Below are 126624 nucleotides of genomic sequence, written 5' to 3'. Positions count from 1 at the left end.
ACCATCAATACCACCGTGCTGGTTAAGTGTCGGGAGGGAGAAAAAAACGTTCATACTTGTCTTACTAAGGAGGCCGAAACTGTGATTAAGACCATAGCACTATTAATGATATTTGACAGACTTTCTTCTGGAGGTAATGAGTAGTTCGTCCCTGAGAAGACAAGCACAGAAAGGTCCAAACACATCAGTCACTTTCTACAAGTTAATGAGCCTCTTGAGGGGAGGGGAGATGTCTTACGTCTCCTAAAGTCCCCAACAACTCATACAATATAGTAAACTGTACCTGCTCAATAAACGTTTCCTTTGAGAAAAATCACTTTGGAAATCCAGGCCTCCTCCTTCCTCCTGTACTATACACCCTTTCCCCCAAGACAGAGGTCCTTGCTATAGGACTGGATGAAGCTCCCAGGCCCTCCAGTCTTCAGGCATTACACATTTCTGATTTCTACCATCAGTTACTTGCTAAATACACCTTATGGGAAAAGGAGGACCCCATAGTTGCTGCACTTCTTGAACTGATTTTAAGTTACTATTGATAACACGTGCAGTTTTCCCATAATAATTAACCAATAAGTTACTCCCTTAGTTTACCAAGTATCTGTGAGTTATAAAATTCTTTTGTGCCAAACTTGCACCAGGTTTAATCAGGAATATTACTGCTTCTGCCAATTAGCTTAAGCCAAATTATCTGGCCACTTATAAAAGTGAATGAGCCCATATGAAATACCAGTATTAGGTACACTACGCCTGGTTTGACGAAGCCAGATCACTACAGTCACGTGGCTTTAAAATGTTCGGGGAGTGGGGGGGGCTTCCCTGGTGGCGCAGTGGTTGAGAGTCCGCCTGCCGATGCAGGGGACACGGGTTCGTGCCCCAGTCCAGGAAGATCCCACATGCCGCGGAGCGGCTCGGCCCGTGAGCCATGGCCACTGAGCCTGCACGTCCGGAGCCTGTGCTCCGCAACCGGAGAGGCCACAACAGTGAGAGGCCCGCGTACCGCAAAAAAAAAAAAAAAAAAAAAAAAAGTTCAGAAGAGTCAGAATGTCACTCCTAATGTCAGGGTAGCCAAATCCTCGAATGTCTGACCTATTACAGAACTTAGACACCAAGCCTTTAAGTCAGACAATAAGACAAAGGCACAGATAAGATGATTCTGGGAGTATAAATAAGTAAAAAGAGAAAGAAAAGTTAACTTAGAATTAAGTTGACTTAGAATGATTGGCCCCTGTTCAGCTATTTGAGACCCTGACTCACTCCGAAAGGGAAAGCAGTGGAGCCCCCCTGCAGCTGCTGCCAGGTCCGCCAGTCAGCTAAGCAGCCAGCTCAGAAAGGGTGTTTACTTTGGTCTGGTCAGTAGCCTGAACAGCACTGTGTTCTCCCCAGACCACAGATTCAGGCCAAAGAAGATTGCTCGTTCCAGATATGACTAACAAATGGTCAGCTATGACTAACAATTCTTTGTCTTCTAAAATCACTCTGCTGTTGGACAGGAACTACAATAATAGCTGTACTTACTAGTCTTGTCTCTTGCAAATATATTAAATTTGATTTCATCTTCTCGTATCACAACTCTACATGGGCAGAAAAGCTATAAGTGATCATCTTATACCAGCTCATTTTATAGATGATGAAACTGAGAAACAATAAGCACAGTTGCATCTTATTCTCGATTATACATCAAATTTGCTTAAAGTTGTCTCTCAAATTCCTTTAAGTCACCCATGAAGTACAGGGTATACTATCTTTTATGTTAGTATTTACATGAAAAAGACTCACATGCCATCTTAGGAAGTAAAAAACAGCTAGTTTTTCCTCCATTGTCAAAATAGATCCCTGTTTATTTAGCTGAGCCCAAATAAAGCAGGTGGCTTTAGGACCCTGTTTGAAAAATACATCTGAACACTAGAATCACCCTCACACACTACTGAGATATCCAAACCATTAAAAGAGAAAGGGAACTGACAGCACCCGAGGGCACAGGGAGCCATCCTGGGGCTGTGCTCAAGAATGAATGCCGAGCACGCTGCCCGCACTATTTACAGGGCCCCTTCTGCTTGGCCCAATCCTGTACAGCTGTACAGCTAAGAACCAGGCAACCTCACTGCACTTTTCCTAAGCAGGCGCAGAACTCAGATTTTGCAATGTCCCACCCTGCCCCATGCACTTTCCACGAATCTTCACTGTTGGGTTGTTTCTCTCCCAGTGCCTCAAAACATGCCATCCACTAGGTCTTCAGTACTTGACTACATGGCACCCAGATTTAGGAAAGGTATAAACTGAACATTGGAAAATCCAAGTCTCACAGACTCCCTATTAAGATCAGGCAAGGTCTCAATATATTTCCCCTTCACTGCCCTGTTCCTTTCCATAAGGCAAGGCCCTAACAGTCAGTAGGGAAAGAAGAACTCATTCATCTGTGTAAGGCATGGAAATGGTATGTGCAAAGTCCGAGCCGGGAAGCTGAAGGAAAGCCTCATATGCTCCAGTACGGTATATAGTGTTCCTTCAGGAGGAGTAACAGAAAAAGCATTTAAAATGTGAGAGAGCTCTGCAGAAAAACAAACATCAGCATAGTACCTAGGGAGTGAATTGCCCAGTGGAAGTGAAAACATGATGCATGTTTATATGCTCCGTGAACCCGTTAAGTACAGACGACTGGAAAACCCACACATCCCAACTTTTCTCTAGAGTCACACAAATGAAAACTGAGTAAATGATTTAGAAAGAGGGGGCTTCTCTGGTGGCGCAGTGGTTAAGAATCCACCTGCCAATGCAGGGGACACAGGTTCGAGCCCTAGTCCGGGAAGATTTCACATGCCATGGAGCAACTAAGCCCGTGTGCCACAACTACTGAGCCCATGAGCCACAACTACTGAGCCCGTGTGCCACAACTACTGAAGCCCACGGACCCACGTGCTCAACAAGAGTAGCCACTGCAATGAGAAGCCCACGCACCGCAACAAAGGGTAGCCCCCGCTCACCACAACTAGAAAAAGCTCGCGCAGCAATGAAGACCCAATGCAGCCATAAATTAATTTTTTTTTTTTTTTTTTGGTACGCGGGCTTCTCACTGTTGTGGCCTCTCCCGTTGCGGAGCACAGGCCCCGAACGCGCAGGCTCAGTGGCCATGGCTCACGGGCCCAGCCGCTCTGCGGCATGTGGGATCTTCCCGGACCAGGGCACGAATCCGTGTCCCCTGCATCGGCAGGCGGACTCTCAACCACTGCGCCACCAGGGAAGCCCCATAAATTAATTTTTTTTTTAAAGTTCACTATGAGTTAGAAAGAAGGAAATAAAATTGTCCCTTTAAATCAAAACTGCTTAACTGTATAAAACACTAAATCAGAAGAGACATCTAAAGACATCAACTGGTAACTTCAACTCATAAAATACAGTGCCTTTTAACAATTTTAAGTAAGGTTCTTTTGTTTTTTTCTCTCCCTTTGGTTTTTTTTTGGTTTGTTTGGGAGGGTTACAGTTTAAGAATAAGCTTTCCAGTTCAATGTATTTTTTAGGTTCCCAACATAAACCCTGAAGTCTTATTTTTCACACGTGAGTAACCTTCAGTAGAATTTTATGTAACCCTCTTAAGTCAGGTGTAGCAAAAAGTTTCCTTAAGTCACATCAGCAGTTGTTTTCAAACTTTTTTAAAAGAAAAGAAGGCATGTCTTGCAATGGTTCTTCCCATCCCTCCACTGCTTTGTAAGGCAAGGGCCTCTACAAAGCACCCAGGAAATGTACCTTTCAGTGCCACAATCACAATAACCACACCCCTTAAAAGCCATGATGGTTCTGGGTTCCTCCAACAATATATCTCAGTGAAGATAAACCTGCCTGAGAACTCCGAGCTCCTTTCACTCCTGCAAGAACCTAAAACTAGGAGAGGGGCTCTGAATGGTGACCAGGAAGTCAGCCTGCGTTCACTGTGTAGCAGTTTACACGGTGAAGGCGATTTGCTGGGTGGCTCCCACTGGCAGAAATGATCCTGTCATCGAGGTAAGTGTCACTCCTGAGGGAAGCTCCAAGTCCAAACGAGCTTTGTTTACAATATATAATTATAGGGACCTAATTTTCCAATGTCCAAGTGACCCTCAAAGAAGCCACTCTGGGAGAACACACGCACAAATAACAATGCTCCATGGCTGATAACAAGGGATCCTCTTTGGAAACAGTTTCCCAAGCTTGTGGCATTTTGAATACCCTCAAGGATGGTAAACCTCTAGCCTTCGAGGATTTGGTCGTTCAAGATCAAACCTTGTAAGCCAGGTGGTATGATCAAGGTGCATACTACAGATTTTCATCAACAAAGAGAGTAACCATAGAATAATGACAAATTTTGCACAGTTCATAAACTGGCTCCAAAAGTGAGTGCAGAAAAACAGAAGTATTCTGACCAAAAGCAACATGTTTGGACTAATATCTACTATTTATTGGACAATTTGCAAAGCACTGTGCTACACATCACATACATTATTTCTACTGTTTCTCATGGAAGCCCTATGAGGTAGGTATTGTATCCACATCTTACAGAGAACACAAGTTTCAGAAAAATAAGCTGCTTGCCCCTGATCACACTGCAAGGGAGAAGCCAACCACAGTATGATCCTAACCTGTCTCACGCACCAGTACAACCTGCAGGGACAAAACTTATCTCCATGTATGAAAGATCCAGGTTTCCAAAGAGAAGCAGAATCACTTTATTTTATAATCACATTTAGTATCAGTGGCATCACTGTCTGAAAATAACAGTCTCTAAACCATTCTTCCAGTTTACTAATTCTGCTAAAATGTCTTCAGAAATGGCGTCATCAGTGAAGCTGCCCAACAAGCCCCCTGGAACCAAACACCCAGTGAAATGGGCCTTTATTTATATTTAGTGCAAAATACACTTCCAGGACTTTAGCTTGGAGCTATCCCCCTGCACAGATATGTATAATAACATTAGGTTCAAGGTTATCACTGTAATAGCAACAGATAGGAAACAACCTAAATGTTCCTCAGGAGCAGATTAAATAAAATTATGGTATATTCATTCAGTAGAACCTTATGTAGCCAAAAAAAGGAAAGAGTTTCTTTGTTCCTTACCTACTGATATGGAATGACCTCCACTGGGGAAAACACTGTATATAGTTTGTTATCATTTGTATAAAAACCCCCATGTACATGGGTTTGTTCAGGCACAAAATCTTTCGCAAAAGGATACAGGGAACTAGCGAGTGCCTGACTCCAGGGAGAGGAACTAGGAGCTGAGGGACAACGCAGATCACTTTGTACTGACCCAGGGGAAAAGTTAGGTATTTAAACATTTTTATCAATTAAAAAAAATTATGGACTGATTATACACTTGAAAAATTACAAGAGTAATTTATGGTTGCAGAAAGAAAAACACAAAAAGTCTTCTTATGAGAATCACTATAAAGTTATAATTTAAATACATTTTTTTAATGTAAAAAGGCATAAAATTTCCTTTATAGACAACTTCTCATTTATCTACCATGTAATGTCAAATGTGCCTGTAATCCCATAAAATAAGTATGATTCTTATGAGAAAACAGAGCCAGATCAAATGCATCGTTAGGAAAAAACATGCATACTAGACTATGAATTCTACTGAGGACAAAGGCCATTACTTTAAATACTTTTCAATTCCCCAGTTCCTGACAGGGTTCTCAGAACAGAGTTTCTTGGTTAATGAATAGCAAATTGATTCATTGGTTAAATTAGCAACTATGGAGCTTCCTGACAACAACATAAAATTAGTGGATAACTCACCAGAAACTGGCTTCTAGATTTTCATTTTAATTACTATTTTGAAACAACATAATTTAGTACCAAAGGTTTAAACACCCAATATAATTTCTAGACTGTGAAATCAGCATTATTTATATCTCATCAGCTATACAAAACTCATCAATTTTTCTTTTGAAAACGGTAGTAGAAATCCCAAAGAATAAGGGAGAGACTACTAATTAAAGGTTACGTTTACTAATCTAGCACCACAATTCCATTCTCAGGACCTCCCAAATGGCTGGAAGGAGGAAGGGAAGAAGTGAGGATGTTGGAAAAGTAAGGGCTGTTCTTAACTTGTGGCCCCATTTGTGCTGTAAGGCAATGCAGGGTCTAGCAAAGAAGAAAACTGCTGAGGCTGGAGATGAAAACAAAAGCTTTTGGTTCAGATGGTAAAGGAGGCCCTCAAGAACAGTAGAATCAGTTTATCCAGGAGGCAGTGCTGGAGTTGGCCTCATGAACTAGGGGGTTTCTTCTTGGCATCCACGTCCTTTTTAATTTCTTCAAGTTTTTTAGCCAGGTTTGGTATCTTTAAAGAGAAAAGAGATTATTATCATTTCGCATCTACCTAATCAATATTTTTTCATTTCTCTTCCTCTAAAGATAAATGGATTTTTTACTTTTCCTCTAAAAGAAACCTGCTCAACAGTGGTCTTTCTTAGCCTCATAACTGCCTAAGAAGGATACCAAAAGATGTAAGTTAAAGTAGGCTCCCTCCCCAAAAGCCAGAACCTGACTTCTACTTTTATATACCCACTTAGCCCCTCAATCCAGTGCCAAGTAAAAGTTGTACATATAAACAATAAAGGTGACATAAATTAACAAGCACCTGCCTAGAAGACCACATGACTCAAGTGAAGGTTGACAAAGGGAATTCCCTTTATCACACTAAAAGCTTCACTATAAAACAAATCAAAAGTTAATATCATGTTTCCCTTCCTTATCTCTTTAAAATAAGCATTACCTTTTAGGATCCCCATTCATGGGCATTTGTGTCACCTGATTTTCAAGTTCCCCAACTGTAAAGTGAAGCTAATACAACTCTCTACTTCACAAAATGCTGTTCTCCTTAAATGTGTTGCACTATATGAATCCACCTCCAAATTACTCAGTCATCTCTACTACTGGGTAGGGTGCTGAAAAGATTATCCAATTTAAGTATCACTTGATTTTCCATAGAACTGTAAGAATCTAACAGTGTTACTCTATGCTAACAAACCCAGCTCAGGATCACCATGAGACCACCTAAACTGATGGGATTTTTGCACTCCTATGGTGACAGGTGCTTCTGTGAGTTCTGTTATTTTTTCAAACAATGGAAAATCTTTCTACAAAATTCAGGACTTTTTCCTCAGACGTATGGACCTTGTTTGCTGGAAGGCATACCTTACTTCAGCAAACACAAGTCACTATGTATTAGTTACGTGAAATGAAGGAAGACGTGAATATGGTCACTTACGTCATAGTTCTGAGCCAGATACATTCCCACCACGTTGCCAAGAGTAAATCCAAGCTGTAAGGATAGAACAGGAAGAGTCACACTGGAGACGGAGCTCTGTGCCATCCAATACCACACCAGACTACATGGATAACATTCTCCTAAGGAGCGCAGGACAGTTATAAGACCCCGATGTCCAGGCTAGGGCCGTGCATAGCATGAAATTCACATCTTTCTTCTATAAAATAAACACAGAAATATCCTCCCAAAAGGTTAAAGAGTATACGAAAGAATATACGGTAGCACTGAACACATCGACCTTATAAATATTTGGCTGTAAGTTCTAGAAACTCAAGCCAAAATTCCGATTTTTGTTGTTAAAAGCCAGTTTATTTATTTTTATTTTTTTGGTTTTGAGATTTTTTATTTCTTGCTACATCAAGTAAAAAGTATTCAATCTTAAAAAGCATTCGGCTAAATCGTAGGATCTTAGAAAATGAAGGGACCTTCACAGTTCAATCTCCTCATATTTCAAGAGGCACCTGAGGCCTAGGACATGGCCATTCATAACAGGAGCACAGGACAACCTAAATTAGATTCACACTCAAACACTAAAATATACAGTGAGATAAAGCAGGAAGCTGACATGCAACTGAGACAGCACATGGTTTAGCACTCTGCCCTGGATGGAGTCTAACGGGCAGGGCACTTAAGACCTGCAGAGAACACAGGTCCCCTAACCATCTCTTAGTTAGTGATAAGAGAGACAGGCACGATTTTTAGAGAACTGTAAGTGTTTATCCCACTGGGTGACTCTTCCTGAACAAAACCTGTTTCATGAAAATTTAAAGCACTCCCTTCACACCAAAAGAGTTTCAAAGTTCCTTAAGACTGGAGTTTTAATGATGATCTATAACTTCCTGGGTTTTTTTCCCCAATAATAAAAAATCTCCAACTGAACACCTAACTCCTAATGTTATAAATGTGAACTGGCGTCTGATTTTTTTTATCATTTTCTTTAATCAGTGTCACTCCTATTCAATACACAGCAGAGGTTAACAGAGAAAAACAAAGCGCAGCACTTAACACTAATGGTCATATGTGGTGTGGTCGAATCGTCTTCAAGTTGGAGAACAGAGAACAAGTTGGAGAACTTCAGAACACAGCTGGATCCTTAATAAGTTTTAAGCTTACTAAGCTTTAAACACCAAAAGCATAATTTAAATAGGTTTGTTGTAAGTTAAGAAGCATAAAAGAGGCTATCAAGTCTAACCATAGACCATCTTCTGATCATCTGATTAATCAAACATATCTTGTGAATATTTTTACCAATGTGCACCAAGAAGCAAAATGATTTTTTTCACTCCTATGGGTTGAAACCAGGCAGTCAGAGGTTTTCCAAATCCAGAAAGAGTATTAAACTTGCTTAAAAGAAGAGGGAAAGGGCTTCCCTGGTGGCGCAGTGGTTGAGAGTCCGCCTGCCAATGCAGGGGACACGGGTTCGTGCCCCGGTCCAGGAAGATCCCACATGCCGTGGAGCAGCTGGGCCCATGAGCCGTGGCCACTGAGCCTGCGTGTCCGGAGCCTGTGCTCCGCAACGGGAGAGGCCACAGCAGTGAGAGGCCCACGTACCGCAAAAAAAAAAAAAAAAGAAGAAGAAGAAGAGGGGAAAAAAATCATCTAAGAATGTTAGCTCTAACACCAAACAGAAAGAACAGAGGGTTGAAAAATTTCAAGAAAAATAAATTAGAGTTCTGGTTCTACCACTGTCTAGCTGTGTACCTTTAGGCATGACACTTAACCTCCTTGGCGCTTTGCTGATCTGAGTTTCCTGATTTCTAAAACATTATACTAACAATGCTCCTTCTATCTCCAACATTCTAGGATTCTTGGTTCTTACCACGTGTGTCTCAAAATAAATATGGCATATCTAATGTGTCTTCATTTTGGCAATTTCACGAGGCATCAGGGCACATGAAAAAAATAGCAGTTATTTTAAAACACAAAACAAAAACCATGGGTCTCTAGACAAGTCATATCCAATTCCAGTTTCAGAATATTGCTAGGTCTACCAATGGGATATTGTAAAATTACATAAACAACATGAGAGAAATGGACACATGAAGAGAAATGTGAGGAAAATGCATGACACCAGAAAAGCATTTATATGTTGTTCATGGGATACTCAATAGACAAGTTTAGACAGGTAAAAAATTTTAATCTGAATAAATAAAGGATCTCAAAAAATAAAATCTAAATCTGAGGAACAGGGACTCATTAGTCTGAGAAGTTAGACTGGAGCCAGAGTATAAAACGGCTCGAATGAGTCTGAAGCCTCTCTGCAGGTCAAGAATGCTTAACCTCCTCCAGGCCAAGACCTGGAAGCCTCCTCAGTGGTCCATCTGGATGGCTGGACGCTATCACCATGGTCTTCCTCCACATCACAGGGTCCCCCCACAGTACTCCCTGCAGACAAGATAGTGCAGAAGGAAGGGAAATGCCTTCTTCCCAAGCTCAACACTAAATACATCACTATTATGTCCTCTCTGCCATCATTTTGAAACTTTAGGAATACGTAGCTTCTTCTCACAAACATACTGGGGACAATAAATGGTAAAACACCAGAAGTTTGGGGACTGAGGAGTGACATGAGCGAAGTAATGTAAAGGACAAACAGGTGAGAAGAAATCTGAAAAAAATCCTCCCAAATACATCTGGCCTCCAAAGGTTTTGATTAAAGGATTACAGTCCCTTATATCCTGAAAATCAATTTCATATCCAGCCCTGTGAAAAGATTATAAAATGGTCTCTATCTTAAAGAATTTATATGATGTATAGAAAGAAAAGCTACATATAAGTAAAATAGTTATATAACAACAGAAAGCAGCACCCAGCACAGGATCTTGACTGTAATAGATGCATGAAAAACCAGAACTGAGTCATGAATTAAGTAACAAAATGAGTGATACAGAAGTGATTCTTTTAAGAAACCATACCTGAAACAGATCAGTGTACCTCAACTTGTTATTAAAGGCTCTAAAGATGCTGAGGAAGTGTTAAAATTTAAACTGGAAAGGGACATGACTGTGGAGAATCAAAGTACAAGATAGGAATGACAATGTGATGACCTGGATAAAAGAAATAGGCCCAGTTAGAAAAGTGGATTTGAACTAAAAACTGGAGAGAAACTACTAGTACAGAGAGCTGGGTAGGGCTAGCTGATGGACTTCAAAAAACAAGCAATGGAGTTTAGTTCATTTACAAAATGGTGGGGAGCCACTGACTGCTCTTTACCAGCAGCAACGTGATGAAAGCCCTGCTTTGCAAGCACTCACCTGACAGCTGTTCCCAAAAAAGGCTGAAAAAATACAGATTAGAGAAGGCACACGGGAGAGCAAGCAAACACGAATGAATTGTTTTTCTTCTTTAAAATCAATGAAGATCAATGGAATAGAATAAAGGGTCCAGGAATAAACCCTTACATTTATGGTCATGTGATTTTCAACAAGGGTGCTAAGACATCCAATGGGGAAAGAATGCTGGGACAACTGGATATCCACATGCAAAAGAATGAAGCTGGACCCCTACTTTACATCATAAACAAAACTTAACTCAAAATGGATCAAAGACCTAAATGTAAGACTTAAAACTGTAAATCTCTTAGGAGAAAACATACGAGTAAATCTTCATGATCTTGGGGTAGGCGATGGTTTCTTAGATATGACACCAAAGCACAAGTAACAAAAGAAAAAAATAGATAAATTTGATTTTATCAAAATTTAAAACATTTGTGTTTCAAAGAATACCAACAAGAGGGCTTCCCTGGTGGCGCAGTGGATGGGAGTCCGCCTGCCGATGCAGGGGACACGGGTTCGTGCCCCGGTCTGGGAAGATCCCACGTGCTGTGGAGCGGCTAGGCCCGTGAGCCATGGCCGCTCAGCCTGTGCGTCCGGAGCCTGTGCTCTGCAACGGGAGAGGCCACAACAGTGAGGGGCCCGCGTACCACAAAGAAAAAAAAAAGAATACCAACAAGAAAGTGAAGAGCACCCACAGAATGAAATAAATATGTGCAAATCATATATCTGATAAGGGACTTGTACCCAGAATACATAAGGAATTCTTATGAGTGAATGATAAAAAGACAACCCAATTTTAAAACAAGCAAAGGATTTGAATAGACACTTCTCCAAAGAAGATATACAAATAAACGGCCAACAAACACATGAAAACATCATTAGTCATTAGTCATTAAGGAAATGCAGATCAAAACCACAATGAGGTGTCTCATCGCACCCACTAGGGCGACTTAAATCCAAAAGATGTATAAGTGTTGGCAAGGATATGGAGAACCTTCATACATTGCTGGTGGGAATGTAAAATGATGTAGTCACTTTGGAAAAGTCTTGCAAATCCTCAAAAAGCTGTGCACAGAATTACCATCTGACGCAGCAATTCCACTTTAGGGTATATAACCAAGAAAACTGAAACACGTACCTACACAAAAACTACATGAATATTCATAGCAAGATTATTCATAATAGCCAAAAGGTGGAAACAACCCAAATGTCCATCAACTGGTGAATGAATTAACAAAATGTGGCATATTCACACAATGTAATAATAATCAACCATAAAAAGGAATGAAGTCCTGATTCATGCTACAACATGGATAAACCTTGAAAACATTATGCCAAGTGAGAGGCAGTCAGAAAAGACCACGTATTGTATGATTTAACTTAAAGGAAATGTCCAGAATAGGCAAATCCAGAGAGACACAAAATAAATTAGTGGTTGTCCAGGGTTAGGTGTGAGAGGAATGAGAAATGAATGCTAATGGTATGGAGCTTCTTTGTGGGGGGCAATAAAATATTAGATATAAAAATTAGATAGTGGTGATGCTTGTACAACTCTGTGAACATATTGAAAAAACACTAAATCCTACTAAATCCACTAAATCCTTAAATGGGTGAATTGTATGATGTGTGAACTAACTGTATCTCGAAACTATTAAAAAAAAAAAAAACAGTAAGATTTGGGACCTCCAGGGCTTCCCTGGTGACGCAGTGGTTGAGAATCTGCCTGCCAATACAGGGGACACGGGTTCGAGCCTTGGTCTGGGAAGATCCCACATGCCGCGGAGCAACTAAGCCCGTGCACCACAGCTACTGAGCCTGTGCTCTAAAGCCTGCGAGCCACAACTACTGAGCCCATGTGCCACATCTACTGAGCCCACGTGCCACAACTACTGAAGTCCACGTGCCTAGAGCCCACATGCTCCGCAACAAGAGAAGCCACTGCAATGAGAAGCCCATGCACCACAACAAAGAGCAGCCCCCGCTCGCTGCAACTAGAGAAAGCCCACGCGCAGCAACAAAGACCCAACACAGCCAAAAATAAAATTATAAATTTATTTTTAAAAAATGTCCATGTGTGTTACAATGTGTAAGAATATTGGAAAGCACTGAGATGCAGTATCCAAAAGCCGAGGGAGGAGGGATTAAAGAGGTGATTAAGAGTACCAGGTGCTGCTGCTCTGAGAGATAAGAAAAGCAATACATTACCCCAGTAACAGTACAACAGGCAGTGTACACAAGCCACGAGCAGTGCCCATCATATCAGGTTTCCCTTTAAAAGCTTCAAAAGTTTCCTTACACCAAACTGGCTAAACAATGCTGCAATTAAGGAAGCTACTGCAGTACAAGCAAGGGGAAAGACGCAGCAGGACCACAGGAGCAAGTTTCGATACAGGGATGATGGGCAAATATTTTAATCCAAGGAGAAATGAACAATATCTGAGTCCTTACTGTCACTGTTTCAAGTACTTTAATGTATTAACTCATTTTTAATCCTCACAATAAAACCATGAAGTAGGCTCCCATTTTCAGATGTGGAAACTGAAGCATAAAGAATTTAAATAACTTGCCCAAGTTCCCACTGCTTAAAAATGATAATTCAAAGGCAGGAGTCTGATTCTGGAATCTGACCTCTTAAGCACTAGGACATGATGGCTGGTCACAGGTTAAAAGCTCGAGGAGATCTCAGGGATCATCTACATCAACCCCACTGTTTTATAGATGAAATGGCTGAAAGCAAGGAGAAAGATCTGCCCAAGTTCAAATGAGCTGGTGAATCATTTGACAGAGTTAGAATCAAGGTAAAGTTATGCTATTACTTCTTTCAACAAATGCAATGAGGAGGTGGGAGAACATCCGTGTTACTTCTGAGCTAGGAATTTAACGAATGGCTTCGGCATCTCTCCTTAAATGCTGAGAATTCTGAATTTGCATATCAGTCACAACCATATTCATACACAGCAAAAGTTTATTTCAAAGCCAAATAAAGTCACTCTGCAAAGGTACTTAGAAAGTTAAGTGTAAATGAACCCATGTGCTTCCTTCCAGTTATCAATGAGCTACGGCTGTACAGGAGACTCAATTACATCATCTCACACTTTGGGGCTGACACTGTTTTTAACCTGAGTGTTTCCTACAACCATATGGCAGTAATTATTTCTACTGACTCCTAAGCTAATACCCAGTTAGGACACTGGAGAAACTTCCAGAAGCAGAGGTGTAGCCGTGTCTTGTTTAGGCAGTTTATGTCAAGGATACTCTCTTTCCGGCCTAGAGATTGAAAAATTAATTACCATCTCAAAAAGGACAGAGGGGCACTTTTTCTTCTTTAATCTCTTTCATAAAGAACGTAACATTTGGGAAAGTATCTCATCCCAAGAGCACTCAATTTCCATCGGCCACCTGGAAGGTATTAGAATACCTGCCTCTTATCAGAATCAGAATTTAAACATCCAGTTTTGAAGGCACGAAAACCTGGAAGAAAGACTTTCACCTGGAAGTTTGCCAAGTCCTCCTGAACCCTTCAACCAGGCAATCTTTGAAACACATGGGGCTTTGCCAGAAAACCCGCTTTTAACTGAAAGACCCATGAAAAATAATTTGTTTACTCATGGTAACAGTCGTTTTACCCTAGAGTGAGCATTTTGGAAAAATTATTTGTACACCAGGGCCTGACTCAGGCCAGCAACCAGCCATCCTCCGTCTGGAAGCTATAAAAGGTCTGATGAGGGCTCCCCAGGCCTCTAATTCTGGCGGTTTACTCCTTTAGTTTATTCCTGGCCCTCCTACGTTTTCAAAGACGCCAACCAGCAGGGCTCTAAGTCGACGGGATATGTGTCTACGTCAGGGGGTGGCAGTGCAGAAAAAGTCATTAAGGACCCCGGGAGCCTTAACTCGAGGAATACACAAAGCACGCGGGCACGTCACAGAAGAGCTTTGAAAACGCACGCTCTGACCCCTCAAAAGTTTTAGGGACTTGAAGGGAGGCAGAAAAATGCCGGCCAAAGGATTTGGGTGAGGCAGAAACAAAACCCCGCAGCCCACCCCGCCAGGCAACTAGCAGGCGCGGGGGGCAGTGGGACCCGACGGACCCACGCCCAGGGCTCCCAGCTCGCTCCTCGGCAGCTCCACTCACCAGGAACTGGAGCATAATGTCGGCAAGAAAGACTCGTAGGTCAGCTACAGCTCCGTGGGCCGTCCGAGGGTGCCTCCTCCGGCGCGACGGGCGGAGCCCGCGGCCGACTTCCGGTTCACGCCCCGCTCCGCCCCTTTGGCACCCTCCGCCTCGCATCAGCCGGAAGCGGCTCCTGGCGGCGCCTGGCGGAGCTCCTCGGGATCACCTCCTGAACTGACCGCCCGGCGCGAGCGTGCGGGGCCGGCTAGGAGCAAGTCCCAAGCCCCAAGCCGGGCTTGCATTAGCTTTGAACATTCAGATTCCAGGGCCCAGTCCTCAAATCCCGCTTCTGTAAAGCTGGGTCGGGGCCCAGGAATCTATATTATTAACCGGCATCGCCACACTTATGATGCACAGCCAGTCTTAGAACTCCCTGACCTAGAAGGATCACAGGAGGCGGTGGTTCCCATCCCCACGTGCAAAGCGAATCACCTGTGGAGCTTTTGCGATATACTCCACTGGGGCCCCACGCAGAGTTGTATTTTTCAAAAGCTCCACAGATAATGCTGTGTAACCTGCGTTGAGGATCTGTGATAGAGGTTAAGTAGTAAGATGGAGGCCTTTGGAGTCTGGCACAGCTGGGTTCGATTCATGACTGCCGTGCACTTCCTGGGGCAGCCAGAAACGAGTTACTTAACCTCCCTGAAGTTTGCTTTTCTTCAGTGTAAATGGGGCTAGCACCAGCTCCCTTTTTGAATTGTAGGGGGATCAAATGAGACAAGGTAAGGGATCCATAAATGCTTGTCATGTGTCAGGTGTGGACAGTGAGCTCTGGAAGACCTCTTCCTGGCCTCTCTGCACACAGAGATGCCACCTCCTACTCCTGGTCTTCGAATCCCTCTACAACCTCCATCAACACACACACTTACAAAGTAAGACCACCGTCTTCTCTTTGCTCTCAGCCTTTTGAATTCACCCTTATCTGCTATATTAAGTAGAACTCTGGTTTCAAATAGTAAAAACAAAATCATATTAGCTTAAACCAAATGAGAGTGTATTATACAGTAGACAACAAGGAGGAATAGGAAAGCTATTAGGAATTAAGCAGCATTTTCTCTCCATTTCTGCCCTTCTCCATACATCTGTCTCATTGTTCTCTCTCTTTGCTTTACGTTTTTTTTCTGCTTTCCGGAATATGGCCACTGTTACTTAAATTTACTCATTAAATGGTCCATCCAATAGAAAGACTGGATCACTCTTTCATTACTATTTTCAAATACCTGGGAAAGGAATGATGATTGGTGTCAGTTGCTTTCCAATCAATTGTAACTAGAATGGACAGGGTCTCTTTGAACTGAAGTGGCTGCCAAGAGGAAGGAGATGCTGGTAGATGGCTGTAACACACTCTACTTTCCAATATGTCTAGGTTAAACCTTGAGTCAGTCAAGCCTTGACCAGGGCTTCTCAAAATTAATGTGCATTCAGATAACCTGGGGATCTTGTTAAACTGCAGATTCTAATTCAACATATCTGAGTTGGGTCCTGAGAGTCGGTATTTCTACTAAGCTCCTAAGAGATGCTGCTACTAGTGGTCTGTGAACCATGCTTTGAGTTACAAGACACCAGACTATAAGCTACATGAGGGTGAGGACTTTATTTGGTTCACAACTCCATTCCTAGTGCCCAGAAAGTAAACACAGTATTTATTGAAATTCCTTGTATAAAACCTTGTCTCCTTCTTACAGATAAAGCCTTAAATGAAGTCTGGCTTTTCCCCTAAGGCCTTTTCAAAGGCTCTCTCTCCATAACCCCAAATAACCACGAGGCATGGAAAAGGCAGGATTCTTTGACTACTTTCAGGTTATTACTTAAATGTTCTCATATTTTAAAAACCTCCTTTAAAATTCATGTCTTCCCTCTACCCCTTCACAGTGCCTTAACTTATTGACTTCCTTAGGCAGTCCCCCCATTCACTGAAGGTTTGGCATCTAACAGCCTTCCATTCAGTCCCAAGCTATCATCATCATGGGTGACTTCAAAGGCCATGAACATTTGTATGTTCAAAGAATCCTTACCTCTAATGACTTTGATCCTCACACCACTTCAGCAATCCACCATCATGTTCATAACCCACACTTTGTCACCTCCTGGACCTGCTCCACCTGTGAAGTATTACATTCCAAAATCCTACCTTCTATCCTATCAACTCTTTGACCTTAGCCAGATGTCCAGTCTCTCAGCTGTTCCATATTCTCACAAGCTATGAGCTTCCTCCTGGTTTCACCCTTTTCTATCTGGTCTAAACCCCCAAGAGATCAGAACTTCAATCAAGGACCATTAGCCTCAAATTTCATATCCATTGCCATTCTGTGATACCTGCATTTCAGAATTTTAATTCTTGATCAGTCTGCCTTTTTCAGTTCCATACCAGTGATTCTGAGCATCAAACGTATAACATGGATCATTCAACAAATGATATTGATCTAATGAGGTTCACTGTTATTTTTCCACCTGGAAAGAATAATGTTGGGTTCCTACTTCACACTTTACACATAAATAAGTTACAGATAAATAACAACCTAAACAAAACAAAGCAAAACAAAAAAACTATTAATATCACTAAAAAGGGAGAAATTCTTTTATAATTTCCAAATTTGAAGGTTTTTCACATGACCCACATGGTACAAAACCCAGAAGCCATAAAAGAAAAGACTGATAAATCAACTACATACAAATAAAAAATTTTCTGTATGGCAGAAAGGAAGAAAGAAAGAGAAAGAAAGAAAAACATTATTTGTAAAATAAGTGACAAGGCCTAATTTTCTTTATGTAAAGAGCTCCCACAATTCATTGAGACCAACAATCCAATAAAATGTGGTCAAAGGATATGAACAGCTCATAGAAAAGGAAATACAAATGGCTCAAACATATGGAAAGATACTCAGTGACATTCACACTAAGAGAAATGTAAATTACTACCATAATGAGGTGTCATTTTTCTCCTGATTAGCAAAAATCAAAAAGCTTGATTATACACTGTATTGGAAAAAGTAGGGAAACAGGCATAGCCATACAGTACTAATGGGGATACAAATTTTTGTTGTTGGTGGTTTTTTTTTTTGGCTGCGTTGGGTCTTTGTTGCTGCGCGTGAGCTTTCTCTAGTTGCGGCAAGCGGGGGCTACTCTTCGTTGCGGTGTGTGGGCTTCTCATTGCGGTGGCTTCTCTTGTTGCACAGCACGGGTTCTAGGTGCGTGGGCTTCAGTAGTTGTGGCTTGCAGGCTCCACAGCACAGGCTCAGTAGTTGTGGTGCACGGGCTTAGCTGTCCCGCAGCATGTGGGATCTTCCAGGACCAGGGCTCAAACTCGTGTCCCCTTCATTGTAGGCGGATTCTTAACCGCTGAAGTACCAGGGAAGTCCGGAAACAAGTTGTTAAAAACTTCTGTGGACAATTTGGCCAAAACTATCGGAAGTGTAAATGAGCATATCCTTTATCTCAGCAATCGCATGAACTTGTGTATATTCAAAAACATTCATCGTGGCAAAAAAAAAAAAAAGAAAAGAAAAGAAATGTTAATAAATAACTGAGTAAATCATGCTATATACATACATTGAAATACTGTGTGTATATGTGTGTTTGTGAGAGAGACAGAAAGAAAGGGAGAGGCTTTATATGTGTTGATATAGAAGGATCTTCAGTATAAGTGGAAAAAAGCAAAGTGTTAGTATGGCAAATAGAAAAAGAAGAAAGAAAGAAAGAAAAACATCATTTGCACCTATGACAAGGGACTAGTTCCTTTATATAAAGAACTCCTACATATCTGAGGCATATGACAGAGGCAATATTACCAATCGGTGAGAAAGCACGGGCTATTCAATGAATCATAAAAAGAAAACTGATTATCCACATGGGAAAAAAGTAAGTAAAGTAAAATTAGATCATGGACATCCACATGCAAAAAATGAATCTAGACACAGACCCTTCACCAAAATTAATCAAAATGGATCATAGACCTAAATATATAACACAAAACTATAAAACTCCTAGAAGATAACATAGGAGAAAACCTAGATAATCTTAGGTATAGTGGTGCCTTTTTCGATACAACACCAAACACACAATCCATGAACGAAATAAATGATAAGCTAGATTTTAATAAAATTTAAAACTTCTGCTCTGCAAAAGACATTATCAACAGAGATAGAAGACAAGCCATCAACTGGGAGAAAACATTTGCAAAAGATGAATCTGATACAGGACTGTTATCCAAAATACACAAAGAACTTTAAAACTCAACAATAAGAAAACAAACAACCTGATTTTAAAATGGACCAAAGACCTTTACAGACACCTCACCGAAGGAGATATACAGATGGCAAATAAACATATGAAAAGATGCTTCACATCATATGTCATCAGGGAAATGCAAATTAAAACAACAAGATACCACTACACATCAATTAGAATGGCCAAAATCCAGATCACTGATAGCAGCACCAAATGCTGGAGAGGATGTGGAACAACAGGAACTCTCATACACTGTTGGTGGGAATGCAAAATAGTACAGCCACTTTGGAACAGTTTAGTGGTTTCTTACAAAACTAAACATACTCTTACCATATGATCCAGCAATCGTGCTCCTTGGTATTTACCCAAAGGAGTTGAAAACTTATGTCCACACAAAAACCTGCACATGGATGTTTACAGCAGCTTGGATCATAACTGCCAAAACTTGGAAACAACCAGGATGTCCTTCAGTAGGTGAATGCATAAGTAAACTGGTATATCCAGATAACGGAATACTATTCAGTGCTTAAAAGAAAAAAAAAAGAGCTATCAAGCCACGAAAAGACATGGAGGAAGCTTAAATGCACATTACTAAGTGAAAAAAGCTAATCTGAAAAGGCTACTTACTATATGATTCCAACTATATGACATTCTGCAAAAGGTAACTATATGACATTATGGAGACAATAAAAAGGTCGTTGGTTGCCAGGGCGGATGGAGAAATGATCAGGCACAGGCAAATCGCGGAGGATTTTTACAGCAGTGAAAATATGATGTACGATGTTACAATGAAGGACATATGTCATTATACATTTGTGCAAACCCATAGACTGTACAACACCAAGAGTGAACCCTAAGATAAAAACCATGTACTTCAGCTGATTATGATGTGTCAGTGTAGGATGTAGGAACATCCTTGGTAAAAATGTACCTGGTGAGTGATGTTGGTAACAGGGGAGACTATGCAGGTGTAGCTATAGGGAGTATTTGGGAAATCTCTGTATCTTCCTCTTAATTTTGTTGTAAAACAAAAATTGCTCTTGGGGCTTCCCTGGTGGCGCGGTGGTTGAGAGTCCGCCTGCCGATGCAGGGGACACGGGATCGTGCCCCGGTCCGGGAAGATCCCACATGCCGCAGAGCGGCTGGGCCCGCGAGCTATGGCCGCTGAGCCTGCGCGTCCGGAGCCTGTGCTCTGCAATGGGAGAGGCCACAACAGTGAGAGGCACGCGTACCGCAAAAAAAAAAAATTGCTCTTAAAAAAAGTATGACAACTGGAAGTGTTATCAATGGTGTGCACGAACAGGAGCTCTCCCTATGGGTAGGAGAAAATTGGTACGATCCCTAAGAAAAATATTGCAATGTCTAGTGCAATTGAAGCATTTAATCTCCAACTCAGGATTTCCATTTCTAGTTGCATAATCCAGAGAAGCCCTCTTATATGTATGACAATCATTATTGCAGCACTGATGGTAATAGCAAAATATTGGGAACTTAAATGTCTACCAGCTCACCAATAGTAGAATGAATAAATTAGGGTATTTGTAAAATGCAATACTATAATTCCATAAGTATAATAAATGAGCATGAGGGATTATCAAAAACACAATGCTAAACAAAACAAACAAAAAAACCAACCTGCAAATTGCTTCATAATATGACGACATACTACAATGACACAGACGGTCCAGTTGTCAAGACTCCACGCTTCTAATGCAGGGGGCACGGATTCCAGCCCTGGTCAGGGAACTAAGATCCCGCACCGCATGCAGTGCAGCCAAAGAAAAGAAAAAAAATAACCTGATGATACACATATATAAATTAACAACCTGCAAAACAATACTTTGTAATGCCTATGAATACACATATGTAGTGGAAGTATAAAGCATAAATGGGAAAGAACAACAACAAATGCTTGATAATGTTTATCTCCGAGAAGGAGGGATGGGAATGGGATCAGAGAATTCACAGGAACCTCAACTGTATATATTTTTTTAATTGAAGTATAGCTAACTTACAATACCGTCTTAGTTTCAGGTGTACAGCATAGTGATGTGATTCAGTAGTTTTGCAGATTACATTCCATTATAGGTCATTATAAGATAATGGGTATGATTTTCTGTGCTAAACCATATATCCTTGTTGCTTATCTATTTTATATAGTTTGTACAATATCTGTTAATCCCATACCCCTAATTTGTCCCTCCCCCTCTCTCTCCCCTTTGGTAATCACAGGTTTGTCTTCTGTATCTGAGTCTGTCTCACATATACATTCATTTGTATTATTTTTTAGATTCCACGTATAAATGATAGCATATAATATTTGTCTTTCATTGTCTGACATTTCACTAAGCATAATATTCTCTAGGTCCACCTATGTGGCTGCAAGTGGCAGTATTTCATTCTTTTCTATGGTTAATATTCCATTGTATATATACCACATCTTCTTAATCCAATTGTCTGTTGATGGGCACTTGGGTTGCATCCATGTCTTGGCTATTGTAAATGGTGTTTCTATGACCATTGGGGTGCATGTACCTTTTTGAATTAGTGTTTTCATTTTTTCTGGATATATACCCAGGAGTGGAACTGCTGGATCATATGATAGTTCTATTTTTAGTTTTTTAAGGAAATTCCACACTGTTTTCCATAGTGGCTGCACCAATTTACATTCCCCATATTTCTTTCTTTAGAAAGATCTACAGCAAATATAATTAAAGATTTGATAAAATTAGCTGTATGAAATGATAGAGTGAACAGAACACCCAGATGGGCGTTTATTACCTTGACTATATTATTTGTATGACTGAAACAGTATGCAATTTAATAAAAATATTTAATTGGAATGAATGAGAAAAGCTATGGTTGAAAGATTTTTTAGAAACAAGATATTCATGGTCTCAACGTATCAAGCCACAGATTACTCATTGCAATGGGAAACAGAGAACCTTTACAATAGAGATGGTTTGTCAAATACTACCATAACCAAATGATCAAACAATATAATGGGACAAACTGATACGTACCTCCTGATATGACACGCCGAGGCATATCACCTGAATAATTGCAGTATTCTTGCCAAAAATGTTTAACCTGAATCTAATAAAGAAAAACCAAATACCCTTTTCAAAACAGCTAAAAAAAGTCAATGTTGTAAAAGACCCTCTCCTCCCCCAAAAGACAGAGGAACTGTTTCAGAATGAAGGAAGCTAAAGAGATAATTAAATGTAACGTGTGATAATTAAATCCTGGGTTTAAGAAAAAGTTCTAAAAGTACATTTTCGGGGCAACTGAGACAATGTGAATATGGACTAAACATTAGAAAATATTGTTGGGAATTCCCTGGTGGTCCAGTGGTTAGGACCCCTCGCTCTCACTGCCAAAGGCCCAGGTTCAATCCCCGGTCAGGGAACTAAGATCCCACAAGCTGTGAGATACAGCCAAAAAAATTTAAAAAGGTAAACATCTTTAAGTGTGATAATTGTATTGTGGTTAGGAAGGAAATATCCTTGTTCTTACCTGCTGAAATATTTAGTGATAAAGTGTCATGATGTCTATGACCTACTTTTAAATAGTTAAGGAAGCAAACCAGTATATATACATATTAAAAAAAGAGATAAAGCAAATGTGCAAAATATTGATAACTGATGAAGCTAGGTGAAAGGTATATGGGTTCATTACTTTTCTTTCAACTTTTATGAAGATTCAAAGTTTGTCAAAATAAGTTGGGAAAACAAGAGACAAATACTTAGAAAAGACTAGATTGTGTATGACTGCTTTTATAAATAGCTCAGCTAAAGCTCAGACAGCTATATTTAAACATCACTAATTTATCAAAACTAAAACACTAATAACTAGGAAGAAGGTACTCACCTCTTTTTGATTTTCTGATTCCACCAAACTAATTAACTCAGTAAAAACATATTAAGATCCTATATTATTGTTGAGGAATAGATGAATCTACCTTTAAATGCTAAAACATTTTTAAACAAGCCATCTAAAATCTCTTTCAATCTCCTTTGCTTTGCTGAAGAGCACATGCTGCATCCAACAGCCTCTCTCCACGCCCCAGGAAACAGTGCCGAGTCAGGTGGCGTGTGCCTTGAGTGCTAGCCTCTCCCCATTGTATTTATTACACAAACAGCATTTCTGGTCAGTCTTTTAAAAGTAGCATACGTGCAGCTGCAATCGTTCCTTCTTCTCCCTCCCACACACTTCACTGCCCTAATTTTGACCCCCAGTCTGCTGTAATTTTGGAAGAAATGATGGGAAAACAAAATAAAGAAGCTTAGTAAATCCCAAATCTTAACTAATTCCAAATTAGCTAATATCTCTGTCCTGCAGAAGGCTTCACACTTCAGAGGTTTATAAGATGCTTTGAATCTGTGCCCCAGGCTCTTTTTGATTATTTCTGTGTTCATGCCTGTGTTCCACATGATAAAGTTTACCATATGCCTCACCAGTGGAGCAACAGCCAGTATTACTATATCTTGGACCAGTTAATTATTCATTCACATCCCTCTAAGAATGCTATTTATTAACAGGATGCTTTCCAGCTAAGGCTTGATATTTATAAGCGGTGGGCAGTAGATTAATTTCAAAATACAATAACAATGACAAAGCCTTTTATAAATGCTTAAAAAGCCATGGAAATTTTATTATAAGATTAAGGGTAAAAACCCCATAACACCATAGAACTAAGTGTTAATTTTCTGCCACTACCTTAGAGTCAAGACTCTTTCCCCTCTCAGCAGTCTCTTCTATATATCAGGCTGAAATAATTTTTGGCTGGAAACAGGAAAATGGACTTTCAGATGAGGTAGTCACATGCACATAAATACTATCGGGCAAATTGGGTAAATTCTTTTTTATTTATTTATTTATTTATTATTCTTATTTATTCTTTTTTATTGGGTAAATTCTTTTTCTCTAACTGCAGCCATCCTATTAACTATATGAGAAATACAGGCAGATGATTTATTTGAAAAGTTCCACAAATATTTTAAGGAACAAATGCAAGTGATTATTTTATCATTTACATGCAGAAAAGAAAAAATAATTTTAGTAAAGAGATGGCTTGACTTTAAAGAGCATTATCATAAAAAGTGTAATGTAGGGCTTCCCTGGTGGCGCAGTGGTTGAGAGTCCGTCTGCCGATGCAGGGGACACGGGTTCGTGCCCCGGTCCGGGAGGATCCTGCGTGCCGTGGAGCGGCTGGGCCCGTGAGCCATGGCCGCTGAGCCTGCGCGTCCGGAGCCTGTGCTCCACAACGGGAGAGGCCACAACAGTGAGAGGCCCACATATCGCAAAAAAAAAGTGTAATGTAGCTATAAAGAGAGAAAAAATTAGAATTTTCAGACCATGGCTTTAATTTAGCATTCCGAATAATACCCCTGGGGGAAAACCATCACTGTGGAAGGATTATTTGTTGAATTCCTGATAATATTGACCATATTCTAGATAAAATTTCAAGAGACTGACCACATATTTGTTTTTTTTAAAAAGTATTTATTTATTTATTTTTTACTAGTGAGGACGAAACCAGGCAAAGAAGTTTACAGAAAAGAAGTCCATATATAAAGAAAGAAATAGCAAAATATCTTTTGGTCATAATTTAGAAAGAAACTATAAAAAGGAGACAGTTTTCCCCAATTCCTCTCTTCCTCAGAAGAGCATAAGCACGGGCTCTCAGTTCCGTGATATCCTCAGCAAGCCTCGGATACGTCTGACAAGAGCTTGTATGAAACTATAGCGAGATCGAACTTTTGAATACAATCCTTCAATGTCCAGAAGTTTCTTTTGTAGTGATTCTCCAAAAGCACTGATGGCATCAGCCTGAAGCTACAGGTAACGCAGGTGACATTTCATTATTAAGTAGTCTCAAATATTTCTTTTATTCTATGTCTTCCTATTTTAAATACCTTTGAATTTTTGTAATGTGGTCCTTTCCCATGTGCCAAATTAACTCGACATTCACATTTTCCACCCTAGAATTTACTGGTATGATACTAATGTTTTTCCTTCTTTCCGTTGTTGCATAAATGCGTAAAACTTAAAATTTGCTTTAAATAGCAATAACTATTGATATACGGAGTTTCCAGATCATGATGCTTACCCTTACTGAACTCTTACTATGTTCTAGGCACTACCCTACGAGTCTCACACATGAAACCTCATTTAATTCTGACAAAATGCTTAGAGGTTGAATTATCATTCCCATTTCTGAGCTGAGGAAATGGAGGCTCAGAAGCTAAGTAAATTGTTCTGAGTCACGTACCTAATAGGTGGCTATGCTAGAATTCAAACCAGGTCTTTGGATGTAAACTTGAAAACTATTATCTTACTAATATACCAGGCTTTACTTTCAAAAAAAAAAAAAGAGTATGAGAATAGAATGTTACCTGGTCTATATCATGTTGGCTCACTATAGTCAGCCCACTTCTAAAATCCAGATTGCTTTCCGAAGCGAAGGAATCTAGAGGTAAAGACACAGTCAAACCAGCTCTGCAGGTGTGTGTCTACTACACAATGGAAGAACCCGATGACAATGAACCACAGCACCGTGAAAAGCATGGGTCAAGACTGAGAACTCTATTTCAGCTTTCAGTAAATGGAAGCCCCTAGGAAGCATTTCACTGTTCTAGGCCAGGGTTCTCAAGCTTTCCTTCTGTTTCTTGCCACCTAAGGGATCCAATACACGCTCATCAGTCACAGAAGGGCCCTCGAGCAACAAGAATCATGGCCTAGGCTGACCCATTTCCATTCTTCTGGAAAATTATTTGTGACCAGAGGACTCTGGACCTGGGTCAGCCATTAACTGCAAGAAGCTGAGAAGGAGCTGAAGGCAGCCTCTACAATGCTCTGTCCAATTTCCCATGGACAGAAGGGAAAATACAAAACATAGCTATGCCTAGTAACTAAGTAGCTCTTGATTACCTAGTCCACCCTGTTACTGTTCAGTAACCTGAACAGTAAAAAGCAGATTAAATGTAACTAGTTTTTTAAGGTGCTAAAATCTATAGGCATTTATGGTTCACTAATTTTCAGAATAAAGTTTACCTTGTAGCCTTCTGCTTTTAAATAAGGTCCTGGAGGCAAATAAGGAGTCTTGAGAATCCGTGGGTGTGCAATGTAACAAGTAGTACTCCAGATGGCGCCAGAGAATAAACAGACAGGTCTCTGTGATAACTATAGAGGAGAGCTCAGATTAAAGGAAAACAATCTCATCACATGATTTTGCAAAACAGTTTCTAAGCAGGAGGGAAAAGAAGAGACTGCACCATTCAGTGATGTACCACAGCCTCAGTCTAATAAACTGGACGTAAGGTCTCTCCAGAAAGCAGCAAGATGTGCTGAGAGGAAGGAGGTGGAAACTGTGGGATGCTGTGCCAGCATAGCCTTCAGTGTCCTTGTCTCCTGTCCGGACAGAAAGTGTCTGTGTATATTATGAGGATTACTAGTTACTCTAAAAGGTAAGAAAAATATTTTCAATTTAGAAATATATCACACATTTAACTAGAAAAAAACTAACAGTAATTATGTCCCTTTCCATATGATTTTGATACCCAAGTAATGTGAAAATAAGTAAACAGTTCCCACATTTGAAAATTCTCTTAAAGGTCACCCTTCAAGCCCCACTATGATTCCATTAAGGATACAAGAACAAAGGGAAAGCAGTTTAGCTCGATTGTTGATCAGCTTCACCAAACGGCGTCTTGCTAGAACATATTTCTGGGTAGTGGAGATTTTATCAACACCAGCAGGCATCACAGACTGACACAACTAAGAAAAAAAACAAACACAGTATTAAGAATGACATATATTGTAACAAAAATTTAATGAAAATCTATACACTATAAGTAGTCACTTGTGATACGTACTGTGAAAAACATTCAAATAAATTTAAACATCCTTGCAGACAAGAGTTAATTATCTAATTAGGAAGCTAGCAATTTTAAAAAACGAGAGCCAAAGAAGCAGTTGAATTCACAAATGAACGTTCATCTGCTGCTTTTTGAAAGTCCAGTCCCTGAAACAGACATTTCCAATCTGCTGAGGGGCCAACCAATCCTGAATTTCTTGTCAAATTAAAACAAAACAAAACAGTGGGATTTCCAAGCAGTAAGTGTCACAATGCCATGTGGAGAATTTCTATAACAGCTGTCAGGTATCTTCTGAAGAAAATGTGAATTAGACTTGCAGAGCATAATAAATATATGATCATCAACCAGAACCTCCCCTGATCCCTTCTCCATCTGGCATACTTGCAAGCACAGTGGGTCAATTTAACGTGCAGACACTGGGTTTGGCAGCAGGTGTTCTACAGTGGGACTGGTGGAGTGCCACATGCTTTACCGTGATGCTGCAGCCCCTCCTGTGTGTACTAGCATCACCCATAAGCTATGCACGACGGGGAAGGACTGCCGGGTGTAAACCACACAATTTCAGGGGTTACCTGAACCCAGTCAATAACACCTGCCTCAACCTGTACTTGCTAGCTGTGTGGCTTTGGATAAGTTAGTCTGTCTTTCAGTGCCTCAGCTTCCTCATCTGAGGAATGGGAGACACAACAATATCTGCCTAAGGTATTCAGGTAGAATATGTAGCTCATGGCTTGGCACATCATAAACTCTCAATAAATGTCCCCTAGAATTATAAGAATGGTAAAAGAGAGTAGGCTCTGACTACTCTTAAGAGTGACATGGTGTTTTTCAGAAAACCTGGTGTGAACCAGGAATGGCAAAATGGCTCAACATGCAGGCTGCCACAAAAGACACGAAGCTTCAGCACTGGCCAAGGGAAGCCTTATAGCTCAGCTGTGCCACATGGAAAGAAAGAGCAGGCCCAGTAACTAAGCATCTTTAGTTACAATAAGTGCCAGGGTATGATTCTGGATCATTGAGAGAAGGCAGTCAAGTCTGATACGCCATCTCATTTGTCTGAAAAATTCACTTAACAGATACTGAAAATGCTTAGGTAAGAGACATCTTGCCTAAGGAGTCACTTCTAACTGAAAAAGCATCTGCACCTAAGTTTCTCAGCACAGATTTTTAGAGTATAAATTACCAAACTCTTTATGCAAAGGCCAGCTACCGAAATTTCTACTGAATAGCAGGTGGTTTTCTTGAACAGGTACAACTTCCTGTCACTCAGTCAAGAGGTTCTATGCTCATGAGGTGTGCTGCTTAGGTGAGGAGCTCTTCTTCAAGCCACACAGAGCTCTGAGTCATTGTAATTCCTTTCATCTCACTGCACGCATCATCTTTACCTACAAGTCTGACACCAGACTCCTGGTCCTTATCAGTAAAAACAATGGCTTCTCAAAAGTCTCCATCACTTGGGACTTCCCTGGTGGTCCAGTGGTAAAGAATCTGCCTTACAATGCAGGGGGCGCAGGTTCCATCCCTGGTCAGGAAACTAGGATCCCACACGCCGCGGGGCAGCTGAGCCCGCACGCCAAAACTGCTGAGCTCGTGCGCCTCAACTGGGGAGCCTGCATGCCGCAAACTGCAGAGCCCAGGCGCTCTGGACCCCACGAGCCACAACTAGAGAGAGAAGGCCTGCACGCCACAATGAGAGAGGCCCGCACACCACAACGAAGAGCCCGAGTGCCGCAACTAAGACCCGACGCAGCCAAAAATAAATAAAATAAATAATAAAATAACTCCTAAAAAAATAAAATTATCTACCGCTCATTATAAGATTTATACCTCTTTTATCTCATCTGGGGGAAGTTGCTCCACGTTCTGTAGCTTGTTGACACTCCGTCGATGACTGTCATAATAGCTGAAGAAATCATTAGCGCTCTGTTTCAGCAGGTAGACAATAATGCCCAAACCAGGTAGGCGCCAGTATGGAACCACTGGAGCTTGGGTATCTAATAGAGTTGATAAAAAACAATGTTCTACTTATAGCCATCTTATATGAATCTCAAATGACCTGTTTTTTTTAAAAAAAGGAAAGCCCAGGAATTTAAGGGCATGTAAACTATTATTAAAACCAATCCAAGACTACTTTTAAATACCACTGACAGTTCAAAGGAGTGGTTAGGAGCTACTGTAATGAGGTAGGTACATAAGGCTGGAGCCTTGAGACAATAAGGAGATCTGGCTGATGGACACTGAGACAGCTTACCCTTTACTGGGTGAAGACCTCTTTGAGAACTCTACAGAAGTTATAAACCTTTACACCTGTCTCTCCACCACCCCCCACCCCGTGCATACAAATACAGTTTACAGTTTCCTGACCCCAGGTGAATAACTCCTGCCTCGCCCTGTGGCTCTACTTATATGGACTCATTTCCAGTCTGCATCTTTCTGGTTGCTGAGTTCCCAGATCAAAGTTATTCTTCCAAAGAGACAAGGAGAACGCTAACAAATAGTTAAAAAATAGATAATTAAATTTAAAGTTTAGTAAGTCTTCTACCACAATAACTCCATTTGGATAGCAAAACAAAATGATCTGCCTTTTACTTGACGACTTTCTGATGAAGGTATAAAAGAAAAATGTGATGTTGGAAAAGCTGTTTGTAGAGGAAAGAAAAACAAGGCGAGCAATAATGTTCCTATTCTATTGATAGAGATGGTTTGTGTGGTGCAAGTAAAGCAATTTCCTCTTGTGACTGAGGGATTTCTTTGAGAAACACCTTGGTAATTTCAGGTTTAATTTGGAGATAATCTTTGTTTAATGGCCCCAACTGCCATGAACACTGAAGGAGAGATCTATATTTGCTTCCTTCACTGCCACCCCCTTGAACTTTGCTCCAAAGTCCAATCTCATAGACCTTCATGTGGAGGGGAAAAGAGAAAAGAGTCCCTTGTCAGTGGATTCTGCCACCAAAAAAATATCCTATACTCATCGGATTTGCCAATTCTCCTTCACCAGTCTCAGTGAAGATATGACAATCTTTATGATACAGGTCATCACAGAGAGCCTTCTTCTAGTGAAATTAGGTACGCCGGTCCCCAGACAACATTTGTGTGACCTCAACTTGGTAGGAAGCTATCCATAAATATGATGGTCTAATGCTGAGAGTATTCCAAATCACTTCAGGAGTTCTTATATACTAACTTGCTTAAGCCTAGAAAATATTAGAGCTTTCAGAGGCACCAGACTTAGACATCAGATGAGGATGGCCCATGAGATATCTAACTACAGAAACAGATTCTGCAGAAAAGACCATGAAGTCAAAGAAGTGGAAGTGCTACAGAAAAGGGTCCCTTGATCACAAGTAATAGTAAATATACTAGAGGATAACAATAATACAACAGCAATAATAGAATAATAATAGCTAACATTGATGTCATGCCAAGCACCAGGCACTGTTCTAAAGCACTTTACACATATTAACACATTTAATCCTTACAATAATTCATCGGAGGGAGCTTGTTATTACTTCCACTTTATAGACAAGGAAACTGAGGCACAAAGAGATAAGTCATTTTTCTTAAGTCACTTGTAGCACTGGGATTTAAATCCAGGCAGTTCATCATCAGTCCGTGCTCTTAACCACTAGGTTAAACCATCTCTCTATAACTAAATATTCTAGAACCTACCAGATACCTACCCATTCATATGTCTAGAATTGGCAGAGAAGAATATGCTTATTAACCCTTAAAAAAGTCTGAAGAAAAATAAAGACCAATTTATAAGGTTTCATAAAGTTCATCTTTAAGTATTCAAGATCAAAAAACAACATGGTATGCAAAAGATTGGCTCAAAATGATAAGAAACTAATGAAATTTTAATAATTATTAGTGATATTAATGTTTTGAAGAATAAATGACAAAATTACAATTTTGTTTAAAAAATCTTATGCTCAGGTTAAATTTGTTTTAAAAAGTTAGATTCAAAGGGGAAGAAAAGGATTGCCCTCTTGAGGCAGTTAGAGGTCTGCATCAAGCTATAGACCTACAGGGATTAGTAAACAGATTCATGCTCATTTACAAACTCCCAGACAGAAAGGGGACACAGCAGGTTAAATGTCACTGCTGTGTGGTAGGAAAACCACTCTTCTGAATGCAAAGGGGGCTCTGAGTAGGATTCCCAGTCATCCCATGCCCCTCCAAGTGAAGAAGACCTCCTTTTTCCTATTTGCTGAGCCACCTGAACTAGCACTTTTCCCGCATGCCGGTGAGGCTGCACCTTTGTAGTCTAGTAATCTTCCTGGCAGCAAACTTTTTGAATATAGGAGAAAGCTAGAACTATGCAGAATTAATTTGCTTAACTAAGTCAAAGAAATTGTTTTATATATCCAGTTTGAATGATTTAAGCACTTTATTCCATAAAATATTACCATAAATCTTTATAGTTACTTCCTCAATTTATTTAAGACATACTCTCACCCAAGGCTACTCCAAATGAATCACTGAATGACAGGTATTTTAAAGTAAAGGTATCTTATTAGGTTTTAAGAACTTGTTTCCAAATATGTCAAACTAAGACCATACCAGACAACAGCCCACTCCCTGCTCATGGCAGAAAATAAAAAACCTAGACATAACACAAAAAATAACTACCTAAAGTTACCAAAGTAAACGGAAGCAGACAGACGCTGGTAGGGAGTGCAGGCGCACTGGGAAGAGGGCAGATGGAACCGGTACAACTCTAAGCTCGCAGCTCATGGCCTTCGGCCTGGGGCTAAGTACACCCAGCAGTAGCACAAGCAACACAATGCAGAAGCAGGAGTGCTGATGGAAAAAGCAGTCATTAACGCCTGACAAACCAAAAAAACAGCAGCTGAGAAGCCGGGAAACCATGACCAGTGAAGAAAGTTTTAGGGGAATCCCAGGAGAGTAGAGAGGGGATCCCTATAGCTACCCACATCACTAACTGACCCCTGAACCATGCACGTAACACACTCAAAACATCTCAGCTAAAGGCAAAAGACATAAACTGACGCAGCACCTGTCACCCAAGAATCAGTGTTCACAGGTCAAAACAGCCAAGGTAATTAAGCCAAAACAAAAGAAAAACACCATACAGGGAAAAAATAATGGAATCTAGAACCTTCAAACCTTTGTAATGTTCAGTATACAATTTTAAATACCCAACATATAAACAACTAAGAAAATGGAACACATTCTCAAGAGACAAGAAAACCAAGCAAGTCTAATCCCTGATAAACCAGATGTTGGTAACTAATGAATGAGCGTTTTAAAGTAGCTATTATAACTGAGGGAAAACAAACAATGAAAACATAGTTAATCTCAGTAGAGAAAATAAAAATGAGATAAGAGAATCAAACAAAAATTCTAAAACTGAAAAATACAATTTCTGAAATAAAAATATTCACTGGATATATTTTGCCAAATAGAGCTTATTGAGGAAAGAATAAGTGAACTTGAAGATAAAGCAACTGAAGTGGTCAAAAAGCACAAACTTCCAGTTTTAAGATAAATAAGCACTAGGGATGTAATGTACCATGCAATAAATATAATTCACACTGCTCTATGTCATACATAAAAGTTGTTAGGAGAGTAAATCCTAAGGGTCCTCATCACAAGGAAAAAAAATTTTCCCCTTTTATTTTGTGTCTATATGAGATGATGGATGTTCACTAAACTTATTGTGATAACCATTTCATGATGCATGTAAGTCAGATCATTATGCTGTACACCTTAAACTTACACAGTGCTGTATGTCAATTATATCTCAATAAAACTGGAAGAAAAAAATTCCAGTCTTCCATTATCTGTAAATATAGTTGCTAACGTAAAATTTACATATTCATGATACCAAGATATAAACAAAAAATTACAAGGAGGAATGGTTGCAAAAAATAAATGATCTGCCCATTACATTTACCTTCAGGGCCTTGAAATCATGCTAACATACATAAACTGTAATGCAACTTTACATGAGATAGTAAATCAAATAATAAAAAAGTATAGCAGGGGCCTCCCTGGTGGCGCAGTGGTTGAGAGTCTGCCTGCCGATGCAGGGGACACGGGTTCATGCCCCGGTCCAGGAAGATCCCACATGCCGTGCAGCGGCTGGGCCCGTGAGCCATGGCCACTGAGCCTGCGCATACGGAGCCTGTGCTCCACAACGGGAGAGGCTACAACAGTGGGAGGCCCGCGTACCGCAAAAAAAAGTATAGCAAATGTTCTCATCCTATTTCTTATAAATAAAGAGCATTACAAAAAAAAAAACATAGTATCAAACCATCTAATATATGTTTGAAGAGAATGGGGCTGAAAATATTTGAAGAAAAAAAGAGTCAAAATTTCCCCAAAATTGATAAAACAAAGAAATGTACAGATGAAAAATTCTCAACAACACTAAACGGAATAAAAACAAAGATGCCCACACCAAGGCACGTTAACAGTCAAACTGTTTAAAGAGGAAGAGCACATCTCAAGTGCAGCAACAGAAAAACAACACTTTACATATAGAGGAACAATATTCCCATCAATGACTGACTTCTCATTATAAATCATGGAAGACAAAAGAAAGTGAAACCATATCTTTAAAGTACAGAAAGCACAAAACTACCAGCTCAGAATTCTATATCCAGCAGAATTATCCTGCAAGAATAAAGGCAAAATCAAGACATTTTCAATAAAAGAAAGTTAAGAGAATTCATCACTAACGGACCCGTACTTATGTAAGAAATTTTTCGGCCTGAAGGAAAATGACACCACATGGAAACTCTGATCATTGAGAAAGAATAAGGAGCATCAAATGTGTTTAATATCTAAATAAATGCAAAAGACTTTTTTTCTTTTTTACCCTTTTGTTCTTTACTTATAAAGCATTAAAGTGTTTGAAATAAAAATTATTGTCTAAGGGAATTTATAGTGTATGTAGATGTAATACATGTAACAATTATAACATAAAAGAAGGGGGGAATGTGGGCCTATACAGTTGTAAGAGTTGTAAATTTTGAATGAAGTGGTACTATATTAACAATAAATAGGCTGTGAAAAACGATGGCAATTCCTAAAAAAAAAAAATACAAAGAAGTATAGGTAAAAACCCAAAGGTAAAATTAAAATCAAATTCTCTAAAACAGACTTTTTTTTAAAGCAGGTAAGGAAAAACAAAAAAACAGAGAAAGGAGGTAGAAAGCAATTAATAAGTAGAAAACAATTAAATGATAGACCCAAATTCAATCATATCAATAATTATATTAAATATTAAAGGACTAAACACACCACTAAAAGCAGAGATAGTCAAAATGGATTAAAGAAAAAAAAGACTCAACTCTCTGCTGTGTACAAGAGATGCACTTTAAACAGAAAAACATGGATAGGATGAAAATAAATGGACAGAAAGAAATAAACCATGTAAACCATAAGCATAAGATATTTTGAAACAGAAGAACAAAGATAGAGGATTTAAACCACCTGATTTCAAGACTTACTGTTGATATAAAGCTATTGAAGAATAAGTATATAAAGACAGTGTATATAAAGTATATAAAGACAGTGTGGTATTAAGAGAAAGAACAGACATACAGATTAATGGAACAGAATCGAGAGTCCAAAAATAAACCCAAATTTATGTGGTCAATTGATTTTTGAGAAAAGGTATCAAAGTAATCCAAACAGAAAAAGATGATGTTTTCAACAAATAGTACTAAAACTGGACACAGGCTCATCACTAGTCATCAAGGAAATGCAAATTAAAATCACAGTGAGATATCACAACACAACCACTAGAATGGCTGACAAACCAAGCATTGGCAAGCATGTGGATCAGCTAGAATTCTTATACATGGCTGGTAGGAATGCAAAATGACTGTACTTTGTAAAACAGAATGGCAGTATCTTATTTAGTTAAACATACCACAGAAGCCAGCAACTGCATTCTTAGGCATCTAATCAAAAGATATGAAAACATTATGTCCACATAAAGATTTATATCCAAATATTCATAGTGGCATTATTCACAATAGCTAAAAATCTGGAAATAACCCAAATGTCTATCAACTAGTGAAGAGATATATTATGGTATATTTTTAATATGGAATACCAGCCAGAAATAAAAAGGAACAAAATAGTAATACACACATGGATGGATTTCAAAAACACTGAGCTAAATGAAAGAAGTCGAAACACAAAAAACACTACATATTGTATGATTCCATTTATATAAAATTCTGGAAAAGGCAAAATAATAGACACCTTGACCAGGGGTCAAAGGAAACAATCACATGCAAAGGGACAAGAAGAAACTTTTAAGGATGAGGGAATTATTCTATATTTTGGTTGTGGTAGTGGTTACACACTGCATAAAATTACAAAAAGCACTCAAACTGTACACTTAAGATGGGTATATTTTGTTGTATGTAAATAAAAAACCTCAATAAAAAATATTTCTTAATCCCACTTGCTAGGACATTTTATAATGGAGTTAGACAAACAAGAGTTCTTGGCATAACATATTTTTTCATAATATTATTCTATTAAATAGATACTTTACGTGATTAAGCAATTTTCAGAGAAAATAAGATCCTGAAGACGATGAAAATGTGACAAAATGATTCACAGAAATCTCAAACAAAAGATTTCTTGAGATCATCACCAGTCCATCACAATACAACCACCAAGATCCAAACGGGCTTTGGCTTTTGAATGTCCCATGGGACAAAAGCTTTAACCAATCCATAATCCGGCCTCATATTCCTAATCTTCCCTACTGGGTCACTAGGGAATCATAGGCTACATCAGTTTACTAACTATCGAAATTTTACTTTGCTATGTTACAGAAATTTGGAGCGAAATACAAAACCTAACTAAGACACTAAATTCAGCTTAACATGATTTAACATACAAACTATTTTCATACTTTTCACCTGGCTAGTTTACTCTCCAATCCTAGAGCCTTTTGGGTCTCACACGCTACATAAAACTATACTCTCCCCACACGGCTCTTCCAGATTCATCCTCAGAAAATCTTAAATTTCTCTATTTTTTCCAGTTCTCCAGCTGTATCCACAGGTCTGACAAGAGTACCTCCTCATCACTCCTTCTTAAAGAAGTCGTTTTAAAAATTTCCCATTCATTACTCGTGGTTAAAAAAAAAAAAATTGCATCGTACTGGGGCCAACTAGAGCTTGTCATAATCCTGGCAACTTAATTCCTCAAATACAGAAAGAAAGAACTAGCTAGCTCACCTTGCCGGGGCCCATCTCTATTAATGGTTTCTGACAGGCTAGGGGTGAAGAGACACACAGCATGCTGAAAGGTAGGGGAACTCTGTAACATGAGTGACTGGCAATATTCCATGACATTGGCACAAATCTACAAAGGAAGAACAAGCAGTAACAAAAATATTAGCTCCCCAAATGCCTCATATCATGGAAATCCAGATTTGAAGGAGAACAAAGTTATAGATCAGTTTGTAAAATTACAACAAAGTTACAAATCAATTTGTAAAATTACCCACATCTATTATTTTTCTCAAATATCTCCAAAAACATAAAAAGCTTAAAGAATAGCTACACAACTCTCACTCCTCTTACCTGCTGCATAGCCAGTTCGATCTCATCTTTCTTGCTCACTCTATCCCCCTCCACATTATCATCTTGAAATTTAAACTGACGCAGTCTGTCGGAGCCACCAAAGCGACTTAGTAGTCCTAAGCACTGGCGCTAAGGAAAGAAAAGATACTTCCTTGTTCATATCTAGTTGTATATGTTTAAAGTTAGTGACCTATCTTTCTTGAGGGAGAAAAAAAAGAAAAACTCAGTGGGGAATGAAATCACTCTTTAAAGCATCTAATTTCTTACTTCCAACTGACTCAACTAAGGTTAGCAATATTAAAATTTACCTTTCTGCAAATGTATTTACTTGGCAGACAACTCATTAAAAGAATATTAATTCTTTTAGCAGTTAACCCCGACTAAAATCTAAGTGCTTGCCAAAGATTTTTTGTATCACACCAAATAATTCCTTAGTAGATTCCCATTAAATAAATACTAATCAATAAACAATGAGAAGCAAAATGAGATGGCAAACAGAAGCAGATTCGTGATAATTTTGTCTACTAAGGCTCAAATTTAAAGGCTCTAACTCCTGTGGCTACTTCTGGGGACTTCAAAAAGGAGTTGGGAACACAGAAGAAACCTTGGCAGATAAATCGCAAAGCTCATTTGTTTGAAATGTTGGTACTTTTCACCTGAGAATATAATTGTTCCTAAGGTTCTCAGTGGGAAAGGACAAGCTTTGCAAAATTGGCAGTATGTCCAGAATCAGAGATGTGGGTTCCAATTACAGGTACATGACTTTTTGCTATATGTCCTGGGACAAGTTATTTAACTTCCTCAAGCCTCTGTGTTCATATTTCTAGAGTGATAATAGCAATTCCTACCTTATAAGATTATTGTTAGGATTACCTGAGACATTGAATTGTATTTAAAGTGCTTAGTACAGTGTTTTGCACATAGTAAGTGCACAATAAAAACACGTTTAAAACATTGGTATTACACATACACACATTCACCCCTACATATATACATCCATATATATTATATAATATCTAACTTAAACTGATGTTAGTTTAAATAATAAGTATGGATAAGGCAAAACATACTAAGGAGATTATAATGTAAATTTAATTTGTCAAAATACTCTTTTTAAATCTTAAAATTGGCTGTTTGCTATTCTTACAGACAAAAACAGATGCACTATCACATTTCCAGAGGCTACCTTATGAAAGATGCATCAAAAATATTTTTTTCTCCCCACCAATGAAAAAAGTTAGAAGGCTTAAAAAAACAAAACAAAACAGAGTATTTTGGCTTGGTTAGAGAGAGTACAAGCCTTTCTGGAGTGCTATTTGACAATGACTCAAAATGTACTACTTGTATACCCATGCACCCATTGATAACAATTATGCTGATGGCAGCATTTTTCTTTTGGAAACTTGAAAAACAGCTCATGAAAAGAGGACTGTTTAAGAAAATTACTGTATCAAAAATAATGGAATATAAATATAATTCTTCTGCAGCCAAAAAAAAGTGAAGGTGCTCAAATCAAAGCAGGCCAGGAGGCTCCCAGAAAGACTGCGATAACATATCTAATTGATAAGCTATCTACTCTGTTTGAACATATTGAAAAGAGATTACATAACTGGAGGAGAGTTTGGGAATAAATTAGAAATAAGTACATAAAACCAAGCAAATAAAAAAAAGAAACAATTACTTACTCTAGGAAAAACAATGTTGTATAGAAAAGTAAAATATGGTCCATCCATGGCTTATTCATAAATAAAATTTCATAGTAATAATAATATAACACTAAATATTAATCTAATCGAAATTATGATATGATTAGAGTTGGGGGTGGGGACACGTTACAAGAGAGGTACATATTGTATGACAGAAGAACAGGAGTAAAGAGATCTAAATTCTCATCCTTCTCGATGGAAGGTCAACAGATGACTCTTAAAATTGGAAAATCAAGTAGTAGTAACATAAGCATATTATTTAGAGATATGAAAGAATCAATTAAAACCATTGCTGGCTTTACCCAAATTCAGGGAGCAGAATGGGGAGGATCAGTGAGAGGACTGTTGTATTTTGTTACAAGTCTTATAGCTGCTCTTTAAAGAAGTAAAAAAAAATTTTTTAATTTAAAAAATAAAAAAGAAATAAGAAAGAATCAGTTACCTGGAATCTTCCAATATGTCCCTGTAGCTCCATTAGAGATCCTTCATTAACATCAACATCAAGTTCACTTAGTATACCTATAAAATTTGGAATGCTTTTAAATGTAGTGTTATAATCAAAAAATCAAAAACATTAAAAAACCAGGAATGGTAGTTTTACTATTTTATATTTATATATGTATAAATATATATATTTATATATATATGCATAAATAGACACAGACTCTGCCATGAAGGAGGTTTGAGAAATACGACTTTACAAAGATTGTGTACCACCACACAATATGTTAAGTGTACCACACCACATATTCAGTCATATGCAAGCTAAATCTAGACTGAATCAGTAATTCAAAAAGGCACTTCAAAGTTTTTGAGAAAAATCGACTTTTTATTTATAAACATAAAAGTTAAAATTTTCTAAACTCAGCAGTAAATTACTTTCTCATGTAACAGTTCAGAATATAAAACACTAAAAATGAAATGCATATTTTTCTTTTATCTCGTCTATGTATTGTACCATTTGATATTTTTTCTTTTCCCTTAGGCAAAGTACAGTTTACACATACACAAAAAAGTTGCCATTCAATTTCTCAGTTTGGACCCATTACGAAATCCCTAAAGCTGATCAACCTTTTATAGTACCATGGACTCCCTTTATTTCTATTGAGCCCTCCAAGCAAACCCATGGGTCATTCTCTCCACTGATTTATTTCTTTGTTCTATGACTGTAGCCATGAGGAGAACCCAGCTGATCCTGTCCCAGCCACCCTAACTATCCATGTGTTTTCACAATCCCTTTAATCCATTTCTTACTTCCAAGCATACACTCCATAGCACATAACCTGGAACCTTATCCTTTGCTCCTTATAATGACAAGCCTTCCTCCTTTTAGATTTCTCAGCCCATCAAGCTCTACACAAACCTACAGAAAATACTCATATCACTTGGCACATGCTGGCTTGTTACCTCACCTGCGCCTCACTGCTCCACTAGCTCCTTTCCCTTTCCCACCTCCACCTCCACGGGGAGTAGGTTCCCAGAATCACTTTATTTAATTACTTTCTAAAATTTACCCTACCGCAGAGGATTTTTCTGCACTATCTAAAAATGTGTTCAGGTCTCCCTTGTACTCCAAAACAAAACAAAACCAAGTAAAACCCTGGTTAATATCAAATTCTTGAAATATTTTTTTCTCCATTTGTTGCTTGTGATTCTTATGCCCTCCTTTTCCATCTTAACCCCTTGAAAGCTGGAGTTTGCACTTAACACTACCGTGGAACTTTGGCTTTTTCCTGTTTGTCCTTAACCTTTCTGATCTCTGCAACCTGTGTTGCTGTTCCCCAGTTCTTTCATTCCTCCTGCACACCAACTGCTGCCTCTATTTTAAAAAACTAGCAATTCTCAGATTCTTTTTTCTTTTGGCAGCACCGAATGGCATGTGGAGCTTCCCCAATCAAGGATCGAACCCGTGTCCCCTGCAGGGAAATAGCACAGTCTTAACCACTGGACCACCAGGGAAGTCCAATTCTCAGATTCTTAAGACCTTTCTGCTATATGCCACCTGAGTGCTGTGGACCATATATATCATCCTCAACTCCAAAACACTTTACAGAATATCTGTGGGTCACAGATAAAAAATTAACCTGATGATAAGTAGTTGAGGAGGTATAACATATCTGGTACTGGGCTAAGCATTTAAGACAAAACCATGTAGTAAAATTACAGGATAATACAAAACCGTAAGTAATCAAGGGCTGAACTGGGCAGAGTAGGGTTAAGAGGAGTATAAATTATTTTTTAAAGTTATTTTAAAAAATTAGGAGGGTATTTGGCATTATCTTTTAAAATTATTTTAAAGTGTGTGTGTGTGTATATATATACACACACGTATGTAATGGTATATATGTATGTGTGTATATATATATATAAAAGTATATTTATATCTGACAAAGCACTGCCAGGAACTTACCAAGCCTACCAGCTCAAATATACAAAAATGTATATGTATATGTATACACACACACAAAGTTATTAAATGCCGTACTGTTTGACATTTTTAAAAAGATCGGAAACAGTCAACGTGTCACAGGGGTCTGGGTAACCACCTCACAATTGGAAAACTATTCCACCAATTAAAGAGTCAGGTAGGAACTATACATGCCAATGAGAAAAAATCCCCAAAACATAATGTGGGAAAAAAATTACAGAGCAGTGTGTATGGTATTTCATTTGTGTAGGGAGGAAAAAATTTTTATACCATGAGCAGAGAAACTGCTAGAAAAACAAAGTATAAATTGATAATTGGTTCCTTTTAGGAAGCAGGAATTGCTGGTCGGAGTGCTTTATTCTTTTATTTTGTTTGAATATACCATGAGCATGTTAAAATAAACTGTGCCTTTCTGAAGATAATTTTAATACAGTGACAGGGTTAAATGCTGCTATTAGTAAAATACAGAATATTTCAAGTATTTTTAAAAAGTAACGAAAGGGGACTTCCCTGGTGGCGCAGTGGTTGAGAGTCCGCCTGCCGATGCAGGGGACATGGGTTCGTGCCCCGGTCCGGGAAGATCCCACATGCCGCAGAGCGGCTGGGCCCGTGAGCCATGGCCGCTGAGCCTGCGCATCTGGAGCCTGTGCTCCGCAACGGGAGAGGCCACAACAGTGAGAGGCCCGCGTACCACAAAAACAAAAACAAAGAAAAAGGAACGAAAGGAAAATTCATCAATAAAATCACCTTGCCAGAGGGTATGATAAAAGGTAAATTCTCTCTGTACTAACTCAGGACTTCTGGATTAAGATGGCAGAATGAAGTAGTATCATAGAATGTCCCTTCTATAATCAACTACAAATAAATGAAATTCACCAAAAAGGGAAAGGGGCCAACTTACGCCATAAATACTAAAGCATGGTGGTGCTTAAGGAAAAAAAAAAAGGGGAGATGAAGAAAATTCCAGGGGAGTAAGTAGCATAATTCAACTCATGACCCTCATCCCACCCCTCAGAAGCAGTACAGAGAAAAGAAGATAAGCCAACAAACTCTTGCAAATTCTCATGGAGACCCCACAATTTGCGAAGCAGCACATTTGGTTGATTAAGTAAATTAAGTAATTAGGAGAACTAGCAATTAGGAGAAACCAAGGTAAAAACCATTTGGAGAAGAACCACTACATAGCACTATGGTAAGTAAAGGCAAGGGTGGCCTGTCTTGGTATCATCTCAGGACACTGGAATGAAGTGGGGACATGAACATAATAAGCACACAGGACTAAGATACTCCAAGGCTGGGTGGAGTTGACCCTGGGATCTCCGAAGAATGAGCACAGTCTCTAAGTACCTTAATATGCACTGCACTCTGCCCTTCCAAACTCTCTCCTCCCAACACAAAGGGCTCAGGTACTGAGGCATGCCCAGAGAGGAAAAAATATTGTGGGTGTTGGGGCAGAATCAGAAGTTGGCCTCAAAAAAAAAAAAAGAAGTTGGCCTCAGACTTCTCCACAGCAATATAAAGATGGAGGTAGTATAGGCTAGTAGTTAAGCACACAGACTCAGAAGCCACAGTGCATGAAAAACTCTACAGTATTATTTGTGTGACTTTGGACAAGTTAACCTCTCTGTGCCTCAGTTTCCTCATTTGTAAAAAAAATATGACATTATTATTAATAGTAGGCCATGCTTTCATTCAAGAATAAAGGCAACCTTTAGATGTCTGTAAACATTAGAGAGTTCAGGGAAGATTATATACTTTTTCTTAGGGGAGGGGACCTCAATACAAATTAAAAACACCAAGAGATAAATCAAAAGAAAGAACTCAGAAATGGTGAAGCTATAGGAGGAAAAAAAAGAATTGGTGTTTTTCTGTGAATCCATGTAAATATACAAGTAAAACTAAATAACTGAAGTTATTATGGTTACCAGACTGAATATAAATGATATTTACTTGTAAATATAATACAAGCAAACAACATGAGGGTGGAAAAAGAAGTGTAAAATAACTCATTACTTCATCTTTCACATCAGGAGTTAGTTGATTCTGTCTAAATTTTTTTTTTTTTTTTTTTCCATACGTGGGCCTCTCACTGTTGTGGCCTCTCCCGTTGCGGAGCACAGGCTCCGGACGCACAGGCTCAGCGGCCATGGCTCACGGGCCCAGCCGCTCCGTGGCATGTGGGATCCTCCCGGACCGGGGCACGAACCCATGTCCCCTGCATTGGCAGGCGGACTCTCAACCACTGCGCCACCAGGGAAGCCCCCTGTCTAAAATTTGTATTAAAAAATATGTAGTAAAATATGTAGTAAAAAAAATGTTTTTAATGACCAAAATATCTTAGTAGTTTATCATAATCTTTTCTTCTTCTTAATCATAGTGATATTTTAAGAACTAATATCTCTTGTACACTTGTAGTAAAGAAACATTTGTCTGGAATTCATCAATGTCTTCAGTTTCTCTTCAATTAGTTTTTCATCTGTAAAGTTCACGTAAAATTAAATAGTTGTTTTCTAAAACTGAATGTAAAAGGTATCCCATTCTCGTAAAGTACCTCTGTATGTCTGTTTCTCTCCACCGCCCCTCCCCCCCACAAATACATACATATACATAGAGCAATGTTTGAAAAGCTACTTATCTATGTTAACATTTGATAATTTCTAGATAGTGGGATTTGAGTGTTAATTATTTTCTTGAACTTTTTGAATTTTTTATACTGACCATATATCACTTTTATAAACATATTACTTCAAATAAAGGCAGTTAAGGGGACTTCCCTGGTGGTCCAGTGGTTAAAAATCCACCTTCTGATGCAAGGGACACAGCTTCAGTCCCTGGTCAGGGAACTAAGATCCCACATGCCGCGGGGCAACTAAGCCCACATGCCGCAGCAGAGGATCCCACGTACCGCAACAAAGATCCCGTGTGCCTCGACTAAGACCCGACGCAGCCAAAAATGAAATAAATAACTAAATAATTTTTTTAAAAAAAAGGCAGTTAACTCTGTTAGTTCCAATCTCAAATAAGTAATATATAGCTGCAAAGTAACAATAACCTCATTCTATTAAGTGTATGTCAGTCTGTAAAGCACTGGTAAAAATCCATTCAACATAATCAACTCACCAGGAAGTGCTGCTTTACTTATAATTCCTGTCAGCAGAGCCAATTCCTGCAAAGACCCAGCACAAACATCCTGACAGCGCAGGATTGCTTGTATGGTATCAGAATGAGAAATGAGAAACTGCAACACCTAAGACGAAGAAAAGGAGGGGAAATGGAAAAACAGAGGTGGAAGAGTAGAAAATTGTATTATAAATTTATATCCATCTGTTTAATAACATTGAAGCAAGTAATTTAATGTAATGAAGAATATTAGATAAGCAGTTGTCTTTTGCATTTACGTAGTTTATTTCTTCAAGAAGCAAACATCTAACTAAATTTTATAAGAAAGCTAAAGATAAGGATTATTTCAAAGTTTAGAGATTAATACACTTAGAAGCTACTATAGAAGAGTATAATATAACTTGGAACTACTGTATGAAAACTATTATTTGACCCCTATTTTTTTAAATTTTTGTCTAAATGGAACTAGAACATGAATTTAAAATGAGTGTGTTCAAAAATGACTTACTGGGACTTCCCTGGTGACTCAGTAGTTAAGAATCCGCCTGCCAATGCAGGGGACACAAGTTCGAGCCCTGGTCCGGGAAGATCCCACATGCCGCAGAGCGACTAAGCCCGTGCACCACAACTACTAAGCCTGCGCTCTAGGGCCCACGAGCCACAAATACTGAGCCCACGTGCCACAACTGCTGAAGCCCATGCGCCTAGAGCCCGTGCTCTGCAACGAGAAGCCACTGCAATGAGAAGCCCACACACCGCAACAATGAAGAGTAGCCCCTGCTCGCTGCAACTAGAGAAAGCCTGCGCGCAGCAACGAAGACCCAATGCAGCCAAAAATAAATAAATAAATAAATTTATTTTTAAAAAATGACTTACTGAATTCAAGTTTGCTCTGTGAAAGTCTGACTAGTGTGACATGGGGACAATCACATAAAAGCTTTTATCTAACTCTCCTTTTGATATGATGAAAATAAATGAGATACAAATCTTGACCTCTAAACTGTGCCCTTTCAGCTTAGCATTTTACAGTGTACCATCATAAAAGACTCTACTCATTTTCACATTCAAACATCTTCTTAACTAGATTATAGATTCCCTGAAGGCAGGGACTACACCACAACTGGCTGAACATTTGAATCTCTCAGGAACTGTGCCACTTTTATTTTTTAATACAAATTCCTGGCCTCAGAGTCCATCATTGTTGGACATGAAACTCAGTAATCTGTATTTTTTAAAGAACCTACTCAGGTAATTCCACTATGCTCAGTATAAGACTGGCCTTGTATCACAATGTCCCACTTCTTCTAAAAAACCTTAATCTCGAGAAAGTAGAAGACAAAGTTTTTGAGTGTTAAAGAACTGACTCAAAGGCCGCATATGAAAGGGGTAGAATGTCACTTAGACTAACGCAATATAAAATCAGGTAGCACGCTAGAAACAGCAGCATTCTATCTTGGGAAAGTATGCCTGAAGACTGATGGCAGGGAAAGCAGATAAAATCACCATAAATTATTAGGATGTGTCCTAATTCCTGAGGGTATCATAATAATAGAGCAACACAATAAAAAAACTGCAGATTCTTAGTGATAAGCCTAATTAATCAGTAAAAGGTTAAATTGCATATTGCATTATTAGTCTAAGAAACAAACATATTTTTGAAGATTTCACTGAAAAGCAATGAAAATAAAACTAATTTATGGTGTTTGAAGGAAAAATATTTTATTAGAAACTCACTTATTTAAATTACTCATTCTTTAAACATCACAACTAAATGTGGCATCATCATTTATCTTTTGTATTTTCTGCAAGGTCTAATAAAGGAACAGCATTCTCTAATAAATACCTGGTTAAATTACATTTTAGAAGCCAGCTTATTTCTATCACAATAACTGCTTCCTTTTGCAGAACAACAAATTTAGATCTCTTGCCTTCTATCTCACTATTCTATTAATTAGCTGTGGTGTTTCATTCAAACAAGAGTACAAAAACAGACCGATAAAGTTCAGAGCAAAGTGCAAGGGGTCTATTTTCAATACGCAGCTCTGCCACAAACAGAACGGTTCAGGTAAATTCACGTTAAGCGTTCTATGCCTAGGGCTTCTGCATTTGTAAAATAAAGATTTTGCACTTGATGATTTCTACACTAAGGATTCCTCTTACCTGCCCTGCTGCCTGCAAGTGCTGGGCCATACTAGACGTGAGGATGACCTGGCACAAGCGGAGAGCTGGAAGCAGAATCTGGCGGTACCGGTCCACTGGAGTAGGGATGAACACTGGGGTATCTCTCAGGCCAAACATGCTTGATTTGCATCCAGTGAACAAGGAGAGAGCAGCAGTCCAACAGTTAAAACAGTCCCCGACCATCTCCACGGCAAACAATCACAGGTGGCTAATTAAGATGTGAAGCTACTAATGAGGACTCTGTATCCCAGAGGTACAGTTAGTGAAAAAATCTGAATTTTAAAAAATCTTCGTAAAGAATAATTGCATAAATTTGAAAAGACAGTGCTAAAATTCCCCAAACATACTTATTCTACTCTAAATATTCCCTTGGGCCACAGAGACTATGTGTGAGAAACAGACAGAAACAAAAGTTACTCTCCCCAAATTTCCCTCTTGTACACACAAAGCCAAAAATGAATCTACATTGTCCATTATATACAATAAAACAAGATTTTAAAAATTAAAATGAGATTGTAAAATCACTTAACCTTTAAGATGAGGTCTCAGAACACTATTAATAAACTATTATTTATTGTAAATATTTCTATTTAAATTTTTGAACAAAAAAAATGGTTGCCTGTTGAAGAGAAGAGAATGAAAGCAGAATATGGAAATAAAAAGAAATAACAGAAAGGCTTTCCAAAGACAGGTAATAATAATGTGCCATGAACTGAGGAATACAATTTACTCAATCCTCTTCACCTAAGGTGACTCTTGTGTTAAAACCTTAGAAAGTTATACTAAAAAAATTTTCTTTTCTAGAAGTAAAATATTTCAATAGTTAAGCCTGAAAAACTCAAACATACAATTTGGCAATGGATCTTTTGAGGAAAATTACTCAAACTGACCTAAATTGTTATTTAACAGTAGGAGGGTATGCTATAGGCCCTAACAATGCTGCAGCCATGTAGACAAAAAAGAAAAAAATCATATTCAAACTCAACTGAGAAATCTGCTAGAAAGTTTGAAACTTAAAATAATTTCACTTGAAGCTTTCAAATTAGCAAGCAGTTGGTAAAATGTTAAAATGAGAAAAATATAAAATACTATTCAAGTCATCAAGAAAAGAAAATCCACAACAAATTATAATTTCATTACAATACTTTAAAAGACCAGTATAACTGAAAACATGTACTTCTACTAAACAGAACAATAAAGTTGGGAAGAAAAACGTCTAACAAAATGCTCTCGCATTTCCCTCTTACGTTACTGCTCTAAAATGGAAAGCACTAGGTCCCTACCCACTTTTACCCTTATTAGCAACTTTCATTTATTAGTTAATGGCAGGGGTATATGACCAAACAAAACCATCAAGATGAGAGTACTGCTCCAACAGAATTATAAACGGCAAAATTATGTTTGAAATTTTTTTTTTTCCCTTAATAATCCTTTACTGGTAACTTTAAAAAAAGCGGCAGGGGGTGGGGATGGTGGTGTGATGAATTGGGCAATTGGGATTGACATGTATACACTGATGTGTATAAAACAGATGACTAATAAGAACCTGCTGTATAAAAAAATGAATAAAATTAAATTTAAAAAAAACCATAAAAAAAATAAATTGATATGGATGCTTACCCCTGTGGGTCCATTTCTGGGCGCATGTCATAGACTTGGCATTGTGCCAGCCTCACAATCACCCCAGACCTCAGCAGCTCTAAAGCGCCCTGTTGTATCTTGGCCACTCTTGTGAGAAATGCCTAAGAAGTTATGAAACAAAAATCATAAGTACAGAGATCAGAGCCAAGCGTCTCACATTAAAATGAGACTTTCTCATAGCACATTTCTGATCTGCAATCACTGGTGAAGAGAAATTCTGAGCTAGCTAGGAAGGGGCATATTATACCACCTTAACCATAGGATTTTTATGAGGAGTAAATGGCACAGCATATCTGAAGCGCTACATACACCTTGCAAGGATTAAGCATTCAACTAAATCATCATGTGGGCTTATGGAGGGCAGGGAAGATTGTTTTGCTCACAGCTGTATCTCTACTACCTAGTGCCATACCTGGCATGTAACAGATATTTAATAAATACTTGTTGAATAAATGAATGAAGGAAGGAAAACAGAATTAATGAAGAATCTAAGACTTCAGTGCTTCTCTTATTGTGACATTTGTGGTATTTTTAAGCAGGAGGAAACAGAAATTAAAACAGATTTGGAGGAAAGGAAATGAATTACATACACTGTACTGAAAAATCCTGTGTTTAAAGTAGAACCAGCACATCTACATTGGAATTTCAACAGGCAACTAACAGTCTGATTTTCGTTGCGGAAGGACATTTTTGCTCACTCTTCTCCTCATAGACCACTGGGTGTCATGTGGCTTTGCCACCCCCAGCAATCGAAGTGAGTAAGCAGCAGTCTCAGTAACCAACTAACCGTCTCAGGATCATTTCAACTCAACTTTGGCATGCTCAGAAGATACAGTTCTAGCACATGTGCCCAAATTTAAAACTCCTTAGAAATGATTACAGTTTGTATGATAGAAACATGCAAAATGTAGGCCACATTAATTTTCTTTAATATATCCTTAACCTCAAGAGGAAGTGACCTGTTGATCTAACTTCAAGTGAATATAAAGCCTTACCATTTTGGATTCGTATGTATAAAGGGCTTTTAAAAGGGGAGGCTGTGGAGTGAGTAAGCTCTGCAAAGTACGGTCATCTTCTACCAAGCTGTCCACAAGCACCTTCAAATAGCCACTGTTAGAAAGATACAGAAGCCACTGCTGCTGCTTATCTACGGAGACAATCCGATCAAGTAGAGCCAGTGCCAGCATCTGACGGAAGAACACATCAAAATCCAAAATGTGGAGATGGCTACCAAAATCAACAACAGTAACTCCCTTTATCTGGAAATGTTTAAAAGTTTTCTTACAAGGAGAATGGTTGCCTGCAATACAATTCTCTCTTTTTTTTTTTGAGAAAAATGTATGTATGTATCCAGAATCTTGATTTATTAATAAAAGAAAAAATTTCAGGGTAAAGTTATATTTCTGAAACAAAACCTAACACATTAAAATAATGGCATTAAATATATTTTAGCAAAATCTAAACATTACTTGCTGGAGGAAAGGGATTTTTAAAAATAGCTTTTTCCCCCCCTAATTGTAAAGTTTCACATGCTCCTTGTAGAAAACAGAAAACTTATACAGGAAATACATTATCTGAGAAACACAGATTACTTTGTTCTATGTCTTCCCAAATATTTTTTTAACATAATTGAGAGCGTACTACATGATTCAAATGCTATGTAATTTTCCACCAGCAGGGAATTATCTTCTCACTGTATTATCACCAGTATGACATAATATTTTAAAGACATATAAATGCAAATACTCATTGAAAAAGCAGAGAAAGATATACTCAGTATAAAAGCTACGTATCCAGCATTCTCTTATGCCAAGATCTTGATTAACCAGCATCTCTGCTGGTTAATTTCTACCAGTGTAAGGCAAATCTCAAAATTAGCAAAAAGATTATTCTGAGGGTACAGTCTGAACAAATAAAGGATTCTGAACGTAAGTAAACAAAACATATGAATGAACAAAACAGAAATTCAAAATTATAGTAAATAAGAAAATTCACTAAAATATATTACAGAAAATAATTCCCAATATATAACATACATTTGAAAAGTTGATCCAGTTTATGCCTTAATAAGTCAAAATATCTATCCAATTATAATACTAAGCAGGAGTTACTGTACCCTTCCAATCTCATGACCATCACAAGCATCTCGACAGACCACTTCCATGAGGGCAGCACCATAGCTCTCAATGATGGCTATGTTTTCTCGCTGTAATTTACTAAACACATCTTCAGGGGCGGTCAGCCTTTCCCACATGGTTTTCTTGGCTAAAGGGTTACAATAGAAGACATATAAAACACTCCAGCAAAAAGCAGTTTGGTAACTGAGTAATTACACCTCATACATGACGACAACAGAAAAATCCTTCCATTATTGCCTGCACACAAAGACCCATCAACCAATGAGTCTAGGCAGGTAAACTTTAAGAACACAATGCACTATTCCATGCATGTACACTGAGAACAATGGTATTAGGAAAAGGATAAACTATCCTTAAAGAAATCAAAATGAACTATGAAACCCCAGGAGAAACATTCCTGTATTTATTCCACTAATCAATCTGGTTTTATCTTTTATTGAGATCTATGAGAATTTGGCTACAAAGGAGCAGGTACAAAGTAGACAAAGATCTGCTTCCAAAAAACAGATATTTTATTCTTTTATATTTTTAATTGAAATATTTATTAAAAAGAAAAGGTATACTCATTATGAAGATAATTTAAATTAATTAAATTTAATTTAATTCAAGGAACACTGATAATTAAAGATAGGATCATATGCTTTACATAGATTCCTGTAAACCTTTTAGAAAAGCTTAATACACTACATAAAGCAATAATCTGTATTTGAAACTAATCATGACTTTTCCCCAACTAGCACATGGTAGCAGGTTTTTTTTTTTAACATCTTTATTGGAGTATAATTGCTTTACACTGGTGCGTTAGTTGCTGCTGTATAACAAAGTGAATCAGCTATACGTATACATATATCCCCATATCCCCTCCCTCTTGCGTCTCACTCCCACCCTCCCTATCCCACCCCTCTAGGTGGTCACAAAGCATCAAGCTGATCTCCCTGTGCTATGCAGCCGCTTCCCACTAGCTAACTATTTTACATTTGGTAGTGTATATATGCCAACGGTAGCAGTTTTTAAACTGAGGAAAGATTCTCAAGACAGAGTGATCAGAATGGAGGGCAAAACAAAGCAGGTTTAACCATGAAAAATAAAAATAACACACAAGGGCTTCCCTGGTGGCGCAGTGGTTGAGAGTCCGCCTGCCGATCCAGGGGACACGGGTTCGTGCCCCGGTCCGGGAAGTTCCCACATGCCGCGGAGTGGCTAGGCCCGTGAGCCATGGCCGCTGAGCCTGTGCGTCCAGAGCCTGTGCTCCGCAACGGGAGAGGCCACAACAGTGAGAGGCCCGTGTACCACACAAAAAAAGTACACACAAGGTGGTCTATATTCCACTATAAAGTTTGCAGCAGTCAAACCTTCAGAGTTTTTTTTTTTAACTTTGTTTGTTTGTTTATTTTCTCCCTAAAATATCTTTACCACTACTCTGATTTTATTTTAGTCATAGTTAATTTCCAATAGTGTCAAAGCAGAGTATGAGATTATTTTCTCAACCGTGTCACTTCCTTTGGTCACCTGGTCCCATCTACTTCTATTTCACCTCCCTCCACTCTCCACCTCCACCCCACCGCTGCCGCCACACTAGCCCTCAAATTCAGCACTTCCTTCAGTCTCAGGATCTTTGCACTAGCTGTTCTTTATATTCTTCCCCAGATCTTAGCATGACTGCCTCCTCTTCATCATTTCAGCCTCTATCAAATATCACTTCCTCAACGACATCCAGCTTCCCTCCTCCTCCCACCCCACACACAATATATCACAGTACTATTTTATCTTCTCCACAGTACTTATTTATCAGATTTACTCAAATTAGGTTAGTTTTTAGTTTCCATGCTTGTATCTCTGTCTCCTCACATCGAATGTAAGCTTATTAACAATGGGATTCTGTCTTGTCTGCCACTGTTTCTCCAGAATTTAGCACAGTGTCTAGCACATAGTAGAAGCTCAAATATTAATTACTGATTGATTGACAGCTTAAAGGCAAGTTTAGAAACTTTGCTCCAGAGATGCCACCAGATGCTCTCAGGGTGGGGTACCACGGTGGGTGGCTTTTCAGGAACCCAGCCTGAGGAGCTATGGCATCTCCTCTTCTGTTTTACGCATAGGATTGCCACAAAATTATCTGAATAAAGGCTTTGGACAAAAGTCTGAAAGCCACTACTTTATAGGTTTAACATTTTTTAGCCATGAATTCCTTAGTTCAAACATTCTTATGTAAATGCAACCCCACCAGAAGAGACCAGCAAAACTCTTAATTTCCTTTCTCTTCTTAACTCTTATAAAACTTGTAATTTATACTTGGGGTTGGCAAACTAAGGCTCGTGGGAAAAATGTGATCTCCCACTTGTTTTTGCAAATAAAATTTTAATGCAACATAGCATACGTCTCTGGCTTCTTTTGCACAATAATGGCAGAGTTGAGTAGTTGCAACAGAGAACATATGGCTTGCAAAGTCTGAATTAGTTATTATCTGGCCCTGTACAGAAAAAGCTTGCTGGCATCTGGTCTATATCATCCAATTTAAGGCTTATTGTTTTATAAACACATATATTGCCATTTTTACTAGGATAAAAGATTTTATGAAAGCAAGAACCCAATTAATGTTTCCTGCTTCCTGGAACAACTAAAAATAATCAACCACCAAATGATTACTGATTTTTGTTTGTATTGTAAAAAGGGGAAATAATCTAAATGTCCAAAATGGGTAGGCTAAATAAATTATGGTATATCCATAAGTGGCAAAATCTATACAGGTATTAAAAATGTTACTTAATGAGGCAGGAAAAGCTGATAAAATACTAAATAGAGAGAAAAGGGAAGATTTAAATCAATAAAAAAAGATGGCTGGCTATAACCAAAATGTCGTGATAGTTATCTTAGAAGGTAAAATGTGTGACTTTTCCTTTTGTTTATTAGTGTGTTCTAAATTTCCTATAATCAATATTTATTTTTAAATAAAAAAATAAAAGCTAAAAGATTTTTTTTTTTTTTTTCAGTATGCGGGCCTCTCACTGTTGTGGCCTCTCCCGTTGCGGAGCACAGGCTCTGGACGCGCAGGCTCAGCGGCCATGGCTCATGGGCCTAGCCGCTCCGTGGCATGTGGGATCTTCCCGGACCGGGGCACAAACCCGTGTCCCCTGCATTGGCAGGCGGACTCTCAACCACTGTGCCACCAGCGAAGCCCTAAAAGATATTTTAAAAATATCTGATTATGAATTTTTAGTCAGGTTCTAAGGTTCTAGGACCTGACTCAGGTTGTAAAAAAAATAAAAGGAGTGGTGAGAAATGTACATCTAAGTTCACATCAAGCATAAAGCCTGCACCCACTACACACATATATATAGCCTCAGCTGGTATTTTAATTTTTTTTTTATTTTTATTTTTTGGCCACACTACACAGCATGCAGGATCTTAGTTCCCCGACCAGGGATGGAACCCACGCCCTCAGCAGTGAAAGTGTGGCGTCCTAACCACTGGACTGCCAGGGAATTCCTGTAGCTGATACTGTATTTTTTTTTTTTTTTTTTTTTTGCGGTATGCGGGCCTCTCACTGTTGTGGCCTCTCCCGTTGCGGAGCACAGGCTCCGGACGCGCAGGCTCCGGACGCACAGGCTCAGCAGCCATGGCTCACGGGCCCAGCCACTCCGCGGCATGTGGTATCTTCCCGGACCGGGGCACGAACCCATGTCCCCTGCATCGGCAGGCGGACTCTCAACCACTGTGCCACCTGGGAAGCCCCTGGTACTGTATTTTTAAGTCACTTATTGGAGTCAGATTCACAAGAACGGAGTTAACAACAGGCAAGATGCTCTATGAAATCCTTTTAGTCCCACTACTTTATGACTAAAATCAGAGGTGTACTTGTACTATAATTCTAGATCATACTAACACCTAGACCATAAAAACTGAAAATCTCATGATAGGATCCTAAAAAATTTAATAATGGCAAGAGATTATCTTTTCTAATCTCTTTTAAAAAGATGATTGGATATTATGGTTTCATAAACAAAGAACAACAGGAATATTCTTGATCAAAAGTCGCAATAGCCCAGAAGAATTATGAGCAGAGCAGAAAATTCTTCATTCTTATTATAATTCCTAATTCTTATTTATAAATAAAAGATACTACTGAGTACCATTAACTTGTCAAACTTAAAAAGAAAAGCCAGTTTAGAAGAAAATAGAACATATGAGAAAAACTTATAATAAAAGTACTTAAAATTACAATTTAAAAAATTTTTAAATTAAAAATTCTAACTGACATCTTCCATACAGCTATATCAATCAACTATAAATTAAAGGTGAATGATAAGCTCCTAGAAAATAGAAAGTTAAAAATGAATCTGTTTTAAAAGCAATATAATCCATTTTACTGAAATTACAACAAAACATTCAAACAGGGCTAATCTCACAGAAATAAAATTAAGGAGGATGCACTATATCCTCTACACTGAGGTGTTAGCATAACTTTATAGGTTGGCTTTATAAACTTTTATTGAAAACATTAATCTGATTAAAAATATGCTGAAAAGTATATATCTTTGTCATTATCAATCTGTTTTTAAATGTGAAATATTTTTATAATACTAGAGCTTAAGGAACAGATCAATAGAGAAATTAAGAACATAATAATTGGGGTTCATATGAAACATTTAGGCTCTGGTCAAATTATCCACTTTTTCTTTCTAGTGGTCACTGGTAGAAAAGAGAGAGAATAAAAAGGTGAAAAAAATACAAAGAGAGATATTTGTGATGTCAATGGCTGTCAACTAAGCCCCAGGAATTACACATGCAAAAACAATGTCAGATTTGAACTACACTGTTCTTAATTAAGGAAACATATAAGATCCTCCAAATAATTTTATCAAAAAAAATACTGGGTTGGCCAAAAGGTTCATTTGGGTTTTTTCGTATCATCTTACAGAAAAACCCAAATGAACTTTTGGGCCAACCCAATATATGCTTTGGTTCCTCCCCAGATCTACTGCATTGCCAGCTCAAAGTGATAGGATCCACCCATATGGATTTTCAGAAAATTAACTATATGCTTAAGAGACGTCTGAATTTCCTTTTCCCTAAACTGCTCATATCCTTTGCCCATTTTTCTGTTGGGTTATTGATTTGTAGATGCTCTTTATTTATTAGAAATTAGTCATTTGTGATACGAGCTACAAATACATTGCTGATGCTGAATTCTAATTCTCAGATCTGTCAAAAAGAAGCAAGTCACTTAGCCTCTCTAAGTCAGATTCCTTTTATACCAAACAGGGAAAATGGCTGCCCAGTATTCAGTACATATGTTTATGTAAAAATAAAGAAAAAGTGGTATGAAAAAATAAGTATATAAACATTAAAAATTCAGTTTTTGTTTTAAAACAACATAAAATAGGTACACTAGCACAAAAGTATGTGCTCAATGAATATTTATTAAATATAGTATTTCTAATTTGAAAATTAAAAACACTAGTATCTAGGGAATAAAGTACTTTGCTATCTATCTAAAAGAAGTCAAAATAAGCAGTAATTATGACTAAGAAAAAAAAGCTACTTAAGGGATAAAATTGCTCTAAAAATAGATCATTTGAAAATTAAAAACAAAGGAGAGGGACTTCCCTGGTGGCACAGTGGTTAAGACTCCACGCTCCCTGTGCAGGGGGCCCGGGTTCGATCTCTGGTCAGGGAACCAGATCCCACATGCATGCCACAACTAAGGAGCTGGCGAGCCACAACTAAGACCCGGAACAACCAAAATAAGAAAAATAAAAATAAATAATAATAATAATAAAAAGATAACAGATTTTTTTTAAAAAAAGGAGAATCTTCTTTTATGGTCACACTGCTTTTGCCACATCTTGATAATGACTTCTTATAAAGCACGTTGTAGAGCTCCACCTAGTGGTTAAGTGGTGATTTTTGCCAATTCAACTAAATACAACGTTAAAAACTTTTTTTAGTCAAGAGGAAAATGGGGGAGGTGTATTGGCGGATTATCTCTCTTTAAAAAAGCTCCTATTTCTTTAAAAAGTTTCTCTGAACTATTATTTATTTTTTGTTTTTTTGTTTTTTTTTTCGTTGCGGAGCACAGGCTCCGGACGCGCAGGCTCAGCGGCCATGGTTCACGGGCCCAGCTGCTCCGCGGCATGTGGGATCTTCCCAGACCGGGGCACAAACCTGTGTCCCCTGCATCGGCAGGCGGACTCTCAACCACTGCGCCACCAGGGAAGCCCTGAACTATTATTTTTAACGACCTTAAAAATATTTTTGTGTATTATTTATGCTGGTAGGAAATTCCTATAAATACATCATTTGGCTATTATTACATTCTAAGAGAGATATTATACAAAAATATATAGCCAGTAATGAATAATATGAGATAATCTAAGTCTTACACACAGAGTGGTTTTTAAGAATCTGTGTTCAGGACTTCCCTGGTGGCGCAGTGGTTAAGAATCTGCCTGCCAATGCAGGGGACACGGGTTCGAGCCCTGGTCCGGGAAGATACCACATGCCATGGAACAACTAAACCTGTGCACCACAACTACTGAGCCTGTGCTCTAGAGCCCGCGTGCCACAACTACTGAAGCCCACGTGCCTAGAGCCCGTGCTCCGCAACAAGAGAAGCCACCGCAGAGAAGCCCGCGCACCGCGAAAAAGAGTAGCCCCCCGCTTGCCACAACTAGAGAAAGCCCACGCGCAGCAACAAAGACCCAACGCAGCCAAAAACAGATAAATAAATTTATAAAAAAAACAAAATAACAAACACTCATTAAGGTTCTCAGAAAGCACAAGGAGCCCATTATGAGGAGGTACTTATGACAAGTTCTTAAATAGCAGAGTAACTCTGGCAAAGAGTATTATACGCTGGTCTCCTGAATAGTTAAAAACATTTTTCACATTTGGCAATGAAAGAATCCATATTATTAACTCTTATTTAAAAATGCTAACTATATGGGAATTCTTTGGCGGTCCAGTAGTTAGGACTCCGTGCTGTCCCTGCCAAGGGCCTGGGTTCAGTCCCTGGTTGGGGAACTAAGATCCCAAAAGCTGAGCGGTGCAGCCAAAAAAAGATAACTATAGTTTACAAAGTTGATTTATCATTGTTTTAAATACACAGATCTTTGACCAAGAAATTCTACTCCTTGGAATTTATCCAAGAAAAACTTCACATTAGTACAAAAAGACATATGTATACTACTGATGAGAATTTAAGCTGGTAGAAGGCCATTTGGTAGAATCTATTAAAATAAAAATGTGCACCCTCTTTCACATGGAAATTCCGCCATGAAGTATCCTTCTTGAGAAATATATAGGCATATAAAAGAATATTTGATGCAGCTTTTTTGTGATAGTAAAAAATTAGAAACAATTTAAACACTTATGAATAAGGCAAATGGTTAAACAAATGGTACTTCTATACTATGGAATAACAAAGCTATTTTAAAAGATATGTACTGTATGTATTGTTCAATGGGACCAGAGGTGAGTGGGAGTTACAAAAATATATAAGCTAAAGTAGTATTTGAGGGTCTGTGCTTACATTACTTTTGTACTATTGTCACAATTTTAGAAAACTAAACATTCTTCCTTGACTTTAGAGCAAGCACTTTGATTCCATAAAGACTCATTTATTATAGCTTCGCTGAGCCAAAAGATGAAAAGGTGATTTTTTTTTAAATTTAAAGTAACCAATCTCTAAACACAGAAAAGACAGAAATCTAATTCTACCTGCTTCTAAGGTGTCTGGTTCATCCGGTCTCTGGGCAATCTGTAAGTAATAAAGCAGAGAGCCATACAGGTGTGTCCTCACTCGCTGGAATCCGCCACCTAGGAAAATATGGTAGCGTAAAAACCTTTTTTCAAATTAAGTTAAAACAAATACAGAAGTTGTAAGTTATAGAAAATTTAGATGAAAAAACCTGTCTTCAAAATGAAGTCTAACAGTTTCTTCAATATGATATGAAGTGAAGAATCTCCAATAGAAGCGAACCCCACCACTGCATTCTCTGCAGGCGGAGGTGAGGTGAAAGAGTTATCAAGCACAAAAGCATAATGAGCCTCTCCGGGTCCCAAGACTACTGGTTGCTTCTGTTCTGTGCGAACGGCTTGGCTTAGGTGAGCGGTCAGGGTGAACACAGCACCTGCTACCACTGGCATTAACTCCTGTGCTGCTTCATCATCCAGTATCTTAAAGCAGAAAGACAAATCAGAGTGAGCACCCTGCTTTCAGCTACAGTCATTAACATGTCTTATACATTTAGCTTTTCAATTACCATAAGAATGGAATTGTATTGTTCAAAGACAGTAGAAGCTAATACACAAAAAGAAATTTAAATAGAATGCTGGGTAACATGTTCTTAACAAGAAGGGAGACCTATCAGAATTCCCTAGAGGTTTTTCATGGAAATTAACATAATGGCCTCACCACTAGAGTCTCCCATTCAGTAGGTCTAGGGTAAGATGTGTCATATAGATTTTTAAAAAGCTTCCTAGAAAATTCTGATACACACTCTGGTTGAGAACCATTACTGTACAGAGTTAATACCTTTCTCAAGAAAAGTCTTAACACTGGCATTGCACAACTCTGTTTACTCCAAATGGGAAAAAAGGAGTGGCAAACTATATGTTTAAATGATATAAATATTCATTTGGCAGTATAAAGTAACTTATGAAGCATGTCACCTTATCATGCACATCTTGTAAAATATCACGAATAATCAGCTGTCGATCCTCTGCCTGAATGAGGTCCTGAGGGCAAGCTGTCAGTATAATTTCTACCAGCTGCCTCCATGACTCCAGAGCATGCCGTTTTGCATGAAGACACTGCAACAATTTGTTTCTTCCTACCACGTACTGAAGTATAGTGCTGATTTCCTAAAGCCGCAGAAATTGAATTGCAAGGTTAACACACAGGCAAATAACGTCTTTTAACCAACAGGTTCCTATTTTTAACACTGTCAGTTAATCCGAAAACATTTATAGAATACTCTGGAAACCTTCCACATGCTTGCAAGTCAGCAGATAACTTTTCACATTATACCGGTAGCCAGAGCTATGAAAAATAATAAATAAGGCTGTGTGTGTGTGTGCACGCACGTGCGCATGTGTAAGGCAGAGGTGATATGCGTGGAAATGAGTTTTTAACCCCATCTTCTTTTTTCTTGCAACTGTCTAGTTATACTTACTCTGGAACACTAGAGTTCCCTAAAACCCAAGTTCAATGGCATGTTTCCTTGATGTGTCTTTTATTTCTTTGCCTCTTGCTTTGACCTCACCAACTGTGTTTCCATGAATGTGGTTCTTCCCACCTGCTCTCTGACCCGTATCTCCCCATTTGTGGTGACAAATGACTCCTTCCTCGCTGATAGGGAGCAAGTGAACTCTATTACACAATATGAAAAGGTTACAAAATCCTCAACTAACTTAGCAGAAAAGATGTTATTTCTTCTGGCATCCAGACACTAACTTCAGTTCAGCTTTTAACAGTCACAAAGTCAAAAGTGAAAGATACAATTAAAATTTAACTTCTAAGTAGTTTACTAATAATGAACTAGAAGTCAATTCACTGTTTTGTCTTCTAACTGGCAATTTAAGTAGTTAAGCAGTTAAAAGGGTAAAACTAACATATAGTCAACAGGGCTTACCTCCATTAGTAGAGGTCTCTGTCCTATGGCTGCCATACCCTGAAGGGCATTTACTTCGGCTACAAGAACTCTATGAAGAAGCTATATAATTGAGAAATGAGAGAAAAATAAGACCATTTCAGACACTGGTAGAACAATAACCTAGCAATTACTCTAAACTGCCCTAGACGGAAAAGTTTCAGATACCTTTATATATAATCTAATAGTGGCACTGTCCAAGTTTCTGTCAAAAACAGTATATCCCTCACATGCCAGAGAGTGATACCAAAGAGTGTCTATGGCAGGAAAGTTAGTGGAACCGCACGGGATAGCTTCTTTCTACTAGTGAGGTGATTACCATTTACCTGGTAGAGAGTTAAATGGGTAAAACCACTCCATTGTGATAGCTGGGTAGCATGAATACTAAGAGGTAGGTGATAGGGAACCTTTTATAGAGGCAAAATTAGTGTGGCCTATTCAGTTTTCTTTCCTGACTGTTTGAAAAGTGAAAACCAGTCCAATAAACCAATATCTCTATTAGAAAATAAAAAGTTATTTTTTCCTTAACGACTCGAAGTCTGAACCACTTGATACTGCACATGTTCTAAAGCAACGCTCACCTTGACATTGCAGACTGTCTGTCCCCGTAAATTCTTGTGTTCACAGTTAGCAATAACTTGTTCAATCTGGGCCCGATCAAAGAAATCCAATTGCAAAGGCTCGGGGATCTCCTGACTGAAGTCAATGGAGTCGAGAATACTGAGAATTTTTCGACGTACTAGAAATAATAAAAAGTAGTTCTATTTCACTTGGGACACTGAAGAGAAGAGCTAACCACCGTACTCAGCTCACCCTCTAAGGCAGCACTATGTTCAGAAAGGACATCAGTCTGGAAATTGAAGACTGTGTTGAAATCTAAATTGGATTTTATTTCTAATACATTCATTCGCAAAAATATTGTTTTCCCATACTATCATCTTAGTTATAAAAAAAATTTTTTTTGATGACAAACAATCCCTTATATAGCTTTTCTACATCAGTTCAGAATTTGCAGATACAGGCATTAATTACCTCTTGAGATTTTATGCAATTTAATATATACGTATCTACAAATTTATTACAAATTCAAAGGGCTTTACCTTTTGTAGTAGTATCAAAGTGCAGGAACCCAGAGACAGACCTATTTTCATCTTCTATTCCTCCTTCCCCATCTGTTGGAGCATCAGTAATAAAAATCAGAAAAAGAACAACACACTCATAAAATTTATTTGGAAATAACAAACACAAGGTATTTTATTTCTAAGTCACTGTTTCTAGGTCAAAGAGCCCCTTGCAAACGGATAATTAAAATGCAAAGATGATGAGGACTTAGCAACAACATTCATCTAATTCTTTCCGTCTCTATGGGATCCACTTCACAATTGTACAGAGCATAATCAGAACTCCAAGAGAGGCAGGACCCAACCATGCCAGTGAGATGATTAGAAAAGCTTATGCTTAATTTGCATGTAAAATACGTATTAGAATATCTTGGGTCATGCTGGCTCAGTGTGACAAACTCCACTGTGTATCTGTGTCTATGAATACAGCAAAATGTGAATGCTCCAAACAACAATAAAATTGCAATTATGGGTGATTTTGTGTTTTAAGGAAAAGAATTCTAAAGGCAGAAAGAACTTGTTTGGCCTACAATCACACACTAACCATAAGATTCAGATTTGTGCTTGCATTCACACAGACCAGTCAGCAGCATAACAATACAAATGCCAACACATGTTCACCTGAGTATGGTTTCACTGGCATGTCATCCAGTAGGAGGTGAAGGAGCCTCTGGGTGTGTGACCGTTGGCGATTCAGAGAAGTCACCCTTAGTTCTATCGAGGCAGTCTTCATCAGCCATGACATTTGGTTCAGCATAGATATTTCATATTCTGGAATTGAAATATGAATGTTTAGTTTCCCAGTATAATAACAAGATCAGAACAGACCTAAAATCCATAACTCACCAGATATTTTCCCATGTAACATAGTCAATATTTTATGAAAATTGGCACCATAATAATTTATCGCTCTAGAAAATTAAAAAAGAAAAAAAACAGATGCCAAGGGACAAAAAATAAACTAGTATATGTGTATGAAAGTTGAGCAAAAGCAACTGAAGAACAAAAGAGAATCAAGTTTCTGTCAACAGAATAATTTCACACAGACGTAGAGGATTCTGAGTCTACCATACCAGATGCAGGCCATCAAGTGTGTGGTGGCGGGAGACGGCGCAGTAGGTAAAGCTTGCCTCCTCATCAGTTACATGACCAATGCCTTTCCTGGAGAATATACCCCACTGTCTTTGACAACTATTCTGCCAATGTTATGGCGGATGGAAAACTGGTGAATCTGGGCTTGTGGGATACAGGTGGACAAGATGACTATGACCTATTACGTCCCCTATCCTATCCGCAAACGGATTCTTAATTTGCTTTTCTCTTGTGAGTCCTGAAAATGTTCGTGCAAAGTGGTACCCTGAAGTGTGACACCACTGTCCCAACACTCCTATCATCCTGGTGGGGACGAAACTTGATCTGAGGGATGAGAAAGACACGATTGAGAAACTGAAGGAGAAGAAGCTGACACCCATCACCTACCCACAGGCCCTGGCCATGGCCGAGGAGATCGGTGGCATCAAATGCCGCTCGGCGCTCACGCAGCGAGGCCTCAAGACAGTTTTTGATGAAGCTATCTGGGCAGTTCTCTGCCCACCTCCCGTCAAGCAGAGAAAGAGACAATGCCTGCTGTTGTGAATGTCTGGGCCCCTCCTGCCTGTCCCGTCTCCCCAGGACACTTTGTACGCTTTGCTCAAACGGTGGAGACTTTGCACTCAATGCCAAGTTTTTGTTACAGATTAGTTTTTCCATAAAACCATTCTGAACCAATCAGTAATTTCCAGGTTTTGTTTGTTTAAAGTACTTTCACATTCTATTAAAGTTTAGCTCTAAAATGACAAGCTTCCTTAAAGCCTTATTTTTCAAAGCCCCTATTCTTGCTCAGATTAAGAGTTGCCAAAATACCTTGTGAACTAAGTTGCACTGCTGGGCTAAGAACACTAACCACTAAACTGTTTAAAGACCTTTGTTTGGAAGAGACTGTAGCTTCTGAGGCAGGAGATGCAGACGCTCGCTAATGAGTTTCAGACGTGAAGAGCAGTACAGCCTCCTTCCTGAAACGCTGTCATTTAATGCATCCTGATTTACCAGCCCGTGTTCACTACCTAACATTGTACTTTACATCATAATGAATGAATGTAACAGCTCAGCTCTTTGGATCAATCTTTTTGATTTCTTAGTGAGATTTTTTTGAACAAATTAGTGTATTAGCTTTTGTGAGATTTTGAACAGAGCTCTTACTCCCGTGCTCCCTCCGATGAAGCATTCTGCTCTGGCCGTGGGTGCACTGGGTGGAGTGTGTGGAACACTTGTGATCAGATGAAGACAGTATTTTAACAAAATATGGAAATTTACACTACATTGTATATGTAATAATTAAACTATGAAAAGTGTCACAGGTAAAAGTTTTAAAAGGTTAATTTCTGTCAAATGCAGTAGATGATGAAGAAAGGTCAGTATTATCAGTAAGTGTTTTCTTAAGCTTTTCCTTTTCTTTAAACCTGCCTATCCCTCCTGAAATTGGGCATTTAATGCATCTTTGATCTGGTCATTCTCATAGTTGCAAACTTAGTATAAGTGCTTTTCTTATAGAACCCCCCCTTTTTTTTACAAATTTATTTATTTTATTTATTTATTTTTGGCTGCATTGGGTCTTCATTGCTGCTCGCAGTCTTTCTATAGTTGCAGCGAGCGGGAACTACTCTTTGTTGCGGTGCGTGGGCTTCTCATTGCAGTGGCTTCTCCCGTTGTGGAGCACGGGCTCTAGGCACGCGGGACCAGCAGTTGTGGCTTGTGGGCTCTAGAGTGCAGGCTCAGTAGTCGTGGCGCACAGGCTTAGTTGCTCTGTGGCATGTGGGATCTTCCCAGACCAGGGCTTGAACCCATGTCCCCTGCATTGGCAGGTGGACTCTTAACCACTGCGCCACCAGGGAAGCCCCTAGAACCCCTTCTTAATGAGCAATATGCCTCCTTGTATTATAAAATCTTTCTGAATATGCATTAGAAAAAATTTTTTGTAGATTAGTAAAAGTGCATTCCTGTTTTCATGTTACTTTTTTCAACGCCAATAAGTGCTTTCCTTGGTCTTCTAGTAACTAGGTATAAAAATCATGCGCTGCAGCTTTACAGTTTTTAAAATACTTTAGATATTCTTAAACTGTAAACCTTGCCAGATCACCGACACTGCACCTGGACTAATAACACTGATCCCCCACCGCTTGCCTCACTGAGTGCACACACACTTCCTGTGTTTGCCCGAACGATGTTCCTTGGGGTCTGTGAGGCTATGTAAACCCTGTGCTCATGCTAACGAAGTTCTGCACAACTTACCCACTGGCAAGAATATGAGCTTGGACCTTTCAACCACTAGAACAAAATCGTTTAAGCTGACAGTTGCAGAATGGTGGAGTGTTTTTACATTGATCTTTTGCTAATGCAATTAGCAGTATGTTTTGCATGTATGACTTAATAAATCCTTGAATCATGAAAATAAAAAAGAAAACTCAAGTAATTCGCAAATATTTAACTTGTTAAAAAAAAACACTATCATAAAATTTGATTCTTATTTCAGAAACAAATACATTTTTAAAAACTAAAATAAAGCTAAATTGCATAATTTTATGATGTCTTGAGATTATGAAGGACATTTGGTCTAATATATAATTAGGACTGGGAATCCCTTATACAATATAAGTTTTTGAATCCAATATTATTTCAATATGCCTGGCTATGTCCTAAATTATGACAGTTTTATAAATATAAAATTCACCAAACACTACTACTACTGCTAGTAATAATGATTACAAGCAAAGCTAGATCAATTTTTAAAAAGTAGAAAGCATAACAGGCAAGATATTAACTGTTTTTTTCTAATTAGGTATTAAAAAGGGTTTCTTAAAAACCTTATAAACAAAATCTTAGGGCTAAAAATAAAATACACTTATTATGAAAATGAAGTGAAAATTTTCTACCACTAGGTAATTCCCAACAGTCTCTCACACCATACTCTAAAAAGTAAATAGAAGCTGATAACTACTAGTAATGGAAATTTATTACGAAATTTGTGAGCCTAGATTTCCTAAAACATAAAGATGATACAAAATAAACTTTAAAAAAACTCAATAAAACCACTACTGTCTGGATATAATATGAACTCAGAAAACTTATAACTTGATCAAAAAGAAAATTATATAAAATAGAATCCTATAAAACATAGGTAGCCTGGGATAACTGTGTTGATCAGGCCAATAATCTAAAGTTATAGTTTCCATCGTAATTAATTTTCTATTTTTCATTTCAAGACCTGAATTAGTTTCAATATATATACACAAGAAACAAAAGTAAAACAGATTTTTATGAAACAATTTCACTCAAAAAATCTAAATTTCCAGAATCTTCTTATATATTTTCTTATCCCTTCAACACAATTTTAAATTTTTATTTGTTAGTAAAAGGATCAAATTCCATCCTTAACAGGCTATTTTAAAATAATTTTATGCTGGCAGTTAAAACATCAGGTTTCTCAAGAACAAATTACAAAAGCAACCCAAAGGAACACAGAAGCAAAGTAATAAAATGAGAACAGAATTCCACAAATTCTAAAACCGCTACCCCCAACTGTTATGAAATTAAAAATCACTCAACACATACTTTACAGATTTGTTTTAATAATAAGGGAAAATAATGTCCTACCTTTGTTAGAAAATGGTAAATGTTGCAACTGAGAAAATAAGAAGTCCTGGCTGGTTCTCAAGTATCTCATAGTAGGACCAGATGTATCAGAGCATGCACATAACTGATATATCACCTAAAGAATTACAGTAAAATAAGAAAACTGCCAAATCAGCTTTTTATATTATACATTTTAAGAAAAAAGGCAAACTTAAATCTACGAAGTGGAAACTAAGACCCATTAGCAACTAAAGCAAAATGGATAACACATGTACATATAAAATAAAAGCTCAGAGTTACAAGCAGTTCTTGGCACACTAACTCAAAATATACTGGAATACAATTGGAGAATGCTGACAACAGTATTATGGGACTAATCTTGAAATCACCCTAAATATATTAATATTGAGTTGGCCAAAAAGTTTGTTCGGGTTTTTCCGTAAGATGTTATGAAAAACCCAAACGACATTTTTGGCCAACTCCAATATATATACATGTAGTTAATTAACAGTTTTAGTATTTTAACTATTATTAGTAGCAAATTACTCAGAAGTAACTTCTAAAAACCAAAGTTATGCATTAATCAGTTGATAAAAACTTTGGGATCAGAGAATCCCTTGCAGGCATCTAACTCTATGTATTCCCAAAGAGCAATGGTTCAGTATTCACCAACTCAGTGCTCGCTGTGACTATACAACTAGTAACGACAACGGGCTGTAAATCCAATTTGTGTCTAGAAATACAGTCTTAAGAAAAATATAAAATAACAAAAGGTAACTAAAGATGTTGAGTAAAGCAAAGTAAAAAGACTAGAAACAACCTAATGTAATTTATACTGTAGCAGCATAGAAAGTTTACGGGGGGGTGGGGGGGACACAAAACTGTATGTCTACTGAACATACCTAAATAAATAACATGTACACCCAAGGAAAAGATAAGAAGGGAACACAAGGTAAAGCTTAAGTACTTGCAGATGTATGCTTGTCTTTCAAACAGCTTTGATATTGTTTTTGACACTCTATAAATACTGAACTTCTCAAAACAAAACCAAGTTATTCATATTAGATGGTAAGTTAAGAAGATTCAAGAACAGATGCTCAAATATGCTCAGATATGGGAGAGGTAATACTATTAGAGGGAGAAGGACACAACAGTGAGTTCCAAAAGCATGAAGAGCCCCTTTGCAAGGGTTTGCGTGATACATTTCCTAGTTCCCAAGACCAGGTAGGAAAAATTTCCATCGTTAAAGTGAAGAGAGCAAAGGCACAAGATTCAGTGTCAACTCTTCAACCAGAAGACCTCATACTGCTGGATGATGAAAGTATCAATAAGGCCCAAATTATTTCCCTTCCATATGATCAAATTTATTTATTTTGATCAAATTTATTTTTAAACTAACAAGTTCTTCTTAGAGGTTTAATTTTTTCCTGAAGCATAGTGAAGTATAAACCTAGAGGTTGGAACTTCCCTGGTGGCGCCATGGTTAAGAATCTGCCTGCCAAAGCTGGGGACACAGGTTCGTCCCCTGGTCCAGAAGATCCCACATGCCGCAAAGCAACTAAGCCTGTGCGCCACAACTGCTGATCCTGCGCTCTAGAGCCCGCGAGCCACAGCTACTGAAGCCCGCGCGCCTAGAGCCCGTGCTCCGCAACAAGAGAAGCCACCGCAATGAGAAGCCCGCGCACCGCAATAAAGAGTAGCTCCTGCTCGCCGCAACTAGAGAAAGCCTGCACACAGCAACAAAGACCCAACACAGCCTAAATAAATAAATAAACAAGCAAACAAACAAATAAATAAATAAACCTAGAGGTAAAGGAAGCCTCTTTCATTAAAAATGGAGCAGTGCTTCTTGTTAAAATGCAGATTCTGACTCAGCAGGTCTGGAGTGGGGCCTGAGATTCTGCGCTAACAAGCTTCCAAGAGGTGATGCTGATGATGCTGGTCCACATTTTGAGTAGCAAAGTCATAGAGCACGTGTAATAAACTGGCGGACTGCTGGTTTAGACATGTTTTGTTTGGCCAGTACAGTGTTTCGACAAGCAGAGGATCTGGCAAACCAGAGCCTGCATCCCAACAGGGTAAAAATGAGCAGGGGCTGAGTAGCAGGGCATGTGCTCTCCAGTCTGCCAGATTCTCCTCTCCCTCCCTTCCCCATCTATTTGTCTTAAATCTGGTTTCATTCACTTACTTCACCTGCCTAACTCCTTTAGCCCAGATGATTAACCTTATCAATTGCTTCTACCTAAATATGTCAAAATCTGTAACACTGTGCAAAAATATACATCAAGTTTGTTCCCAAATTAAGGGATTCACAGGAAGACCTAGCTGTAGTACTCAGAAGTGAAGGGCTGTTTGGATAGCTAGAGGATAGAGGAAAACAGTAAAGAATTACAAAAAGAAAAACAGGAAAATAACAAAGAAAAATCTCCATGTTACTAGAAGTTAATGACGCATTTCTTATCATGAAAATGAGAATCAGGGTGTCACTTAAATTGAGAAATTAGTCATATCTTATAAAGCCTAGTTCTTAAAATACTTATAAAATGAATAAAACAAGAAATAAACAAAAGAATAAAACACAAGTAAGACAACAGTTCTCATTACAGTTTAAACTTACATTAATTTCACTGTCTACCACCTTACATATAGTTATAGGGCTGCATAATTTACATGGTTCTTAAAAAGTACTTTCACTTACATTCTTGCATTCTCATGTAAGTCTCACAACAGCCCATTTCACAGATTTAAAAACTCAGAGAAGTTTCATGGCATGCCCAAGGTGACGTAGCTAGTTAAGGGGCAGAGATAGGAACCAGAGGTCTTCTGACTCAAATCTACTACTCTCATCACCAAAAAGAAACAACTTGAAACACAGCATCCTTGAAAAGTTCCCACATTATCTGGTCTAAATGCATCCAACTTCCCTTATTTTTCAAGTGATCAACATATAGGATCATGTAGATCTACAGGATTTTTATCCATAAATGAAAGACTGGTCAAACCACTAAATGAAACTCATTTCAATTCAGTCATACTGTTATACTTTCATATCTGCGATGGAATCAAGCATCTAATTAAGCTTCTTCTCCTAGGTGCTACAAAGTGCAGCCCTCTGTATACCTGGTAACACAGCTCAGCAAGTTGAGGAGATTCTCTCACTGCCACCGGGCCTGTTCTCCCTTCAGTTCCCTTCTCCAAGATGTTTAAGATGGCATGAAGGCAGGTCCGAGGGCAACCTAACACTCCTGCATAAAACCAAAAGGAAATTCAGCTTCTCTTTTCAAATTTCTGCATTAAAAACCTTAATACCTTTATAAAACTTAAATTCCATATACATATACCCTACCATAAACATCCTTTCAAATATTGATACAGAAAATGTATTAAATACTAACTTTTCAAGGCTTAGTTTGTCCACACTTGATTTAAGTCCTAAAGATTGGCCCATCACATTACCTTTCATACATTATTTATTTCTTTCAATGAATTATCCCATGAGCCTGGAATTCAATAAATGACCATTTAACAACATAAATATGAAAAGAAATAAATGCCTATGTGTCTTATGGCTATACCTGGGTCTTGTAGGTTTGTGGTACTGACAGGTTTCTTCAATTCAAAGCCCAATAGGTAGAGAGCAAGATTTGGTGGATTGCGTTCCAGAGAGGTGATGAGAAGATTCAAGATGTGGATTCTTGTTTCATGACGGATTCCAGCTAATTTCTTTTCAAGTTCTGATCCTTAATGTGGAAATCACAAAACAATGAAAAGTTAACATATAACAAATGGAAAAATATAAAACTTGTATCCCAAACCTCCATGTTTTCTTTAGTTTTAGTTTACTTGATTAGCCATTACATTAAGTTCAGATTTAAGAGGTTTCCCAAAAGCCTTATATACTTTTATGCTAGCAAATTCTCAAATTTCTCTTACATCACCACTAGACATCCAACAGTTTTCTTTACAGTAAGCATTTACATAAAATAAAAAATATACATGTTAATCTAAGACATACCCTCTTCTAGACGTACAAATTCTTCTGTATCTTCACTATCCAAACACTCCACAAATCCAGCCATCAGCTTCTGACTTACACTCTGAAGTCATATAAAGATTTTAAAGTGACTAAATATTAGAGAAACTATGATAAATATGATATATATTTATAAACATTTTTCTATAAAGAAAAAAGGCAAATCTGCTCCAAGTAAAGTATTTAGGTTTTAGTTACATTTTTAATTAATATAAAACTGAGTTCCTTAACTGAGTGCCATTTAGCTTGCTATAGAAATAAAGAAACAAAAACTTTTAAAGTTTATTGGTTTTAAAACTTGCTTCACTAATTTTCTTTCCCAAAGAATCAAACTAGTTTTTTTAAAAAATAACATTAAATTGCTATTTCATAACTTCTTCATTATATACTCAATGCTATCAGATCTTAACTAAAATATAAAATAAAATTCTCATCTTCTCTCTTTAGAAATGTACACATACACCAGTTTTATATTTCTGGGCTGAGAGACTAGATACTACTTTACCTCCTTTAAGAATTCTAGCAGCATGCTATGGGGACTTCCCTGGTGGTTCAGTGGTAAAAAAATCCGTCTTCCAATGCAGGGGACACGGGTTTGTTCCCTGGTCGCGGAACTAAGATCCCACATGCCGCAGGGAAACTAAGCCCACGCGCCTCAACTAGAGAGCCTGCATGCCACAGACTACACAGCTCACACGCTGTGGAGCCCATGCACCACAACTACAGAGAGAAAACCTGCATGCCACAACTAGAGAGAAGCCCGCGTGCCGAAACGAAGAGCCCGTGCGACACAACTAAGACCCAACGCAGCCAAAAAAATAAATAAATAAACAGATACACTTAAAAAAAATAAAATAAAAAACAAGAACTCTAGCAGGATGCTAAAATTGGTAATAACAATTCATACTCAAATGAATGCCAGCAAACTGAAAATCTTCATTCAACATCCCCTAATTAATTATGTGGTTTCATGAACTTCATCCAAAAACCAGATTAGACATCTATATTTTACTATAAATAATGGTTCTCAACTTGGGCAGTACTGCCACTCCAGAAGGCACTTAGAAATATGTGGGGGCATTCTGAGTCATCACAACTAGAGATTACTACTGACAGACAGTGGCAGGGAACCAGGGATGCTAAGAGTCCTGCAATTTGAGGGACAGTTACACATAAAATGAAGATCTGTCCCACCCAGAATGCCAGAAGAGTCCCTGTTTCAAAACACGGAAAGACAATAATATTCTTCAACTAGCAAAAGCAGTGATTACCAGCATAAAATACAAAAGGACAAATGTCTATAAAGAGAAAGAAAAACAGCAGATTCCCCAATTATAGCTATTTAGTGAATAGAAAGAGAACTATTATAAATTGGACTAAAAGAGGAAAACATCTAAAAACGTTCTCCAGTGTATCAAATGAAGTGACACAAATGTGGGTCACCAAAAAGCCATGGAAGTAGACAACTCACAACAGTGAAATCAGAATTGCAGAGGCTCACTCACCACTGAGGAAGGGTGAAACAAAGGATGCAAAAAACAAACAGAAGTTGCACTTACAAACCTAATAATCACTTTAATGTGCCTGGAGTAGCAACAGTCTCATTAGGCCATACAGTCATATACCATAATACAGAGTATAATCACATACTATAGTGTATGTAGTATCACTGGGAATGGTATTATCGTCAAACACAAATCACAGCCCAGAACATGGGTAGGCTTTCATCCATCATATACAGATATATTTACTCTCAGAATTTTTCCACATACAAGAATAAGATGTACTCAGGAAACACCAAAAAACAACAACAACAAAATCAGTTACCTGGTCATGTGTGAAATCTCCAACCAATTTTATCTGAATATTGGAATTGCAAGAGATACAGCAGAGGATCTTGGCACTTTCAAAAGCCAATTCTGGATTAGTATTGCCATGATATAGGTATCTTTAAAACAAGAGAACATTTGAGGAACTATGTGATGAAATTTTTGCTTCTTACTATTCTCGATACAGAACATTTAGGATCAGGGCTTCCCCTACTCATACAGCACTTTTGGGTAAATTAGACAAAGGTTTCCCCTTCTAACTAGATGTAACCTGTTACAGGTTGAATCATGTTTTCCCAAAATTCATATGTTGATAGCCAAACCCAGAATGACCTTATCTGGAAATAGAGTCTTTGAAGATATAATTAACCAAGCTAAGATGAGGTCATCAAGGAGAATCCTAATCCAATGACTGATAACCTTATAAAAACGGGAAATGTGGACACAGACACACACACAGGGAGAATGCCACGTAAAGGTGAAGGCAGAGATTGGGAGATGCTTCCACAAGTCATGGAACACCAAGCACTGCCAGCAAACCACCAGAAGTTCAGATTATACAATGAAAAGTTTGCTCCCCAGTCCTATCCTCCAAACATCCAATTTCCCAAGAGGAGACAAACAATATTAAGATTATGTCATTTTGTACTTAGAAATTTTTAGGACATAGAGTAAGTTAGAAAGGGACTTCCCTGGTGACGCAGTGGTTAAGACTCAGTGCTCCCAATGCAGGGGCCCTGGGTTCGATCCCTGGTCAAAGAACTAGATCCCACATGCATGCTGCAACTAAGACTTCACATGCCACAACTAAGGAGCCCATGAGCTGCAACTAAGGAGCATGCCTGCTGCAACTAAGACCCAGTGAACCAAATAAATAAAATAATTTTTTTTTAATTTACTTAAAAAGAAAAGAGTAAGTTAAAAAGAAGAGAAAGATTATAAGGTTCAGAGTAATTAAAATCAGAGAAGCAAAAGAAGATAATAATAAAATGAGACAAAAAAAAATTTTAAGCGATGCATTAGGGATCTGACCAGATTTGGAAATCAAAGCTAGAATGCCATCTCATTCATTTCATCATTTCTCTACCTACAAATGCAACTTACCTGGCAATGTTCACCACATTATCAGCCTTCTTAGTTCTGGGATTGATTCCCTGCAATAGCTGTTCTAAAGGACAGACTATTAGAGCCAGCTGACTCTCTCTTAGAAGATCCATAAAGAGGTTTTCCTTTTGCAGAGTAAGATTGAGAAGTGCAAGGCAATGTTGCACTGCTTTCTCCAGGTGTTTCTTCCCTATAGAGCAAAATCAAAATTAGAAAGTTCTACATGAATCTTAGAAACTCATAATCAATTCTTAGGAAAACAAGATAAAGGACAAGTTCCAGATTCAAAAAGACCTCAAGTTTTCAAACCTTCAGCAGTAACTTTACAAGACTCCTCACCCAGAGAAGTCATGGTAACTTTTGTGACTCAGATTACTTTAATGCAATGGCTTCTCAGTAATTTTTCCTGTATCCTTTCCCTGATTATTTAGAGCAATGGTTCTCAGATGGGAGTGAGCTTGGCCCCAGAGGACATATAGCAATATCTGGAGACACTTTAGGTTGTCACAACAAGGGATGTGCTGTAGGCATCTAGTGGGTAGAGGACAACAGGAGAGCCTCTACATTAAAGAATTATTCTACCAAAGGTGCCAATGGTGCTGAGGCCAAGAAACTGATTTAAAATAATACATAACCATTGTGGAAAATCTGGAAAATAAAGAAGCAGAAAATATAAACAAGAGTCACCTATAATCCCACCATTCAAATTGAAAATACATGTGCTCTGGAGCCAAACTGCCTAAGTTCAAATCACAGCCCTGACCCTGGAGAAAGATGTGAAACCTCTTTATGCATCAATTTCCTTATTCATTACATGGAAATAATATCATCTACCACATAGGGCTTTTGTACAGGTTAAATGTATTAATACATGTAACGTGCTTTTAAAATTGCCAAATGCAGGGCTTCCCTGGTGGCGCAGTGGTTGAGAGCCCGCCTGCTGATGCAGGGGACGCGGGTTCGTGCCCAGGTCCGGGAAGATCCCACATGCCGCGGAGCAGCTGGGCCCGTGAGCCATGGCCGCTGAGCCTGCGCGTCTGGAGCCTGTGCTCCGCAACGGGAGAGGCCACAACAGTGAGAGGCCCGCGTCCGGCAAAAAAAAAAAATAATTGCCAAATGCATAGTAAGCACTCAATAAATGATAATAACTACTAGTAATAGTAAATGAAATTTATTGAATACTATGTACCACACCCAATAGCAAGGGCTTTTACAAATACTGTGAAGAAAACAAAACAAAGATTAAAATTTAATTAAATTAATTAAATTAAAAAATTTAAAGTTAGACATGTTAAAGATATTAAAGTGATAAGAGATAATCATGATTACCTACCAAAGATCCTGCAATAAGACAGTTATAATGAGAGTCTCTGTACTTTAGTCTGCTTTCACTTTTAATATACTTTCATTGTATGACTCACTAAAACAACACTGTAGATACAGAGAGAAAATCTTACAGTGGAAAGGAAGTTCAGAGGTCATCTACTTCAAACCTTCAGTTTACAAAAGACAAAACCAGCAAAACTGCTTTCAATATATGAAGACATTCAGGCACATACCAGGGAAAGGAGCATAGGTATCAAGCTGCTTAACGCCTTCCTCCAGTAAACTAAGAGCAAGCTCCAACATTGGTGACTCATTCAGAAGATGATACATCAGACTAAATCCTGGTGGCTTATAGGCTATGATTTCTTCTCCTAAATAGAACATAACATAGTGCAAAAGATGGTGAACTCGTATTTTTGTCACACCCTTGATTTCTATGAAATATGTGAGATTTGTAAATTAAATGGTATCTAAACAGATGAAGGCAAGTTTCAATTTAGAGACAGTGACACCAACTATATACAGTGGTAATTTCCAAAAGAGCTGATCTGCACATAGCAGTTAGTTCACATGTTATATGTTAACTCACTAAAGAATCTATAAGGCAATGTTCATACTCCTCCATTCAGTGAAATTTTATTTTATCTTGCTCAGAACAATCAAAATGACTTAAACAATGCACCAAAAAACATAAAATTATAAGTTAACTTATAACCAGAAACAATTTATAGCTTATGTATAATAATTTATAAATTATAAATAGGTTTATAAATAGCTGACACCTTGTTTGAAAGTGACAGAATTAAATTACCTTGTAGTTCCACAAACTGGTCTACAAAATCTTCAAGTTGAGGTTCATAATCTCCAAGCAATTTATAAAACACCGCCAAAACAACCTCAGCGACTTCCCACTATAGAAAAACATAAATATTTCAATAACAGTAACAGTTCAAGGTGATAACCTTGCTAAGTTTTTCATTCCTCCTACTTTTCTCTAGAAAATGAGTGAAGTCCCCTTTCTACTTTATTTATACTAAGCAATATAGAAATCCCAGTTAATTTTGCTAAAGAACAATGGATTGGTTAATTTTTCAAGGTAAAACATTTGTAAAAGCACTAGTCTAAAAGAAACATTTCTATAGCAGATATTTGGGCTTTGTTAATAAATCTAAAGCACTCAGTATCTAGCCATAGTCAATTTATAATTAAGCAACACCAGATTTGAACACCTCTCCAAAGTGTCAAATATTTCAGTTTCTCTAAGAATCTCAGCTGGACAGGATCGGAGAAATCATCTCATTTAATCAACACTTATTTTGCAGGTGAAGCAAGTGACGCTCAGAGCAGTGAATGATATCCCCAAGACCATAAAGCTTGGAAGCAAACGTACTGGAGGTCCAGCCCTGCACTTCTAATTCCCAGACCAGTGTTCATGGCTCTAGCCAAAGTTAAGAATCAAAAAAAAAAAAAAAAAAAAAGTTAAGAATCACTGGTAGGCTTCCCCCAAATGACCTCATTATCACCTCTTTGTTTAAAATGTTTTTAAAAGCTAAGTAACAACAAGGAAAAATATTTATGCCAAAGGGAAAATATATATAACTGTACAGACAATAAAATTAAACTGTTTAAAAAATCCACTGCATAGAATTTTAATGAGGCTGAGTTTGGTAACTGTACATGGTGGTTTTTTAAATACTACTTTAGTCATTATTTCCACTGCACATTATTTTATCACGGCTGATTTTGAGAATTGGGATAATCATTTTTAAATTATTTTTTAAAAATTATTTACTTTTCTCTATTTTCCAAATTTTTCAAAATAATTTGTTTAAATGAAAAATGCTTATCACCACATAATAATGGATTTTAGGATTAATAAATATACACACTGCCTCTAACACTCTGTTTATAGTTATTTATCTCAATCCAAAGCACTGTTTTTGAGAAGCTAGTGTTCTAAAATACAAAGATGTAAGTTAAACCTTAAGAAGACTTCCTAGTGAAATAAATTCACAAAATTGAGGGAAAATTTCTTAGGGTAATATGTGGGGAAATAAATGGTAGCTGGGAAGAGCAGCAGTGCTAGAAATATAGAAATGCATGGGTGAAAAATAATAAACACGGAAACAAAGTTGCTGACTAAAGCTCTAAACCCTTAGGTCATAATGACCTTTGTAAGAAAAGGCAAATAAGATATTTAAAAGAAATGCCAAAAAGTATCAGAACATTTTGTTGAAGAGATTGCAATTATCAGCATCCATTATCCATCTGAAATGACTTCTATTAATGAGGCATGGCTGCTGTTATAGTTTTCATCCAATAAGGAAACATATGTTAATAAGGTAATTCTAGGGCTTCAATAAAATGTATGCCCCTCTCAGTGTTTATTTCTACCACATGAGAAGCAAAACTTCTAAGGCAACTGACAAAAAATAAACTTGTTATTTGGGAATAAATATTAGAAACAAACTATGTCCAATGATACAGCAATGAAAAATAAACTATGCTAGATACAAGTAATGATTATGCAGTCATTAAAAAGACTGTTTTCAAAGAATCTTTAAGAGCATGAAAAAAATCCTCATAATACTATGTTTGTGGCCAAAAAGGGATACAAGCTAATGCAGCTCATTATCTCAGTTTAAGTAGATATGCATAAGAAAAAGAATAATAGTTAACCTTCCCTTGGCAACAGGATTATGGGTGATATAATTTCTTCATATATTTTTCTATATTTTCCTAATTTCCAAAATTAGCATGAACTATATTATTTTATAGTCAATAATACAACAAATAAACCCAACAGGTTCAAAAACAGCAAACTATAAAAATAAAGCAGAAATGTCCCTACAAGATATATCCAAGGGTAGTCTGTGAACCAATAAACAGTATTATAGACTAAAGTGAATTACATCAGAACCTGGAAGGGTTTCTTACATAGCTTAGTGGTTATGAGCTTGGATCTGGAATGATAGTCCTAGGTTCAAATCCTGGTCCTGAACCTTAACCAAGTTCCTTAACTTTGCTAAGCCTCCATCTGTAAAATGGGAATATTAATAGTACCTGCCTCACCGTAATATTAGAATTACATAAGCTGATATATACATTTAGCTCAGTTGTGAGTGTACTGCAACCAGAGCAAAGATGTACATAAATGTCAGTGCTCCCTCAGCTGCTATCCACGGCAAACATACCTAATGAATCACAATATGCCTTTCCACTAAACCAGACTCCACAACCCAGAAGTGCTACTAATCATTAGAAATTAGTGCGCAAGTTTAAACTTATTTCAATCCCTAACCAAAATCATCCCAATAAAGAATAGTGTGTTTCCAACTGCCAAAGGTGTAACACTTTTGGTTCAATTTTGGTCAAAATTTGTTCAATTAAGGATCTAAATGACTATGACTTCATATTAATTACATTACTGATCACTAAAAAGTCACTGCTTTGGTTTTAATGCCTTAATTTATTTTTTGATGCATATAAACCAATCAGACCATGGATATGTCAGTATAAGACTATGAATTTTACTAACTTTCAAAAGCTAAAATGAGCTTATAGCATCTTGTACCTCTAATAAAAGAAAAAGCAGCAATAAATGAGTAAGGAGACAAAAGTTTTTCTCTGAACATAACCTTTTCAGCTGCTCTCCGGTAAGCTCTTGTACGGAATCGGAGAAACACAGAATCTCTAAGGAACTGCAAATAAGGGTCAAAGCCGGGAGGCCGCAGTCCAGCGCCCAAATTAGAAGGAAAGGAGCTCTCCACCAGGGTACTAATTAGCTGGCAAAAGGCACGAGTTAATGGGTATTCTTCACATCGGGATTCTATCTCATTTAGTTCCACCTTCCAAAGAAAAATAAAGGAAATTCGGTAACATAAAACCATCAGCTATAAAGTGCAAAGCATTTTTCAGACATTAACTCATTAATATCGGTATAATATCACACCCAAAGACCCACACAGATATTATCATTTTTTATTTAGAGATAAAGACACAAAAGTTAAAAATGGAAACCTTAAATATTTCTTTAAAAAAGAGGAAGGGAGCGTACAGAGAAGAAAAGAAACTAAAACAAGTAAATTCTCACTTTAGGGTTGACCCAAGTAGCCTAATTAAACTGAGTTCAAACCAAACTTTCAGTTTGGATGGCTGCCATCTAACATGCCTTTCCAACTCTGAAACCAAAAGTATTTTTATTTCTTTCATAAAAGTTTCATCTCCATTTCAACACAAAAAACCCTCAAATGAAAATACATTAAAGTTGAAAATCACAGAACCCTAATAGGGTAAGAATATTTTTTCTTAGTCTTTTTATCATGTGAATGTATGAATATAGCATTTAAACTAAAAGGAAAGCTTTACCTCAATACCAATAGCTTGCCTCTGGCTTGGAACTCTTACGGTTTGCAGTACCTTAAAATAATAAGAATTAGATGTTAGCAGCACTCATTTACCAATGAAAAGAAGCAGCTTTGCAATAATAGTCCTATACAACACCCACCACATTCTACATCTTACAATGTCGTTCAGAAATGACAACTGAGAAGTCTCTGATGAACTTTCATTAGCAATTGTGTCCAGGTTCAGGGAGAACTTCCAATTACCTGGGCTTCAGAAAACTGGTAATTTCTAAGTGCACACAAGATGTGTTTTCAGCAACTTTCCTCTCAGATATTCCAGGAATGAACCTTAAAAGGATTTATGAGAGGAAACCTCACCCAAACACACTTCATCTTAGGTATAAAGAAGCACTCAAGGACAATAAGTACTGACACACTCATGAATGAAAAAATGAAGTATCAACACTAAACTAAAAGTGGCCAAGCCTCCAGCACACACCAACTCCCTTAATTTTTGTTTTTATAAAGTATCATTAACATCTTCAGGACACGTATGTCACAAAACAACTAGAATACTGCTTCAAAACAGTAGTTTCACCAATGTGTCAGAATCATAGGCTCCCTTATGTGGTATTATTTCTAAGACAAACATATATTCCTCCTAACCATTTTACTAGAAAAATCTCTATAGGACACATTCTTATTTTCCTTTTTTTACTTTACCACATATAGAATAACTCTATCTTGACATAAAAATTCCAACAGGGCTTATAACTAAAGAAATAAGAGTTGATAGAGACACTTCACTCGTCTGCTGTAAGACAGGAAGGGCACAGAAGGAAGCAGCAAAACAAATAGGCATCTCCCACATTTAATGAGTACAGATGACTTCGGAAGGCTTCTATCAGCCTAGTGTCAAAGACAGAGTTGAGGAATTTATTAATCTTACAAACACTGAAAAACAAAGAGAAGAACCAGTCTCCAGTAACCCAGTGAAGCTGTCAGCTGATCCAAGAGAAAAACCCAAGCCTGTTAGTTTCTGACGCTATGCTTAGTACCAAAATCATAACTTTCTATCTGTGAAGTTTGTGGTATACTATACGTTTCAATTGGATGCACTTGCTTGTACAATATTATCAAATCTCACTTCCAAACTGTAATAATGTAAATAAGAGAGCTCATAATACTACCTGAGTGTATTCCAACGACTGCCAGAGAGAAGCAGCAATTTCAGGAGATTTTCCAAACGCTGCAAGTGTCTTCAGTAGTTCGGCCTTTAATACAGGAGGGATACTGCATTGCAGGAGTCCCAGAATCACCACCACGGGGGTCCACTGAGGATGTTCACAGAGTGCCAAACGAGCATTTTCACTCTGAGTATTGAATTGAAAAGAACAAGAGAGACTTTCCATTTTCAAAAGCTAAGAAAAATGACCAGTAATCATCTAAATTGCTAACACTTACACTGAGTATTCATAGGCTTAATACATACTAAAACAAAGATAAGCCTACGGCAAGTGCTTGAACTCTACCAGTAGATCAAATCAGATCACTAGCTCAGTCAGTGTAAAAAATGGAGAAAAGATAAGCCTTTGTAGAATTACTCTGACAGCTCTAAGAATGGAAAATAATACATACAAACAGAGAAAGTCTTTCAGGGTCACATAAATCTTACACAGGCATTTAACATCTTTTCTGGAACGATGTTAGATATGAATGAATAAAATACCTTGCCCTTTACTGAGAAAAAAATGGAAATACACACACACGCATGCACACACAGACACACGGTATCAAGTATCACTCCATTTTAATTCAACAAGAAATAATTACAAACTTTATGTTTCAACCTTTAATACTATTTAGCATTACTGGGAAAACCAGTAAGTTAGAAAACACTATTCCTATCCTTTGGAGAGAATGTCAGACTAAGGAACTTAGCTTTGCTCTAGTGAACAAAAGAAACAACTAGAAGAGCAAATGGGACCTAATTAAACTTAAAAGCTTTTGCACAGTAAAGGAAACCCTAGACAAAACGAAGACTACCTACTGAATGGGAGAAAATATTTGTAAATGATATGACCAATAAGGGGTTAATAACCAAAATATATAAATAGCTCACACAACTCAACATCACAAAAACAAACAACGCGACTAAAAATGGGCAGAGGTCCTGAAAAGACACTTCTCCAAAAATGACATGCAGATGGCCAACAGGCACATGAAAAGACGCTCAACGTCACTAATCATCAGGGAAATGCAAATCAAAACCAGTGAGATACCACCTCACTCCTGTCAGAATGACTATCATTAAAAAAAAAGAACACAAAGGCGAGAATATGGAGAAAAGGAAACTCTCCTACACTGTTGGTGGGAATGTAAATTGTGCAGCCACCGTGGAAAACAGTATGGAGGGTTCTCAAAAAACTAAAAACAGAACTACCATATGACCCCACAATTCTACTCCTGGGTATACACTCGAAAAAAACAAAAACACTAATTTGAAAAGATACAAGCACCCCAATGTTCATAGCAGCATTACTTACAATTGCCAAGATACGGAAGCAACCTAACTGTCCATCAAAAGATAAATGGATTAAGATGATATATATATATATATATATATATGTATATATGAGAGAGAAAAAATATTCAGTAAATTTTCTTTTTAATTAAAAATACTCTTTATGTGTATATATATATATATGTATATACACAAGAACCCATATATCCACACCTATGCTAGGAAACCTTCTAGAAGGATGTGTATCCAACAGCTCATTCTTTTTTTTTTTCTTTTTTTTTTGCAGTACGCGGGCCTCTCACTGTTGTGGCCTCTCCCCTTGCAGAGCACGGGCTCCGGACGCGCAGGCTCAGCGGCCATGGCTCACGGGCCCAGCCGCTCCGCGGCATGTGGGATCTTCCCAGGCCGGGGCACGAACCCGCGTCCCCTGCATCGGCAGGCGGACTCTCAACCACTGCGCCACCAGGGAAGCCCCAACAGCTCATTCTTATTTGCCCTTCTGATTATTTTCTTTCAGGCTTACGCTATTATTTTCATACACATTTATGGCAGTAAGCAGGGGCTACCAGAACTATACCCTCTAAAGGTGAAGAAACAAAGAACTTAAGAACAGAATAGCATAAAATACTAACCACAAAAAAAAAGAACAGAACGCCAAATATATATGCTAAATTTATCACTCATAAACTTTAAGCATTATAAGGAAACTTGGGGGCTCCTTACAATGCCACTGTGTTAGAACACAAAGTTACATTCTCACATGCGGTGGGTGGGTTACCTACCCAAGTAATGATGGTAGATGTGAGCTGTAAAAAAGCAATCAACCCGTCCTGCTCCTTCTGGGTGATGCCACGTGAAGGAAGGTGACGGTACTGGACACTATCTGCACTCGGAAGATCCTTCCGGAGGTGTTCATGGTAAAGCATCAAGGAGTGAAAGAAATGTTCCCAGGAAACAGGACTGCCGCCTGCCCCCTGAATATTTTCAACTGTAAAGAGACACAGCATAGAATTTCCTTTCAAAATTGTCTAAGCACCCTCTTTAAACTAAACTCTGGATCAATTTATTCCTGGGACTAAAACTGGGTGGTGCCCATGTAATGCAAAGGTAAATTACTTTGGATGTCAGTTACCTACTTCGAATCCAGGACAGTACTCTGTGCTGTCATGTAACTATACAAGGCTGCTTTTCCCATGAGTAGTTCCCAAATGTTGAGCTTTAATTAAATTCCCAAAGAGAAAGAGAACTACAATCTAGATTTGCAAATTACAGTACTCTATTACATACCAAGCACTGAGAGCAAAAGCCGAGCAGATAAGACAAGGAAGGCTTGACAGAATAGTCAAAACACAGGTCTTGGAGCCAGACAGATCTCAGTTCCAATCATGGCTTCCCTGTGACTCGTGACCTTCGGTAAATTACTTAACTTTGCTAAACCTCAGTTTCCTCACATGTAAAAACGAAGTAATAATATCTACTTGACAGAGGTGTTTAATAAATATTTCTTTCTCTTCCCTTTTGCACTATTTTTGGTGTAACCAGACTCAAGTCTGAAAATTAAGTGAGGAAATTGGGAGAGGGCTGAGAGAAAAACTGTAAGAACAGAAATTTAGAAAATAAGGACTTATGAAGATAAAGAAATCAAACTTATGTAGCAAAGGTGTGTATTTTGCTTTGAGCACCAGATGTGTTCTTAAAAATGTATATTAATTCTCATTTCTTAAACTGAACTGTATTTTATAAAGCAAAGGGTAACTCTCCAGTCTGTGAGACCATAATCAACGCATCGCCATACATAAAGCCAGCAGTGGGCTTCTCTCTGTTATAAAAATAACGTATACGCCCAGTAGAACCTAGCACATATAACCAATATGCTTTAATAGGTAGAAGGATACTGAATGTCACAACAAACCTAGACAACAACTAGATTTTTCTTACCGTGACTGCTACCATTGACTTTGAGTAGACTAAAACAGTAGTGGGCACACTGGGGCCCATTAGCCAATCCCTGGAGCATTTTCAAATAAGGAATATAAATAGTTGGAGGCAACAGGTCACCCATTTGCCTAACAAACTTTGACAAGACAACCTGAAATAGGGAAAAACCAACAGTTTACATAAAGCATATCTTAACTTTAAGCCAACATGGACTAGCTAATAAAGACTACATATGAACTAAAATGAATTATGTACTCTCATTTAACTCCCCACCCAAGACAAAATAATCTGGTATTCTATTTATGAAAAATTACATTTTCAAGTTTGTCATTAGCAATTTAATGCAATTATAGAATATCTTTGTGAACATAAAGTACATTTTTATAAACATCGTAATGTCACAAAACGTAAGACTACTCACATTCTAAATATGTAAAACAACTGAAGAAGTTTACTCATTTAAAATTAACTAGCAAATTCAAAGGTACACTTAGAACCCAGAGTTCCTAAATCCCAGTCAAATTTAGTATGAAGATCTAGGAACCTGAAAGAACTTTTTATAGTAACCTAAACATATTCTGTTTTGTGTTCTGGCCAATACATGTTCCCACACTCCTGTTCTCTAAGTCTACTTCTTAGATTTCTCTTTTCTCTTGCTTATGCCTTAAATCTATTATCAACAACTAAACATATTATTCAGACTAATTAGTTGGAACTCAGAACGAAAAATGTTACAGATCTCTGGAAATTATTGTTAAATCTGTTAGGTATAACAATTTTATGATTATACAGAAAAAATATCCCTATTTTTAAGAGATACTAACTTAACCAGTGAGAGGTGAAAGGTCATGCTGCCTATAATTTACTTTAAAATAACCCAGCAAAATAAAAGCAGTAGAAATAACAAGAGTGGAAGTGAACATGGCAAGATGTTAACAGCTATTAAATTAAGATGTTGGGGAATTCCCTGGTGGTTCAGTGGTTAAGACTCCATGCTCTCACTGCTGAGGGCCCGGGTTCAATCCCTGGTTGGGGAACTAAGGGACCACAAGTCGCAAGGCAAAAAAAAAAAAAAAAGAAATTCTTCTGGGGAAATTCCCTGGCAGTCCAGTGGTCTGGACTCCACCCTTCTACTGCAGGGGGCACAGGTTTGATCCCTGGGAACTAAGATCCCACATACCACAACACAGTCAATAAATAAATGATTAAATGGAAAGGGGCATTTGCTGTAAAAAAATAAAAATAAATTAAGATGTTGGGTGTTTATTATAATTATTCTCTCTTCCATATGTTTGAAAATTTTCATAATGGAAATTTCTTTTAATATTTATAAACTTTTAATAAACCCTTCTCCAAAACTTTTTAAATGGAAAAAAGTGAAACAATAAATGTAAGAAATACAGTTAAAAAAAGGGGGGGTCCTGATCTTAGACTCTAGCTAGCATAAATGAAAATTGTATTATATGGCATTAAAACATCTAGAACAGAAAATCCCAAAGAGATGAAGACAGATATGGCAATCCATCTGATTTGCTGCTGCACAGCATCCTTTAGTTACTACAGGATATAAAATGGACTTTTTCCTACATTATCTACTGACTCATAGGCATTCTGTCATTAATTATAACTTCTAAGCCTTTTTCCTGTAGTATTTTTACCTCTCCTATCTTCCTCAACTTGCTAAGAATGATGTATATTCTTTGTCATGCCTATAGGGGACAGAGTAAGTTAATAAATACTAATTAAATCCAAGTAAGTGACTCATAAAGAAACTAGACACTTTTCTGTGTCTAATGCTTCGATGCATAGCTAGTATCTAATAAAAGGCTGACTATATAAACTCCAAAATGATCAGATCAATTTAAGAGTTTCAATTTCATTAAATAAAAGGAAAAAGTATAAATGTCTAAAGGTTACAATAGTGTTCATTTGCATGAACAGCAATAACAGCAGGAAATACCATTTTTCATGTTTTTAAGATTTCCAGTTACCATCCCACAGTACAAAAGTAGAAAAACTAGGAGCTCACCTGGCGTTGAGGGGGTCGCTGATGAGCCACCCCAAGGTAAGAACCCAGGATAGTGGAAGTCTGAAGAGGCTCTGAGGGACACCAGTATTCTAGTGCAAGCTCCAAATTAAAAGGATTCTTTTTATATAGCTCACCAATCTGCAAACAGTAAACAAAGACTGTGGGAAAATGCCTGTAACTCAAATTACTTTTAAATAAAAATTTACATTTTTATTGAATTCACTTGTATATTTAAGATATTAGATCTGAAATTTTCCAAAGGTGGGGAAAAAATAACGGAGAGAGGGAGATGATAGTCCATCCAATATAACAACTTACCAAGAGCATTAATTGTTCCAGATCCCTTCTAAGTGAAATGGGGGGTTCGTTGCCCATCTGCATACTCATGTGAATCATTCGAGCATCTTCATCTGCCCGATTCCTCAACTGCTTCACCTATTAAATTTATTATATAGTTTATATGTAAATTTATTATGTGGGTTAATAATAATGAAATGAGAAAATCAGGCAACTGTCTAAAAGTGATTACATAAAAGAAAAATATTGTTTAAATATCTATTCCACTTTAATAATGTGAAGAAATATGCTAGGAATTTTACTGCAATATTACTAATAATAATTTATAATATCTTAAGACTTCAATGCATTTTCCACTACAGATAAGTTAATTTTAACTAAAGTGTTTCTCAATTACTGACATTTTGGGTAGGATACTTCTTCACTAGGTTGGATGATTCTAAACATCACAGGACATTTAGCATCCCTGGTACTACCTACTAACTACTAATACCACCACTATAGTCATGTAATGAGCAAAACCAGCTCCCCAAACATTTGCTAATTAAACAATGTACTTGTAAATAACTCAGCAATCAAAGAAGTCTCAAGGAAAACTACAAAATACATTAAATAGAATAAAAATGAAAACACAACATATCAAACTTTGTGTGACCCAGTTAAAACAGAAATCACAGATAAATTTATAACATTAAATGCCCATAGTAGAAAAAAATAAAGGTTTCAAATCAATAATCTAAGCTTCTGCGGTAAAAAACTGAAATGATTAGGGCAAATTAAAACCCAAACAGAGAGGAAAAAAATAGTAAAAGCAGAAATCAATAACAGTGAAAGAAAATATAAGAAAATCAATAAAGCCAAAGGCTGGCTCCTTGGAGAGATCAATGAGATTGATAAATCTCTAGCCGGGTTAAGAAAAAAGGGAGAAGACACAAATTAACCAATATTAGGGATGAAAGAAGAAACATCACTACAGATCATACAGACATAAAAAGTATGATATTAGGAATACTAGTAATAACTTTATGCCAATCGATTTGATAACTGGAATGAAACAAATTCACTGACAGACACAAACCTTCAAAGCTCATTTAAGAAGACATAGATAACCTAAATAGTACTATATCTATTAACAAAATTTTAGTGTCCCAAAATTGTGTGAATAAGTTCATTGTTTACCCTATTCAAGCCACATATGACTTTGTTTATTCAAACTCCTCTCAGCCTTTATCTTTCCAGATGACCACTATCTTTCCATAGTAAAAGTCCCTTCTGGACTAATAACTAGGAAAAAGTTAAAGCCTTAACCCTTTCTAAGGCTTCATTTCCACAAATGTAAAATGAAAGGATTTCTTCCAATTCCAAAATTCTATGATGTTCATCTACCACATCCTTCAAGGCTGATGAGGTCTCAAGTTACCTGTTAAACACTCCTTGACTATTCCAGTCCTGAGTGAGCTATCCTTAGCCTAAGAAATCCACTGTAATTTACTGTCTATACCTGTCATTTACTTACTGTTACTACCTGTATTTTTCTGTGTATATCTCATTTCTCCAACTAGACACCAGGGGTCCCCAACCCCCAGGCCGTGGACCAGTAGTGGTCCGTGGCCTGTTAGGAACCGGGCCGCACAGCAGGAGGTGAGCAGCGGGCAATGAGAGAAGCTTCATCTGCCGCTCCCCATCGCTCGCATTACTGCCTGAACCATCCCCCCCCAACCCCCTCCCCCAGCTTCCGTGGAAAAATTATCTTCCACGAAACCAGTCCCTGGTGCCAAAAAGGTTGGGGACTGCTGAACTTGACTATATATTCTTTGCTGGCAGGGACTCAATCTCCTACTTATTTGTTTTCTTCACAATTCCTAGCATGGTTACCTGGAATACAGGAGAAACTCAATGAACACTTGATTCATTATATCATGAGTAAGCACTTCATTCCTTGTTTGCTACCATTCTGGGTAGTTTTTCCATTTGCCTTATGTTTTTCAGTAGGTATGATATCAGAACTGCACATTGGTATTCTAAGTGTAGACCCTTCGGGTGCTTTTTTATGCACACACACACAAAAGGCAGTTTTATAGGACTTTACCCCCTCCTTTACTTCCTGCCACCACTCTGATGGCTTCCTTGACACAAAATGGCACAAAGAACATACGCTATGTAGGAACTGTCTAAAATGGCTCTAAGAATTCCTTTTTGGATCAATGTTATAGTTTGAGCACTTTATTCAAATGTAACCTCACTAAAGGTAGGCAGGGCCCCTGGGCCCTGTTATTAAGAAAAAAAAAAAGAAAAAAGCAACCTTTGCATTAGTGTCTTAAACCCATCACTTTACCCATATCTATGTGGAGGTCTATTTATACACTATAATTAAGAGTCTAAACAATTATCTATGAAACTATAAAACTGGAGATTCTCCACTATACCTCTTCCAAATCATGTATAAAAGGCATTAAATAAGACAACCTTAGCACTGATTCTCCAGGGTAGCATGAAGTTAATAATTTTCTCCCCACAGAAGCATTTTCATTTGCCTATTATTTTCTCATTACAAACAATTCTCAACACCAAATATTTCTTCCTTTTAGCTTGTTCTCAGTTAATGGGTCTTACATTATTTCATTTTCATGAATCACAAACTAATTCACAAGCTGTAACATAACAACTACTGCCAAATATTAGTCTACAGTAAAAGGTTTTATTAGTTTCCAAAACATAAAGTTGGTTAGTCAATTTTAAATTATTTTATAAAATTCTTCTACTACTTTTTACTCATCCTACATTATAACACTTACCTTCATTGGCATAAGTGCCAGGAAATCTGTAATGAGATTATGGATTCTACGAATATAAAATTCCTCCTGATAGAAGTTTTCTGACACCACTACGGATTCAGTGAGGAACAGGAAAACACTGTCTGCAATTGCGAGCTCTGCCATTGCTTCATCTGCTTCTGTGAATTCAGCCAGAGCTAGGAACATATTTAGAAAAACAGCACATGGAGGAAAAATTACTAAACTAGATTACAATATCTCAAAATATTCCGCTGATAGTTCAAAATTCAGATCTCTTCTCAACCTTCTAATATGTTCTGTACACAAAATAAGACAGTGTGTAACTGTAACTGACTCACAAACCCCAAAGAATTACAGAAAAAGTACACTAGAAAATCATCTACTCTTCGCAATAACATCGAGAGCGATAAAAAAATTACTTAAGGGATTTTCCTGGTGGCGCAGTGGTTAAGAATCCGCCTGCCAATTCAGGGGACACAGGTTTGAGCCCTGGATGGGGAAGATCCCACATGCCACGGAGGGACTAAGCCCGTGCACCACAAATGCTGAGCCTGTGCTCTAGAGCCCGCAAGCCACAACTACTGAGCCCGCGTGCCACAGCTACTGAAGCCTGCGCGCCTAGAGCCCATGCTCCACAACAAGAGAAGCCACCACAATGAGAAGCCCCTGCACCACAATGAAGACTAGCCCCCGCTCGCCGCAATTAGAGAAAGCCTGCGCACAGCAACGAAGGCCCAACGCAGCCAAAAATGAATAAATAAATATATTTTTTAAAAAAATTACTAGGTAATTTTGTGATAATCTGTCTTTGAAAAAGAAATGTTAAATAGCTTATTCTGCTTCACTGTCATAGAGACCAAATACATTCTGTTACTTAAAGTACACTTTCAATGCCTTGAAAAGGGTCAGGAATAGATATAAACCAGGATAGTCTCAACCAGAGGAAAAGAGATTGGTTGGTTTTTCCCTTTTTTTATTATGTGTTGTATTTTTAAAATAAAGCCTGCATATCTACCCATATCATACAAACTCCTTGAGAACAAAATAGTTTCTTAATTCTTTATTACTACTAACAGTAATGATTACTAAAATTATTAATTATTAATATTAATATTAATTAAATATTAATAACTAGTTCCAAGCCTTCACTTGAATTCAGAAATACTGAAATTAAGAACTATTGCTTGAAGACTACTTACTTAGGTAATAAAGCACACTAATATCTTAATGTAAATTGAGTTTTATCGTCTCAAAACAGTATATAAAAATTTTAATCAGTTTAGTAAAATTCAAAACACACTTTTTATAAAATAATGTAATAAACGTATTTTATAAAATGTCCAGAAGTCTACAAAAAGAGTAGGAACTAATTTTTCAAAATTCACATCTTTGTTAAAACTCGTCTGGATTATTTCAAGAAATGACCATTTCTGCAACATAAGCTATTCATCTTTTCTAGTAATTTTTAAAATATAAATTAACAGATAAAAACGTATACTTTAAAATGTTCATTATAGCGAATTCTCTGGTGGTTCAGTAGTTAGGACTCCACGCTTTCACTGCTGAGGGCCTGGGTTCAATCCCTGGTCAGGGAACTAAGATACCGTGAGCCATGCAACACAGCCAAAAAAAAAGGAAAACATTCATTATAATACCCCTAATTTTAAAGATTATAAAAGGGTATGAGCATGTAAAACTAAAGAGATTAAGTAGCCAAAGATCTAGGACTTGAAACTAGGTCTGGATTCCTATTCTTATCTAGTGAAGTATATAGTATTTTCTACTGTGCCTCTCAAGATTAGGCCAATGGTAATTTACAGTATATGAATTTGATTAACTATCACATAGCTACTTAAAAGTATACAGCAATTTTATGCCAGAAAAGTACTGAAATAAGACTTGTAAATGAATAAGAGGTATGGCTGAGAAACAGAATTTGTACATGATTGTAAATGTCTAATTCTCCATCTACCAGCTTTAATATAAAAAATACTTGGCCAGGGACTTCCCTGGTGGCTCAGTGGTTAAGAATCCACCTGCCAATGCAGGGGACACGGGTTCGAGCCCTGGTCCAGGAAGATCCCACATGCCATGGAGCAACTAAGCCTGTGCACCACAGCTACTGAGCCCACATGCCACAATTACTGAAGCGCATGCGCCTAGAGCCCATGCTCCACAAGAGAAGCCACTGCAATGAGAAGCCTGTGCACCACAGCAAAGAGTAGCCCCCACTCCCCAAAACTAGAGAAAGCCCATGTGCAGCAACGAAAACCCAATGCAGCCAAAAATAAATAAAGAAATAAATTTATTTATTAAAAATTTTAAAATACATAGCCAAAGAAAAACTTGTAACACAAAAAAAACTTTCCACAGCAGTCTTGAGGGAAAAAAAAGGAGCTGGAGGAATCAGACTCCCTGACTTCAGACTATACTACAAAGCTACAGTAGTCAAGACAATATGGTACTGGCACAAAAACAGAAATATAGATCAATGGAACAGGAGAGAAAGCCCAGAGAGAAACCCATGCACCTATGATCAACTAATCTATGACAAAGGAGGCAAAGATATACAATGGAGAAAAGACAGTCTCTTCAATAAGTGGTGCTGGGAAAACTGGACAGCTACATGTAAAAGAAGGAAATTAGAACACTCCCTAATACCATACACAAAAATAAACTCAAAATGGATTAGAGACCTAAATGTAAGACCAGACACTATAAAACTCTTAGAGGAAAACACAGGCAGAACACTCTATGACATAAATCACAGCAAGATCCTTTTTGACCCACCTCCTAGAGTAATGGAAATAAAAACAAAAATAAATAAATGGGACCTAATGAAACTCAAAAGCTTTTGCAAAGCGAAGGAGGCTACAAACAAGACGAAAAGACAACCCTCAGCATGGGAGAAAATATTTGCAAATGAATCAATGGACAAAGGATTAATCTCCAAAATATATAAACAGCTTAAGCAGCTCAATATTAAAAAAACAAACAACCCAATCCAAAAATGGGCAGAAGACCTAAATAGACATTTCTCCAAAGAAGACATACAGATGGCCAAGAAGCACATGAAAAGCTGCTCAACATCACTAATTATTAGAGAAATGCAAATCAAAACTACAATGAGGTACCACCTCACACCATTTAGAATGGGCTTATCAGAAAATCTACAAACAACAAATGCTGGAGAAGGTGTGGAGAAAAGGGAACCCTCTTGCACTGTTGGTGGGAATGTAAATTGATACAGCCACTCTGGAGAACAGTATGGAGGTTCCTTAAAAAACTAAGAATAGAATTACCATATGACCCAGCAATCCCACTACTGGGCATATACCCAGAGAAAACCCTAATTCAAAAAGACACATGCACCCCAATGTTCATTGCAGCACTATTTAAAATAGCCAGGTCATGGGAACAACCTAAATGCCCATCGACAAACGAATGGATAAAGAAGATGTGGTACATATATACAATGGAGTATTACTCAGCCATAAAAAGGAACAAATGGGGTCATTTGCAGAGATGTGGATGGATCTAGAGACTGTCATACAAGGGAAGTAAGACAGAAAGAGAAAGACAAATATTGTATATTAACGCACATACGTGGAACCTAGAAAAATGGTACAGATGAACCGGTTTGCAGGGCAGAAATAGAGACAGATGTAGAGAACAAACGTATGGACACCAAAGGGGGAAACTGGCTGGGGGGTGGTGGTGGTGGGATGAATTGGGAGATATGGATTGACATATATACACTAATACGCATAAAACAGGTAACTAATAAGAACCTGCTGTAGAAAAAATAAATAAAATAAATTTCAAAAATTTAAAAAAAAAATCTTTCCACAGCCCACTTGGGAACAGCATGAGACTAGAGAACAAAATGTTCTGGAATCATACAATTGATAAGATACTGGAATCTGCTGACACTCTAAGACTAGGAAACATTGACATGGACTGTAAACTTTAATAAAACCTTTCCAGATTTACAGTAAAAACCTACAGAAATGACAATTTTCGGGCCTTCAAATTACAACAAAAGCATAGCTCTCATCCTGTTAGAGTAAACCACTATTAGTATGATAATTACATGCACGTAAACAGCAGAAGAGGATATGCTATAGTGGGTAACAGATTGTTAGACGTCAGATTCCACATCCATTATTGATTGAACCAAATATCACCTAATATACTGTAATTTAAAATAACAGTAGTTTTTAATCTGATACAATGTAAGAAAAATTAGTCTGTGAACAAAACCAAAAAGAAAAATGTAAAAATATTGTTATACTGTCATTTCAAATTTAAAACTCTTAAGGAAAAAAAGAAGCTAAAAGAGAATTGTCACTGGCTGCAAGAAAGGGAAAAAATTTTTCAAATAATTTCTTTTGGGAGACAAGAAAAAAGGAAAAGGTCCGTACTTCTCAATACAAAATTTCAATTACCACAACTCTAGGTATCTTCCTAGGCTCATGCTTATACATGTCAAAGATAACACCTTTTCCTTACACGGCACAGCCAAAAAAAAAAAAAAAAGAAAAAGATAACACCTTTTCTGAAATGCCATTAAACGCTGATATGTCATTTCCTCATAACAAAATGACCTACAATCAGTTTACCTGTCACATCAGGGAGCTGAGATATCCCCCTCAAAGCCAGTGCCCAGGCAAGTCTCACAGTGGCTTGCAGCCCCGGCAGTTTCCAAGGCTGTGAGTCTTGAAGACGAGAGTGAATTGTTGCAATGTATTGTCTCTCTGTCAACAGTGGAAGTTGATGAATCATATCTGAAAACAAAAATAGACGACTATACCAAAGTAGAGAAATTTTCACTTTTGATATACAGGAATAATGTCTAAGAATCAGAAAGTCAGAGTATTCCCATCAAAAAATTATGACTAATTATAATTAATGTTTGAAATAATAAGTATACTCTCATAAAAACAGACTACATCTACTTAATTCTGTGATTCATTTCATTCAATACAGGAAATCTGACCAATGCATTAACTGGCAGCATTCCTATATGAGAAGCACAGGTACTGCTTGTCATGTGACACGCAATGTACTATGTGACAATTCGATTGGAGGTAAGGGGTAGTTTTATTTTAAATAAGCCTTTTGTAATGGCTAAGGATGATCACCAAAGAGGAGTGGGAAGTGTCTGGTCTCCTCACATCCCTAACGAAAGGAGACGGGGATGATACAATCAAAAGCGGACAGCGGACAACTGTTGGAATAATTATAAATATTTATGACATTAAATGGCAATAAGCTTCCTTTGTGGGAATCATTTTTGAGATCCTCGGTTCTAAGCAGTAACTGTTTACAAGGTTACCAAGAGAAATTTTATCTACTTCACAGAAAAAAAAAAGTTAAAGATAATATATTACTAAAAATTATAGTTATCCTCCCTTAGAATGAAAGGTTTAAAATGTGAATAGTAAAGAAACAAGCAAGTAGGGGGACTTCCCTGGTTGCACAGTGGTTAAGACTCTGCGCTCCCAATGCGGGGGGCCCAGGTTCGATCCTTGGCCAGGGAACTAGATCCCACATGCATGCCGCAACTAAGAGTTTGCATGCCGCAACTAAGGAACGGGCGAGCCACAACTAAGCAGTCCACCTGCCACAACTAAGGAGTCCATGTGCCGCAGATAAGGAGCCCACCTGCCGCAACTAAGACCTGGCACAACCAAATAAATAAATTAATTTAAAAAAAAGAAAAAACAAGCAAGTAAATTAGGCATGCCTAATTCAACAAACATATATTGCAAATCCTTTAGCACGTTCCCATTCCAAAACCTCAAAAGATAACAGAAATAGCTAACGGGGCTGCAATTACTTTAAAAATGTGATCTTATATCTAAATATTCAAATATGGATGAATTACACACAAAGGAATAAAATATACTATTTTTATCTTAGTTGTTAAAAAATCACCCTTCTTAAATGTTATCTCCACAATTAAATCTGATTTTTGAAATAAATGTATTAATAGGTACAAAATCCAATACCATCACGTTCCTCTGTGCTTTGTTCTATAAAACTGATATCAAAGCAGTACAGAAGTGCCATAAGAAGAGCCAGATTCACTGCATCCAACGAGCCATTAGCCTCAACAGTCACTCTTTCCAAATGTCCAATAAGGAGCAGAGTGTCATCTTTGCCTAAAGGTGATTGGCAAGCCCAGGCAAAAAGGCTTTCTGCCAGAGACTGCCTGCACTCCTTGATGAGATCAGAAACCTAGAAATAAAGATGAATGATTATCGATATAAATAAATTACACTGAAGCCTGATCTTATTCCAAAATGTAAACTATGTATCATAAAGGCAAACTATATAAATATATCTGAATCCATAAGCAACCCTAAAATCTCACCTCTGCAATTCTGAACAAACCCTACTATTAATTCCTCAATCTTAAGTCCCAACCTCCTCTATAGGACAATTTCTTAAAGGCCTCGGGGCTTCCCTGGTGGTGCAGTGGTTAAGAATCAGCCTGCCAATGCAGGGGACACGGGTTCAAGCCCTGGTCTGGGAAGATCCCACATGCCGTGGCACAACTAAGCCCATGCATCACAACTATTGAGCCTGTGCTCTAGAGCCCACAAGCCATAACTACTGAGCCCGCATGCCGCAACTACTGAAGCCCACGAACCTAGAACCCATGCTCTGCAACAAGAGAAGCCACCACAATGAGAAGCCCGCACACTCTAACAAAGAGTAGCCCCTGCTCACCGCAACTAGAGGAAGCCTGCGCACAGCAATAAAGACCCAACACAGCCAAAAATAAATTAAAAAAAAAAATTTCTTAAAGGGCTCATTCCAGAAAAAGTGCTAGCATGGCACATAGTGCCTAGAAAGAGGCTGAAACAAGTGCAAGTCAATTTCATGGACACAACCGCCTATACACTTTCCGAGGCATTGTTAATTTTCCTATGCCTGTATTAGAAGAATGTTCTAAGTGACATGACTTTTCTGCCTCCAAGATGTGACACAGACAACCCGTGAATTGATGTCATTGAACCCTTGCCTCTTTTCGATGTTTTTCACTGCCTAAACCTCTCTCACGCTGTAGTTTCTCAAACTCGTTGTTAACATCAATCTGTGACACAAGAGTAAGAACTTTGTAAGTCAATCCTTGCTCCATCAGCTCATCAGTAAACCGTGTTGTCATGGAAACCAGCTCTGGACTGTAATGAAAATAATCAATAAAGTTATAATGAACAGTAATGTTTATACTTTCTCATCACATGGATATAGCAAACACTCTTTTGATGATAATGTTAGGTTACTGGAAACAACCAGGATGAGTTATAACATAGCTCTTGCCATTCTTTTTAGATCTTTGTGTTTCAATAAACTTCTAACCATAAATAACTGAATTACCTTTCATTTGTAAACAAAATAAAGCAGGTTTAAACTGTTGTGTCATTCTTGGCAGAATAAGGGAGTGATTTATTACTCAACTTAGGTTATACACTTAAATTATACATACTAAAGTGAATTTTTGTTTCTAAAATTATAATTCTTCAAGCAATTTCTAATTAACCCCTTGAAATCCTAGCATGCAAACAGACCTGAGTTCGAGGGTCCATGTCTTTCCTCGTCGAGACTGTATCAAGGCTTTCAGGGAATTTGCAATGCACCGCTTTCCATCCCAGTATAAAAGAACAGCTACTAAGCCTCTGGTGAGGCCAGGAAAATGTGGTTGCTGGTGCTCTCCTAGGAAAGGGAGTTGAGAAATAATTTAGTAAATAAACACATATGTGTCTAGGCTGAGACAAAAATCACTATACCAATGTTCAGTTCAAAGAAATCACAGAACCTTAGGGTTTAAAGGGTCTTAAGAGTCCTCTACTTGGGCTTCCCTGGTGGCGCAGTGGTTGAGAATCCTACTGCCAATGCAGGGGACACGGGTTTATAGTTTGTTTCATTTCCTATGGTATTTTTCGACCCTTGGCCCAATCGCTCTTACACTCTACTCCCTTCTGTTCCCCAAATTCATCTCACTGCCTCACACCTCTTACAGGCGATTTCTTCTGTCTAGATGCCCTCTGTCTTCCTGAGTGCACACCTACTCCACCTGACATATGCCTACTCATTTTTCAACAACTACCGTAAGCCTCGTTATCTTTGTGGACTTCCCTGTATAACTTGAGGTCAATTTAAATGCCTCCCCTCTGGATCATCCCTAAACCATGCATTAATCTACTTAATGGTGGCATAGTTATTGGTTTCCATGTCTTTCTCAATTACTAGACCAAGAGCTCCTTTACACTACTTGAAGTTTTATTCATCTTTATATCCCTGGAGTCTTAACACAGTGCCTGGCCCATAATATGCACAGAAAAAATAACTGTTAAATGAAGTTTTGAGTTAAACTCAAAATTCAAGCATGTCCAGTTAACATCTGCATCACAGAACGGGAAAACGACCTTAGTCATTCTCAATATCATATTTCTTTTAATGCAGCCTTAGGTCAAAAAGGATTCTGGCAGCCACATGCTATCTTCAGACATATTAGACTTTCTTTCAATTAAAATGCCCACCTGGCTTCTTCACATGGTTCCCTTGCTATAATTAAAATGAACTGCTTATTTTATGGAAATTTCAATCTTTTCTCTCTACAGCAGCCAGAGAAATAATTTCAGTTATTCTGGATTCTGTAACTCCTGCTTAAAGCCCCTGCCAACAACCTCCCACTGTAAATAGAATAAAATCCAAATAATCTTCATGGGCTGCAAGACTATGATCCGACTCCTGCTCTGTCCTCGTCTTCCTTCATTCTCCCTAGTTCCTGATGTTCCAGCCACAGTGGTCTTTGTATCCTTCAGCAGGCCTTCATTCGCACCTTGAGCTGTCTACTCTCCCTGGAACACCCTTCCCCAACAACTCTGGTATCTTGACATCATGCAGGTTGCAGATCAAATGTCCCAATCTCAGAGAGGCCTCCCCTAAGTAGCCTACTTACAGGTGCCCCCTATCATCCCCCATGTCTCTATATCCCACTGCCTTGTTTTATTTTCTTCCTAGAACTCAGTATTATTGAAATTATCTTATTCTTTACTCATTATCTGAATCACCCCCTCAAAAAGAAACTCCAAAAAAGCAGTGACCTTACCTTCTTACTCATTATATGACAATAAATGCTCTCTGCTACAAAACTTCTGAGATGCAGTCATTCTTTGCTAGTCAATTACCATGAAAAAGTCTATCTTAAAACAGTTACATTTCCTTTAACAACTCTAATCACTAAACTAAAGCCTTCCCATTAGTCAAAGATAAACAAAAGGAAACACTGTGAATATCAAATAAACTACATCTTTAGAAACTATTTTGGAATCTAAATGATATAATATTTTAAATTACAAGTGAATAATTTTACATTTATGTACTACCTTACCATAGGTTCAGTTAAATGTCAACCTACCAGCAAGGAGAAGCTCAACAGCTGCCAATTCTCCAATATCAAAAAGGTCACTGAGGATAAAGGCTTCTTTAATAAGCTGTTCAGGAAGAAGTCGGGTTCCCTGTTGACCCTGGATAGCAACTCCCTCTGTACTGGCTTTCTGAACCTTCTCATGTTGTTGAACATTTTTGGGCTACAACAATAAAAATAAATAAATAGGATCATGTAATGACAATAGCACATGGAGACAAGGTAAATTGTTACCTAGAGAAGTTTATTCACAAGGCAGTCTGGTAAAGTGACAAACAGGAGCATTGCTTATCAGATAAAGGTCTAACTATCAGATATAGTTAGACCTTTATGAGGTAACATTTTACATCACTTTCAACTTTTTATACTGTTATTACCTTCTCAATAACTGCTTCTGCTAAACTCTGAACTAAAAAATGTTGAGAAATCACACAAAATAGCATACTATTTTTCAAATGTCTAAGAAACTTTCCAATATATCTTTAATAAATATAAAAACAATAAATCTTCAAGTGGGAAATAGCAAATCGAAAAAAATTATAGAATTAATTAGTAGGGCTAATGATAGCTTATTAGTATGTTATTTTAAAATGTAGTCTTATTTGCAAAAAGGCTTACTTGGCAAATATTTAACAAATAACATATAGTATAGAATTACTTGATAGATCATAAAATCTTAGGTATTTACACCTTGAAAAATGCCATACAGTCATTTAATTCAACTGCTCTATTAACAGAATGGAAAAACTGATGCCCAGATAAGTCAGGTGACTTGCCTGTGGTCATACAACTCTTTAGTGGTAGAGCCAAGACTGGAACTCAGCTCAACTGGCTCCCAGGCTAGGGCTCTTAAATAGTTCTTAGATGGTCTTGCTGGTCTATAAAAAAAAATTGTCAAGCAGCAGGGAAAGGAGCTTCCAAATATGAATCCCTGCCACTGAAGTACTCTACCCCTGGTTGAAAAGTACGTCAAGATGCAGTGATTAACAATATGTAAGAATTAACTGCTAACACAACTTACATAGCATTATGAAGAGTTAAAATGTTGAAGTGTACCTGGGAATAAATAAAATAATCAATCTTACTAAGCTTAGACAGATTATAAGTCAGAAATTCCAAGGAGGCTCATATTTCTGAAATATACGGAACTTTCTAAATTGTATTCAAATACTATTAAGATATCTCCTAGCTAGAGATAAATACAATATTAATGTCTACGGAGAAGAGAAAAAAGATAATAATTGCTCCCAGGAAACTTCCATTTTTAGAAAAAACTTGAATCAATGGACTAGAACAAGTAACATTTCATTTACATGCATTAAGAATTTACTTGCTCCTTCAATCTTTAAAGGAAAAAGCAAATCCAAGAAGCAAAAAAAGAAAATTTCCTACTGGGTTTCTGAACAATGAGATGAAGTCAGGTTTGTGTTTCTTCAAAATCATGTCAAGAAGGTGAACAGCTTCAGGTTGTCTTCTCCAAAGAGCATTTCCCACAGTCTGCCAAATGTCTTTGTAAGGACCCCACAGACTAGCAGCTTAAAGAAAAAAAATAAAAATCAGCATCAAATAAAACATATATTTGGAAAATAAGGTAAGGTTATCGTCTATACATTTTAGTCATGCTCACAGCTCCTTTTTTTTTTTTTTGCTCACAGCTACTTTTAAATATAAGGAGTTATATATACAAACCAAAGATTAATATAAAAGAATATTAGAATTCAAAAGCAATAATATAAACGTCATTTTACCTAACTTAATATAAAGTAAATCCTGACTTTAAATTGGAATATCAGTTGAACCTGGTTTTGTCACTTAATATTAGTTACGTGACATGGAGTGAGAAAATAACCTCTTTGAAGTTCAGTTTCCTTTTATATAAAATGGGGAGATCACCTGCTTCATAGGGTTGAATGAATTAAATGAGATAAACTAGGTAAAATATACAATATAGTGTCTGGCATATCATAGTCACTCAATAAATGTAACTGCCTTTCCTTCCCTCCCTATCATCTAGAGGAAAAGCAAGAATACGGGGGAAAAAAATCAGATTCTATAAAACTTGGAAGCTGAAAGAATAAGTTTTTGTTTTGGCTGGGACACTAGCTATTAAAAAACAACATAGAAATATGGAATTCTTTTGTAAACTCATATAAAAAGGATCACATTTTGCTTTGTAAAGGTAATAACAATAATAAGTAATACTTAGAGAGCTTTCACTACTAAGCATGGTTAGAAAAACACGACCTGGAAGCCCAAAGTTTCTGTTTGCAAACAATCAGATATGGCACCCCTGTGTTTATAAAGACTCTGAAACAGAAACTAATCAAAACCACTCACTCACTCAACAGATGAACTAACTATAGCTTAAACCGTAAAGGGTGGTCTGCAAACATGTTTAACTGCCATCTGAGAAAACACAAATCCCACTAAAGTCACCAGAACAGTCAGAATGACATGCAAGATAACCTAACTAAATGCATTACAATCTTATGAACAATGTTGTCAGAAGAAGGCAATTTACTGGGCACATTTTTTTTTTTTAAAAAAGGATGTGCAAGTTGGGCTTCCCTGGTGGCGCAGTGGTTGAGAGTCCGCCGCCGCCTGCAGGGGACACGGGTTCGTGCCCCGGTCCGGGAAGACCCCACATGCCGCGGAGCGCCTGGGCCCGTGAGCCATGGCCGCTGAGCCTGCGCGTCCGGAGCCTGTGCTCTGCAACAGGAGAGGCCACAACAGTGAGAGGCCCACGTACCGCAAAAAAAAAAAAGGATGTACAGGGAGAGGACAGACTAAACCAGTCAAGCTGGATCAGCCATTCACTCAACAAACATTTACTGAGGGTCATGCATGTGCCAGGGACTACAGAGCAAGCAAGACAGGATCCCAGGCCTCAGAGAACTTATAGATTGACAAGAAAGACAGGCATTAAATGCAGGATTCAAAACACAACTAACTACCAGGGCTTCCCTAGTGGCACAGTGGTTAAGAATCCGCCTGCCAATGCAGGGGACAAGGGTTCGAGCCCTTGTCCAGGAAGATCCCACGTGCCACAGAGCAACTAAGCCCGTGGGCCACAACTGCTGAACCTGCGCTCTAGAGCCTGCGAGCCACAACTACTGAAGCCCGTGCACCTAGAGCCCGTGCTCTGCAGCAAGAGAAGCCACCGCAATGAGAAGCCCACGCACTGCAACGAAGAGTAGCCCCTACTCGCCGCAACCAGAGAAAGCCCACGCACAGCAACGAAGACCCAACACAGACAAAAATAAAAATTAAAAAAAAAAAACAAAAAAACAGAACTACCAGTCTAAGGGAGAGGTACAGAGTGCTATGTGAACATATAAAAGGAAGACTCTAACCTAATCTGAAGGGCAGAGCAGGAAGTTTTGCATCAGGTCTTTGGTGTGGGGATGTGGAGGAATGGGAATCACCATGTCTAGACCTTACATAGAGACAACCATCCAACTCCTTGCTTTGCTTCTCCTGTTTTGATCCTAAACTTGACAATCTTCTAATGAAAAATATAGCTTGTCATATAAATTTCTAGAATTAAAAATGTGCTGATGAAATGAGTATCCATGCAGATGTACTTCCCACTAAAGATCAATTAATTGACATACTGGTTTATATATCTGTCTTTTCCCAATGTGATCAGAGAACATCAATTACTGGAATCTACTCAACTGTGGATACACTAACAAACATCACAGTTCCAGGCCTGCCAAAATGAGGACCTGACCCTGGATCCTGGTGACTGCCTGTGAGGTGCTAGTTGGATGGTGACTAACTGACTTCCCTAGAGATCATCTTCTTGGCTCTTTGCAGCTGCAAAGGACAGAGTAGGTTTGAGCCTTGTATTCCTGGCCAAGATGGAAATTTTCCTGTTAGTAAATGGGAATGTTTCAAGTAGTAGATGACAAAATGAAATTGGACAATGGTGTGACCAATGGACTAACTAGAATATGAAGTGTCAGGACCCAAGGATGTTGCGTAGGTAAGCTACTCACGAGGTGATGGAACCTTAACCAGGATGAGGGCAGTAAAGTAGAAAGGCAAGGTCTGTTGGTAGAGTCAGAACTGGTAACTGATTGGCACAGGGGATGAAGGAAAGTTATCAAAAATGACTTGTAGGCAAATGTGAAACTTGCCTTACCACAGGTATTTTTAAAACCTGACAAAAAGCGAACAAAAGTAAACTGTCTATAAAAGTAATACTCAATAGAACCCCTGAAGAATAACTTTCTTTGCACTATACATAGTTTGAATAAGCTCAGTGAATTCTAGAGAGAATTCCACTTCCCCCCATTTGTGGGGAGGCATCCAATAACAGATCAAAAATCTACACTAAAAAACCCCACAGATACCAGCCTCCTGAGTCCATCATTAACATCAACACATCACAGAAGGTAGTTGCAACAAAGATTTATATTCATTTTGTCTTTGGTTTGACTAATTTTGGTAAATATCTCCCTGTTATTGATTATAGATGAAAGGAGGCTATAATTTTTCCAAATTACTAAATATGTATTTTTAACATTAAGTCATTTGCTTGTTTGAGGAAAACATTTACTTTCCTAAATTTTAGGAATACCTCCAGCAAGTCAAATTTATTCACTCATTCATCATGTACTAGGTATGGGTAAGCTCACAGTGTAGTGAGGAAGCACATTTACCATATAGTCATACATAAGGGCAATACCCATTATGGTATGTGCTATGAAGGTGAAGTACCCAGGGCAATGATCACATAATAGGGGAACGTGACCTAGCCAGGGAGATCAGGGAAGGGAAGGATTCACTGAACAAGTGATAATTGGGCTGAAATGTGAAGGATAAAAGTAGGAGTGGGAGGGGCTTCCCTGGTGGCGCAGTGGTTGGGAGTGTGCCTGCTGATGCAGGGGACACGGGTTCGTGCCCCCGTCTGGAGCCTGTGCTCCGCAACGGGAGAGGCCACAACAGTGAGAAGCCCGCGTACCGCAAAAAAAAAGAAAAAAAAAAAAAAGTAGGAGTGGGAGGTGGTGGATGTACACTCCAGGAAGACAGCATGTGGGTTCCCGAGGCAAGAGGAAATGCTGCACTCTCAAACCCCTGAAAATGCCAAGAGAGCAAGAGTACCAAGAAGGGATCAGCAAAGGAGGCAACTGCCATACCATGCAGGGCTTACCTGCCCATGTTAAGGATTTGGGTCTTTACCCTAAAAGATCAAGTGAGATAGATTTCAAGTGTCTGGTGGACTTAGTGAAACAGAAAAGCATGTAAATGTTGAGAGCTGTTCAGGAGGATGGGAACAGACCAGAGTGGGTAGAGGAGGAGAAGGTATGGCAACAGAGTCTGAACACTAATGAATCTTTGAAAGGTTTGACTGTGAAGAGGAGCAAGAGGACAGTAACTGGAATAAGGCATGAGATCAAGATAAAGATTTGGGCAATTAGTGGAAAGAAAAGGAACAAAAGAGAGAGGAGGGGATAATGGGGAGAAGAGTGTAAAGGGCAGGATTTACCTTAGACAGGAAGACACAGGGAAACTGACTCGAAAGAGTGCAGATATATCTAGGTTTGTAGGTTCAAGCGTGAAAAAAAGAGTTCATGCCTGTTGGCTTTTATTTTCTCTGTGACTAGAAGACTAGATTTGAGGAGTGTGGAAAAGGTCTGAAATAGACAATGCTATGAACAGGACAGGGGTGACCAGACAGCCATCCAAGGATTGTCAGTGTCAATGGTTGCTTACTCACAAGCCTGTAGGTCTACTCAGCCGGGCTGATACAGGTCACAATACTAGTAAATCATGCCGCTGAAACTCAGGCATAGGCCTTCAAACTCTACCTCTACTTTTTCCCCCTTCTACAACTCTGAGATGTTTAATTTTTTTTTATTATGGTAAAAAAGCACATAATATAGAATTTGCCATCTTAAAAACATTTTGAAGTGTGCAGTTCAGTAGCATTAAGGGCTTTCACACTGTTGTACAACAGATCTCCAGAACTCTTTCATCTTGCAAAACTGAAATTTTGTACCCGTTAAACAACTCCCCATTTCCCCCTCCCACCAACCTCTGGCAACCAACATTCTTTGTTTCTATTACTTTCAATCCCTCATACAAGTAGGATCATACAGTATTCGTCTTTTTGTTACTAGCTTACTTCACTTAGCAGAATGTCTTCAAGGTTGATTCATGCTGAGCATAAGACAGGATTTCCTTCTTAACGCTAAATAACATTCCATTATATATCTATAGACCACATTGTTTACCCATTCATTCGTCAATGGGCATTTGGGTTGCTTCGCTGCACATTTACTTTTTTAAAAAATATATTCTCCTGACTGGGCTTTTAAAAATGTTTCCTTTCAGGCTTCCCTGGTGGCGCAGTGGTGGAGAGTCCGCCTGCCGATGCAGGGGACACGGGTTCGTGCCCCGGTCCGGGAGGGTACCGCATGCCGCGGAGTGGCTAGGCCCGTGAGCCATGGCCGCTGAGCCTGCGCGTCCGGAGCCTGTGCTCCGCAGCGGGAGAAGCCACAACAGTGAAAGGCCCGCGTACCGCAAAAAAAAAAAAAAAAAAAGTTTCCTTTCTACGTTGCCAATTAAACACTCCTGCCACAAGGCCTTGTCATACAATGTATACTCTTTGCAACTGTTGGCAACTCCTTTTCCTTCAATGATTTATGTTTAATGATAGTAACTTAAAACAAGTACATACTAAAGAAAAGTATATAACCACACATACAACACACAAGCCTTGTTTTAAGTTTACATCTGTGTGGGACGGCAGGACAGCAGTACTAAGGAAGTAATTTCACTACTAACATTCAGATATATGGAAATATTATGTAGTGAAATGAATTAGGTTTTACTTAAGTAGGAGCATGTAGACGTTTAAGTATCAAAGACTGGCTTCGAATCATTAGCTGTATAACCTTGGAGAAGTTACTTAACCACTCTAAGACTCTATTTCCAAACCTGTAAAATGGGGTGTTTAATAGCAGCTACCCCAGAGTTGTATAAAGGGGACTAAATAAGATGAAAGTACAACGCTTAGTCCAGTGGCTGCGAAAAAGGAGGTACTTGATAAACATAATCATTCATTATTATAAAACAATTTGTCGTAGTGTTTCCGAAATGGTTTGATTTGCAAAAGTCAGGTTTAGATAAGTTTTCAAGAATATCGGTCGTGTGAAAAGAACAAACCAGCAACAAAAAGACTGTATAAGGACGGAAAGAGAAGGCGCCCAGAAAAGACTCCTCTTGAGTGAGATCCTCTACAAGCATTTACCACACAGACGTGCTCTTAACCGCCCATTAAGTTTAGTACGGCTCAATCAAGGCATTCTGAGCAGGAAATTCTTCATTTTCAGGCCCGCTCCGGCCGCTGCAGCACTTTTGGCATCCTTGGCCCGCCCACTAGGAGCCAGCGGTGCATCCCAGGAATTTTGACAGTCAAAATGCACTCACTCTTTCAAACGCCCCGATGGAGACGGGGGGGGGGGTTCCGCCCCTGATTGAGAATTGCCCAGAGGACCCAATCCAAATCTTTCAGAGTTTCTTTACTCCCTTCTAGATTCTGCCCCTCCCCGAAGATCTACTGCTCCAAAGGTACAAGGGCATCCAGGGGCGGGCCACACACGCAGAGCTGGGAGTCACAGCACTCCTGGGCCACCTTCCGGATTGCAGGCTTCATAATTCAGGGGCCTCTCTTCCTGTAGGACCCCACCCACCCACCCAACCTCCAAGAAGGGCCCCAGTGTCCATTTTGAGGTGCGAGTTTTCAGCCTGCGCTCGTGGATGAAAAATATCTCAGGTCTCCCGGCCTCATTGCCGGAGAACTGCAAATCCTGCAGGAATTCGGACCGCAGACACATAATGGGGTGGGGAATGGAAGGCACCAGACTCGGCCCTGGGCTGCGAGAACTGCACGCCCGGTTCCAGGGGACCAAGCCTCCGTGCCTCGATCCTTAAGCCCCAACGCTAGGGCTAGAGCCGCAGCGCCGACGCGCGCCATTCAAACTGGGGAGGGGCGGGACTCTAGGCCCAAAGCTAGGGAGAAGCGGGAACTATGCACAAGTGCGGACCTGGACTCCGAGGAACCTCACTGCCCACGTCTCTGCCTGAAGAACGGACCAGCACCCTGCCCCACAGCTTGCCTTCTGGCCCGGCCGTACCTACCCGAATTTACCGCCAACAGCGTCGCCATCTTGGAGGCGAACTAACGGAGCCCTCCCGCCGCACGGAAGCCCCAGAAGAGGGTGAGGCTGCCCGGGGCCACGCCTAATCAGAAAGATACCACGCTGTCCCTTCCGAAATGCACGCTCGACCGACACAGGAGTACAAATACTCCAAAATCTGTTCTAAGTCACAGACGTCAATTTTCGCCGGGATTGACGAAAATTCCCATTTAAGTCAGGCGAGGGTAAGACCCGAGGTCCTCGAGTTGACGTTAATCGTGCAGTGCATCCTGGGACTTGTAGTTTATTTCTAGTGATTAAAGTTGGTTAGCTGGAACAGAAAAAGACTGTTTATTGAAATGACGCCCACTTATGATATTATGAAAGGCGTAAATCCAAATAATTATCTCCACAAATTAAATGTTCCTTGCGTTACTCCCTTACTTTGGGGAGTGGAGTGGGGTGTAAGGTGTCTAAACCTCAAAACTCCACTTGATGGGTTGCCAACTAAGTTCATTACATTTCATCTACTGTATATACCAGTGTATTGCGTCAATATAGTTGCATGCAGTTAAACAATCATAACTTTTTATTATGAAAATTTCAGATGTATACAAAATTAGAATAATGAATGACCAGCTTCAATAGCTGGTCAGTTCCTGTTCCTCACCCCCAACACAGGAGATTATTTTGAAGCAATTTGCAGACATATCATTTCATAAACACCAAATATTTTTCTACCTAAGCACCCCAAATAACTGGACCTTCTTTTTTCACTTGCTAAATTTTAGTTTGCTAATTTTCAAACTAAAATACAGTCATTACCATTTGCTATCATATGCCAGATAATTATTAAGAATTTATTAAGAATTTGCTTTCAAACAACAAGGTCCTACAGTATAGCACAAGGAACTATATTCAATATCCTGTGATAACCATAATGGAAAAATATAGGAAAAAGAATGTATATATATGTGTATAACTGAGCCACTTTGTTGTATAGCAGTAATTAACACAACATTGTAACTCAACTATACTTCAATAAAAAATAAATTAAAAATGAATTTGCTATCATATACCAGATATTTATTAAGAATACTTATTAAGACTGTTGTTGCTGTTACATTATCTCATTTAATCCCTGAAACAATCCTACTAGGGAAATATAATTATAGCTGCTTACTTCATAGATGTTCCATGTACCTCACAACCTCACTTTATCAACTCCTCCAACATTCCACTGAGATTGGGAGAAAATAGAGTTTATAGTCTCATTTCACTACTGGAAATCAGAATTAAATAATTTAAACAAAATCACAGAGTACATTGTTAAGAATAGCAAGCATATTCATTCTTCTGAACAAATAATATTGAATGACACAATGTACATTAGGTGGAACACAAAAGTCACGGGTAATTTTTTTGAAAGTCATTGTTATATAGAGACAAATGCCAGATTACAGTGAAAGTGGTCTTAAGGAGTGAAGGGGAAGAGAGAATGAAAAGGTAAAGGGATTTTTTCCGAAGTTTAGCATGAAAGTGAGAAAAATATTGAGCAGAAACTTGGCAGGAAGTGGCATTCAAAGAAGATTTTCTTTCTCAGCACAACTATTATGAGCCTTCCCCTCACACACTCTTTAAGCCCACACATTTCCCTCTTGGTAGATCACTTTCGATGAAGGAAATCTAACTTCCTGCAACTCCCCCTCAACCATCATCTCACATAACAGGCATGCTCTCGCTTGATTGAGGTTTACTCAATCCATAGCAATTGGGTTATTTAGCTCCTCTAAAACTGCTCTCAGCATGGTCACCAGTGATCGATTGTCAAATCCCACAAGCACTTTTCCGAATACCTTAGAAATTCTTTTCTCCCTTGACTTATGGGGCACCACCCCTCCTAGTTTTCCTCCTGTCTTTATAGTTCTCCTTTTTAAGTTTCCTATATGGCCTTCTCTTTCTCTCTCTTTTTTTTTAATAAATTTATTTATTTTATCTATTTATTTTTGGCTGTGTTGGGTCTTCGTTGCTGCTTGTGGGCTTTCTCTAGTGGGGCTACTCTTCATTGCAGTGCGCGGGCTTCTCATTGCAGTGGCTTCTCTTGTTGTGGAGCACCAGCTCTAGGCGCGTGGGCTTCAGTACTTGCGGTATGCAGGCTCATGTAGTTGTGGCTCACGGGCTCTAGAGCACAGGCTCACTAGTTGTGGTGCACAGGCTGTTGCTCTGCAGCATGTGGGATCTTCCCAGACCAGGGATTGAACCCGTGTCCCCTGCATTGGCAAGCGGATTCTTAACCACTGCGCCACCAGGGAAGCACCTTCTCTTTCTCTTCTTATCATTAAATGTTGTTCTTCCCTTTTGGTCATTCCCAGCCTCTATTCTACCATTCTACATGCTTCTGGGATCTATGGCTTCTTACCACCACCTGTTTGTTAATGAATTTTGTAGTTGTATCTTTAATCCAGTCCTCTCTCCTAGGATTCAGATTTGTATATCCAACTTGTCTACCCACACTTCTATTGACTGTCATAAGGCATCTCAAAATCAATTGATCCAAAGCTTAAATGAGCACTTTTCTCACAAAACTCAGTCCCCTGTATCTACTCAGTAGCCAAAGTTGGAAACTTGGGATTCACTCCATATTCTTCCTTCAATTGCCATATCCTATTCACCTTGCCTCATAAATATTTCTGGAATCCTTTTTCTTTTCTCTGCTCCCTATGCCACTGTTCCATTGAGGTCTCATCTTCTTATACCTGGTATTTTGCAATAGCTTTCTCAAGGGTCTTCCTGATTTCCATCTCACCCCTTCTCATGGTCTCCCAAAGTGATATTCAAATACACAAATCATATCATGTACATGCCCTAATCAAAATTTCTCAGTGACCTAGTTCCTATGGGTAACATTTGAAACTTCTTAGGAAGGCACTCATGCCACTTCCTGATCTGGTTCCGCCTCCTTCTTCAACCTCCTCACGCTTATTCTCCCTCAAGTGCCCTTTACTCTAATCACTCTGAACTATTTGTTATTCCCCAGGTACAACATGCTTTCTGGTACGTACTTGTACATCTGCTTTCCTATCCGCCTGGAATACCTATCTTTCTTTCTATGTCCCTCTGTCAACCACCCACCAATTTACTACCACCCACGTCCCTGAATTCAAGCCATTATGTAATCATCTGCCACACTGAATCTGGGTGGGCCTTCTGACTTGCTTGGACCAAAACAGTACAGTGGAAGTGACGTTGGGTGAGTTCCAAGCCTGGCATTTGAGAGGCCTTTCTGCTTCCACTTTTGCTTTTTACTGCCCTGAGATATCATGAAAGGAAACCCCAGCCAGCCTCCTTGAGAATAAAAGACCAGGAGGAGAGAAGCCTAGCCAGCCTCCAGCCGTTCCAGCTAAACCAGCTGAGATGCTAGACATGAGTAAGGCCATCTCGGATGCTCTAGTCCTAGTTGAGTCATCACTTGACTGCAATGGGTAAGTGAGTCCAGCCCAGAGTTCTGAATTGTGAACAAGTAAAAGGCTGCTGGTTTAGACCACAGTTTTGTGGTTGGTTATGTTCAATAAACAATTGATTTACTCCCAGAGAGCAACAGCTATGTCTTTTTACATTTGTATTCCCTGCTGCTGCCACATCCCTGGCTTACAGTCACAATTCAGGAAAAAACAAGTTGCAGACCTTGGTGCTTGCAAGATCTACGGGCGGAGAGAGAGGCCACTTGTATGCAATTGTGGCTAAGGGCACAGACCCTAAAGCTAGGCTTCCTGTAGTCAAATTCTGTGTCCCTTACTTATTAGCTGTGAAACCCTCCTTAGTGGCTCAGTTTTCTCATCTCGAAATGCGGTGATAATATTAGTATCTACACTGTAGAGTCGTTAAGAGGCTTATTCATAAAGTGCTTAGACTGTGCCTGACATTTAGTGCTCTGTGAGTGCTGTTTAAACAAAAATAAACTTTTTCTAAGGCAAAATAAGTGCTAAGTGGAGGTATACTCAATTAATTAGGAGGAGTTTAACCAAGTTGTAAGAGTGCACTGCAAACATGGAAGTAATAGCAATTAACCAATTTGTGATTTATCTGGGGTGAGTGGTAGAACTGTGCCCTAGTCTAATTGATCCATTGTTTGTAACTTCCCTCATTGCTCCAATTAATTGTTTTAACTGTATACACAAAATTCTTTGAAATCTTAAAATAAGAACAGTTAATTCTTTTTTCTTTTTTGAAAAAAATGAAGTATAATTACATACATTACATTAGTTTCAGGTGTACAACATAATGGCTCAACACTTGTATGTACTGCAAAATGATCACCGTATAAGTCTAGTTAACATGGTCACCAGACACAGTTACAGAATCCTTTTTCTTGTGATGAGAGCTTTTAAGATTTACTGTCTTAACTTTCAAATGTGCAATACAGTATTATTAACTATAGTCACCATGCTGTAATTCCATCCCAGTGGCTTATTGATTTTATAACCGGGAAGCTTGTATATTTTGACTCCCTTCACCCATTTCACTTATCCCCCAGCTTCTGCCTCTGGTAACCACCAATCTGTTCTTTGTATCTATAACGTTTGGTTGTTTTTTGTTTTTTTTTTTGGCTGCACCACGTGGCTTGCGGGATCTTAGTTCCTGGACTGGGGATTGAACCCCAGGCTCCCAGCAATGAAAGAGCTGAGTCTTAACCACTGGACCGCTAGGGAATTAATTCCCTGTTTGCTGGGTTTTTTTAAGACTCCACATATAAGTGAGATCATATAGTACTTATCTTTGTCTGTCTGACTTATTTCACTTAGCATAATGCCCTCAAGGTCCATCCATGTTGTTGCAAATTACAAGATTTCATTCTTTTTTTTTTTTTGGCCTCCGTTGTTTCCGTATCTTGGCTGTTGTAAATAAGATTGCAATGAACATGGGGATGTAGATATCTTTCCAGGACAGTTAACTCTTATTTGGAGTCCAGGAAATAAAAACTGGAAAATTACATGAAGGAAGTGGCACATGAATGGACAGATGCTAGAATTTTACATGGTCACGAGAGCGTATGGGGGCTGGGAGTGGGGGAACAGATCAGTGAAAAAGTGACAAAGTCCAAGGTTTCATATTTACAGAGCTGCCAGAATTCCTCTGGACAAGGCTTAGAAATTTAGATGAGTTTCAAGTTCTGTGATTTTCCATATCCTGCCAGGGGAGGACTCCAGGCATGACAGATTCACCGTCATGTTTGCCCCCAGTCAGTGGCCAGCTGTGGGTTTGCAGTGGCAGAGCTACTGGCCTTGGAACACTGGCAGTCTCTGGTGGAGTAGGAAACAAATTTTCCCCAGATTTTCCCTGAGAGAGTCGCAACCACAATGCAGCAAATGACTCTGTGTAAAAGCCTCCCTTCGAAGGCAGGATTATTCCAACAGCCCCCTAACTGGTCTTCCTGCCTCCAGTCCCACTCATTTCCAGTTTACCTTCCACAGTGTGACCAGAGGTCCACTTCATCCTCCCCCTAAAACTGTTCAAGTTCTTGTCACTATCCTGAGGACAAGTCCACACTTCTTACAATGGAATACAAGGCAGTTCTCGACCTGGTCCCTTCAGGCCTCTTCAATTATACTCACACCTACTCCCCTTAGGCGCTTTAGTGATTACTGGGTTACTTAGATACACATTCTGAGCCTCTTCAGCTCCTGGAGCCCTTTACCAGGGCAGCTCCCTTCTTCATGGGGTATTCCAACTAGCTGCTGGAGTCACTCCTTCTTCCCTCCAAATCTTTGTTGGCACTATCTTCTCGTTCAGGAATAACTTTAGCCCCTTCATCTGGTTACTCTTCTCAGGCATCACTTCCGCCCTGCCCCTCCTACCTCAGCCTGGACTACACACCATCCTGTGCTCTCCAATAATGTACTATAATTTCCCAAAAGTTTGTCTGTCCTCCCGGACTGAAAGCTGCACGCAGAAGAGTAGAAGCAGCTAGTAGCCAACAAACGTTTGTTGAATGAATAAAGGTAAGGAAAGGTCAAGCTGCTGCTGTCTTCTACCCATTGCCAGACTATACCGTGGGCTCCTTGAAAATGGCTTCGTATACCACCATCTCTCTTGCAAGTGCCTGAAAACTCTTGGAAAAGAAGGCTGGTCCCTCTTTTCCTCATGCATGGATTGCCAATACGGACCTGAAGGGGATAGGGTATTCCATACTTCATTATATGAAAAACACCAGGGCTCCAGCTAAGGAATTAGCTGGTTGAAACCTCTTGAGAGGTTTTCCTATACATACATGTGAGAACTTGTGTCCTGACAGGAGGCATGTGCCACAGAGGTGTGTGACATAGAACAGGAAAACGAGCAGGAGCAAAGGAGTGTAAAAGTGCTGGTGGCAAAGTCCATTTACCTGATCAAAAAAGAGTCTGGGTTGTATTCTGGGAATTAGCATGAATACTTGGCTCCAGTCTTGGGCAGCAGTGTGTGAAGGACAGTGGGGAGTTACTGAGGAAAGCAGAGCTCTGTCTGAGTGTGATGAAAAAGCAGAGCATTCATCCTATCAGAAGAATACTCAAATGAAACTATGTACAAGGAACAAGAAAGCATTAATTGAAATAAACTACCGTACTGTTCAGGACATGATGTAAACTCAGAAACAAAGGACAATAGGAAACATTCCCAAGTGCAAACAAATGCAAAATAAATAAATTAGAGAAAGAAGATTTTAAGACACCAGATTACCATGAAGCTGTTGTGTGTGTCATATCTCTGCTTCCATTTTGGCCTGGGCCATACTTCAGTGATGTGTATTGTGTATCTTCTCTTCCTGCTTCATGGAAGAGTTGAGATTTTAGGAAGGGACTAATCAGTAGTGTAAGGTTTACGTGCTGGTGGAATTGAGAAGAGACTTTTGAGACAGGTTGCCCTGAATCTAAATTTCTACCTTGGGCTTCCCTGATAGCGCAGTGGTTAAGAATCCTCCTGCCAATGCAAGGGACACAGGTTCGAGCCCTGGTCGGGGAAGATTCTACATGCCGCGGAGCAACTAAGCCCGTGCACCACAGCTACTGAGCCTGCGCTCTAGAGCCCACGAGCCACACTACTGAGCCCACGTGTCACAACTACTGAAGCCCGCGCGCCTAGAGCCCGTGCTCTGCAGCAAGAGAAGCCACCTCAATGAGAAGCCCACACACCACAACAAAGAGTAGTCCCCACTTGCTGCAACTAGAGAAAGCCCGTGTGCAGCAACAAAGACCCGATGCAGCCAGTAAATAAATAAATAAATTTATTTATTTAAAAAAAATAAAATCTTAAATTTCTACCTTGCCAGTGACTCACTGTGTGATAGTAAGCAAGTTTTTCAACCTCTCTGAGTTTCCTCATCCATTAAAATAGAAATAATACTTTCCCTGAATTGCTGTGAGGATTCAGTAAAATAACATATGAATTTTACATAAAACACTTAGAAGATATTCTGCTGTAGTCATAGGACGATCAGTATAAAGAACAATGAGGGTAAAATATGGGGATTAAATAAAGAAAAAAGGAGCCATTGAATGAGTGTCTGATAAAGATACATTGTATTAATTGCAGTCAGCCCTCTGTATCCGTGGGGTCCACAACTAAGGATCTAACCAACAACAGATCAAAAATATTGGGGGAAAAAAATTACAGAAAGTTCCAAAAAGCAAAACTTGTATTTGCCTTGTGCTGGCAACTATTTGCATAGTATTTACATTGTATTAGGTATTACAAGTAATTTAGAGATGATTTAAAGTATGGTTGGGGGGAGGACATGTGTAAGTTATATGCAAATCCTATGCCATTTTATATAAGGGACTTGAGCATCCTCAGAATTTAGTATTGGTGGAGGGTCCTGGAACCAATCCCCTGTGAATACCCAGGAGTGACTGTGTTAATAATAGCATAGCATCAACGAACTCTTTTAATGAGGCTCTCATGGCAGCGTTACCTCAGCCATGTTGCATAACCTTATACATTTTAATTTACACATTTCATTTAATAAGCATATAAGTAGTAATAAAGCTAATTTAGATGCTTTTAAAATTAGACAGAAAATTAATGTAGCTTCTAGAACTTAGTTAAGTATATTGTGATTTTAAGATTTTTTAAAAATATATTTATTTATTTTATTTTTGGCTGTGTTGGGTCTTCGTTGCTGTGCGCTGGCTTTCTCTAGTTGCAGCGAGCGGGGGCTACTCTTTGTCGCCGCGCGAAGGCTTCTCACTGCAGTGGCTTCTCTTGTTTCAGAGCACGGGCTCTAAGCGCATGGGTTTCAGTAGTTGAGGCTCAGTAGTTGTCGCTTGTGGGCTCTAAAGCGCAGGCTCAGTAGTTGTGGCTCACGGGCTTAGTTGCTCTGCGGCATGTGGAATCTTCCCGGAGCAGGGCTCGAACCCATGTCACCTGCATTGGCAGGTGGTTTCTTAACCACTGCACCAGGGAAGTCCTGATTTTAAGATTTTTAATCTCCAGTCATAAGCATGACAATGCCAAAGCAAGATAATCATTTTTAAAATGTAGTTTAAAAAAAAAAAAGGTACTTTCTAGCATTAAAATATTGTTGCTTCTTGGTTTCTAAAATTACACCTGCACAGTACCTAGACCAAGTCTGGGTATTCATTTTTTTTAATTGTGATAAAATAAACATAACCTAAAATTATGACCATGTTCAGGTGTACAGTTCTGTGGCATTAAGTGCATTCACACTGTTCTCAAAGCATCACCACCATCCATCTCCAGAACTTTTTCATCTTTCCCATCCAAACTTTGTACCCATTAAACAACACCCTATTCTCCCCCCTTCCCAGCCCATGGGCAACCGCCATTCTACTTTCTGATTCTGTGAATTTGACTATTCTAGGCACCTCATATAAGACGAATCATACAATACTTGTCCTTTTGTGACTGGTTTATTTTCACTTATCATAATATCAGTGTTCATCCATGTTGTAGCAGTTATCAAAACTTCCTTCTTTTTTAAGGTTAAATAATAGCCCCTTGTATGTGTAGACCACATTTTGTTTATCCATTCATCTGTTGGACACCTGGGTTGCTTCCACCTTTTGACTATTGTGAATAATGCTGCTATGAACATGGGTGTACAAATATTTCCAGTTCCTACATTCAATTATTCTGGAATTATACCCAGAAGTGGAATTGTTGGATCATATGATAATTCTGTGTTTACTTTTTGAGGGATCACCATAACGTTTCCACAACAGCTGCACCATTTTACATTCCCACCAAACAATGCACAAGCTTTTCAATTTCCCCACATTCTCATCAATACTTGTTATTTTCATTTTTTTGATAATAGCCATTCTAATGGGTATGAAGTGGTATCTCATTTGGTTTTTATTTGCATTTCCATAGTGATTAATGATGTGGAACATCTTTTCATGTGCTTATTGGCCATTTATATATTTTCTTTGGAAAAATGTCTATTCAAGTCCTTGGTCCATTTTTTAAATAGATTTTTTGTTGTTGTTGGATTTTTAAAGTTCTTTATATATTGTGGATATGAATCCCTTCTCAGCTATTCATGTTTTGGTTTCATTTTATATGTATTTGGTTTTTTTACTGCATTATTTTAAAAACTACCATCACTCCACAAGTGACCAGGAAAAGTTGTTAATTATGTTCACAGTTGTTGGAGAGTCTCCTTATTTTGTTCATTTTTCAAACAGTGAAAGTATAAAAGAGAAAGTTTAAATCAGCATAATCCCAGAATTTTTTTTGTTGACAATGTTAGGAAACCTTGGTTATGATTCAATCCTAAAGCTAGCCAATGCTTATGAAAATTCAGTCCATCTTCCTGAGTTCAGAGAGAACAAGGCATAAATACGACAGAGAAGAACACATCTCCGAATAAATACCATCTCTCTCAAAAAGATGATTATAAATTTAGGAAATATGCAGACAGGAGGTTTGAATCTACTGTTTAAGTATAATATAAATAAGAGGCATTAAGTACTTTTTAAATGTACAAGTCCCTGGTATCATTGCATAGTTGTAAATAAGTTCTATAAAGTCATAAGGAGATATAGGAAGGAAATAGTATGTCAAGACTTCAAAAGGAAGGTGACCCTTTGATAGGAGTAAATACAGGCCAAATCATAAAATAGTAACTCCTACTAAAACGTATGTTCTGTGTGGGCAGGGATACTTATTTTATTCACTCTTGTCTCTGAAGTACCTAGAACAGTACCTAGCACCTCATAGCAGGCGATCAATAAACATTTGTTGAATGAATGAATATACAGTAAAAAAAATGTTGGTGCACAAGGCAGAGTGAGATTGAGAGAGAAAAAAACTATTGAGAAGGACCCAAGGAGAAAAAAATCACAAGCAAAATTAGAAGATACTTTAAACCGAATGAAAGTTAAGCATGTCTTACTCAATATTTTATAATAACCTACACTATTGGTGGGAATGTAAATTGCTGCAGCCACTATGGAGAGCAGTATGGAGGTTCCTCAAAAGACTGAAAATAGAGTTACCATATGATCCAGCAATCCCACTCTTGGGCATATATCCCAACAAAACTATAATTCAAAAAGATACATGCACCCCTATGTTCATAGCAGCACTATTTACAATAGCCAAGACATGGAAACAACCTAAATGTCCATTGACAGATGAATGGATAAAGAAGATGTGTTATATATATATACAATGAATACTACTCAGCCATAAAAAGAATGAAATAATGCCATTTGCAGCAACATGGATGGACCTAGAGATTATCATACTAAGTGAAGTAAGTCAGAAAAAGAAAGATGAATATCATATGACACTCTTATATGTGGCATCTAAAAATTGATACAAATGAACTTATATTTACAAAACAGAGATAGACTCACAGACATAGAAGACAAACTTATGGTTATTAAAGCAGGTAGTGGGAGGGTGGGGAGATAAATTAGGAGTTTGGGAGTAACATATACACACTTATATATAAAATAGATAAACAACAAGGTCCTACTGTATAGCATGGGGAACTATACTCAATATCTTGTAATAACCTATAATGAAAAAGAATCTGAAAATGAATATATACATGTATAACTGAATCACATTGCTGTACACTTGAAACTAACTCAGTGTAAATTAACTATACCTTAATAAAAAATAAAGAAAAAGAAAAGAAGAAAGAAAAAAAAGAAAAGGTACAAAATCCTTTCAACAACGAAAACCAGTCCAGGACCTGAACATAGATGTGAGTGGCAGTACTACCTACAATAATGCAGGGCGACATTTCTACTTAGGGCCAACCAAAAGAGGTTAGAGTAACAACACCTGCATCTGGGCCTCCCCAGAGGTCACTCCTGCAACAGGCCTTCTTGGCCTTCTTGACCTCTAACTCATCTCAGCATTTATCGCCCCTACCCCTAAACTGCTCACTGGTGGGTGACCTAATGGAGCTCTGGGAAGCATTTCCCTTTTTGCTGTTCTGGTAGGAAACTTGGATCAGTAGCAAGAGGAAAAACCTCTAGGGAGAAACTCACTTGCAGGGGCTGCTGCTGGCCTCCTGGCTCCTGGGTGTTTCAGATCATGACTCTAATTTGCAGAGTCCTCATTTCATCCGCAACCCGATCAGTCCTGGACCTCTGCTGGAGGTGGAACTGCGTCCTTATAGCTAACCTTAATTTGCTGAATCTGAAATATGGAGCTGAGTAGCACAGTTAAACTTTGGGGCATAGGCCGTTAGCTGCACAGGTGACTCATTCTCTCATTCTGTCCTACCCAGAGTGAGAAAAACCACTGTTGCTCAACAGGGTAAAGGCAAGGTGAGGTTGAGGGCGGAGGCAGTTCAAGCAAGGTGCTACCCATCACCTAGGGCCTGAGCAGAGACCGGGGGGAAAAAACTGCGGCAAGGGAAGGTCCCCAGCAGGGTTTGGAGGATAATGGGAGACAGAGCCTGGGGCCATTGCCAGGAAATGTGAAAGCCAGGAAGTTGTTGCCGAGGGCAGCTGGCAGCCTAACCCTGAATCTAGAGGTGCTACTGATGCATCATCCCAAACTGGACTATCACAGTGTGATGCCAACTAGCATTAAGATGATTTGACTCTGATTTTGAAATTGCAAGCTGTCACACATTAGTAGATCTTGAAATCAATTTATTGGGCCTATGCCTCAATATTTTTTTACTGAAAAAAGATAGAATACAACAAAGTATCAGTGTCTCATGAGTAATAAGGGTATGTTCTGATTTGTAAAAATTTTGTTTCAGCTCTATTTTGTGTGGTGTAAACTAGGTCTCCATGTAAAATGTACTTCCGACTAGGGGTCATGCCAACAAAGTTTGCTAGCAATGGCTAATTCCCCTCGCTCTGATTTTTTGCAATCCCATCAAATAATCTATTAACTTGAATTTAGCTACCCATGTAAAAAGATGACATTAATCAATAAACACAAGAATTCAGTTGCCTAACTGTTTTATTTTTCATTGTGAATTAATAAATGGCATTTTGATTCTACTATTATCACTCTCTTGTGAATTTTTCTAGCATGAGTCAACTCCTTACTGCCCACATTCCACTGCGTAACTAATAAAACAGATTTCTAAGTCAACCAATGCGAGGACTCTGTATCAGAACAGGGTTATTTCAAAGCAATCACATCCTTACTGATCTTTTCCCTGCCCTCTGACCTGCCTCCCATCTATCTTCCACCCAGCAGCCAGGGTGATTTTTTAAAACATAAATCCAGTCATTGCAGCCCCTGCTTAGAACTTTTAAAGGTGTTTAACTGCATTAAGTTGAACCAAGTGAAATAGAAATCTAGCAGGACTCTGTGGGGCTCCTGGGCACAGAAGCCTTTCTGTGTCCCCTGTTACTTGTTTATAGGGAATAGAATCCAGCCTCCATGACCTTCCCTGAGTCCCAAAGGGCAGATTGGAAGGGTTGCTAATCAGAGAATGGAGGGGATGCAGAGACACAGGAGGAGCAGCCAGAAACAATAGTGCAGCCTTGGGACAGGGTCCTGGTTCAGCCTCAAGGGATACACATAACAACATCTTTGAGCTCTTTACAGGACTAAAATCCCCAACAAATAGAAGATGTTATTATTCTTCATTCCAGGAGAAGACCACCTGAGGCCAGATTAAAGGAGTGCAGGCCCTGCACACACCCTAATCTTTATCAGCAATCCCGCCCTTGAACCATTGCTGTAAAACCCCTCACCAAATCTTCCCGGGTTGGGACACACAGTTTTGAGGGGCACGAGCCTGCTGTGTCCCCCTTTGCCTGACAAAGTAATAAAGCTATTCTTTTCTACTTCATCCAAAACTCTGTCTCCAAGATTCAGTAGGCACTGGTGCACAGAGGCTATGTTTTCAGCATCAAAATCACTGGTCAAAAGTGAAAATCAACAATTTTATGTTGATCAATCTAATAAAAATAAAACAGAGGGCTTCCCTGGTGGCACAGTAGTTGACAGTCCGCCTGCCGATGCAGGGGACACGGGTTCGTGCCCCGGTTCGGGAAGATTCCACATGCCGTGGAGCGGCTGGGCCTGTGAGCCATGGCCACTGAGCCTGCGCGTCCGGAGCTTGCGCTCCGCAACGGGAGAGGCCACAATAGTGAGAGGCGCGCGTACCGCAAAAAAAAACAAAAAACAAAAAAACAGAAACTCCTCGCCTATAAGGACTTGTATGATCTGGATCCAGTCTTGTCTCTTTGTTTTATGCATGTTCATATCTGCATCATGCGATGGTTTTCCTTTTTTTTTTTTTCTTTTGACAACCCACAATAAGAAATACATTTACATCATCATCCAGGATCCACATGTATATAAGAAAATGTAATGTGCTTCTGGCCTTGACTGCAACATTACTTCCTAAGAGAAGTTTTCTTTAACCAACTTATGTAAATGGATCCCACCCCATCCTTGATTCTCTATCATTGCATCCTATTAATTTTGTATAGTACTTAGCATAATCTGAAGTTCCACATTTACTTACTTACTTGTGAGAAAAAGTAGCCCCCTGATATCCAGGAGCTGGCCAGATATAATCACTTAGGCCTTGGTGTTGCTGTGAGTTGGCCCAGTGCTCATAACTAGGTCTTGATGTTTTCCCACTGAATATAAACAATGTCACACAATATCAATAGCAGATAAAGGCACTCTGTGACCATGATGAATCAAGACCAAAATAAGACCACTCTGTAATCACATCTGAATAGGAGAGAAAATGATAACATTTTCCAAGCTATAAAATGCCAAATATCCTCCCTCCAGCTAATGTGAGTGACTGTCACTTCTTTCCCAGCTACAGTTTTAGCCTTACTCCAGTCTGCCCTCCCTATAGATAAGATAGATTGATATGATGAATCTTAGAATTATTCCTGCTTCCTGAAAGCACACAATCCAGACCAAACCTCTGTTTCCTTGAACCCTCCCCCAAACTACCCAAACAAAATCCAAATCTTTTAAGTCCTTTCTAAAACCTTCTTACTGAAATGCCCCTCGTTTCCCCATGGTGTTATTAACTCATTTGCAACAATGAGTTAATACACTCAGCTTGTTCAGCGATACCTGTGTTCCTGGTATATTATTCACCAATATATTCCCTGGGCTTTTCACAGTGCCTGGTACTTATGAGGTGCTTAATAAATATCTTAAATAAATAAATAAATGAGAATAATTTTTTAGTTTCCACCTTCCTGGGCAGAGGTGGGGGACCTGTCTGGGTGACTGGCTGACCTTCCCAGGACACTGTTCTGCATTGCTGTGTGACTTCATAGCTGTTAGCTTTTGTTAAACTATTGGTGCTCTCTTCTCTGATCCTCTCTCCTACAAGACAGAGGGGTTTTCAATTCTTTTAAACATGTTCAAACCAAATTCTTCCACGATCTTGGCTTTCTGAGTTCTCAGTACTTAAATATTCTCTGGATGGCAACAGGCAAAGCCCAGCTCTCACCTCTGGGTCTGCAGAGTGGTCCACTGCAATGCTCTTTCCAGGCAAGAATTTCTTTGACAAACCTCTCCTGACTCCCTCACTCACCCAACCTGGCTTCTAGTATAATAGTTTATCTCTGTGTTGAGGTTCACTGTTATGCATCCATAATTTTAAATTATTTTTTTCTGATTATAACAATAACACATGCTCATCACTGAGCATTTAGAAAACACAAACTAGTTCAAGGAATAAAAACTTAAATTAGCTGTAATCCCATCGTTAGAGATCTTGCTTTAATTCCAGCTGGACATATTGATATTAATATAAATTATTAATACTATGTATTTACATTGTTTCTTATGTGTAGTTTTTTTTTTGGGGCCGAGCAGGATCCTAGTTCCCCAACCAGGGATCAAACCCAGGCCCCCTGCAATGGGAGTGTAGAGTCCTTAACCACTGAACTACCAGGGAAGTCCCTCTTATGTTCTTTATCATTAAATATTCTTCGAAATCACCATTTTCAACTTTGTCATTCTGCTCAGAGAACATTTATGTACTAAGAATTCAAAAGCCAGTGTATTAATCCAGTGCATGGTTATACAGTCCTAAATTTATGTAGCTGAGCTTCTAATACTGAATATTTAGATTTCTTCTAATTTTTCATTGTTATAAATACTTTGATGAATATCTTTATGTATGAATCTTTGTCCATATTCTTTAGAAAGGTTTCCTAGCAGTAACATTATTAGTTTAACAGGCATGAATTCTTTAATGCTCTCAATAGATATTGCAAAATTGTTTTAAAGAATTTACTTTCCTTCCATAGAATGAACCTGATTCTCCAACCTTCACCCACACTAAGTATTATAACTTTTAAATATATGTTATTAGGTAGTTTTTTTTTAAGTGATATCTAATTTTAACTTGCATTTTTTATTGCTGGTCAAGTTCGGTAATTTGTTGACATATATTTCTTTAGGAATCCAAATACTTTCCCTACCTTATGTTTAAAAATATAATGAAATAAATCATAATACCTTAAAAATAATGTCAGCTAGTCATTTTCTCACATAAACTATTTATTATAGGACCCCCGTAAATATGAAACAAAAAGGAAACAAGTCTGATACTGAGATAATATTTTAAATCAAAACTGTGGTGGAAAAGTCAGGATATGCAGTTGCCATATTTATATTCCATGTTGAATTCAGAATTATTGGTGGGGGAAGAAATTGCCAGGTCGTAATTTCAAGGGATGAGGATTTAGAAAAAGACTTCTATAAAATTTGCATATTTATTATGTGCTACTGGGTTAAGCTATGACTAAGATTAGAGACATGAGGGAAGAGAAGGAAGTGTATTCCAGACAGAAATACAACTCTGCCAAAGGTTCAAAAATACCCAGACGTTTCCCCAGTGGTGTTTTGCAATTCTTCATATTTGCATTTTTCTCATTACAAAGACCCTAGCCTGCAGCCAGAGCTATTTTACCCCCTCAAAATTCTCTGAACAAAACTGCCTGGATCCAGATCTCTATTTTTACCCTCCCATGAAACTGTTTTTGAATAAATCACTTGATCTAAGTGTGTGAAATACGCTCTGAGCTCTGAATAGCGTCAATTATATTACACTCTATTCAGGTAAATTCAATCCAACAAACATTTATTGAGAACCCACCATGAAAAACAAACAAAAAAAGAGATCTGTTGGAAAAACAGATATATCAACACATAACTTCAATACACCACGACTCTCTATGTGATACAGATGGAAATAAAGGACCATAGAAATACAGATAAGGGACAGAAAGAAAAACTCCTCTTACCTCTTTTCCTTTTGTTGAATGGGTGGTTCAAAGGTTTTTCAGGAAGTAAAGGAGAGAGAGAAGAAAGAGAACGGGGTAAAAAAGAAGAAAACAATTTTAGTTTCTTTCCCATACCCACAAACCTACCCCTCTCGCAATTTAAACCCTAGTTAGGCCTCTGAGATTGATCTGGAATTGACATAAGTAGCCAAAGCTTTGGGGCAGATGGCTGAGGATTTATTGGGCAACATGAATGGGCCACAGGAGTGACCAGCTATGTGGAAAACTAGATCAGATATTCTAAGAGGTATATTCATGTGGTTGTATTTCTAATTTTCTTACCACTTGGTTGAGATATGATTCATATGTAAAAAGCTGTACATATTTAATGTATACAACTTGATGAGTTTGGGTTAAGTATATACCTGTGAAACCACCACCATCAAAGCCATAAATATATCCCACAATTTCCTCCCACCTCCCTCATTAGTATTATTACTGTTATTTGTGTGTCTATGTGTGTATGTGATAAGAACACTCAAGGATTATCCTCTTAGAAAAATACGGAGCTGGAGGAATCAGGCTCCCAGACTTCAGACTATACTACAAAGTTACAGTAATCAAGACAATATGGTACTGGCACAAAAACAGAAATATAGATCAATGAAACAGGATAGAAAGCCCAGAGAGAAACCCACACACCTATGGTCAACTAATCTATGACAAAGGAGACAAGGATATACAATGGCGAAAAGAGAGTCTCTTCAATAAGTGGTGCTGGAAAAACTGGACAGCTACATGTAAAAGAATGAAATTAGAATACTCCCTAACACCATGCACAAAAATAAACTCAAAATGGATTAGAGACCTAAACGTAAGACCAGACACTATAAAACTCTTAGAGGAAAACATAGGAAGAACACTCTTTGACATAAATCACAGCAAGGTCTTTTTTGATCCACCTCCTAGAGTAATGGAAATAAAACCAAAAATAAACAAATGGGACCTAATGAAACTTCAAAGCTTTTGCACAGCAAAGGAAATAATAAACAAGGCAAAAAGACAACCCTCAGCATGGGAGAAAATATTTGCAAACAAATCAACGAACAAAGGATTAATCTCCAAAATATATAAACAGCTCATGCAGCTCAATATTAAAAAAAACAAACAACACAATCCAAAAATGGGCAGAAAACCTAAATAGACATTTCTCCAAAGAAGACAGACAGATGGCCAAGGAGCACATGAAAAGCTGCTCAACATCACTAATTATTAGAGAAATGCAAATCAAAACTACAGTGAGGTGCCACTTCACACCAGTTAGAATGGGCATCATCAGAAAATCTACAAACAACAAATGCTGGGGAGGGTGTGGAGAAAAGGGAACTGTTGCACTGTTGGTGGGAATGTAAATTGACACAGCCACTATGGAGAACAGTATGGAGGTTCCTTAAAAAACTAAGAATAGAATTACCATATGACCCAGCAATCCCACTACTGGGCATATACCCTGAGAAAACCCTAATTCAAAAAGACACATGCACCCCAATGTTCATTGCAGCACTTTTTACAATAGGCAGGTCATGGAAGCAACCTAAATGCCCATGGACAGACGAATGGTTAAAGAAGGTGTGGTACATATATACAACGGAATATTACTCAGCCATAAAAAGGAATTGAAATTGGGTCATTTGTAGAGACGTGGATGAATCTAGAGACTGTCATACAGAGTGAAGTAAGTCAGAAAGAGAAAAACAAATATCGTATATTACCGCATATATGTGGAACCTAGAAAAATGGTGCAGATGAACCGGTTTGCAGGGCAGCAATTGAGACACAGATGTAGAGAACAAACGTATGGACACCAAGGGGGGAATGCAGCGGGGGTGGTGGTGGTGATGGGATGAATTGGGAGATTGGGATTGACATATATACACTAATATGTATAAAATAGGTAACTAATAAGAACCTGCTGTATAAAAAATAAACAAAATAAAATTCAAAAATTAAAAAAAAAGAATTACACTCTTAGCAAATTTTAACTAATCAGTAGTTACCTATAGGCACTATTTTGTATAGCAGATCTCCAGAACTTAATTATCTCACATAATTGAAACTTCGTACCCTTCAACCATTACCTCCTCATCCCCCTGTCCCCCCAGCTCCCGGCAATCACTTCTACTCTCTGCTTCTATGAGCTTGACTATTTTAGATTCTACATATAAGGGAGATCAGCTGTATTTCTAATTGAATGGATCTTTACAGGTTACAAAGTCCTCCTTCCTTCCTATGTATTCTCATCTGTCCTCGTAACAACTCGGTAAATGAGGAGGTTTTTTTTAAAATTTATTTTATTTATTTATTTATTTTTGGGTGTGTTGGGTCTTTGTTGCTGCGCGTGAGCTTTCTCTAGTTGCGGTGAGTGGGGGCTACTCTTCGTTGCAGTGCGCGGGCTTCTCATTGCAGTGGCTTCTCTCATTGCAGAGCACGGGCTCTAGGCGCGTGGGCTTCAGTAGTTGCCACATGCGGGCTCAGTAGTTGTGGCGCATGGGCTTAGTTGCTCTGCAGCATGTGGGATCTTCCCTGATCAGGGCTCAAACCCGTGTCCCCTGCATTGGCAGGCAGATTCTCAACCACTGCGCCACCAGGGAAGCCCAAATGAGGAGTTATTATTCTCCAGTTTTACAGATGAGTAAACTGAATATCAGACAAATTAGGTGACTTGCCCAAAACCAGAAAGTCTTGCCATCCAGAAAGTGGCACAGCCAGGCATGAAACCTAAGTCTTCTGACTGCAAGTTGAGTGCTCTTTCAAGAAGCGGAAAGCCAAAATACATTAGAAGGCATGCTGGTATTATCCATGCATGCAATGGCTCCAGCTTCTAGCATTTTAAAGATCCCTTTTAAAACCTGTACTAAAAGCTGGACTTCAAGGACTTCCCTGGTAGTCCAGTGGTTAAGACTTTGTTTTCCAATGCAGCAGGTGAGGGTTCGATCCCTGGCTGGGGAGCTGAGATCCCACATGCCTCAGGCAAAAAAAAAAAAAAAAAAAAAAAAAAAAAAGAAACTAACAAATGTAAAACAGAAGTAAAATTGTAACAACTTCAATAAAGACTTTAAAAACGGTCCACATCAAAAAAAAAAAAAGAAAAACTTAAAAAAAAAAGCTAGACTTCAAAGGGGAGGAAGTAAGGAGGAAGTTTTTAATTATACCACGGATTTAGGCAAAAGATGCAGGAAAAACATAACGCTCTAAAATGCTCTAAAATTTTCACCTGTCTCATAAAAGGAGAGGTAAAGCTGAAGAAAAGAGCTAGATAAGATCAACTACAACAGAGACTTCCCTGGTGGCACAGTAGTTAAGAATCTGCCTGCCACTGCAGGAGACACAGGCTCGAGCCCTGGTCCAGGAAGATCCCACATGCCACAGAGCAACTAAGCCCACGCTCTGCAACATGAGGAGCCACTGCAATGAGAAGCCTGCCCGCAACTAGAGAAAAGAAAGCCCACGCGCAGCAAGAAAGACCCAACGCAGCCAAAAATAAAGAAATGTATATTTTTTAAAAAAAGATCAACTACGACAGTATTATCATATTATCATCCTACTTTCAATTATTACTTATTATTAAGTAATAATACTAATACTCAAGTAATACTCATTATTAAGACACTTAAAATGTACTTACAATATTCCAGGTACTGTTTAAATATCTTAGATGTGTAAACTCATTGAATCTGCACTACAACTCTGAGAGGCAGGTACAATTATGATTCCCATTTTGTAGATGAGGAACCTGAGGTACAGAGAGGTTAAGTAAGTTGCTCAAGGTCACATAAGCAGTAAGCGACAGAGATCCACGATACAGACCAAGAAAGCTGGGCTTCTCAGGACCACTTAACCACTATACTGTACTGCCCCTCTGGTGCCTGCAAAGCTCCTCCCAAGAACAGCCAGCCTTCCATTTGACATAGGCTAGGGATGTTCCTCCACACTGTGCTCCCATAATGCCTTATACATTCCTGGTCAAAATACTCCTCACATTTTCTGTTATCACGTGTTTAATTGTGTCTTTCTCCGTCGCCTTAAAGTTAAGGTGGCAGATTCTGTGACTCTCTTATTAACCACTGTAACCCAAGCATCAGGCTCAATGCCTGGACCATAGTAGTTGCTCAATGCATATTTGTTAAACTATTGAGTTAAATTAATCTAACAAGCACTTCTATAATGTTTACTATGGGCCAGGCACTGTTCAAAGAGCAAATATTAAACACCCTATGAAGCACTATGTACTATTTTACAGATAAGGAAACTGAGGCACAGAGAAGTTGAATGATTGGAACAAGGTCACACACTAGTAATAAGTAACAAAGTCAAGATTAAAAGTCAGGCAGTCTGACTCCAGAGTCCACATTACTACTAAACTGAATAAATACATAAATGAATGAATGAAACATCTATCTGTATGCACTATGTAATCTGGGACTGCTGTTCCTTAGGCTTTTGTGGTCAATTAGCTTTCCTAGTGGCTTCTTGATGGCTCACACTTATTTTTCACTGGCCTCCTCCAGTGGAAAGATGATGAACATTACGATTGCAACTTGGCTGAGTAAAGTACCAGATATTTCTGTCTCAGTTACGCTGCTTTTTATTTAGTCTCTACAAATGTCCCAAGGTGGAAATAGTTGTCTAAATTTTTGGAAAAGAACTAAAGAACTGGATTTTCATAGCATTGCTAGATGTCAGTAAAGTGCCAAATGGGAAAAAAAGGCTAAAAGAATGATTTTATTTCCAAACATGCAGCATTATTTTGCTGAAATCCCTCAGGTCCCAAGTAAATTTTGTGATAAAATGTTGAAACAAAATTAAATATACATATTTAAAATATTCAAACAAACTTCTATGACATTTTCTGCAGTTTATTACTTACTTGATTTGTCCTACAAAAGTTTGTGCCATGAAAATAGGATCCGGGTTTCTTAGAAATTATTTAATACCTACTGGAATATTGG

General features: G+C 38.4%; 2 protein-coding genes and 1 pseudogene across 4 annotated transcripts; 1 reads left to right on the top strand and 2 right to left on the bottom strand.

Moving 5' to 3' along the window:
* Positions 1-5415: 5415 nt before the first annotated feature.
* On the bottom strand, positions 5416-14869 carry STMP1 (short transmembrane mitochondrial protein 1; the record flags this gene model as incomplete). The annotated part of the gene is made up of 3 exons (XM_082846857.1): positions 5416-6316; positions 7247-7300; positions 14714-14869. 3 exons carry the CDS (start codon positions 14867-14869, stop codon positions 6242-6244), a joined length of 285 nt encoding a protein of 94 aa, XP_082702983.1. The 3' UTR covers positions 5416-6241.
* Positions 14870-24491: 9622 nt separating this feature from the next.
* Positions 24492-104944, bottom strand: NUP205 (nucleoporin 205; the record flags this gene model as incomplete). 2 transcript variants are annotated; one of them, XM_082846801.1, is made up of 43 exons in its annotated part: positions 24492-24817; positions 25378-25451; positions 26036-26164; positions 26635-26758; positions 28687-28853; positions 36099-36225; positions 36447-36575; positions 38595-38671; positions 43701-43827; positions 45861-45999; positions 47502-47623; positions 48518-48709; positions 49639-49787; positions 57380-57478; positions 57571-57838; positions 58334-58525; positions 59296-59376; positions 59895-60052; positions 60414-60485; positions 61056-61205; positions 65124-65238; positions 68223-68347; positions 68678-68842; positions 69118-69199; positions 70963-71083; positions 72069-72258; positions 73628-73765; positions 74206-74305; positions 77033-77242; positions 77763-77813; positions 78931-79113; positions 81047-81252; positions 82203-82353; positions 84232-84369; positions 84550-84666; positions 87324-87499; positions 91946-92110; positions 93338-93566; positions 94357-94516; positions 94904-95048; positions 96757-96928; positions 98158-98300; positions 104917-104944. In XM_082846801.1, the coding sequence occupies 43 exons, from the start codon at positions 104942-104944 to the stop codon at positions 24665-24667; spliced, it is 6039 nt and encodes a 2012-aa protein (XP_082702927.1). In that variant the 3' UTR covers positions 24492-24664. The 2 variants fall into 2 exon arrangements, with proteins under 2 accessions (XP_082702927.1, XP_082702926.1); XM_082846800.1 differs by lacking the exons at positions 36447-36575; positions 94357-94516; positions 94904-95048; ... (1 more) ...; positions 98158-98300; positions 104917-104944 and having other exon boundaries at positions 93338-93553.
* On the top strand, positions 61201-62069 carry LOC309966602 (ras-related C3 botulinum toxin substrate 1-like; annotated as a pseudogene). Its single transcript has one exon. The product of its transcript is annotated as a ras-related C3 botulinum toxin substrate 1-like (transcript).
* Positions 104945-126624: the final 21680 nt, after the last annotated feature.

The sequence above is a fragment of the Leucopleurus acutus genome (genome assembly GCF_964270905.1).
Source record: "Leucopleurus acutus genome assembly, chromosome: 9".
Lineage (NCBI taxonomy): Eukaryota > Metazoa > Chordata > Mammalia > Artiodactyla > Delphinidae > Leucopleurus > Leucopleurus acutus.
The sequence above is the reverse complement of the archived record's forward strand: the minus strand, read 5'-3'. Positions and strand labels throughout refer to the sequence as shown.